The sequence below is a fragment of the Myzus persicae genome, unplaced genomic scaffold (assembly GCF_001856785.1).
Source record: "Myzus persicae strain clone G006 unplaced genomic scaffold, MPER_G0061.0, whole genome shotgun sequence".
Classification (NCBI taxonomy): Eukaryota; Metazoa; Arthropoda; class Insecta; order Hemiptera; family Aphididae; genus Myzus; species Myzus persicae.
Window position 1 is genome coordinate 1 of NW_019101580.1, and position 120,221 is coordinate 120,221.

The following is a 120,221-nucleotide window of genomic DNA, read 5'->3' on the forward strand; positions in this document are numbered from 1 at the left end:
GATTTGAGCGAGCAGCAATTAAAAAGGACTTGGCAACATTTAAAGTGCATTTTTCATACTTTTACTTAACTTCAAAGGTAATATAGTTTCTATTTTCAATTGCTAATATAAATTTGAGTACCATTTAAATTTTTCTCTTTCTGTTATATGAAAGTCGATATTAACAGAAATGTAGCTTCAAAATCAAGTATACAACTATAGAGTATTTTATGCAATAAGGAAATATTATTATAATTATTTTTTTGCATAGTTTAACATATAATTTATTTTTCAGTAGTAATAAAAATTTCAAAATAAAAATTAAAGTGTCTTATGATTTTATTTATGTACATATAAACATTATGATTGATATTTATTTTAACATAAAGTATTTAGTCTCGAACAATAACCACCTACAGCGCATTTCATAAAACATTTATACATAATACGATATATTATGATATCGTAAATAATTTCGTATGTGTGTGAGATTATATTTAAAAATAAAAACGTTGTACATTAAATAAAATCGTTTATTGTAATATATACAATGTTGTGTTGTATCTATCTGATCTGTAAGAAGGTCTATACAATATTGTAAGTTTTCGATGATGATTTTTTTCTCGGAAAACATTTTCAATGTAAAATCTATAAATTGAAGAAAATGAAAACATTTTCAGAGGTATGAAAAAATACTTCATCATTTTCTTTTGACACAACGTAATTTGATCGACAATAAAATTGGTTGCAAAATGTTATACAGCAATTTACAAAATTGAAACGTTCATTGTTTTCTCCTGCAAGATGTTTTTTCGTACGTTCGGTCTTATCAGGATATATAATATATTTATATTATGTATATTATGTACAGTATATATTTTTACCTATGTCATAATACTATTGCATAAAGTATATATTCTGATCCGAAACAATTTACGCATCAAGCAAACGTCTATCGTGATGGCCGGATAAAAATATGACATCTGATACATAATAACAGACATATTATTTAAGTTCTGTGAATTCGTTTCGCATATTTTTTTGAAAATTTATATTTTAAGGCAGAGAATAAAATACAACTTAACATGACGTAGGTATTATAGGAGTTCAATTCGTAACAACTCCTAGCGAGACACCGTCGTCCCTCGCTCAGCGGGTGTATACAAATATAATATTATGTGCAAAAGATTCGAATGTGACCTAACCTAACCACCAGACACGCGGTCCTATCATTATATCGTCAGATCGAGTCTGACGCGTTCCTACAGCCGAGTCGCGGCGAGCGTTAATATAATATTATATATTATATATTTCATTGCGCACGCGCAAGTACATCGTCTAGAAGACGAGGTGTGAAGCAGGAGGGTTGTGATGTATGACGTGTCGTGATGGAAGGACGGGGGAGGAAAAAAATAAATGAGATATTTACGGCAACAAATGAAACTGTCGCGAAGGTATATAATCCCTAGACACCGCCACATTATATACGTATACCTACCCCGGCACCGTACTCCCAACCACCCTGAAACCACCCCATCATTTCACTGCGTACCTCTGAAAACGCACATATCCCCCCCAACCGCCAAACCCAACACTTCGTCTACCATTACACACACACACACACGCTCTTGTGTACGGATTTTATCATAGATTATATTATACACACACGCACACGCACACGCACACACACATACACACGTGATTCTTAATACCTGCGACGGACGGCTTTTAAATCCTCGAGAGCGTCTTCTCTTTGGACGGAGCAATACATTTTTCTAACCGAATCGTATTTCGTCGCACGTAAAACTGTAGTCATCACTATTATTGTCGGTAGTGACAAAACGTGCGTGATAACCTATTATAGTTTTTTCGTTTTTACAGTCGTATTGCAGACATTATAGGTGCGCAGGCGAGGAGTCAGTGGACACATGTTGCAGGTCAACAATTAACGCACTCGCGTCACACACGCTAATACCGGGTGATTCATTAAGCGTGCTCACTCACGTCTTCCATTTTAATACATTTATTCAAATTATGATTTTTTTTAGAATTTTTAAATACACCCCTAAAACCATATTTTAAAATATTTGTGATTTCTTGTGGGTACCACTAGAGGATGATCCTGTGGCAAAACAAACTTCTGCTTTACAAATAGGAACCTTCTCCCCTACTTTTAATTATACGGCCGAAATTTTTTTGAGAATTTTCATATATCTTTTTGAGTTATATAGTTCTGTCTACCTTTAAGCATAATATGTCTGTGATGATTGGTTAAGTAGATATTATGGGGGTTAGATAATTTGGAAATGATAGTAATTAATAATGATCTATCGATATAAATAATTTGTTCAAACGGTCTAAGTATAACTAATGCTACCTTTAATATTAAATATAGTTTATATTTTTCTAAAAACATTTTTAAGGATTATTATCCCTAGTATAAACATAGTAAATAAACCCAACTCAGCACATAAGGTTATCATCAATAATATTTAAAACATGTTTAACAATGACAATATGCTGTTATTTACTCAGTATGTGATTTTTCGATATTCAAAGATTTTTGATATGCATCTTTTTTTGACTTCAATATCAATACCTATTATGTTGGTGAGCATCGGGTTAAAACTTTAAAAATGCTTTCCAAAATTACAGATGGTCATTGACCATTGTTAAATGTCTAAAGGGAGTTGCTGTAGAACCGCGAGCAGGTGTGTTTGTAGGTTATGGTTTATCGGAAATGCCCGAAAAAGACAAACGGTTTAAATAAATGAAAAAAAAAAGTCGAATGTCAATTTAAAAACTGTCTGTCATGCCTGAGTGTTCCACATCCAAGCAATACGTATTGTAAGACGGCGCTTAGGTTATGCAATATTGATACTTTCCCGTGTACGTGGACGCCGACCGGCAATATATTGTAGTACGAGGGTTGTGTGCTTGGAATATTTGTCGTTGTAGTACAACTATTGTATGGACTATAGATAGTAGCTGAGTGCAAAGTAGTTCCGGCCAAACAGTACAAAATAGTAGACGAAAACTGGTCGCCGACGGATGTGTTTCTTATTTCGTACAGAGTAAATAGTAGAGCGGCATTGACTCAAAAGTGAATAACAATAATAATAATATAATTTATTATTCTATTACCTATAGGATATAATAACTAAATATTAATAATATGATAAATGCAATATTTTGGGAAAAATTTAAAATCAACCTAGTGTAGACTATAATACTAATATACTAATAGTTATTACTTTAACAGAAATACCAATAAACATGTTGACAGACAGCCTTCGTTCAGAATAGTTTTTCGAATTCAATGATTTATCATTGAATTCAAAATTATCACATACATTACAGTGACTCACTCAATGTCGGATGACACCTACAACAGTACAACAGTTGAACAGAGCGGTTACCTACTTTCTTCCTTTTTTAACACTGTATTCAAAGTATAATGAAAATAATAAAAACCAATACATTAGTTTTATTTATCCTGCAAGCGTTTTTATTGAGGGGAAGAGGGGAGGAAAGGGCGGAAATATGTTTTAATACATCAACTCTCAAAAGGTTTGTGTTTTGGGAAGGCCATTGAAATGGTGAATGGTCTCCTTTTATTATAAATCGTATCTTATTTGAAATTTTGCTACAGTGTGTTAGTCACGTAAAAATAATCTTTATGAGTGTAAAATAATTTAATTATGATGATGTTATACTTACATGACGTGTCGTCTAAGAAATACAAATGCATAATATATAGCAAGTTGTACAATTATCAATAAACTGTGTTCTTTTTAACATTAAGGTAAATTATCAGTTATAAAATTTAAAGGAAAGAATGTTTTCTAGGATCCAACTTTGAGTTTTTTGATATTTTTATTTTAAACAACTAAAACAAGCTATGAACATTTTACAATTGTAAGATAACAGTCTTACCATTAAATTGAATAGTTCAGTTAATTATTACTGAAAAAAAAGGGTAAATAGAATATTTCAAACTTAAAATGTTGAAATGTTGAGCATTTGTAATACGAATATTCATAATACAACATAATATACGAGTGAGTACAACGTCCACTTCACTTATAATATAAATATAGGTAATATTATACTTGATAAATTCTTCAATTAAACGTAGGTAAAAAAAAACTATATAACAATAAATAACATTATTTTCTCAGAAAAGTAAACAGCCATTTGATCATTTCTGACCAATATCATGATGGAAGATTGGTAAGATAAATGCAAAACAGAAATTAATAAAAAATAAACAACCCTTGAGAGCCTAGAGTAGCAGCATATAATGTATATTTTCCCCTATTTAAAATGAACTTTGACTAGTAGCACTTCGTAATCGTCAGGCTTGATGAATCGCTGTTTGAGGAGGAAATTGCGCTTCGGTGAAGTTAGAAAGCCAAAACAATCGAAAACAACTTGAGTCAGCTAAAGAACTTGTATATGAATACTTTGCTATAAGCAAAAATGTCTCCAGCTTGTTTGTTTTTCCAGTGCTATTTTGATCTGTATTATATTTGTTTTCCTCCAGAGTACTTGGTGTTTGGAACAATAATATATTGAATAGCGGGTCTTAAAAAGCTCTGGGCTTGTAAAATAAAAGCGAGAAATAAGCAGACATCTTTTCCATAGATGTGTATTTTTAATTATAAGTCAGATTTTTTCAGAAAATAATGAATTAAAATTAAATAGCAAACATTGAAAAAGTATTATTATGCTTTTGGGGTTTGCGTTAGCATACATATTATATATACTATTTACAATATTTTAATTTTTAATATATTATTGTTTAAATTATCAGTACTTCATTTTTATTAACTTATAATAGTGTTACCTAATTTATTTCGTTAACAACGTCCACATATAGTTTATTAAAAAAGCTATGTTATAATATTATTTAATACGCTTACTTCATGAATTATGTACAAACAAGTTTTGAAGATAATATAATATCTAATATTATACTATATTAAATTGTGTATTCTATCGTTGATCAAAGTAAATCATATTATAATATACGCAACACCTGTCAGCTTAAAATCTACATGAAATCCTTGCTAGTAATTAATAATCAATATTTTTAATGTCACGCAGTTGTATCCTGAATAATTTAGTTCTCAATAAAAAAACAAACATTATACTAAGTATAAAACTGTGGATATTTTTATCTCCTGGACCTTTTTTTTTATTCGTACACAATTATTATAAAATGATTGATCAAATTAATAAAGTGGTGGAAACATTTTGAACAATTCATTTTCGTAAAGTATTCTAATTAATAACAAGATGATAATTCGTATTAAATTCAATATTACGTTAACATCTCAAAATGGTAAAAATAAATCGTAAACTTTTAAGTTTCAAATAATATTAAATGAATAATAAATGTTAATACATACAGTTAATAATTATTAAAAAGTGAAGTTAGAAATATTTAACTTTGAAATCTTAAAATTGAAGACTGAATAAATTTAACGATATAGAGAAACTCGAAACAATTATTATGAAAATATTTTGAAATTTAAAGCTAAAATTAGTATGGCAACACAATTTCAATGTTTTGCTTTTACTCAAAACCCGAGAAAGAATTAGTTAAAATTGTTTTTTGTTTAAAAGATGGTTTTAATGCACTTATTTAACTCTTTCGAAACTCAAACAATATTTTTATGAAACAAGGAATTATAAAAATATTCTATTAAAATAAAATAAGGAAAATGTATTTATACAGACACCACCGTTGGCTTTAATGTTAATTTCGTTACTCAATAGTATACACTTTGTATAATATTCTGATACGCAGTTACGTAAGTTATATAACTTAATTACTATAAAACACTAAAAGTGTGCAAAATAAATAATATTACTTTGTTTATCAAATTTTAGTATAGGTACGCTATTTTTGTATGTTTTCGTATATTTAATACAGATATTGTTCAAATAATAAACCAAATTAGGTTGAGAACGAAGCTACGCATATTTTTCACGAGTGATCACAAGCCACGGTAGAAATTGTTTTCGTTTTAAACTTGTAGATTATCAAAGATTTGCAGATTATCGAAGGTTGACTGTGTGCTTGTTTTAAATTATTTCAGTTTTTCATTAACATCAATAGGATCATAATCATTTTATAATCCTCAACTAACTATGGTAAAAATGAACCACTACGTTTGCACTTAGCTAATCTAGACCCTTCTTTCTCACTAAATAATTTTTAATTTTTCCTTATAATCTATTTATTGCACTAAATGTATTATTGTAAATTGGGCAAAAACCCGTGTTGATTATAAAAAAAAAAATAAAAAATAATAAAAATAATATATTCGCGTACTTATAACGGTTTTTTTCCTGCAGATTAGGTCTTAGGACGACCATAACATATATTACTATTTAATAAACGGCAGCATGATCATATTATTATGACATTCATAAAGTGCGGTTCTCTCGTGTTTCTCAATCGAAATCGGCGACAGTACTGTAATGTGGTTGTGCGGGAAAAAAATGTTTTAAAAATCATATTTTGTATTGTACGACGACGGGAAATATTTACAGCATGGCGTCTTTTGTCAAATCCATATACGACCATTGAGTATTTTATCAACAGTCATGTGCGCTCAAAAATACGGTTTTCTTTTGTTTTGTTTTGGTTTTTGTTCTGTAAGTGCGTTTAATCGATCTCGTATATTATTCAAACCCAATACGCGGGGAGGGCGATAAAGTAATAATACGGTTTACCGCATCCCGCGGTCCGCGTTGCGTCGTCGGTAATAAAATATTCAAAATCTAATATACTATATTTTGCACTTTAAACGCTATAAAATATTATGTCACAATAACGTAACGCGCACGACGAAGCGGTGTATGCATTATAACGGTGCGTGTCGAATATTCGACCACATCTGCCAGAGGTTAGCTGTCGCATATATACACGTGCGGAGCCGCCGCCGCCGCCGCAAGACGACTGCAGGAATATGCAATGTAGCCCTCGGCGGCGTCGGTCGGGGGAGGTATAAGTATGATATAATAATATTATCGTCGCACGCGGATATTGAATGTTTTCTCTTTCGCTTTATATACACCCCGCGTGTGCGCACGTATATAATAATATGTATACGTATTTATTGTAATAGAAAAATACGATATATCCGCGGGTGTAATCTATGCCGCTCACGGAGGCAGGTGGCCGTGGAATTTCGGTGCGTGGATAATACCTCATGTTTTTTTTCTAAACACCTCTGCGGCAGTGCGGGTGAGCACACCCACCGCGGGGTACTATATAATACTCTATTACATCGCCTTTTCAAAGGTCGATGTCACCCGGCGGCCCCGTCTCGCCGCCGTGTCAACTCAAATATCGGCCGAATACTAAACGGTAGTTGCTCTGCCCTGTGCTTATATTATACGTGTATTGGTATATGCGCACATTATGGTACACGTTATGTGTGCGCGTACATGCGCGCAATCAAAATATTATCAACGATTCGACATGACAATATAAGGAGGCGTTTTTGAAATCCGATCACGTTTTTAATATTTTCACCCGACCCTAATCACCCACGTCACCGCGCCACCGCCGCGGCCGTCCGTCACTATCACGCGGACTACCGAGAACAATTTTTTTTTTTTTTACCCATATTATTATTCCGATCTATCAGGAGAGAGCGGAGGAAAAAAAAACTTTTACGCGAAATTTAATAATAAGCAATATCAGAAATGCCATAAATAAGATTCGAAAAACAAACGAGAAAACATTACACTTACGAGGCCCGGTCACGTAACTTGTAGATTTTAGACAACTAATCAGAAACATTTTTTTGTATTAATATTATTATTAATATTTTTGGCCGACCTATTATTCCGAATACGGTAACTTATCTTTTTTACTCGCAGTCAAAAAGCCTACTGTTAAGAAGATACTATACCGTCATTCATACTGTTCTACCTTTTTGAAACTGGCAACGCACGAAACACCTAGCACCGAAAGAGAAAAACTTAATCCACTATCGCATACGGTAGGTATATTTAATTACATGGTTTTATTTTACGGCAAGATAGTTGAATTTCAAAATAAAATACACTGAGTAAAACAAATAATAGAGCATCTATGCTAAAAGTTAGTTCACATGACATAGGCTAGAAATTAGAAATATACTCTTCCTTCTCACTTTAGATTTTATTTCAAGTTGATATTTTACTCCAAGATCGTCTGTATGGATATACGGAGAAATTATGTCTAGGTGTCCCATATTTTGTCCACTACATGAGATACTGGATACTTTAATCTCAAAAATCTAAAATCAAATCAAAAAATCAAAATATAATAGCAATTATATAAAACGTATGAGTCGACATAAATGTATGATGTGGTTGATACGGATTAAAGTTCTTTCAAGAATAACTAACACATCCAAAAACCGTCTGTACGAAGTATGAAATGGCAGCCGTGTAAATAATATTAAGTTTGACGTTTTTATTTTACATTGTTCACAAGTTACCAAACTATTCTTTTTTAAATTTATATTCTGAAATGAAACTTTCTTTGAATATGCAATGGGTATAAGCACTCATCGTGACGATTCTCATATGTATATACGTTTATATGAATTAGCTACTAAGTATAGCAGCTATTAGCTACTTATGTTTCAAAAATACACTTTTTAAAGATTCTTGAAAAATGCATATAAATATCAGAAAAACTCGATGAGCGCGGTTAACCATCGACGTGTTATAGGTGGTACCTACCCAACCTGCAGCTCTGTTGGACCAACCGCGGTCGTCGTCAACGAAGTTATAAAAACAATGGGCACCTACTAAGAAGTCTGCGGCACGTGACCACTGTATGTACCTACTATAGGCGCCTAAAAATCGCCATGTCGTCCAGCATAGTGGACAGGCCGGCCTTATAAAGTTTATGTGCACAAAAGGTTTGGTCGGGAACAACCCCGAGAGAGCGTCTAACGATGCGTGCAGAAAACGAACTGTCCAAGAACGAAACGGTAAGTCAAGCAACCGCGAGAAGTAAAACATAATTGAAACAGAAATAATCCGTGTTGGCCCACAATCAGTCGGCGGAAGCGGATCGTTTCGGAACGGAATGCCCGCGGTACCACAGAAGGTAATGAGAGTGTATTCATAGAGGTGTTAATTAAATTCCCAGGGTAGGTATTTATTTAAATAAAATAACAATATTACTGCTGACGTTTACCGAGTGAAAAAGGTTGTACATGGTTAACGGGTGTTTTTAAAGAATTAACACTCCGAGTTTCGTGATTGCGCCGCATTCGTATTAGCATAATATTTTATAATAGACAGCGTGAGTGATGGAGTGAACTGAAACGCTGCGAAGGCACGTGTTTTCTTTTTTAAATATTTATATTATTCATGTATCCAATATTGCATTGCACTATGATCTCTTGATAAAAACACAGAATAAATACTATTATATTGTATACGCAGAACCTGTAAAATATTTTTAAAAAATATAACGAAACACATTACCTATCCGTATTTGTAAAGAGATTTTTGAACAAATGTATGTACGTTGTACGCGGTCCGACTAAAAGAATTATTTTGATTTCTTTGGTCATTGAACTTGTGACTGAAATTAGTTTGCTTACTGTTAAAAACGATTGTAATACAATTTCAAACAATCGCTTTGGAGTTAACTATTTGAATATTAATCGTGGGCGATAACGTTACGTATAAACAAAATAATACTATTTTGTTTAACTTGTTTAATTTGGGGTGATGCAGGGTATGCTTATGCTACCTAAAATTTATCAATATTGTATTTTGGTCAGATTTTAATTTTTCTGGACTGGATAATAATAATCTTTTTTTTTATTGGTCTTAAGTTTTGGCAACTATAGCCACTTGGTAAGCTTATTAATGTATCATCTAAATTAAATATCAAAATGTTGCGTTTATATTAAATACTGTTGTATGTGTGCTTGAAGATTTCAGGATTCGTTTTATTCTATTTATTTACTTATAAAGTAATTTAAAACTCTTGGGCTCACACACAAGTTCTCTTAGTGTGGCCCAGTATTTACTTATAAATATTTAAATTAAAAATAATTGCCAACTTAATTTTATTAGTTATGCAATATTCATAATATTATTATATTAAATTATATTATATTATTAAATTGAAAATATAAAGATTCTAATTTTTGAGCGTAGTGAAAATAAAACGTTTTTGTAATAACTTCATAGTGCAATATATACATGGCTTGTTGAAAATTTTTTTGAACTTCTTAATTGTTAGCATACTTTTCAAAAAGTTGATATTACGCTCTTATTGGTTTAACTCTGCATACAAAGAATCCAATTAAAGCATAAATGATCAAAAAAATATCATATACAATATCCTTATACAGCTACTCACCTCAAACTCTTATTATACTCACATTCGTTTTTAAAAGTTATCAAAACAAAACTGTGGTCTTTACTTCGTTCTTGTATGGTCATTTTTATTAGTTTTCTATTTATTTTCTATTTTTATTACTTTCATGCCAGACAAAACTGTTAAGTTATTCAATTATTGTGAAATTGTAAATCTATATAAAACCTATGAGTTCGTTGACAATAATTAAAACGGTACAAGTTTTAGTGTAAAATTCTGAGCCAAATCTCTAAACTTTTATAAGTTTGAGCTCAATTTCGCCATTGATAAATTACACTGTTCTGTCTGCACAATACAGGTACTGCTGTTAATATAACCATGTAAACAAGTATATTTTTTTATGTATTTTTAAAACGAATGTGGAGTAAGGGTTTAGGGGAGTCATTTATCTACACTTTACGTCATAACTTAAAAGGTGTTTGAGCTGCGTGACACTATTATTATTTTTTTTTATGGTTAAGGAAAATACAGTATTATTTCACAAAATAGATGATCATTTTTAACACTTTTTTTTAAACTTGTCACAAATACATATTTTGCGTAGTACAATTTCTTTCATCCATTATTGAAATAATGCATAATAAAAAAGTGGAAACTGGATAAATCCATACAATTCAAGCTTTTAAAACTTTTTCCAGTCCCCGTGTACTTCCATTCTTCTAAACGCCTATTGTGCTTCAAAAGCGCCTTAATGAAAAAACTTTAAAAGTCGACAAACATTTAAATCATTGCTGCTCGATTGAAACTGCAATAATGAGTGAACAGTTGGAAAAAAACCGCGAAATAAAGTGAAAAATTCAAATGTATATAATAATAAGCCTTTTAGGTCTTTGAACTAATCAATAACTTTATATCAAGGAGTAGGATATTGACTAAATAATAACTTTTTAATTAATCGGATTACTTCAAAATAACAACCTTAGAAAAATTGTTTTGATTTTCCTGGTAGAATAAATGTCTTTGTAAAGATTAATATTATTATTTAAACTCTCTAATATTGACTTATAACTTGATAATTTTACCATCAGTAAAATTTTTAATCAATCAAAACGTTACCGTGCATAAAACCGGCTTGTATATAAATCAAATATTGATTGTGAATTTTTAAATAAATACACACAATTGCAGAATATACATCGAACTTTTAACCTAATTGATTAATTATTACATATTTGTTGAAATATCCACTTGATTTTCCCTTCAATACAATGGTGATATTTGTACAAACATAATATTATGTTCATCGATTTAGATAATAATATTCATAACATATTGTAAAATTTTATATTCTACAACATTAATAAGCTATAACTGTGTATGAAATAATGAACCCTGTTGTTATAATATTGTAGTTATCTAAATTACTCTAAGCATGACAAACGGCGACGCTAAAACTTCACCCATTATTTAATTATTTTAAGATATCTCTAATAGATTATATTATAATCGCGTACCTATTATAATCAAATAATTTTATCATTTACAACGCGCAATCTTACTGTGCTAACACTTTCTATTAGTTTTCACTAACCTCAAAAATAAATCTAGTAAATGTAAGTTAAATTTGTGATAGATAGATGTACGATGTACAATGTACCGTACCTAGTACCAACTGATTATTTACATTACAATAATAAGGTTGTGAAATTTAGAAGTACCTACCCTATTTACGTTTATCGTTTTTCAAATTATTATTATTTTTTAATAGTATTTGGTAAAATCATTTTGTATCAACTATCCGTTTCAAAAATACATTTCTGTATTATGATTTACGAAACTTTCTATAGGCCCAGTTTAATATCAGGGTAACCGGCATATAATTTAAATCGTAATTGATTAAATTTGTTAAATTTGTATGTAAATGACACCGATCATGTTTGTTTTGTTATGTAGCAATTTAAATAAATTCTTAATAGTTTCCTGACTAAACTGCGATTTAAAAGAGTTTTCGAGTTGTTGAAATTAGTATTCAGATTATGTGTACGAACGTTTTCAAAACATGTTTTGGTCGCTATGGAATTATTTTTAAAACCTTTTCAAAAATGTTAGTCGGTAGTATTTAAATACAAAGTAGAATTTGTTTAAAAAATGGTAAAAAAGTAATCGTAAAGAGTAATAAATATTTAATGTTAGTTTAAACTGAAATATAAAAAATGTTGGAGTGTATTACATACATAACCAAGAACGAAGTAAACAGATGTAATGGATAGATTGAATGGAGCAATAATCAGCGACATGATGATAGTTAACGGCCGAGTATGGCGAGCTGGTGGCTCAATTAATCAAATCACATTAGAAGATTAAAAAAAACATTTTCCGTACTTAACATCTGGTAATCAGCCAGAAGATGTTCTAAATTCTCTAAAATTTTCATATAATCCAAAAACAATATTGTAGCCCTTTGAGACTATTTAATATTATGTTTAGCCTTTCACTTATTGTTTTGCTAGATAACACTTTGTCGTATTGATTAGAGTTATATAATGTGAATGATTTTTTTCATTACAGAGTTAGTGGGAAAAATTATACTTTGCATATTTGAGTATAATTAACTATAGGAGATAAATAATATTTAACCTTTTTTTCACATTGTAGAATATATTGAATTATTATCTATGGAAAAACCCTTAATTGTTCAAGAAAGGATTAATTTAACAATACAACAAATGCGTACTATAAAATTAAATTATTCAACTAAATCGTTCGATAACTTGTTTAACGCCATCAACATTTAAATAGTGAAATATTAATTATTTCTTACATATAATTTCAGCTAGTTCGTTGTATAGTTATTATCTGATACGATTTTCAATCAAATGCTTAAAAAACAAATAAAAGTAAACGAATGATAAATTAAATTATAGTTCTTTATTTTGCATATTTCATATGAGTTACAGTTAGCGATCTGTTAAAATATTTGTCATAGTCACATTGACAAATGGTTTCCGACCATCGCCGTAGAGCTTACCTAAATTGTATACAATAGTTAAACCGTTATTATTTCCATAATCGCCAACGTTCAAGAAAAACATAATTTCCAGGTTATTGTCAGCGTTCTTACAAAGGTGGTGGAAACACATTTTTTCATTTTTTATTTAAACCAATAAATCATTTTCAGGTTTTTGTTTTATTTATTTTGATACGTGGAGATTTAGAGCACAACGTAGATCCGGATTTGTACTCGAAAAAAACAAATGTCAGTCACCACAAGTTTTTAATAAAAATAATGATGTATTGGTCCGTTTCAACCCTCACAACTGTCTGCAAATTATTTTAATATGTACCGATGTCAACGGCTAAAAGAGATTCAAACGTTTACAAAAAATTTGGTTTAATAATTTTGACATTCCTATTTACCATTTTTTTTTTTATAGGTTAAAAACACTGATTGCTAAAAATCACCTTCCTTTACACTTTTGTTGAAGTTTACATTTAAGCCTTCTCTCGGTTGAATTTGTACAAAAAGGTAGTTTTTCGTACACTAAATTCATACAGACGTAATTTCATTCGTGATTTGATTTATTAACGTTATGTATATATAATATATATATATATATATATATATATGCATATTTTTTTAGAAACAAAATGGTTTTAAGTCCAGTGGATGTTTTTGAACGTTTACACTCGTTAGAGTTTAAATATATTTTCAACTACCCAACTGTCATATAATATCATGATACATGTGAAGCATTGCCAAAGGGGCCGAATGTAGCAAATTTCCTCGACGGTGTCAATATAAGGAGTTGAATATTTGTTCGTGCAAATATTACACAAATGCAATACACAAACGATTAGTTTAAAATATAAATATAAATATATTATAATATATGCATATATGCATATATGCATATATGCATGTATATAACTTACATAGTTACATACTCACATGTGACAATCAAAAGTTAATATTGCATTTACAAACAAGTAAAAAGACATAACATAACGATTATTGTGAAACAATATGTAGAGAAGTACATAGAATAGTGTCGTAAGTCTAAGTGCAGATTACAAAGTATCACAAAAGTTACGTAATATTATAGTTTGTGAAGCTTGGTAAGCTAAAAAAAAACTTTATAATATACTATGCATAATAATATACATGATAGGTGTGGTTTTGTATTTTACATTTTACGACAAAATAAATACCTTTTTTTTTACATCATGTACAATTATTTTTTCTCTTTTTTAGATTATAAAATTTTTGGATATTATGTAAAACTTTTTTTATAATTAAAAAATATTCAAACTTATGTTTTTAATAACTCATTATTTTCATAATGAGTGTATACTATAAGATCAATGGAAATAGTGAAAATCATTTTACTTTAATAAACAATAATTATGGATGGGAACAGTACCATTTACAGTGTTAATGCAAATATGATTTTCATGCAATGAAAATACTTACACCTTTTTTTTTTTTATTGAACTATTATATCATACTAGAGGGGATGGTTTGCAACAATACTTTTTTAAAAGTAACAAATATTACAAAATTATTCGTGTATTTAGTATTAATTAATTATTATATGTATTTATAAAAACTTTCATATATTTATGTTTCGGTTCGTCATAAAATGTTTTTCTGTATAGTAATTTTGCCATGTGGCTTACCGTACTTCACGCTAGTGTCAAAAAATGTCAAACTTATTCGTTTTATAATTTACAGTTTGTCCGGTTAATATTAAAATGTCGATAAAGTGCCTTTTCGGATTAGCTGCCTGGACGTTGACATGTTTAATGCGTTATCCAAAAGGTAAAAAAATCGTTCCAATTTTTCGTGTTTCTCGTATATCTGACACGCTTAATTATTGTTAGTCGATGTTTTTACAGGTTTATTCGTCCCCCGAGATGAAAAAGAAGTTGTCTCTAGACGATAAGGGCAGATGTTTCTCGGTGCAAATAAATAAATCTTTTTTGTACTGAAAAACCGTATCCTACTGCAATCTCGACTAACGTTCTAGCCGTTTGCGTTTAAATCATTTGTTCTCTGCACTCAATCGTCATTGTTTTAATAATATAACCACCGAACTAAATCAGGTTCATTGAAGTTACGAGAAAGTAGTTATTTCTAAAAGCATTTGATCGAAATTGTACAACACTAATCGTTGGGTATTGTCTCTTCGGGATATCAACAACTGAAATTTAATTGTCGAAAAAAAATTGTTTTGAAATATAAATAATTGAATAATAATTTGTATCATACAGTAAAAAATGAAGGCATACTAATATTGTTTTTTTATGATAAAATTAAGGTGTACCTACAACATTTGAAGGGTTGTTGAATAAGATAGTATTCATTAAATAAAATATTTTAATGTTATATAGGTACTCGGTATTTATACTATCGAATTTTGTCTGTTAAATTAAAGACATGAATCATGAAAATTAATTCACTATTTTATATGATGAAGCTAAAGTTCAATCTAATTCACAAAAACGAATTGAAGCACGATTTCAAAAACGGTGTTTTTTTTCTATTTGTATAAATTAAATACTATTAACGAGTCCTCTCTATAGGTCCATATCCATCAGTATACGATTCTTAGGCAATGAAAAGAAATGGTGTGCTTTAAACTTTGTTTTATATTAAATTTTTTACTGAATGTCGGGAAAATTACAAAAATAACAGTTTTTATTTTTATGCAGTGAAAACACTGAAAACTGTTAGATATGTTTTATTTTCACTATAAAAAGTTATTACTCGCTTTTAGTACATTTACGTAAAGCTTAAATTAGACGAAATTTGATTGAAACCTCAACAACAACCTTGAAACTTTAATTTTATTTACGTCTCTCATCTTTGTTAAATAATAATAATCAAAACATTTTTACTAATCTTAATTTAAGGAAACGTATTTTATGACACTGAACTAAAATAACCCAATAAACAACTGCGGTTGTGTCGTAGTGTCTTGATGTTTATGATTAATTTAAAATTAATTTTGTCAACAATGAAAAGAATAATTTGCCACTCGTCAAAGGTTTGTGAGATATTGAAAATCTAGATAAAAATAATAACTCAGAAAATCGATTATTATTCATGACGGTCGCGGTGGGACAGCTGAGTATGATATATAAAGAGAAGCGCCCAAGGCGATTTAGGCGATCCTAATGGTTCAATCCCGATTTTCTTATTTTTTTTTTTTTTGAGATTCTTCTGAAGTATTTTCTTAAGCTTTCATGCATGAATATTACATAGCGGATTACTGATATCAATATATTCAGACGAGAAGAGAATATAATTTATCGAAGGCATGGAGAAAATTAAATTTTTCGATACGTTTTAACTACCTATCAAACCCTTCGAAAACCATCTTTGCATTATTTATTTTTCGAAAACTTGAAAGAACAAATTCTTTTTTTGCCAAATCCGAAAATCACATAACAAAATAAATTATAGCGTACTTATGTATTTAAAAAAATTTTTTTTTAACATTAACACTCGAAACAATTACATAATCGTAGGTTTTAGAAAACTCCAAATAAATTATTTTAAAATGTCCTTATTTTTTTTTATTTCATAGCCTAAAGAGATAGATGAATAATAAATGTGGGTAGGAGATAAAATATAAACATTTTATTTTACAGTATAGTGTCGACGCCGCCTTTACCCACCCGATTAATTTAGGACATCAATTTGAATGCCTCGCAGATAGTGATAACAAAATAAAGTGACGCTACGCAGTCAAATGCAATGTGTTTGAATCATTTAAGCAACTTATTTTCCGATGAAAAATCGGTTACATTAATTTTAAGTACTTTGTTTTAGTTGTTTTTTTTTTATGTTTAAGCACAATTGATAGTTTTACCTACTCAACATCTTGCGAATTCCGTAAAATATTTCGTCGTATATTTAACTACAGCACTATTCTGGTTGTTGTATATGGGCACCATTTTCCGTTGTCCGACCACAGCCGTAGTAATTTTTTAATTTCTAAATGGACATAATATAATGTTATTGTAGTTGGTGAATTGGACAGACACGTCTAAGTCGCCCGATTAATAAACATTATTTAATAGCATTATACTATAATATAAAATACTTAAATCAATACACTTGTATATAATATAGTATGTGCATTATAAATATAACGTACCATATTTTTATATTATACGTTTATGTGTACCTCCGTATGTATATAATATATACATTTACAGCACTGCGGCGGATCATTAAATTTTCATTAGGCTTAAATATTAAATCTGTCCTTCGCCAAATGAAAGCGGCAGGAAAAATATAATTCCATTTACTTGACGCGAAACCAACACAAATTGCTTATACGTCGCAGTTGACGAACACGAAGAAATCTCCCATAACATAATCAAAATATAATATATATATATATTTTTTTTATGTATTACATTATAGTACTATTTACGACGAACACACGTAGGAGCAAGCAGTAAATAATATCTCGAGAAAGAATTTTGCTGACTCCGGCGGTGGAACGTTACTTTATCGAATAATAAATTGAGATATTTCTATGACGTTATAGATTCAAAGCGAGGTATCTATATACATATACATATATTGGTTTCATGACGAGACGCGTTAGATACAATTTTAAATTTTAATTTTCAGACCTGCAAAACACGAACACAAGATGAGCAGACCACAGATTACTGAAGGAAAATAGAAAACTTTTGTTTTATATAAATCATATCGTCGAGCTTTAAAATAATATATCAAACAACAGTTTTAGAATGTTATCCTTTTTTTTTTTTTTTTGAAAAAATAAACAAGTCATAGTCGAATGATTTAGTTTTCATCTATACTATATTATTTACGGTGAACGGATCAGTATTTCGTTGGGGACAATCAGGTGATTATTTGAAATAATGCGAGATTTCGGTAAGACTCTATTATTCGCTGATGTGAAATAAATACATTTGTATGCATTCGTACCTAGCTTATTAAAATAATTTATGTGGATTCAAAAAAAAAAAATAATCTACCTGTTACTTATTTTTTACAGCGCAAAGTATAAAAAAAAACATTTTCACAACTACAAAATGTCATTACTGTTTTATTCAGTGAATTCAGAAAATGAGTTTGTTATTTCCACCACGTTCCAGAGTGTTTCAAAAAACCGTACTTTAATAAGTGAGTATTGTACTATCACATAAATCACGTAATTCATTATTCGCCATGGAAGTATAGGCAGGCAGGCCGGCGAACACAAGTTTAGAACTTACTATGCGTACTGATTCAATCAATTTTACGGCTGTTGTTTTAAAATTGTTCACCATGACCAAGTATCTTGTTTTTGGTTTCGTCCCTCGAGCGTAATACTATCTAGTTAAAATTTTAAAATTCATACTTCTCTCCAGAATCTCATCTCTGTCTCAAGCTGTTTTCGACATGGAATTAAAATTCTTTATCTTTGCCGCCTTCGAGCGTAGCTATGTAAAACATTATAATATGTGCTCATATATTATTAATCATTAAAGATTTTCTCATCGTTATTATTACTGTAATTTTCGGCACTCATAAAAATTCAGCATATTGCTATATGATGAATTATTGTTATTGAAATAAAAATTAATGATAATACAATATAAATGCAAAAAGCACAAATAACTAATAATTTGATATCTTTACTTTCATGTCAGAATAGGACTGTACAGTATGACGATCGTGTCATTTGTGACGTTTATGAGAACATGCATTATTTTGTAGCACTGAATAATATTCAAAATCTCGAATTGTTGTTGAAATCGTGTAACCTAAAGTTGTTCCCAAATAAAACATAAAAAAAAATAAGAAACCATTTAAACATAATATTTTTATTTTCTCGAAAACACGTTTCTTTGCCTTCAAATTTGATTCAACGAGCATAGTGGTCTTTTTCTTGATTTTCATTGCTCGAAATCTATTAAAAATTGAGCATAATATAATTTATTTATAATTTATAAAATTTTAATTATATTATAATGATATAATCATTTCAACTGTTATAATAATATTCTGAAAACGCTGTATAGATTCTCGCTTATAGACGCGGCGTAGAGGCGCCACAGGACGTATTTAATAATATTAAACGGTACCTATATAGTAAAGAAAATATATTCAACAAAGCATTGTTCAAGTTTCGCCGAAACCGCGGCTTATTCGCGCGGAAAAGTCATATTATTAAATAATAATTGAACGCGTATTTCCAAAGTCGCTTTTTATATCGGTTTATGTCGGCATGGCGTTATACATTTCGTCGACAGGACCGTAGTTTTGCCAGGGCGTTGATTAACGTGGATATTACTTGCAGAATAACGAGTGCGGATCGAAAGAGACCGAGAAAATTAATTAAACCGTCTTTCTAGCCGTCGCGATGTTGCATTGCAGCGTTATATTACCACATTGTTATTATTATAACAGCGCACGCGCTTTTATAATAATGTACACTATTATTATTGTTGTTGTTATTATTATTACTATGGATGTGTAATAGAAACGGTTTTTCTTTGCAACAATGTAGTTCACCTGTGTGAATATATTATTATTATGTATAATAAATAATGTTTTATCGGCGTGTGTTATTAATGCGAATACACGGGTTCGCCGCCGGCGACGGCAGATCCGACGGGTTAGGTATTAGCGCACACAGCAGAGATCTCATTTCTGGCCTCGTCGGATTTGCATCTCGCCACGGATAAAAACAAGCGCGTATTGGGTGGAAAAAATTAGCATTTATGTACACCGCAAGGCGATAATATTGTGTAGGCGCCATGGCGACTACGGTAGACGTACGTACATGGCGGAAACGGTTTATGTCGAGATGAATACACAGCAATAATAATTATTGTTCTCACACGTAGCACAACAATTCACCGGCACCCCAAGCGCCGGAACACAAAAACTTACATAGGTGCGCCTACCTATATATTGCAAGGACAGAATGATATTGATATAATAATGATAAAAAGATGATCTTACGCGAGACAACAATAAGGCTAAACCTCAAAGTAGGATGTTTTTTTTTGATTGTATACTGATTAAGTAATCGCAAGCGCGAGCACAGAGCACGACGACATCCTAATTGTTAAATCGTCCGGTGATAATAACAAAATCACAAAAACGGATAGGTATACTTACAATAGTAGTATATTTTAGTTCCTTCTTTACCCTCCTCAAATCCGGTGAATCTAGTCAGATTTTACCCCGCCCAGCCTATGATTTGAGGGATTTTCCGTACACACCAACCCCCCCCCTCTCCCCACCATCAAATATATAAAAATTAAAAATAATAATATTCTGCGTTGGAAACGATAAACTGGGGGATTTAACTAGCATATTTTAGAAAAGCTACCTACTGTATGCTGTAGATGTTCTGATTGTATGGGAGGGGGGCCGGCAGAGAAGGGACCGGGCGTGTATGGAAAATAAATCGAATCATGGGCAGGGCGAGGTAGTCGGATTCACCGGATTTGCGGTGGGCACAGAAGGAACTAAGACATACTACTTACAATTTCCCATAAAAATATAAGAAATTATGGTATGAAAATTGTATTTCTGGTGGCGGAAATGGTTTATGTAGAGATGAACACTTAGCAATAATCGTTATTATTATTTGCAAACGCACCTCAACGATTCACCGGTACCTATGCACTTACATAACTGTGTAACTAACCTAAATGTATTTATTATATTGCAAAAAAACAATTAATTGATATGATAATTATAAAAATATGATTGAACGTTCGGCAACATGTGACCTGATGTTCGATGTTTTTTGCATGTACTGGCTTACGACCACAGAGCGTCACGTCCTAATCGTTAAATCGAGGTTATGAGTAATAACAAATTACAATAATGCATGGCACTTTTTATTTCACATCAAAATATAATATAAAAATAAAATATGACGGTAAATATTGCATTTTTAGTTGCAATTCCATGTTAAATCTTAAAGCCTATACAAACTATTGCAGGTGTATGTATTTACTGTATTTATACAGTTATATAATATTATACAGGTACTCGCAAATGTTCAGATTTTTGGTTATTCTATTAGAAACCACAAAAAAGACGATTATTGGCTTTTAAAATACTCAAAAACAAGGAGAAAGTGTGTGATATTAAATTAAAAATTTAATGATCAAAAAGAGAAATCACAAAATGGGAGGAGAATAGCATGTTAGTATGTTAAACGAGTTCATATAATTAAATTTATATTAAATTAGGTTGTACAGTTTTGACAGTTAAGAAATTAAAAACCGTTTTGATGCCCGTATGATCCAATAGTATGCCAAATTTTTTTTGAAGTTTATCAGCTACTTTGCTGCTCGCTGTAATGTCCCCGTAGTATTAGAAGTGGTAAATTATGTGTTTGACATGGAGTATTTCTCCGCATGTGTGACATTGATACCCTGGTAACACTGCATAGACATGAAGAGTCTGTGGGTCAAACATCTGTGACCTATTTAGAGACTATTTAGAATAACTTCCTGTCATCTGAATAATGAAACAGCTGTACTATAACTAAACTAAACCACCAATAAATCGACTATTGAATATATCGTGGCCTGCAAATATTTTGGCACCAAAATTAAATTGATACAATTAAATTACACTCCAAGTTTCAGAGATGTCTACGCTATGTCATTCATATCAATGAATTAATGTAATATAGTATTTAGGTGATAAATAAGAACAATAAAAAGGCATTTAACATATTTTTTCTTACATTTTTAATAGGTACCTATAGATTGAAATGAGCTCAATTACCGACCTATTTTTTCTACCTAGGCAAATATGACATTGTTAGTTATATTATAATTATTAGTTAATAGTTAGTAGTATTAGTACTATTATAAAAACAATTTGATGATCGAATTCTGTACCTATAGTTAATGTTTAGGTTAGGTCACTGAGATTATAATAAAATATACCTACTGAACGTTTAAAACTAAATAATAATAAGTTATTAATTCAATTACTTTTTTACTTCATGAGCATATTTTATCTAAAATAATATTTAACGTTTATTGTCACGTTTACCAATTTTGCCGCATTAATGTTTACGTTTACATCACACGACTTTGATTTATAGTTTAACCTATCATGATACTTATACCGACTAAATTAACCCACAGCAGCGATGTAGTGAAATTGCATAACTATAACGCCGTATCATCTAAATTTTCAGTTTCAGTTTTTCACAGTAATGTAATATGTAGATTGTAGGTATATTGATTGATATCGAATAATATCTTATTGTATAAGACAGAACTTTTCTCTAAATTTAAGTTGATAAAATCGTTTTCTATAGTGTAAATCTAAAAGCTTGAAGTTTTAATTCGAGGTATCTTATAAGGTGTACTTACAGCAATTCAAAATATCAATAATATAGATTGTCACTTTGTTTATTTTTATAAGCGTTAGAAGTTCAAATTTTGAAGAAATTCATTAATCACTACTTTGAAAACGTTATGAAGGAAAAATATTCTTGACAGTAAGTTGGCACTGTTTTGAAGATTTGTGAGATGGGTGTTTCTATAAATTAATATTGACATTCTAGAAAGGCTCGTTAGACGGCCACGAACAGATAATATTGTTTAAATTGTCAACAATTTACGAATTTACAATTCAACAAATTCATAGCTTTTCCCCGAAAAATAAAATATATTACTAAATAATTTACTGACATTTGATAAAGGGTTTTCTTTTTTAAATTTTAAATGTACTCGCAATGCCAATATTTTAATATAATTTTTAGATTGAAAAGAGAAGTTTCATTTTTTAAGAACCAAAAAGAAAAATAAACCGAAATCTTAAAGATCATCAAGGTATTCCAGACCCTGTATTAAAGTGAAAATTTTTTAGGCGTAGTAGAGTAAAATGGATTTATGTGCTCGGCCATTGCGGCCAAAAATCGTTAGACCGTAACGTACTCGACGGGATCCAATCAGAAGATCGGATTTTTCAGGCCGGTCACCCGGTCACCGTGTCCCTCGTAGCGCAGTGATCATTTCGGTGCCGACGAATTTTGCCAGCTGGTTGGCCGGCGAAAAACGTCACTGTCTGTTTACCACAATCTTAATCTATACATACGAAAATCTGGCCGTTATATATGCTATCTTTACGAAAAAAATACAGTGATGTAGCCGTTCTTTACGACGGTATACAATAATCTAAATATCAATACTCTATCCGTGCGAGAGAGTAATCGAGTAATCAAAAAGCGCTCTCTATGTTGTTACTCTTTCCACACACTCATTCGCGGTATTCTAAGACCGTAAACTCATTGCTTGTCAAGTAGTCTAAGGTGTATGGGAAAAATCTGTTTGTAGCCTAGGGCGTCTGTGGTAATACATAATAATAGATTAGTTTCAACTAAAAATTCTATTTTTTTATTTATCCATTAGTCATTACAAACTCAATAGTTGACCACGATGAACTTTCTTTTCATATAGGTCCCCTTGGTAAAGAATTTTCACTTCATCCACGAGTGCTATTGCAACACATGGGAATTTTTTTTTTTAATAATTATTACAACGACGTGCTCATCATATTTCCTAACCTTAAACTTTTCTACTTTTACTAAATTTTACGACGCGGTGATTGCAGACGGAAAGTCGACCGTAAATTACGATGATGCATCTCAAAAATGGATTCGCCGGAGCGCGTTCCATTTTCGTCCCTATTAGGTGTCACACACAAATATCTCTTTACAGACTTCACTTATTTTAGTGAGCTCACGAAAGATCGTCTAGAACGTCACAAGCGTACCACCGTAATGACATGTCTGGAGCCCTTCGTTTATGCAATTCACCGTACTCTACACTTCATTACTCATCGCTAGATTTTGAATATTGCATAATTTAATAATATACAGCCCTTTTAATATTACAAATTACAATGTCTATGAAGAAGTAATGAACATTTTTTTTTTTTTACTTTCAAATTTTTTTTTTAGTTTTGTAATGTGGTCCAACCATTCGCCAACAATCATACAAAAATGTATAATAGAGCTGTCCGAAAAACCAACACACATCACTGCGTTTACTTTAGCTTGCCATGGTGTCAACGATTTTCCACAACAAACGTTCAGTAATAATGTGCTTTTCTAATAAATGCAATCACGACCACCATGGTCAAACACCAAAACGGTCAAACCGGTTTCTTAAACTCTTGAGATGTTTTTACGGATAACCCGTTTACTTATTTAACCTAACGTTTAACCTTTTCAGATATTCAATTTTAGTATTTACACGATATCATAAATTAATGTGTAGTAGGTAGTATATTTTATTCTACCTATTATAACGTGAGACATTATTTTATATTCTAATGTACCATTCAGAAACGTGTTGCCGAGTCGCGTATGTGATGGAAATATTCGTCACATTTATCGCCAGATATGGGCTAGTGACACGATACCGCTAAAAGGGGAACGAACGTATAATATATTACTTTCGTGTTTAGAAGACATACATATAGCTAGTAGGTGTAGGTAATAGTCTTGGCGTAACCTTTGCGGATGTTTATAACACAATAAATGCATAGAGTATGAAAGTGAAATGAAGAGTTGTGAAATTACAGCTACATAAGTAAGTAACTAGTAAGTGTAGGCACATCTACGTAGGCATGTGTATGCGTGTTTACTTGGAGATTAACAACGTGTAAATGTTTGTTACTCACGATGTCGACGAGAAGAACTAAACATATAAGTGACTTAATTAAAAACACGGCGTATTTGAATAATTAAGCGAATACTAGGGTATATGTAATAATCAGCATACCGTTGGTACGAGGAAAATGGCGTAAGTCGGGTGTGCTAAATAATATAGCCGAGTGCGCATGTATCGCGCGGCAAGCCTTTTCGAACCGAACTATGACTTGCCGATATTTAATGGAACGATACGTCAGCTGCTGTGTATATCGCGGTGACATTTGGCCAACCCCAATATGTATACCCATAATGTAAATTGTGTCACCAGAGGTACCGCGAAAAGACAGATAAAGTAAAGTTAAGGACCTTTCAAAGGAATAATCACAGGATGGAATCACGGGTGAATGCGTATAATATAACGGTGTGATTCGAAAATAAGATCTATGTTCACACTATCTGCGGGGTTAAGTTTTGAACAACGGGCAAAAGGTAGTCCATTACCAATGAAAGAATGTTCACCCTGTATGTACAATAGCTATATCTCGTATAATATACTATGAAATAGTCACCGGCGGGACCAATGCAAACACCGCAGTACAAATTACAAACTTTAAAAGGCGTATAAATTACACAAAAATAATAAATCTTCGTGCGCCATCCTGTAATAGTTCTTAGATTATATTTTTCAATATTTCATTTACTATTAAACGGTTTAACTGTTGGTGGGAAACATAAATTATCGTCAAAAAAAATGCTACCTAGGTAATAAATAAGTCAGCGGTGTCGACTTCTACTTCTCCGTATTCCAACCGTTACATAAATTACACCGGACAACAAGAGTGCGTAATATAAATTAAGACGAAAAAGAGATACATATTATTACAAATAGCGCATTTTTAATATCTGTCGTTTGCCCAAACACTGTAAAAAGTGAATTATGACGGAATCCTAATTTTTAGTACGTATTATACAATATTATTCACCAACATATTATTATCGTCTTGGTATAATATTTGACTGATTTATAAAATTGTATTTTTACTGACTATAAAATAACACAATACGAGTTAGAGAGGAATAACAACAAGTACGTCTACCCGTTGTTCGATTTCCACGTCAATACATTCTGTCTTGGTAGACTTTGAAAATATAATTTTTGTTTATGGGCCATAACATCAACATTTGTTACCAGTAGATAACGATAGTCGAATAAAAGAGACATTTATGATAAGCATATTATTTGATGGTTGTAAGTAAAATTTTGGGACCTCGAGATACAATAATAGTAATAATATTATAATCGCAGGCTTAATGTCGAAACCGTAGATGAATACACGGCGGGCAACGACGTCCTACAGCCCCTTAAGATAAGAAATGAAAGGGACATTTTCCACAAATTTAAGACGACGTAGAATTATTATCACCTCTAACCTCGTAAATAGTAATATAATATTTAAAATCCTTATCATACTTATTCGTTTTTATAATTGTTTAATATTATTATATTTGTACAATGTACTTTTTGCACATATCTATTACCTACTATTATACCTGCGCGTAAAATTATTTCCACGCATTCTGTGGGGCCGACAAATACGTTTTTTGTTTTTCATTTTTTTTTTTGTAATAATAATTTATATTAAAATAATACGACCGAAATAATCATATTATGTAGTAAAACCGCGATACAAAAAATGTAACTACAATATTTTCCTTTATCAACAACTACGGTTTTATTTTTAAAAAAAACATACGGAATGTAGGTGTAAACATCGTTACAGCTGGTTACAATATTATGCATACAAACATGGGTACACGCAACAAAAATATAATAACTGCGTTGTTGGTACAATAGTCCTCTATATACACCGAACACGATAATTAAAACGTTTTCGTAAATATTCATTTTAACGAGTGTTAAATTAAGCTTCATATTAAGAACTTGGTTTTCGTACCGATTTTTTTTATTTTTACTATAATCTCAGTTAGTTATTAATTTTCCTCGAATTTCTTACAAATATTACCACCGATGTTTAATCTGGGTATTAATTAAAACACACAATAAGAGTAAACATCAATATTTGCATTCATGCAATACTCCTGATTTATTCAAACCTTGTAATATTAGTATTCATTAATTTTTATATTATTGCCTAAAAAGGCATAATTAGTCGTTTAATTAATTAAAACGTTCAATAGAAAATTAAAAATTAGTGATTTATTTATGTTTGATGAGTATAAGAAGGCTTATTATATTATATTATTGCGCGTTGGTTTATTAGTTGAAAAAAAAACATTACGATAAGTTGTCAAATTTTGTACATTAATGTTAGTGGGTTCAAACATCCCTCGAAATGTTTTCAAGCAATCTTTTTTTTCTACATTATTTTGTATTGACCACTCCTCGACTATATTGATTTTGGCGCATTCCACACAATAAAATTCACGTATACGGCTTATATATTTATAAATTTATAATATACTTTTGTGTAATATAATGTACCCACCTATAACGAAAACTAATATTACAAAACGTATAACATGTATAAATTATTTTTTCATTAAATAAGGAATACTAACAACATATAATAATTTTAAATGTAGGTTCTAAATTTTTAACTATCGGGGAAATCAGAATTTTAAATAAAAATGTTTACCGTTTTACTTAAACCTATCCTTGCTGTATCCACCAGTACCATGGGTTCTTTCATTATTTACTTCGCAGTAGTTTTCTTCACGTCTAGTGTTTGATTATTTAAATATTTCTTGGAACATAACATAATACTAGCGCAATACAAACTGTATGTCGATAGTCAGTGTAAACTCTCGACCTCTGTATCAAAGACTTACACGTTTTCTGTTGAAAATGTATATTTTAACGATTTTTTAGTCGTTAAAAATGTAACATTGATTTTCACGCTCGAAAATCCAAAAAAAAAAAATAGTTTTTTGTGTTTACAAAATGTATTTTTTTATTAATTTTTATCAAAATAAACCTCACACATAAAAGTGGCTCGGTCAATAACATTTTATGAATATCTAAATTTCGAAGGCCTGGTTCAAACACAAAAAGTGCAAACAATTTTGAAAAAAAAAAACAAATTTTGATATTAGAAAAAAAAGGAGCAAACTTGCTACTAAAAAAAAAAACACATCGGTCAGGAGACACATAAATAAGGAGGGGAGGACATTTTATGAATATCTAAATTTCAAAGGCCTGGTTCAAACACAAAAAGTGCAAACAATTTTGAAAAAAAAAACAAATTTTGATATTAGAAAAAAAAGGAGCAAACTTGCTACTAAAAAAAAAAAAACAACACATCGGTCAGGAGACACATAAATAAGGAGGGGAGGATACGGAATGGCTATTGGGTGCAAATTTGTACGTCTGGCTACTGGTCGCCTCCACAACGTTCCCACGACCGGTCCCGCGGACGGACGAGCGTCGACGGGCGAGTTTGCTCGGAAGAGTGACGACCTTGCCCAGCCGGCGAGGCCAGACCGAGACGGCCACGGGAGCGATGGTCGACGGCGACAAACGGCGGCGGCTAGTGCGCGAAGTTGGGCGCTTTGATGGTCGACGGTGACGACATTGACGACGGACGGCGGAGACCCGGCACGAGTGGATCGAGATTTGGCACCTGCGGAATCGGCGGCGATCGCGATGGACAGGCGACCCGGCCGACTTGGGATTAGCACGGGGCGAAAAGGCGATCGTCGGCGGACCGCGGCGCAACGCACCGCAGACCTCGACTCACGGTAATTTTCGCCCTGGCGCCGTCCCTTCAGCCGCGTCTTTGTCCCTGCAATGACCGCCGGCCACGAAGTCTCGCGCGCCGCCGTAACCTGAAACTCTGATCGTTTCCGCGGGTCCGGCGCCGCTGACTTACGCGGTCCTAGCACTTATCTCTACCGCTCTCCTGTGCCCCAAGTCTCCACCGCCGCCGTAACGAGTCGCCATCGCCGCCGTCACCGTCGGTACCGTCGGGGCGGGATCGTTGCCCACGCCGGTACCTCTACTAGCCGCCGTGCCGTCGTCGTCGTTGTCCGTCGCTCCTCGCGGCCATACTGCGGACGGACGCTCGCCGAGCCGCCAGAGGGTCTCGCGTGTCACTACGACCGATCGCACTACGCCCGTGAAACTCGTCGCGCCGTGGGTGGTCGGGGAACGTGTTCGGGCGACATACCGCCGTGCACCTTCCGCGCTCTTTCCCGTACCCTCCCCTCATTTCTGTCGCCGTCTTCCAACCGACGTAACTTGCCCAAGGGGGCTTGAACTACTCGGAGCTGCGGACGGTGGTATCGCATCGCCAGCAACACAACACTCGAGAAATACGTTTTATGCGTTTCCAGCCGGCGGATAGTCTACTCCTGCGGGGGGAAACGCATTTCCCGGGTGCTGCTGACGGGTCCATCACCCAACCGACCAGCTCTCCAAAGCTGTTCGTTACTGCCATGCCTCTGGCCGGCTCAATATCTTCACATAACACTCCAGGCACTTGTACTTCGTCGTGTGGTCCATTCTCGAAAATCGGGGTGGGATCGACAGGCCCCAACTCCGAGAACGGGGCGTCGCCACCCGACGGCGTACCGGCCAACGAAATGATCGATTCCACGGCTTCAATGACGGCATCGCCTTTTTTCAGGCCTGTGATGTCGAGAGGTGCGTCCTCGGGGTCCGGAGTGGGATCGACAAGCTCCGGGTCCTGGGACAGCGGCGCGTCGCCGCTCGACGATTGATCACCGGCCAAGAAAATTGGCTCCTCGGATTGTTTTGCCTTTTCGTCGTCTCTCATCTGTACTGCGTCTCCGATTGGTGGTGCGTCTCCGAGTGGTGCTTGCCCGGGAGCCGGAGTGAACTCTACGGGCTCTGGATCTGGCGACAGCGCGTCGGCACTCGAAGTCGAATCACCATCGATGGCTGACAGGAGTGCTGCTACGACTCGTACTAGGTTTTCGTCATTTTCGTCATCATAATGGCCGCTCATAATGCCCACAACGATTTCTTCGAGAATTTCGAGTAGTGTGGCATTTATAACGTTGATGTTTTTAGCCATTTTTTTACGTGTGCGTAAATAGTGTATAGTGGTTGAATTGAGGATTGCTAATGAAATAAATACATAGCTTCCAAAACAAAGACCGGTAAATTCGAAAATCTCCCAGACGACGACGTGTGTTACTAGCCAGCGTGTACATTTATCGTTCTCGTTATTTTCCTAGAGACGCATATCATTTTTGATATATTATAATATAATAACGTTGAGTTTTGGTATTTTATTATGTATTGTTCTGTATTCGATATTTACTTTAGGTGATCTTTTTATGTAAATATATATATCACATTGTGCTTCTTCTAGTTTAACTTTGAAGGGACACACACGTTTTTCAATAAAATCGAATACTAAAACGACCAAGCGCACTTATTATCATTGTAATGCAATATAATTTTAAAAATGAATTGCACTTTTACCTTTAATGTAATACTTTTATAGTAAATGGTAAAATCTATATATACTATGTAGGACGTAGGTACAATATAGAGAAGCACAGTGAATCCTTCGAATTCGGTACTAATAATGCTAGTATTATACTTACAACTATAGTTAATATTACTAGCTTATCCTATAGTCTATGATCCAAACCACCACTAGGCGGGTTAGGTTAGCTAACCATTCCCGATACACCGTACCTAATCACGGACCTTACATCACAAAACAAGAACTGTGTAGAACAACAACACTACGAGCTATGTAACAACATCTTCAGGCCATCTATGCGCAGGCGTTCTCGGCATATAATACAAGAACTCAACCCGCCGCCACCAATTTCCCAGGTCAATTTATTTTACAACTTACAATTTACGTGCAAATACGGAAGTCAACGAAAGTGCCAACCGGTCTCTAAACCACTTATACCATGAATTGACATGATGCGGAAAACGTCTCGAGCGAACAAAATCTATGAAATGCATTTTTGAGCAGATCGGACTTACCATATAATGGGTATATTATGGTAATAATTTATTATACAGACATAAAATCGGCCCAGTATGCTTTATACTCGGCAATAACAGTCGGTCGCGCATCCGATGCCCTGCCATTGCCTTCTTACCTTCAAACGTTTTGAAAAGAAACTATATTATATAGGTAACCTGCACCAAAGTCATAGTCTGATTTGGTTAACAAACTGTTACCCCCGTGTGGAAGCCGTCGCAGGCCGCCGGCGGTGAACAATATTATTTACTTGGTAAATTTGAAATTAACAATAAATCTTAAAGATTTGAAACGCGTCTTGGCTCATTATTTTATATAATTTATATAGGACGTTTTTAACGTTTGTAGTTGCTTTTCACTTAGCGGTATAAAGTGTTCAAGATTTACCTATGTTTTCATTTAAATAAAATATATGGTTATGTGTATTATTTTGTAATTTTATACCCACTTTATTCATCAAAGTCCAAGAACTGAAGCTTGATTTTACACGAAGTCGAATAAGATTATTAACGTCATACGGTATAGGTACCTACAAAATATGATTTATGAATTTTTTTTTTTTATTGAAATTTTGTAGTTTACAATTAATCTGGACAATTAAGATCTACGAATTATAATATATTATTATTTTTTTTAAAAAAAAACTTTACAAAAACATTGTTAAATCAACAATAACCAAACATAGAATCGAAATGAATATTTATAACAACCGATTTTTCATTAAGTTGACCGTGGAAAAACGGTTAAAAGGAAATAACGAGGGGCGTTAAAGAATTTCTTATGTAATTTAATTTAAATTATTAATGGCAGTAGTATAAAGGTTGAAACTCGTGGTAAGACGAGAGGCTGAGAAACATTTGTGACTCATGAAACCGCAAATCCACGAGAAATCGTTTATAGAAACAATAATATAAGTTTGGTTACCGCTATGACTTAGGTAGAACACATATTTGTCAACGGTGTTGGATTTGTTTAGCTGGTTTATTTTTGGGGCATGTGTGTGACGAAGTATAGTATTTTTCAGTTACATATGACCATTGACCATATGTATGCCGTTTTTAGTAGCCGGAAAAAGAAAGAGGTGTCAAAGTTCTAGATATTTAAGTCACAATAAAAAAGTATGTGGTTAAAAAGTCCGAGACATTAAAATGAAAAAAGTAAAAGTCTGAAGTATAAAAGTCCATGGTAAAAATGTCATGTACAAGGCTCGCATACATTTTTATATTATTATATATTGATCATATTTTTGCTGAACAATAAAATTATTATTACAATACACGTTGTAGCTGTAAATATTAATCTTTACGTCAAGTAAATAAATAAATAAATATGTTTAGTTTCATCGCACTACCACCAGCAATACATTTTAAAATGTCATATTCATATCACGCGATATTCTTTCAATTTCAAACAATATTAGACGACGCAGTGTGTGTGACCAAAAATAAATATATGTACATTTAGTTGCTTAAATAAATTTTACCCATATTTTATCAACAAATTAAATGTTATATTACCAAATTTAATTAAAAATAATCATTGCAATGGTTTTTTATTGACTAAAAATATTATAAATTTGAATTCGAATTGCTTAAAGACAGTGTACTTGTTATTATAGTGATTAAATTAGGTAAGATACTTAGGTATTTCGGTTCTTTTATCGAAGGAATATCAATATTCCATAAACTAATAACGGGTTTTACACTATTAATCTATCAACAAAACAACATTTTTGAAAAAATTATATTTTGTACTATTTTTATCGTTATACTACTCTTTGAGTTTTTACTTTTTTAATGACAACATACATTATTAATTGCTCATTTCATAGCAGAATATTTTTCGTCAAAAATATTAAAAATGGAATTTTGAACGAGTGGCTTAAGTATTATAATAATATTCAAAGTTTTGATGAGCGGTGTGAAGGGATGCACCTCAACAATTTTTTGCACACTTCTTCTCTCATCAAAACTTTAAATTCTTATAACTAATAAACAACTCGTCCGAAATTTTAATTGTATGTAATATTGAAATACTCCGAATAACTAGGAATATGAAATTCAAAATGTGTTCTTTGAAAAAAGTTAAAACTTATAAAAACTATAAAAAATATAGTAATTTTTTAGTTAAATTTTGTTTTTGTGTACTGACTTAAAATAATGTAAAAAAATATTTTCTAAGACTTAACTTGTTTGGAAATAATGATTGTTTCGTGTTATGTGAATAACCTGGTATATTATACAATAAATATAAATAAATTACTTAGTTTTAGTTCTAGAACCAGCTTATAAAGTTGTACACTATACAACAATATATTAAGTCTTATTATAGTTACGAATAATTACGGTAGAATATCAAATATAGCTTTTTTTAAATTTAGCATTTTAACCATATTATTGCATTAATGTGACACCTATCTGTGTACTAAACAACAGTTGATATTTTTTGCGACATTAAACTTTAAGTGGTTACCACCCACAGGTACCATTTTAATACTCTTTCTCCTTCTATATCAAGTCGTATGAAACAAAACATTTTTTATCATTAGATTACTTATGGCTTATGAGTGTTTTTTAATAACTTTTTAATTACAATATTATGTTTTTGTGTATTTAGATATAACTCTTTAAAAATATCGTAGTTCAGCTTCTATGCCTTTAGTTTAAACCAATATTTGGAACGTTTACAACTATAGAAACTAAAGAAACCATATCCTAAGTAATTACAAAATGTTTTAAATAGTCCTGGAACCTACAGACAAAAGAATAAAAAATAGCTATGACACCATACCCGCACATTGTGTTGTTTCCGTCTTACTATTGCACAGGAACTACTTACATAGGAAATGTTACGCTAAGAAGACGTAGATTTTACAAGGAAAGTTTACAATTTAGGTACTCTGTTATTTTGTATTTTTAGAGTGGTTTATTATCAATTTCACATATAATAATATTATAATTGATGGCTTTACAACAGTTTTTTTGATATTTTTGTTGTGAAACAAGTTATGATGTAATAATATTAAGATTTAGAATTTAAAATTGCTATAACTATAACAAAATTAACAATATTCCATAAAGTTTAAACAGAGGCCTAGATAATATTTTTACATTTAAAATTGATAATAGCTAAATCCATTCTAATGAAAAAAAACAGATTAAAATGTATTTTTCTGAAAGTGAAATTTTACTTGCGTAACATGCGTTGGTAAGGTGGATACAACAGCAGCGGGACTTCACCTTAATGTTTATTACAAATATAATTGTAATATTAGCTACTAGATAAAGTGGTTATTATTATTTTTTAATTAATTTGACGATTCAAACTTAATGTTTTTTATTAATAATAAACTTTAAACAATTTTTTCATTGAACTCATAAATATTATTTTAATCTATTCAATTATCTCTAAAGTATGTGTACTGTCTACTGGCTTTTCATATTTTAAATAACTGCAGAGACTCTTATTTTGAAAACAATTAGATATAGTATTTCTATTTTACATTTTTGTGGTTTTCTATAAATTGAATGCGATTAATTAAATATTTTAATAATAATAATAATAATAATAATAATAATAATATAATGGATGTATTTCCAATGGAATCACGATTACCTATGTTTGAATATTAGGAAACAAATCGCTTTTTAAATATTCTGAACGTGAACGAATCGATTGCATATTAGTCTAAAGTAGATGTTCGCAAAGCCATTATTTGTCAAACTACCCCAAGACAACATTTGGATTAATGTACTAGAATTTAACGGGGTACACACTTTACATTATTTATTTTCGAATAATATTTACATGTACCTATTTTTATAGGGATTTACATTCCAAGGGTGTACCTAAATCACCGGGCGGAAATGTAGAACCTATATACACCCACTGTTATGCAGCCCGGCAGAAGACAAACGACCTATCCAACCTCGGACCCCACGGCGTGATGCGCACAGTTGATTAAAAGCATTTGGATGCTGAAATCGTAATTCTTTTTATTTTTTATTTTTCAGAAATTTATATTTTGTAAATTGTTCATTAATAACTTATAACTCTGAAAACGAAAATCCTGGAGGGTGTTCATTAACAGGTTCACGAGTGGTGTGTGCCTGTGACTTTATCTTCGCCCGAGGTTATTTGGCAAACTCTCGTCCCATCATCCGACGTTTAAAATGTAATTAATTTTAAGGGTTGACACGAAATCGTAAAGGGAGTATGGATGATGACGGGGTGGGCGGTCCGGAGGTACCGTTAGACAGTGTCGTAGTGGTATGCAATGAATTAATACTTTGGATCCAAATACGGTGGACGGGGAAAACTTGGTGGATATTATTATATTATAGCACGCCCAAAAACCGGCATCGACGGAATCTGTAGAACAATGGAGAAGGTCGCAACTAGTATTTGCCACCGACTGTTTAGGCATTTTAGTTTGTTTTTGGACTTCTCCGCCCCTTGTGCTCGGTCGGACAAAGGTGATACCTCTGCAAACCACAATGGGACTCAAATACGTCCATCAAAGAGAATTTTATCTGCACCTCTTCGGTTTGCGGTAGATATGGTTTTGGTTTTTTGGTTTTTAAAAGCCCGTTTCATCGCAAAGGATTTAGGGTCAATATTTTTTTGTTGGAAAAAAAAAAACCTTTCGGTTGTTTTTTAACCAACCTTATCGGACCAATTAAAAATAATTTATTAGGACACCAAACGGGGAGGGAAACACGAGGGATATGTGCACTTAAGCTTTGTACACGGTTTTATCTAACGACACGACAGTGAATTTTTTTTTTTAATTAAAATAACTTTATCATTATTCTTTCAAAATAACGACAATGGATTTATTATCTTAACGTTGCTTTGCACCTTTAAAATTAATAACTTAAGTCTTGAAATTGAACTTAGGTATATCCTGGTGAGTAATTTATTTAAGAATTGAATTGTTTTATAATTTAATATTAAATTAATTGCAACGTTTATTCAATTATTTTCAGTGACACAATATGAATTCATAATGAACTATAAAGTCAAGTAATTGTGTTATCATTGATTATTTCAATAGATATTCTAGTGCTTAAAACCTTGAGACTGAAATTTAAAGAAAAATTGCAATTATTTTTAAATTGTATTGTTTAACTATGATATCGTATGTATTTATATTTTCACCCATCACCATAATTTGTTCGAAATTTATACTAAAAGTATAATTTATTAAGATTTAGAATTATCTTGGACAATAAAATTAATACCCATGGCTTTTTTTCTACAGTATATCTTAAATTGAAGTTTTAAAATTATATGTGCTTTTTACACTAATTTTAACACAACACATCAATAGCTGATCATTATTTTATAAAAGCACTTATCACTCAGGCCAAAACTGACACCAAAATATACCTAGATAAATCATACCAGAAAACCAATTAATGTAAAAACTTCATTGAATCACCTATTATTATCATTAATATTAAAATCACACAATTTTTAATATGTTTTGGATTTTGAACTCAGTGATGTGTCCATCTCCTATTATATGTGATGCTTCATCTTTGAATGTTGTTTCTTAATTGACAAGTGAATATACGATACTAATTAAACATGTTGTTATTTATATCTAATAACAATTATAATACGCTAATAGTCAAAAAGTATAGCAGATACAATCACTATTGAGCTTTTTTTGTTATACTTCATTGGAGGTCATTTGTTATGGTGTTAGAATTGGTGTTGAATTTATGATGAAAATATGAATAATAGGTAATGGGTTTTATAAAGTTTGTTTTAATCTTAGTGTCAAAGGTCTTTACAAGGATTACTATAATCTACGAATTAACATTTTATCAACATGGCTTGAATAGTAGTTGTACATTAATGGAAATGTTTATTTTAACGAACCTAATGTTATATGGTCTGCAAAAGTAATAATACACCTAACAGTAAATTCACATAACATAAATTTAAAATTGTTACTGATAAAACCTTACAATTATTTCATTTTATTTGTAGGCCATTTATTTAAATTAATGTTTAAATATGAGATTACAAATATCATATTATACAATGTTTAATGTTTACTTATACTATTTAAAATCATTCCGAAAAGATATGTCTGTTACTTATAACATTATAGTTGTATAAAACTAGAAAATTCAAACATTAAACTCAAGATAAATATTGTATTTTTTGCTATTATTCCCAACTATATTTCAAAATACTGTTGGATGAGATACAGTACAAATTTATTGTATGGACAACTGTAAAAATATGGGGTTCACTTGAAATACATTTTAACTACAATGGTAAATCATCACAAGAAACGATTTAAAAAAAAATATGTTTACTTTATTGTTAATCAAATATTATAGAGATGATTGTGATAAAAATAGTAACTTTAAATATGCACCACCATTAAATCTAAAAAATATTCATACGATATCAAATGTTATCAATATTATAATATTATATTGTAATGTATAAATAAAATTATGTTTTTAATTATACAACCATTGTAATTTGTAAAATTAACGCATGATATCGTTTCTCGAGCATTTAACACCAAATGTAATAAAAAAAGACTTATTACTTACTTTTAAATAATAACAGTGCTTCCAAGTTTTTACTCTCAGACTATGGAAACAAAAATGCCGGTTTTCTGAATTATAAACTTAAAAAAAAAAAAAAACCAAAATACCGAATGTTTTTGGACACTTCAACACGTGCCTCTTTTTTTTACCCCACACGTATAGTTGTGTGTTGCTATACGCAATTCGATAGCAATAATAAATCATCGCTTAGTAAGTACCATCTTAAATATTTATTTTTATGGACTTTATAATAATAATGCAATAGCAGCAATCCCTTCGTCTTAAAATATGTTCATATTATACAAGTATTCGACATTTTAGAATCACATTGAAACGATAAATGTATATAGTGTACATTGATGTTTCGTATGCAGGTATATGAATAAATTGTTTTTTTGAACAATTTTGAACATACCAGATGCTTAAAAAGCATCATAATATATATAGGTTTATTTGATGAAAAATCAATTATAATATTAATATGTAGACAAACTATAGATATAATGTGTTGAAGAAATCAAAACATTTAAGCGGACGAGTTGTATTAGGATATTGATCAATACCGTAATACGATGTTATATAAATGCTTTCAAAGATCATTACTTAACACATACTTCATGTATCTCAGTGGCCATTACAATAGGCCATTGTTGTGGATGTTTAATAGTCAACAATAACAGTAATGTCAATAAGTACGTTTTTGTTTAGACAGAGCATTTAAAAATATAAGTAGGTAATCAAACAATGTATAATGACATGAGAATAAAATATTTAATATATTAATGTTTTTATTTGACAGCCTGTCAAAGATGTATAAGTATAATATTACCAAGATCAAAAAATAAACGAACACATAGATTAATCACAAGTAATTACATTAACGTAAGCCTTTCATGTATCATAGGTACTTACAATAATTAGTATAAATCGTAAAAATGTAATTTACTTCAGAAACTTCAATAACCTCAGCATATGAGGCTTATATACAAATAAAAAAGTACTAAATGTTTTAACAGATCATCATTACGTTTTTAGTGTGTAAATATTTTTGTATGTTGTAAAAATAAATTCAAACACATAATGAAAATTAAATTTAAAAAAGTAATGCTCGCCAACATTTTATTGAAAACTGTTCAAGCTTGTATTGACGAATATACGGTGCATTAATCAAATATATTATAAAGTCAGATTTATGTTGAACTATTATAACATAAATAATAGTCTTATTTAATACACTAGTATTCATGATGTACCTATGAAATAAGGTAAGTTTTTAGGAACATTATATCTAAACATATTTCAAAGATTTAAAATAAGTTTTGAAAACATGATTTAACCAGACAATGCAATTATTATCAAACAGTTGGTAGTTTGGTACCTGTCCTGTAAAGAATCAAGTAATAAAGTATAATAAAATAAAACAATATTGTTCAAAACATTATTTTGTAATTTATTTGCTCTTATTATTATATTTATAAAAAACCACATATTTACATTTCCAAATGACCAATTCACATATTTTTTACTCTGATTTAAACAACAAGATTATTGTCAATTTACATTGAACACGAGTCTTCATCGTCATCCTAACTATAAGACGAGTATTTTGAGTATTGTCATATATAACATTGATATTTCCGTTTCCCGAGTACATTCATGCATCAAATATAAATCAGAACCCTTATCGACATATTATTTCATGTACAGTACAAAATAAAACTACCATCGGTACCAACATTTTGAAATGAATTCCCGATAAGAGCTGAATAAGCATAAAGGGGCAATAAACGCAAAAAACCCAACAATATAAAGTTGTATGAATATAATATTATGAAAAAAAGAAACAAACCATCAAACTTCACGTGTTATATTAAAACGTAAAATTGACACAATAACTCAGCAAATAATATATTAAAAAAATAAAGTGCATATTGCTTTATCTTTTTTTTTCAATTTTTACGGACCAAATTCCATAAGACTTTTGAAATTAATTAAATTTAATACGAAATACAACTTTTTTAATAAATAAATAACATGATGTACCTAACTTAATACTTTATACTTTTCGATTTAAAACATTCCTGTTATTGACACTGTTCACCGTAAACAACAATGGTGTAAATTAGCCACAAAATGTTTTATAACTTTTTTGGACTGCCAAGACATAAATTTATCTCGGTTCACCAGAATTTAGACGACCATCGGAACTAAGCAGAGCGACTTTTGGGTAATCATAAACGTTGTGACAAAAATATAATTACATGATTTAATTGCGGACAGTCAGCGACAAAATTATGTCTCCGCAATCAGAAACCGATCACCGGTCGTAGCAAAGAACAAACAAAAAACGACATTCTACGTTGTGATATAACATTTTGTAAGCTGCCGAGTTTTAATTGAGATTAATAATAAAAAAAAATAATAATAACATATTATGTTAGTGAGCGAACACTGAATTCTCGACATTGTTGGCAACTTTTTTTTTTTACAAAGAAACAGTATGTATGATAATATTTTTAAAATATATATTTTGTTTAATAACCTTTAATTATATAGATAAATAATAACGATTGTCTACAATTACTTTAAAGTTGATATTCTGTAAAAAAAATCAATTTAACTAAACTAACAAAACTATTTTTTTATCAACTATCATAAATCAATTATTTAATTTCTTATCAAAACTTTTGAACAGTTCCCAGTCAGAGGCTCAAGGTCACCCATTTATTTAGTACAAGAAGATAAAAAATGTCATACCGTCATAGCCATGGTAAACACTTAATACGCAAGTATACGGGTGAATTTCGTGATGACAGTCAGTGCATCGTCGACCACCATACATGAATCTGTCAGTGTGGTAGTGCATCGATTTGTGCCATAGTTTCGTTGGATGTATTTTACCATTCAGAGTTTCAGACCGACCAATATTCTTTTCAGAGCTACTGAAAAGACAACAGGAACGATCAGAATGACGAAAACGTCGGGAAAACGAGTCACTGTTCAAATTAGTTGAACTTGGCCGATATTGAACTGTCTGCTAAATTTACGACTAAATCTTTCCGCTTACAGGTCGCAGACATTGCGATGCGCACGAATTGCGTACCAGCACCTTTAAATCGTTTCCTCTCTTATATTAAAATAAATGTAACAGGAACTGTGTCCCAAGTAGTACTATTCCACATTTTTTTTTAGTGATTTCTCAACTGATTATTAATCTTATAAATAAATTTTTAATGTTAAAACAGTACCCTACAAAAACACTTACCTTACCATTTCCTTAAAAATATTTAAAAGCCAATAGCCACTAATTAAATGCTTCATATTTTAATAATATAATATACATAATAAATGATATATTAATGCATTAAATTGTAAATAATTTGACAAATGTAAATTGTATTTGGTAATGTTTCTTTAGGAACCACTTATGAATATTAACTGTAGTTGAAAAAGTAACTGGAATATGTAACGGACTCAATTCATTCAAAAAGGTAAGTTTACCTGCGTACGTGTCCCCAATCCCCCAGCCAAAGGAATTCGTGTGCACCAGATCGTTGAAGTATTCACATTAATCCAACGCATCATAATGGCAGGTAACAAAATTACTTTTCATACTTTTTCTCCGAATTTTCACTCTCCATTTTACAAAATAAAAAGTTCTCTTCGGGGTATCCCAAATTTCTATTTTGAAACTGAAGTTATGGTGAGATTAGAGTTACAAATTAAAAAATCGCACACGTACTTAAATTTCTCAAATAAGGGAGAATATTTTCTATTGGAAGCTCGCTTTGCGATTTAAGGTGGTTATATTATCTAGTTTTATATCATCTAACTTATATTATTTTTTCTTGTTATCAATCTTTTATTGTTTTTATTTATATTAAGTCTCTATTGTCTGTATAATTGTATCTGTATTAACTGTAGAGCTATTATAGTTTTTTTACTAAAAGCTAATAAAAAAGGGGGGGGGGGAGAAAATTACCAATATTTATTTTGTTTTATATTAAGTTCTTTTTTTCTAACATAGATTACGATTTGCTTACATTTGATAGTTGTTATTCTTCAAGTAAGTGGACCTGTGACAGAAATTTTAGTATTTATAGTAGCACATAATTTTTGATATTCTACTTAAACACTTTAAAAAATATATATAGGTATTTGATGATTTGATTTTGTATACTATTATTTGTTTAAAAATTGATATGCCAATTTGATTTTTCGTCATTCAGACTTTTCCACATGAAAACATATTACACTAAAATAATGGCTCAGAGTATACACACTACATGTATTTTGCTGTTCCTTAAGATATCATCGGTTACAAAAATTTTGAAGCTTATACGTGAGGTGAACGGTTGATATTTTATATGAAAGCAATTTATAACGATTTACAACGATGTCATATAAAGCCTTCTAAATAGATCTCCGCACAATGGTCCAAAATTGTCACTGAATTTATGAGGGTTGAAAACGCTTTGTGGACTTCTAGAATGTTCTTATTCGACAAAATGTGTAAACCTTCACTTGGTATTCGCCAACTATTATACTGATCATAGTAAGAATAATAGAATACAACTTGACATAACCTGACTCGGCACAACTCACAGTCAGAAAATCATGTCGATAAAAGTTGTTAGGGTAGATTAAATTTTTAGTATACAACTATTCTTTTAATTTTAAAAATTAATAAAAAAATATAATGAACTAAATATTACATAATTGAACAGGAGTGTATCTAGAATTTTATTCCAGGAGGAGGGGGAGGGGGGGGTAAATGTATAGTGTATACTGTATGATCACCGTCATACAGTAAAATAAAAAATTGTACTTAATGTATCATAAATAACATTTGTCACAATGTATATTATAAAGTACCGAATGTCTGTACTAAATAATAAGTTGTAAATACTCGGTTCGTCAGCTATTTGCAAAATTCTCTAAAACCATCTCATCTGTAATAAACATATTTCTAGGAATATACTTGAATAATGTTAAACCAATGAGATGATTCTCCGAAGTTGAGTTTCTCAAATATGTTTATAACAGTAGCGTTGTTGAAAAAAAATTCGTTCAGCAGATGCAGTTGACACCACGCAAAGTATGACAAGTATTTTCAGCAGTTGGTAGATATTATAGGATACAATGTTTTGTCATACGAAATTAAAGCGTCGGTGGGTATAGAAGGTCTTGATGATGGCTCTATTGAGGTCCGTTTAGAAGTCCATAAGTTGTACTCAGCCTCAACTAAATCTTTAAAACCTGGCAAATTATCAGTGTAAAATTAAACTGCTTTAAGAATTGATTAAACGATTTATTTATACAAAAACAATTTTACCTTCTCTTATTAATGTTGTAAAGAAATAGTAGTTTTTTTTTTGAGGCATAAAACGATTATTTAAAGTTGATATTGAATCACATTTTTTTTTTTTTAGTAAATAGTTACTTTTATTCATAATATTTTATTGAGATTGTAATTGGCTACTAAATTAAATTAAATAACATTATATAATTATAAATAACATACACATTTTACATTTTTAGCTAGGGTAAAGACTCGTTTTCAAATATAGGAACCAGACCATCATGATCGGAAAATTGCATTGAGTTGCATTTTAGGTTGCATCGTATGTTGTCATAAAAGTTAATAAACATATTAACATTTTTGTTAATTTAATAACTTTAAGATATAATATTCGGTATAGTGTATTTAATTGACTTATAAAGTAATAAGTCCGTCCATAATTATTTAAAAATTTGAAATAATACAGAGTTAAAAATAGTTTTTATTTATCATAAACGAATGTACTTACATATATAATAATAGGTATATCATACATTATGATGATAGGTGTTGTAAAATATTATTTAATCGAGGAACATTACAATAATACTATCAATTCATCCAAATGGGATTCAACAAATCGTAACAATGCCAGATCATATTTATCCACTGTCAAGAAGCAAATCCACGAGTTATTTAGTTATGTTTTAAGAAATTGTAATGCTCTATTGGTTTGATCGGTATGATGAGCTAAAGATAGGATGTGTTTTACCGTGTTTTGATAAGACAGTTGTTAATATTATTTTGAACCTTAGAAAAATTCGCGTTTTTATTAATAATGTTTTGTTTAGTTTCCCAGAGAATCGCAACATAATATAATATTATGTATACATTTTTTTTATTATTACTGAAAATAGGCAACATAGGCCTTTGGGTGTGGATCGGTACGATTGGGAGTTTCTTGTATAGATTTAGTAGTTTTTTATGTCGGTAGAATTTTAATGTGCGTATGTGTGATGAGGATGTGTTACTAAAAACCCAGGTGGTCACCCATCCGGGAGCCAGCAACGTCGGCCAGTACGCACACTCGGCGCTTTTCGACAGGTTGAGCGTAAAACCGCGCCTCACCTCGCCACACATTGTTTAAATATATTATAATTATATTAAATCTACATATTATACGTAACCATAGAGCGTATTCAATATTACTAGAGTATTAATTGTTATGTTATTTTAACACTTTGTACCGACTTCACAATCGAAGCTTACTGTTTTTCGCGCAAGCATCTTATTGTTGTCCTAGACGTTTCACAGAAAATTCGTTACAACCAATAAGTTAAAAGCAAACCAGTACACGACTATCATGTCTAATTCGACGTCGAATAGTTTTTTGATCTTCGAGGGGAAATGGCTTCAAGAAAACGAAGAGATTCTTTCCTCCGACGGTTACGGTTCAGTACGCATTGCTCTTGATACCTACCTACTCATATAATATTTTTTGTTATGGTTTATGAAAATTGATCGTCCCAGAGTCTATCCGTTGTAAATTAAACGTATTGAATTTATAATTAATTTGATATGACACTCTTCTTACTTTTATTATAAGTCATGTATCATTTCATTATTATTATTCCCAACAGAAATAATGATTTCGCTTGCAAATTATAAACTTTAAATTTATACACTGTTAATGTAAATAAAATTAATTTTGTATTCGTATCGTATCGCACGGATACTATAAATCCTGTATATTAGTATATTAATATTATTATATCCATTATATTAGTTCATTAAATTATTATTATTTGATATTATTAAATACTTAGCTTTAATTTAAAATCGAAATTAATGTAAGCATCATGGCATGACTTTTTTTTTTTAAACGGTAATTCATCATTGGAAATCGTTAATTCCGCTTTAGGTTCCACCTTATATAATAAGTAATAACATCAAATAGAAATGGTTTGGTTTAGTTATATCATATTACTATATTATATTCCACATTGAATTATTTTAATTTTGATATTATCATATAGGTCAATCATATGACAATATCAAATATATCGTCATACTGTGATGGACCACCACCAAAAAGGAGAAGATACTTAGATAACTTAAAATCTCCTCAGAAAGTCCAAGGGGTAAAACAAATTATTATTTCATTGCTTACTCTATAATTATAGACTTGTATAGAAGATTAATTTAGTTATTGGAATTTGATATTCTTGTATAGATCAAACGCAAAAATGTATGGGACTCATTCTCGGACATTCATCATGATTATGAATCACGGTCTAAAAAGATAAAAACCGATGATAAAATAACTTCTGATTTAAAAGCAGCATCTAAGTCATCGGTTCAAGTAAATCGCTTACAATATTATAATTACTTATTATTATTTACATTATTTAACTTTGATAATGTTTTTTAGTTTAAAATTTAAATACACCGCCAAGAGGTGTTTTCAGTTAATGCGATTTGAAAAAGAATCACATTGATTGAATTAATATAATATAATTAAATTATTGAATTATAAAGAAGTTGATAATTACGCTTTTCGAGTTTAAAATATGTATGTAACACACAATTTAGGGTATGTAGTAGGGACCTCTGGTGACCCATATAAGGGAGTGATGATACGAATACGTAGCAGTTTTTACGTAAATATGGATATTGAGTTATATTTATAGAAAAAATAAAAAATCCAAAGCTGATGGGAACAAAATATGTTCCACTTTCCTTATTGTAGTATTATATCTTTTCCAATAATCACGACTTGTACAAATAGGTTTATTTACGACATAAAAATAAATATTGGAAACAAATTATTTAAAAAAAATAATTAGTACGAATAATTATGTGGTTTTTAAGGGAATATTAATGACAATTTATTCAGGAGAATTCATATTTTTGGGGTGTACACATTCCTAAATTTTATGACTAAGTTTTATGACTAAAACATAAATATATTGGATATTTGTATCCTGATTTTTTGATTTGTATGTTACTCACCAATGTTCTTTAATAATATATTTATAATTATGTATTTGAAATCTCTCATTTGTGCCCATATTCAAATGGCCCGATTATTGAATATTATATTAAAAACAAGCAAACCAGCATTACAGTTCTAGGAGTATTTCGTGTGTTAAGAATAAATTATGATCATTGAATATGATTTTTATAAATGAAATATATTGATATTTTCAGTAGATACAAATATACAATATATTATTATTATTATTATTATTATTATGTTGGTACCTGTATAAATATGAAATATTATATGTATGTCACGGTTTTTAACTTTTGCTGAGATTGATTGTTTTTCCATCGAAAATAGGCTGATGTACCTAAGATATCGAAGTGTAAGAACAGTCCTTGTTCATCGAACAAAATATATGCACTCGAAGGCAGACCAACCCCGTGACCACCAGGTGCCAAAGCATTGTGACCAAAAAACCGAAAGTACCTAGAGACCAAGATTCGTGTAATATGTGACATATTGTAACATGTAAGTATTTCATATTATTATTTAACATTAATTAGTATACATATTTATACCGACTTTGATTTTATAATATACCTACTAATAATTTGGTAATAATTTGGTTGGAATAATTCAAGTCAAATGAAAAACTTGACATTTTCATCATATCCGGCCAAAATAAATGTAATTCGTCGAAGGTACTGCACTCTAACTATTATCAGTTAATGTTATACAAACTTTTTAAAATAAATTAACCTATAGATTGAATACACCTTTAATTGTCAACTATTATTATTATTATTATTATTATTATTATGTTTGGAAATGTGCAAAAACTACAATGAATGTTAACTTTATTGTTCGTGTATTTGTGGGTAAACATCGCGTAAAATTGTAAAAAATTTAAATTTAAAAAAAATATATTAAAAATAACATCATTATTAAATTTCAATTTACATTTAGGTAAATGTGAGCAAATTTGTAAACGATTTAGAATTTTACTAATTTACGTTCCTCTTTTTTTTTTTATGTACAATAATGTAATAATTCTTTTTTTCCAGCAGTCATGAACGTCAAGACCTACCTGTGATGGGAAGATGGCATGAAGACTTAATTATTATAGACTTAATTATCATAGACTTAATTATTATAGATTTAATTACTACACATTTCTGACCTAACTAAGCTTCATGATATTATGGATACTGTTTACATTAATTAAAGATAAGTTATAGAACTAATAAGAACCTCAAAAAGTTGATTTGTGTTAAATCATACGATTTCGAAATTTGGTTTTAGAGTGAAGCGATGAATATACCTCCGTAGTTTTTGATGTATCCTGCCATTACTATGTGTCTTTTCTGAGTATAATAATAATTATAATTATTATGTGTACGAGCAAGAAACACGAAGAACCACGGCGGTATATTCATCGCTCCATTCTTAAACCAAATTTCGAAAGCGTAATTTCAACATAAACCAACTTTTTGAGGGTTTGAAGAGTTCGACAACTCATCCTTAATAATAAATATAAACAATATTCATTGTGACATCATGTTAGCTTAGTTAGGTCAGAATTTATACAATATAATTAATTTGTTTTTTTTCATTACAATTTGTAAATATAATTTAATATTATGTATACCAATAAATTCATAATGTTTACATAACTGTTTGTGTTATTGTCACCGTCCACCACTGCCGATAATATAATAATAATTTCATTAATAATACAACTCGTTAAGGAGTCGTAGGTACAAGTTGTATTTGAATATACATTTCAATTGTTCATCCAAAGAGTGACTTTTGCAGGACGCTCGATTGGTTCCTTTGTCGTGCACTCAAAAATCGCTTTAAAAAAACGGGTAAAAAGAGGTTTACAATACAAGCATCCCATCATTATTATTAATATTCACTGAAAATATTTAACTATAAACATTGTATTAAATACTTTTTAAGGGTTTTCACGCACTGTTTACGGATAGTCGGAACATAATTAATTTATATTATTATGTATACACAAAAATGTTTTTCACTGAATTCACTCAATGCATTTTATAATTCAGAATAAATAATATAAAATACAATATGATTGTGAAGTACCTACAAAAATGCGATTTGATAGACTGTTTGTGAAATAGCATTTTTCTATGTTCTGGAAACTGCTATAATTAATTTTGTGCCCTCTTCAATTGTCGTTTTCGGTTTCTTTACATTTTCCCTGGGGATTTTGAAGACGTACGAGTATGAAACGGAAATTTGTTTGTCAACCTTAAGACATGAATGATGTATGCTTTGTGGCCAAATCTTTGATCTATATTCGTCCACGCGTTGTGAAGGTAATAGTTTGTACTTTATGCACCGTAAACATCACTTGCACGTTGCCAACCGATCCCGAGTAAAAGTTTAAAATTAAAACGTATTTAGTCGGAAATTGAATAACAGTATTAAAATAATAATATGTATCCTGCCAGTGGAGAGTAATTGATTTTTAAAGTTGTTGTTGGTTATATACTTATATCACACGATCCATAACAACATATTATATTAATAACGAAACTACGAGAATCAAGACCTATAATATCTTATATAATAAAATAATAATACAGTAATTCGTCATTCAGATATATTAAACTGCGAGTTCAATCGGAATTTCACCGCAACAGATATACGGGGTGACCATTATCACTATAAACACAATAACTTTAAGCCTGTTTGTAATCGAAAATCTAAAAACAATGTCTACATAATATTGTATAAATACTGTGCTGTAAAAGTTATTCATTTAAAATACGTTTTTTTTCTTCATAGTAGTTATAGTTCGTTTTTTGAGTTGTATCGTTATCTTTTTTGTTGCCTAATGTTTTCGTCAAATCGATATTTAACTAGGTAAATTAGACAAATTAATCTAAAATCTCATTATCACACTATGATGAATAAAGTCCCTCCTAAATCCGGTTGTACGGTTCGCCAGATTTCAAATGTCGTATTTCAAAGGAACACACGGCATTGCGTCCTTCCATTGTAACGTTCATAATAATGCGAATTGATTTCCCAGCAATCCATTTTCACCGTTACCCCTTTGCGCTTCCGGTTGCCTTCTCGTTATTAACGTATTTCTTTCCTCGTATAGAGTTTCTCTCTTAGTGCCACGCGTTATGCGACTATTGTAAAAATAAATGGTCGAAAACCCGTAAAATCCATTTTCATTATTTTCAATGATCCATTTCTAATAACAGATACCTGCACTTTCATACTTGTATCGCTGAATACTGGTATACATAATATAATGGCAGTCAACGCTCTTTCAACCGAATAATTGTTAATTGACAGTTGTTTTATAACTGAAAACGCCGTTTAGTTCAACTGAAACATATTATTAAATATTTTATGAAAAAAAAATTCCAAGCAACCTAAATTTACATCCAATCTAAATCTATAAAAACAACTTTAGCTTAATTAATTTTACTGCGTAGGTAACATTTAATTCTTTGACGTAACATTATATTAAAATATTTCAAATATTAATTTATTTTGCCTTTTTGATCGATTTTATTTTATTTATAAAACAGACGTTTATAATCAATGGTCTTATAAAATGAAATTTTCAAAACTTTCATTTAGTTTAGTTAGTACGAAAATTGCTACCAAACTGTTGCACAGAATTCTTTAATAAAAAACTTTCTGAAAACTTTTGACTCTAGTTAGACCTGACGACATATTAGAACTTTTACTTTTAATATTCAAAAAATGCAACCATAAAACATTTTGAAATTAAAATGTTTCAATATATGTGTTCAAATAATATTGTAAATAGTAAAATGGACGCACATTCTGTTATAATAATATAGATATAACTAAGTAGTATAATAGCTGTATTATTGTTCTTTTCTTAATCCTCTAAATATATTATATTTTAAATCAAGCAGGTATATGCCATCAATAGAATTATATTTATGACTTAAAAATAAAAATAATAATCAGACCCCATAATATTATATCTACGGCTTAGATTGAACGATTCATTTTACAATAATAAAAAATAATACAATGTGTATGGTTCATTTGAACTTAATATTTTAAGGATTATTTTGAAATGTCTGCAGTATCAAGGTCCTCTAGATATACCATAGTTTATTTATTTAATTAATACAATTTTAATAGAAAAAAATATATATTTATATAAATCTCACAAATGATTCTATTAAAAAAACCTTAGTATTAAAAATGTTTTTTTTTCTTTAACGTGGAATGAATACGTAACAATTAAACCAACAAAACAATACTAACCAATTTTTTATGTCGTCATACTTATTTGTATGACTGCCTTTAAATATTTTATAACTTTTGTAGAACTATATTGATTTGAATATTGACAGGTCAGTGATAAATCAATTATAAAATAAAGATATTTGCTTGTTTTAATTTGTCCAGTCATATTCTTTTAAAAAGTTACATATTATTTTTTTACATCCACAAATGGAAAACTAATATAACAGCTATAAGTCATGTTGGTTATAAACATTGAATATTTATACTATCATAGTTTTTAGAATTTAAAATAAAAATATTATAACTACGATTTCAAGATACCTACTATATTTGCGTTAAAATAATACTAAATGTTGTGACGCATAATATAGGACTCGTTTTTCAAAAAACTTCATTGAACCTTTTGTAGATCATATTTTGTGAGTAGTCTTGAGTTCATCAAACTCCGGCACAGGCAATTGCAGTTTAATGACGTTTATTACTTTTACATATTATACCAACGACACAAATATGTTTCCACACGCCGACGTCTATTTATTTCTTCTTCTTTCAATATTCCCATCCCTCCGCCTTATGTCGATGGAAATTACATATATGCCGGGGGGAAATCTCCCCGGTACCTCGTGGCAGAATCTATTTCGAGCATCTTGGAGTTAAACGATACTGTGTATAGAGACACGATGAATGGTGAGGTGGGTACGTAAAGTGTATAATCGGATAACAGATTTGGGGTACTTGCACGTAGCGAAATTCAAAATGCATTAGAGACCACAGCCATTTTTAACACCCACGCGCACTACTCTGCCACACTACCAGTGTCGACCCAAACGTTAAAAATATAGTCCGTAGATGTCTTATCTTTCGATAATATTGCTGCTTGTTTGTATCATTTTCTATCCCCTTTTGGTTCGCACAAGTATCCTGTAGATTAGATAATATACCACAATGGATTGGTAATATTACACACATTACACGCATGGTGTGGGAATCGTCAAACGGGTGTGTAATTTCAACCTAACTTACACGAAAATATCGAAATATAAACTAAAACTAGTTATAGAGTGGTCTCTTTGTTGATCCAACGCTAATTTTGATCGTTAAGATTTTGTACATATTTTATTTGCTACCATCCCTGCACCATTAATATGCAAATATAATTACTAAAGATCTATTTTACTGCTTGTTTACGAATTATCTTACGAGATACTTATAATTGATAAATAAACAATGAATCAAACAATATACTTACAAATAAGTTAAATTAAACAATTTTCGGAGATTAGCATATAGAAATAATGTAATGGTATGGTTATACGTTGGCTTAAGTATCAGGGAAGATCAGATGTACGTTGAATAAAAAATAGATAATGTTGATTATAAAGCAAATTATGCCAGAAATCCCGAGTTAGGGAAGAATGAAATAATTAGATCAATAGCAGCAGAAGAGTTGGGAGTGTTTTATTGGGAAATCATACAATCATGAATTTATATAGATTCCAAGAGATGGCGATTCCCAATTCCCTTGGAGATAGTGGTAATGTGTTCAAGTAATAGCTGCGTAATGTTTAAATATGGGTACTGTGAGTCTTCTACGAAACAATATTATATTTGTATCATTTGATTAGAGGTACAGATTGTATAGGTTGGATACAGTAATGACTTATGCGATCAAGCCAAAAGATAGAACACCAATATTATGTGTAATATTATTTTAAATCCAGCATAGCGAGTATGATAAAACCACTAATTGTACCTAGATGTGAAGCAAAGTATTGTTTTTTGGTAATGCTTTGGATGAAAATGATATTGTATGATATTATGATCGTGACATATTATGTTTTGATAAATGATGTGAGAACACTGAAATTATGGTTTGAAAAAATATTTTCATGTTTAAATTTTTGTTCACAATTATGTTTTTATCGACTCCAATATGATTAAAAGCTTGCATTAGGTTTTAAATTAGATTTAAATTACCTTACAATATAATAGAACTATTTTTTTTTTTTGAAATAGAAGAATATTATTTTCATTTCTAGAAATTGTATTCTAATTTGTATATAGATTTTTCTAATTATAAATATTGTATGGTTGCCATTTAAAGTATCTACCTTTTAAATTATGCGATATATTTAAGAGCTTTAAAATTATAAAGAAAATGATGCATGTGGTAATTATATAACTCTCATGAATTAATTTCTTCTCAGAGCTACTATAAACATGATTTCGCATGAATCTACTAGTATTATTTTACATTGAAATGTAAATGAATTTTTCCAGAAACAAAAAAATATGTTTTAACTTTTGCTAGGATATTACATTTTATTAAAAGCAAAATTTACATTATATTATACATAATATTATGTAGTGTAGAACATGCAAACATTTTAAAAGCATTATATTTAGAATACTTTTTACCAAAACCATTTTATATCCTCTAAAATATATACAGCGTTTTAATGATCAAAAGAGGATTTTCCTTTTGTGTGATATCTTTTATGTTATACAATATTTTCTATCGTGTTTCGATAAACTAAGATTTAAGAAGAAGGGAAAATCATAAATATATTTATTAATACAACTAGAATGTATTAAGTTTTGAAACAAGTGTACCGACCTATATATAAATTTACTAAACCAAGTTGCACTATGACTTAACCAGTTTAAATGAATGAATAAATAAATGAAATCGTTGAAATGTATTTATAAGTGTCATATTTGTATTACCTAATTTATTACAATTTAAAACGATTGGTATTGGCTCAATTGTAATTTATATACATTATACTTAGCAAATAAATTGTATATAGAAGTATAAACAAAAAACAACTATTTAATCTTGGTATGCTGGGTATGCTTGGTAGCTTTAACATTATTTTCTCGTCAAAAATTCATGAAATAAAAACTGTAATAAATTTCAATGTAACTTAGCACATGATCAATATTTTCTTTGTTTAAGGCTGATATAGACAAATAAAAAAAAGTCGTACGATGGTCGATGATTTATACGTTCAATTGACTAAACCATCTAATGCATTCTCCCCATAGACGTCATAAATATAAATAAAATTGTAGTAAGACACTAAGACCGATGTTTGTATCCATGACTATACTTTAGTCTATAACTATATTTGAAGGTAAAGTAGATAGTATTGTTTTTTTTTTTTAACGAATTTCATCAAAATTCTTCTTTCAAATGCTTATAAAAAATAATAGGGATTTAAGTTCAATTTTTTTTTTTGTAATTCTAGTATTTAAAATTTATGAGAAACCTTGTATTAAATTGACAAACTTTTTGCAAAACATAAGAATATTTTTCAACATTATAGGAAAAAAGCAACACTTTGATACTTAGGTACGTCAATAAATAGCTCAAAAAGAGCAATGCATCATCATATATTGAAAATCATACCATTGTATATCAAAAAAAAGTAGTATAAAAATGAATAATACCTAAATGAAATAATATTTAATGGAATATTCATCAAATTGTGTGTAGGTATTATAAACTATAATATTGGGTCTTCATTATGAAACTTTAAAAATAGTTCTGTAAAACAATAAAAGTTAAAAGTACCATAATTATTAATAATTAATATACTGTATACGACAATCTATGGTCTGGTAAATTTAAACTAAGACAATATTCCTTCAGATCAAAACAGTAAAACATTTTCTTATGCAAAATATTTAATTTAATTCATGAACGAAATAAGTGCAATAATTTTAGCTTTGAACAAAATACAACGAATATTATAGAATTACTCATATTATATTTATAATGTTTACTGTCTATGAATTGTAAACAAAAAATGTACTTTTCATGAGTACGTTACACTAAGTTTACTAATTTTACTAATTTTACTAAATTGTATCAAATTAACTTTTATTGTCAATGACTTAATCAAATACAAATATTTATTTAGCATATCAAAACATAATATTTATAACAGCATATTCATTTTATAAAAATCTACAATTTCAAATATTTCAGTATGGTAGTATTATTTGCTGTATTATTAAGTGTCTTGTACTATTGTTCAACGTATAGCACGTTAAACATACATGATAATATGATACATCGAGAAAAATAATACGGTAAAAGTGTGGGTTATAAGTTCAAAAATAATAAAGAAAATAATATTGAAGCAAAAATCATAAATTTCCTCCAATGATTACTTCGTTCTTCATATTATACAAGGAGTATTAACTAAAATATATATATTAACTAGAGTTATTTACCTGAATCCTCAATTACAAAAAATTATAAAACCAGAAAAGTCATGGAACTTCTACTATATAGTAGGCGCAAGTCTACTCAATCATCGATCAGGCCACAATAACGAATGCGGTTCAATTTGAACTAAATGAAAAATCATTGTATACGATGAAAAACTATTCTAATGGGAGATGGATTGTAAGTCTAAATTTCTAAGGTTATTTTATTTTATGTTTGTATGGTTTTAAGTAATACTGTAGAAGTAACTAATTTTTACAAAAACAAATCATACAATATATATTAAATAGTAATTATTAAAATATTATTTCGTTTTACCTATATTACGAATTATTATTAAGTTATAAGTAAATACCATTGTACTGTAGAACGAGGTAAATAGATTCGTGGTAGAAATTGATTAAAATTAATCTAAACATGTTGAACATTTCATTGTGTGTTTGTGTAGTGTGTACCTACCTATTGTAGTAGATAATACGTCGTAGCAAACAGTTTAAGTCTCTACAAATAATATTATCTAAATTACAACAAAATAACATTAATCGTTATTTTTGGTTTAAATATCTAATTTTATGGAAATTTGAATTTTAAATGTTCTTATAAAAATGGTGTACGTGTAATTTTAAGATTTTTTGGGTGCTGCCAGAAAAGCTTATGAGAAATGTATAAATTTTTCACATTTTTATTACTTCGGTATTAAAATTGAAATTATTATGATACATTTTAACAACAAAGTAATTTACAAATTTTTAAAATGATGTTATCAAAAATTGAAATTTAATCTCTCAATAAAATGGCGTAAAGACCTAAATGCGGAGTTGATAATATTAAATATGTTTTCGATACTGCGATCACTTATGGGTTGTTACCTCTGCTGTTATATTACGATATGCATTACGATATCTAAAAATATGAATCGATATCGAAAATAGCCGAAAATCGTTTTCGATATCGATATCAACTATATAAATTCAAACAAGCCAATTGATAGCTCGAAAAAAAAATCGCCTTGGATGTTATTTTTACTATAATTTGCTATGAATACGTATAGATGCATAATAGAAAAATGTGATAATAGCTATTATACCTAAATAATCAAAAGCTTATAATAAAATAAAATCACCGAGTTACTGTCTACTGATTTCATTTAAACACAAAAATAATAATCTCTAGCACAGTTTTCAACTCATTTATAATTAGTCAGAATATTGGTAACTTTAGTTGTGAATAATAGTTTATAGTTAATAACCATATTATTTTAGACATATTAAATTATATGGTTACTAACTATAAATTGCTAGGTACAACAATTAATGTATTATTTATTTTATTATAATAATACGATAAAATTGAAATATTTTTTACAGTTTCAAATATTAATCTTTATTGATCAATATTGTATACGATTCAATTCACATCTAACATTCAATAGAACCAGTAAAGTTTCGTATTAATCAAGTTGTTTTTACAGTTGTGTTTTTAACATAAATATTTTTTTGGACTCAAGTTTTTTTTCTGACCGATTTTTCATAAGGTTTTCGTTGTTATGATTACTTATTAACAAAAACATATTTATGATTCATAGGTTTCCTTGGAGATGAAAAATATCAAAACTTGTTTTTATTATTTTTTTAATATATTTCAATGAACAATTTTTCTGGTAAAAGAGGGACGATAAAAAATGCATGTAACCCTTTTGATAATCTTAAATCAGGTGTGTGTGTGTGTGTTACTTTTAAGATATAATTTTTCAAGTTCTTCGACGGTTTCTGTATAATAGCATACGAAAAAACTACCACCGACGAAAATATTGTCGACAAAAATGTCCACCAGCGTGACATTAACCTTAACGCGAGCTGAGAATCCTTGTTCCAGGATCGATAATTATTATTGAGCTTAAAATCAACATCACGAACCACCCTTCTACTGAGAGATCGAAGTGGGATCGCGTTGACACCCGTGGCCACAGTTGTAGTTTCCGCTCAGATTCGTATCCACGATTCGTCTTACGCCATGAACAATGTACATAATATTTATATAATGTTATTATACCTACCCCCAAGTCAGTGTACTACCATATAGCACTTGCACGGCCCGTATTATTGTCTTCGTCGAGTTTATACGTACATCACGTCTTATTATAATATATGGTGAACATCCCGCAGACTAATGCTTTAATTCTTCCGAATAAACCTCGTAAACGTTAATCTCGCCCATTGTTGTACCACGCTGTTTACGTATGCGACTATATTCCATGCCGTATTGCGTTTATTGTCTATAATCGTGAACAAATCCATTAAAGCTTGTTGAGCCACGTATTTCTTGTTTTAAAGACCTTTGTTAGTTTATCAATATAAACAAAAAGAGAAGCAGTGATTCCGGTAATGAGCACTCGTCTCACTCGAGATTTAATACAGCGGAATTACATTTTAAGGGTTATCTTAGCCGGATGGCGGCGAAAACACGAAAACGTTTTGTGTTTGATCAAAACTTAATTGTTGTTCACGGTTTTCTTCAAAACACAACAATGGGAATTTTCTATCCTCGGTGAATCCTAAATATTAACTACAAGTCTACGAGTTACGACTAAGTCTTGGCACATTATATTAGGTGTATAGAAATGCGTAGAATATGTTAATTTAGATCTCGTGAAGTATATTTTTAACTGAACGCAAAAATCAAACCATTTATAAACGAGCCATTACACTAAAAATAGTACAAAAAACAGTACAAAGATTTTGAAGTAATCCACAAATATTATAAGTACCTACATACGCATGGTGTGCTAATTTAAATTCACCGAACATTGATATAGTTTTATAAAATGAAAAACATCCGTTCTATATTAATTTACACTATCGGAAAAAAAGGTCAACGGGTTCTTAGATGTCCATCATGTCATAACACAAAATTACTGTGGTGACATTTTCCTCTATCTATCTTCCGCATCGGTTACGCGACCGAAATCTCTCTATATTCAAGCAAAGAACCCGCCTAACCCTTCCTCCTATATTTGCAATCAACACTCTTTCCACGTATACCTATGCTGGCATTTTTTTTTCTATCGCCTTTAACCATCTCCCTCTGAGCTACGCGGTTTCTTAAAAGAGAAATCGATAGTTTCCATTTATACCTCATTACGCCGCATTTGGTTGACTAATATAATGTTATATAATATTTACGATTTTTACCAACCATTAAATTGCAGTTGACTCTCGGGATAACTCAAAGTTCGATGTAAAAAAAAATTTAATTCGAGTTATTAAGCATTTCTGGGTATCAATAGAACCCGCAATATTTAGTTCTATAATATGGCGTCTAAAGGAGAATTATATTTTCGAGATTTTCAGGTTCCAGACTCCGTGAATCGACCGCATATATAAGCGTAATGATATTATTATAGTTCCAAACACATATTTTTATTTAATACCACCCAGCTCGGTAATAATAATAATAACAGTGGCGCGTATTATTATACCTATATACCATCTACAATACCCAAGCGTTTATCGTCGGAGAGCTTTTTATATTAATGTTTGGGGAATTTCGGCCATAAAACCCGAGGGGAAAAAATTCACCCAATTAAAAGTCGAAACAATAAATTATGCGAAGCGATATAGCTAACGCACAAACGTATCTATATATGATACACATATCTAATATTATGTCTGTAGACGAAGGTTGTGCCATATTTTTTGGGTACAATATTATAATGTAGATACTTACCTGGCTTGGAGGTCAACCGTGATCAAAAAAATAAATAAATTATAATGTAGCTGTTATGATCGCGAGACGGTTAACTTACGATTGTGTCTGATTTTTCGTCCACCGTTTACTAAGTCTAAGTCCGTTGCAGTAAAATATCGCAAATCTCTATGACATATATCGTGTATCATATTATTAATGTTTCGATTTTCGATACGCAGACTTTTAATTTTAAATGACCACCCGACGTTTGAACGAAATGTGTGGGCACTAGAAACAGACTTAGAAAATATAATGATAAAAAAAAAAAACATTTTCAAACTTCACCAGACGAAAAAAAAGCTTACAGTACCAAACGTAATAAATCAAGCGACCTATCCACGGAATGCCGTCTCAGACGTCACCGCACACATGGCATTTCAAAATAGGAACAATTTCATTAATTTTTTAATGTGTATTTACGCACACAACAGTTTATAGTTAGGTATATACTTATTTATAATTTTGTTTTTAATTAGCTCCCAAAGTACCTTTCAGGCTTGCCAAAAGTGTCATCATTCACATATTATTTTTAATCGTTCCGCCACTTTGTTTTCCAGTTACAAAATATGTTTAAAAAAATTCATCATCTGGCAAGGTGTTTTACCTCCGACTTATTAATGAAAATATACACACCGATGGATAACAGAAATAATTAATCATTCTACAGTGGTTTGAAAGGAAAAACGGAAATAACACAATTCAAATTGAACAATGTTTCAGAGATAATGACACATTCGTTAGGTTCAAAATAGTGGACAACAAACAAATAACAGCTGTTTGAAAATAGTTGATTTTGTTCCTTAAATTGTAAAATAAATACCAAATATAATTAAAAACGAATGGGTTGTCATTTTCTCAAAAATAATATTCTCTCTCGATTTTATAATAGTTGTAGAATCAGCAGTAGCCGATCTGTGTCAACTTAATAATAGATAAAATTTATTTTGAATTTTCTATATTCAAAATGTCGGTATCACGAAACCACATGTGAAATACTCAAATATATGGTGAATTTATATTTAAATATATTTGAATTTTTCCCAAAGTTTTATTAAAGTCGCTATCTATATATATTCGATATTAAGCCTCTTCAACAAACTTCGGTGAAAAGTGTCCAAACGAAACGCTATATAACCTCAATAGGATGTCATCACGTACCTACTGCTATAACCTAAATTTTTTTTTAAACCATCTCTAATTTTTATTTTATTTTTTTCGCTCCGTCGTGATTAGGCCAACTACGATTTTCTTCTACGGCGGCGGTCGCCTTGTCCGCCTCGGTCAAATTCACCCGAGACCCCGTCACGGCGCGCAACCCCGTGTAGCCGCTAACCCACACGCCGACACGCTTACACGTACCTATATATACAAAAAGCCACTCACACGCCGACACACTCACGCTCTCCTACATGCCGCACACACGCCGACACACACCTGCACTCCCCTACAAGCCACACGAGTCGACACACTTACACGCACCTACAAGCCAGACACGCCAACACACTTTCACACGCACGCACACACACACACGCACACACACCTGCACTCACCTATATACTTGCACACCCGCACACACACGCACACCCGCACACACACACGCACACACGTGAGCGGGCGAGAGGAAATGCGCGCGCGCGCGCGGACGAATACGCCGCCGGCGACTCGGAAACGGTTTCCATGCGGCGACTGCGGCGCTGCTCATTGCTCCTGTTCCCGCGAATCGCTCTCTCACCGCGACGTTTCGCGGCGAACATTCCGCACGGACTCTGTTGCATGCGGTCTCGGAGAAGAGTCATTTTCACCCGCCGCCACCACCGCCGCAGTCGAGCGTCCCCGCAATCGCAAAAAGTTTTTTTTTTTTTTTTTAGTATTTTTCGTTTATCTTTGTTTTAACATCTCTAACGGTTTTTTAAAAATAATTTTTATTTTCGAGCATTTTGTCGTTTTCCGACGATCCTCCCCCACACGTCCCTTGCCCCGACGGCTTTAGGATGTTTCGTTCTTTTTATACTACATAGACACGACATCCGTCGTCTCTCGTCTCCGCGGGGATCGGTTCAGATTTGCACTACAATTTTCGGGTAAGTCCATTATATATATATATATACCTACACACACACACCTCAAGGTATTTCATTTTATTCTTCCAAACGACTTTAACCATTACCGTTCACAGGTACACATAATATAGGGATATTTATACGATTTTGACACCGAGTAGATTGTTATTATGTACACGTCACCTGCAGGAGGCAGGTACGATAATGTCTACAATTATTGACGTACAGTAAACCCATTATTATCTCGTCATGTCAAAACAAACAAAATCAATCGGTATGTTAAACACATAGGTAATTCTCCTTCTACTGTTGCTATTTTGCGTGCACAGACAAGGCGAGACTTTGTATAATATTATAGCTAATAGTCGATTGAGTACTAATATAACTATAAAATATATAACTAATGAAAACATAATTATGCTTATACCCATGTTAACTATAAAGACAGTAATTATATAGTACTACTACTACCCGTTGGCATAATTGATGTTTAATCGAGTTAGAAACATATAAATGTAGTATTTTATTCAATATAAATCTGATAAGTATTCTTTTGAATTAAGTGATTGGTTTATCGTGATCAGTAAGATGAAATTATTACATATAGTTATTCAAACACGAAATATTTTCAACTATTTTTTTTCTCATAAACTATAAAATTAGAATTTTCCAAATAAGACTTGGATATTAAATGTCTTAAACTGAATTGGACATTTTTAAATAATCATAAAAAATTATACGATTTCGTATACGATATTTAAACTATTTTTATGTCTACCTATTGGATATGTATTCTTCTACAAATAACTATATACATTATACTGAATAGTGAACTATATCTAATTAGCAACTCACGAGATGAGCAGTCAGTTTTATAATATCTTACTAAATAAAGATGTAGATATATGTATTGGTTTTGAAAATATTAAATAATATTAAAAAAGCTCCTTAAACCTATCAATCATATAGGATTTTGATCTCTTTTAATTTTATTTATATATTAGATTTTTAACGTCAAAATACCCATCATAAATTGAAGTGTGTGTGTGTGTGTGTGTGTACGTGCTCAATGGCGAAGAAAATTTAAATTTTTAAATAGTAATCATTTTCAAGTAGATTATACATATTATGTGTAGTATTCAATTTATTCTAACTAAGGGATGTAAAATTGTTAAATATTGTTTTTTACGGTTACATATTCCCCGAAAACTATTTTTTTTTTTTTAATTCAACCACTACTTCGATTTTTATTACATTAAAATAAAACCTCCATAATACAACTCATAATAGCATTAATTTTGTTAAAGTTACAATTATTCCATCTTAATTAGGTTTGAATTTAACACAATCCTATTAATCTAACTGCACTTAGATCACCGTACTTAGTGAGTACTCAAGATCGACGAGAAAAATTATTATGCTGATTGACTTTTTTTAATAAACTATTGAAAATGTACAATTTGTATTTTTCTTCAATGTAATTAAATATAAAATTCAAATAGTCAATATACAATAAACAATTTGTATTGTTGTTTTTTTAATCGATCTAAGAAATTGCAATGATTCAAGGCAAATCAAAAAAAAATCTGTATGATTGTTAAATCTACTAGGTGTTTACATAACTTATAATTCATGATGTTTTGATTTTTACTCAACAGTTTATTTGTGAAAAAAAATTATTTATATTTCATACGATAATAATACATCAAATTATCGTGAATTAAACAACATCATACTGATTTATTGATTGATTTATTGATATGAAACGGAACAAGCCCAATACAAATATTAATATCAATTTTAAAATGTAACAGTAAAAAATACAAATTAAAATATAAGACATGATGAACATTACATAAATAACTGATTTAGTCCCAGTTACAAAACATACAAAATATAAATAAATTATTGGGAAATTAATACATTTAATACCTACGTATACGAACGTAAGATACATTATTACCAACGAATTATTGTGATTTGTGAATGCCTAAAAAATATTTGTTCATTATTGTAACACGGCGTGATGAATAGGCAAAATAGCTACATGTTAGGTTGAATTCAATGTTATTATTTTTATAACTATTGAATTCATCCTAATTATTTTCATTTTATATATTATTATTTTCATATACCACGTTAATATAATATTTTCTTAATTTGTGTACATGCATTAATTTTTTTTTAATCGTACAAATAAATGATGAATTATTTTAAATTAAGAAATACATATTATTAGTATATTGTACAAATCTAAGCATATCTGACATAATATTTAACTGCACACAAAATATCAATAAAGTTTAAGGATGAAATAATTTTAAATAGAAAAAAATGTCTATGAAATGTTTTAATGTAAAATAATTTAAGTTATTGATTTAATCAAAATATGTATATTTAAAGGTAATCAAAGAATTCCCTCGATTTTCATAAAATGTAAAATACACCGATCAAAAAACGTAATATACTCGAACTAGAAGTTCCAAGAAAAAAAACCATAGGTATAACTTTTTATTTTATGGGTTTCAATTTTTTTTCTCATTTATATATTTTGAGATTTTACGCTGAACGTAATATATATATACTATATACATATAATTTGACGTCTTGAACTTGTTATACCGTGCAACCTTTAGGTTTCAGGGTTTTATTACTTTTCAGTAAAAAAAAACAAAATGTATATAAAAAACAAAAAACAAAATCAAAATCAGTGAAAAAAACTTATACATTTTTAGTTGTGCGTTTCGTGAAAACCGAATGTATAATATTATAAAATAAACTTTTTAATCCTTCCGAACGTAAAATGTCCGCGCGTTTTTAATTAAGTGTCCGTCGTATAAAAATAAAAAAAACCCATCCCTTTTTCAGCATAATATAGAATTCGACGATGTACTGCGCTCTGCTTGCGATATGCACACACACGCGCGCGCAGCTCACTACAAATACATAATATAAACATAATATATTGAACGTAGTCGTTGGTGGCTGCGTCCGATTATACTATGCCATACATACGTTATTTACGGGAGCCCCATCACGTTCACCTCGGTAACCAACTCTCTGCTAACACATACCACACACCACCATACCGCCGCCGACCGTGACGCACGTCTATATCGTCGATGTGTATACGCGCACGTACATTATTTTGCGGGAAAAACTTTGTGGTTCGGATTACTGCGTATAATAAAGTGTCGTCGTCGGTCCAATCACGATGACACGTCTTCGACCATAATATAATTGTTAATTTATTTGTCATACACTACAGCTGCAGTCTAACAAGTATATTATACAGACCGCGGTTATATTCTAGACTTTTCCAGAGTGACGACGACGGGGCGACCCATCGTTCGAATAAGATTTTTTATTTTTTTTTTTTTTTTCGGTGACATCTAAAATTATTTCTCTTGTACACACGGCGTACGGGTGACCTCGCGATCCTCATTAATCCTCGACTCACGACTTCAGACCCTTGACCTCCGAGGGCTCGCCAGCCCCGAGTTCTGAATCAGTTATAAGTAAGCGACTTGGCCACCAAACGATTGAGCACGATCGTGTACGTTTTAAATGAACTATATACCCTCGTAATACGTATTACATGGGGAGCGATCCGTGTACTGTAAGACACTTCTTAATTCATTAAACACAAACGTATAGTATTTCTTGCACAGTGTATTAAGTCGTTACAACACAACATTGAATGATATTTTTTTAATATTTCTTATCGTTAGCGTTTTCTAAGTTATTTACTTTTTTGGACAAGAAGTTGACGATAAAAGTATAATTTTTTTAGAAAAAGTTTTTAACGACTTAACATTATGAAAAAAAAAATACTTTCAAAAGCGTTAATAGTTTTTGAAATAACGAGTGTCCTACGTTAAAAAGGTCACGCGATGTATGTATATCAAAGAACTGAGCTGTGCCTACACGTATTATAACTACATTCGGTAAACAATACCGATTGAACACGATCTCATGTGCAGTTATACAAAGCTATTGTGATTACATTTCAATGACATTATATTATAACAGTGTGTTATACAGAGTGATTCACACAACATGCTCCACTTTTCTCTTCAATTATTCATTTATTTAATACTTCTTTTTCAGTACCTACAAGTACGGCTCAAGTACCATCACATTTTCAGTTATTTCATTGTTTTTCGCTATTATATTATCGGGCGGTGACTAAAACTATTTCTCAAATGAGAATCAATTTATTTTAACAGATAATCATAAATCATACCATATTTTTGAAAAACTGTATTTTTTTCTATGTTCCAATAATTTGAACGAGTTTCATCTGTTGTACTAGGTATTTGGATAGTTTATAGTCCTGAATACTGGTAATAAGCTTAGTAAATAATATGATAGCTATCGTGGTTATAAAATGTTATAATATAATATTTTAGACAATTTTTTTTAATAGTCTGGTAATTTAAAAAAATTGTAAAATGCTTATAAATGAATATTGATAACTAGATATTTAAGTTATAATAATAGCCCTTATATCTTTCAAAAAATACTATCATGAAATATTATTATTATTAGTATGTAATGGCTATGAAACGACCTAATAATTTACTCTAAATCAGGGTCGAGATTCTAATAACTTGAAAAATAAGTTTGTAAAAATACCCCTTCAAAATACTCTTCGCATAAATGGCTTAATAATAAAAAATCTCAAGTACTTAGGTATTATATATAATGAAAAATGCCAAAAATTAGAATATGAAAAAAACGCATAATTAAAGAATACAATGCGGTGAGCATTATTGGTAAATCGTTCTATATTTTCTGGTTTAATTTTTTTTTATGGCACCGCACCATTTAGCAGCAGATATTGGTTGTGCTCGATCGCTGCTCTGGCTCGGTGAATTTAAATAAATAAAATAAAATACCCGTTGACCTGTTATGAAAACGCATACTAGCCGGTAGGTAGGCAAATGAACAAACAAAAGGCAATTTTTATTGGGAATTTTTTTTTTTTTTTTGACTTGTCTACGGCGATTGGACAGAGCGGTCGTCGTCCGATATCGCAGCGCTCGCTTGGATGGCGTTTAAATAAATCGAAAATATCCATCAACTTGTTAATAAAAAAAAAAAGCTTCGCTAGATGGTCCCACGGACCTTCAAGTTCGGACGAGGTTCATGTGAAACATATATTTACTGTGTACATGTACACACGTGCGCAGCAGTGTTGTTAAGTACAAACCTAACCGTCGAGTCCGATCGTGTTTCGACGAAAAATAAAGATGGGATCGGCAACAATTAACAAAAAAAAAATCGGACATGCTCATTAGCAATACTTAAAAAGTTTCCGCCGATAAGGGACGTGCGCTGAATCTTAGACTATTGAACGTTTTCGCCGGCACGGAACAGTTTTCGAACAAACGACGTTATACGATATTTATATTGTATAGGTACGTGACGGTTTGGTGTAATAATAATATAATACCAACTATAGATTGTATATTGTTGTCGCAAACCGCGTCATTATTAGCGTTCGGGAAATTAAATTCTTCCGCAAAATCTTTGACTTTCTGGCAGAGACGTATGATGAACTGTTATCAATTAAAAGGCCACAGCGTTTTCCTAAAATGTATGTCGAAAAAAATCGTGTAGCTGCACTAGAAAACTAGTCAAAAAACATACTTTTGTCACGTCTTACTCTTCATAGTGTTCCCATAGAGAACACGTCATTAGCAAAACAAAATAATAAACCGAGAACAATGTATACAAATTATCCATATATTATAATATGTGAAAAATATTAATCCATTTTCATCCGCTGTAAATATTTTCAGCGGGTGATCTATTTACACAATATCAGCTATAATCATACGATTACGTTGTATATGATTCTCGATCCGTGTGACCGGGTCGGAGGTAGGTAATCGTATAATTTAAAACGAAATCACACAACAATTGTTTGCGGATTATAAAAATAACACACTCTTAGCCCACTACATCCGTCCCATGCACTTATAAAATTAACATTTTTCTCACGTACACGCGGGTCTTTACATGAAATATTGTTATGAGTATTCGCCTTATACTCCTCGATATACTTACGTTTATACTCTAAAATACAGCCCTGCTCGAGCGGTAAAAAAATGATTTCACGCACAGATCAGTGCGTTAAGTCACTTTTAGGTCCCGGAACCAGAAGCTTTTCAATAATTATTACACTTTATCACCACCTCGGCACGAATCGCACCGGTTTGCCGCCGGGGAGTTGTAGTCACCGCGGAGCCACCGCACGCCGACCACGAGTGTACCATTGGCAAAAACCGTACAATAATGATGTAGGTGCGTTTAATTTCACCGGTTTTTAGCGGGACCTCTCTGGGGGCCGAACGTGGCGCGATGGGTTGGCGCGCGGCGGGGGTGCGTCCGTTTCCCTGACAGACGTCACACGCCGGCCGACCGGCTGTCGTTCCGTCAAAATCCCGGATCCGCAGCACCGCAAACTCCACACGCCCACACATACCCACCCACCCACCTGCACGCGAACACACACTCGGGATCCGAACGCGACGCCTCCACCTCCGTCGCGTATATACACTTCTCCGTGTATCCCACGCATACACACACATATATATATATATATATACTCGAATAATGCATTGCGGTGCCATAATATATTATATATATATATATATATATAATTCGGTCGCAACTGTCTCGATGTCGTCCACCGTGACTTTTCAGTCGCGATATTCACGTACGTGTTCGCATCACGCGATACGCCGCCGCCGCCGAACGACCTGCACGAGCGTTGTATTCTCGACGGCGGCCGGTTGACGGTCACACGCGCCGACACACACACACACACACACACACAAACCCTACACTACGTACATTAAATCAATATCTTTATTTTTTTTTATTTTTTTTTTTTTATCCGTCATTGACGATGTGTTTTTTTTTCCAGAACTCAATTTCACATAGTGGCCCGTTTCACGATGATGATGATAATAATAAAATATTTTATATATATATAGACTATTAGGTACCTACACCTATAAAGATGCTATGTGTTTTTTGAAATCCACGAGCGGGATTTGCTTGAGAAACAGATAACACACGTGGGAAAACGAAAATCACCCCCCCCCCCCGTGTCGCATGCGATATCGCAATATAATAAGTAGGTAATAACGTCTATTAGGTAGCGTAAAGCCGCGGTGTGTATTTTCCAAATACACTTTCGGCTGACCTGTCAAAACTAATCCATCACAAATGTGATGCGTACATCGCGGCAAATATGTATATACGATATTATAATAGTGTATGCTATTTAGCTAATTAATTGTTCGTGTAAAGACGAGACGCTCGCTCACGCACCATACATTGATTGACTAACGGCATCATTAGGTAAAGAAACATTTGTAGAAAATCCGCATAATCCCAATCTGTAGTAGCTGTAGTAGTCATCGTTGTTGTGGTAGTATTTAGCAGACGTGTCACAGACTAAGACATTCCGACGCGCGACCGAGATTAGTGAATCTAAATCGTATTGTGTTATAATTAAAATTATTGCCAGTGGCTAGATTACGTCGGGGAAATTATTCCTTGCTGAAATGTATTCACGGAGACAAAATATAATCAATTAAGGCGCGACGCGTTTATCAAAAAAAAAGAGATTTTATAAATAAAAAAAAGTCAGAATTATAGTTAAAGCAACAATAATGGCCAAACCGATAATAGCGTAGGTACACGGAGATTTTAGTTGTCGCAGCATTACATTTATTTCGTTTTAACGGATTATGCTAAAAATCTTCAGCTAAGAATAGAGTTATTCGTCAACAGTCAAATTCTCAACTGATTGACCGTATGAGTTGCTTTCTTTTCATAATGTATAACATAACCACATTAATTAAAATAGTGTCTTTGTAGACATAAAAAATATTAATTATGTATTCAGTTCTTTCCAAGTGTATGATATTATTCGGAGAAAATGATTTTTCTATTATTTTACAGCAGGATTAAGGATTTTATAATGCTAGACAATAAATAAAAATACATAAAAAAATATACAAAAACGTATACGTCACATACTACTCTTCTTTTTAAGAAATGTCTATATTACGTTACGTTCTTTTCCGTGTACAGTGTGATGTTCTAAAACAGTTTTTATGTATATACACGTTAGTATATTAAACTGAACTCTTACCCTCTTATCATCTAGCTGGGTACCTTTCTTAATACAATTTCATAATAATTTTCTCAGAAAAATGCATTCTATGGAAAAAAAGTTTTTTTTTATACATAAATTCGTAATATTATTTGGAATGTTTAAAAAAAAAAAATAACTCTATGTTCATAAATCATAAGAATAATTTTACAGTTCAAATAAGAATAGTTCAAATAATATGGTAGAGTTCTGAATATGTTTATAATACAATCGACGTATACTATATAGATATTTTGAGTTAAATATTTAGATAAAACCAAAATACGGGACTTATATAGTATAACTTGAGTGAAGCAGAAGAATCTAAACTTTTATTGATTAAGTACTTATTCACTTTTTATGTTACGTAAAAAAAATGTATCAACAATTTTGGTTACCTCAATCGCCCGAGATCAAAAATAATATTAATTCAAAAATAACATATCATTCAGAAATATTTAAGGAAATAGGATATATTACTCGCGTATTTTTGGTCTTTATCATTTTGCAATGTTTTAAATTCAACTAATATAATAACAGTGGACATCATAAGAATGAATACGTAATTCATTTTTTTAAATCAAACATAAAAAATACAAACCCGTTTCCTTTTAAAATTATTTATAAATCATAAATTATTTTTAGCTTAAGTCTAAATAGTCATGTCATCTGTTTAATTTTTGGTATTGTTTACATAACGTAGACACTAGAAGTTCCTATTAAACCAATCGATGAAAATTTAATTAATTGTGTTCCTAAAATACATTTACAGGTCACGTGACTTGAAAATAATTTTATTTAGTCCTTAAATTATTTTCTCTTAGGGTAGTTTCTCGTATTTCATAATTTAGCTATGATTTATATCATGATTGAGAGTACAAAATACCGAGTCAAGAGCAAAATAAAAATTTAAAAGTAAAAATATTTCGAACACACCCGCTATAGTCACCCGCCTATATTAACGCGCATAACGTCAACTTAAGTCTGTATATGCCAAAGTCCAGCTACCGAGAGTTATAACAAATTTTATTGGAAATAATAATTAAATTTCTCCTTGCAAGTGGGTGAAACGGTTATGGAATTTCCCATTTAAAAATTCCCTGTATATATTATAATAGATACAGCATTGTCTATGCTACAATATTTATACACTATACATATTATATTGTAATATCCTTAGAAACACAAAGGCTTTCTTGGATTTTCCGGGAAGATTCATTCCCAGGAATTTGCCCAGTTATGCTTGAGGTTTTCGTAAAAATGTTTTTACTGTACTGATTAATAACATATTTCAACAAGTCCGAGATTCGGTAGCTTCCGGTTAGTGGTAAGCTGAGAGCTCCCGAGTGTTGTTCTCGCCGTCACTGGGAAGGTACCTACCGACGCATTGTGGTTATTAATGTGTACTCATCATTATAGCTCGTAGTATACGGGTTCCAACTTATTAGCTAGATAGTATTATGATACCTGCCGATTGTTCTTAGCACTTCATTTTGTCTCACCAATCTGTGTTGCCAATAATTCCTTGCAACGAACACAATATAATACTACTATTAGTTTTGTTATTTGTCGAATACATATCGATTGAAAACATTGCGTTTTAAAAATTTGTTTTACATTTTTTTTTTGTACTACCTCACTATTATACTACTCTTCGAAATTATTACAAAAGTACTAACGACTAACAAAAAAAGTTAGTTAATGTGAACAGCATAACACGAAAGCAACTATAATCTTTTGTTACATATTTCTTGTTATGTTTGAATAGAAAGTTATTCCGATCGATTTTTTTAACATCAAATAACGTATTCGTGATGAGAAAAGTTTAAAAAATATTCAATAATTCATAGTGATTTTTACAGTCAGTGAGTATTTAAATAATTATAGTATTAAACAAAACAATCGTAATAAAATAAGATAATAATATTAGTCAGGAGAAATACATTATGCATGAGCAAGACATAAGAAGTCAGTTAGCCATGAACAACTTAGAATGTTTTAAATGCATAGAATTATATGAGTCAGTAAATTTAAATGTTACCTAAAGTTTAGATTCCAAACAATAATTTCGCAATATGGAATTAGTAGGTAGCCATAATAATAGGTAGGTACAGTAAATACCAGGGGTGGCCAAACCGCGTGGTTCACGTCTTAACGTGTTTACTTATATAATAATAGGTATTATTCCTTTCCTTATTTTTATGATATTTTTCATTATAATTAGCGTATCGTGACACTTATCGCTAGCCGTCCATGGTACCTAACCTATAATATTAATTCGCCGAGAAACAACCGAATATCGAATCAAGTAAACGCTCATGTGTGAATACAAACTGTAAATAGTCACAATATCATAAACAATTTAGAAAAAGCTCTAGCACATAATACACAGACACTTATATTATTATACATCGTAATATTATTGTATAATGATAATGAGTTAATGCTACAAAACAATTTTTTTTCTCATTAGATTTCCCTTGACTGGATAAAAATAATATTTTGTTTTCAGTTTAATCAATTACAGTTTTTAATTTTAAACGAAAATCTTCTGCGGGAAAACACAAAAATAAACCTTATCTCAGACCCGACGTTGCCGCCGGCCATTAACATAATACTCAGGTACTATCAATTATTATTATTAACATTTTGAGCGAATACCTCGGACTGTGCATAGGTGTTATCTTTGGCGAGCCATCGGAGTGAAACCACAGTCCCAATCGCGGGCGGCAATTAGACAAAGGACTTTGCCCGAATCGAATTACGTTTGCGTCACAGCAGTCCGTCACTGTGTATTATTATTTTGCTTCGGAGAGCGTCGTCGAATAATGCGGCGGCGAGCCGCACCGCTGTTTTCTTTTATTCAAAGGCGATAGCGATTTTAAAAACTTTTTACGTTCCCCAACACCCCGGCGGTTTCCTCTGCCGAATATAAAAATAAAATAAAACTCGATTCAGCACCATTCGAACATAATGCAACCCGTAAAAACTGTAAAAACTCCCGATGTAAACATAATAACATCGGTGTATATAGACTCACAAGAACTAAACGAGACAAAGTCCAACACAGGTTTTCGTAGTTCTTCGACTCATTGAAAATCGAAAATAAAGAATTGAATAACAATTGTAGTTCACTTAAATTTAATCATATTATAATTTAATTATATCTACTTTGTGTTTCCACCATCAATAATACTCTGTACTGCTGTACCTAACAATGGTAATGTTAGACTGCGTTAATTTGATTATATAATATTTATTAATTTACGCTTGTAAGTGGGAATAAAAAACAAAAAATTCACCCCGTTTAAGTACTTACATCAACTTTTTTTAAAAAAAGAAACAAAGTTGAATACTGTTCATAATTCAATAGAATTATTTTATTTCTATCGACGAAAATTAATTACAATATTATTATACCTTAGTAGAAAAATATAAAATTTAGATAGACATTAATTAATTTTTTATAATTTTTTAATAAAAAGATTACAACAGTATTTCTAAAAAAAAAAATAAAAAATATAGAAGTCTATAGAGTATTTTCTATACAATATTAAGACAATTAATATTATTAAATGATACAATCTTACAAAAGCTAAAACTACGTAGTGTTGCCTTAAAATGCTATTATAATGACTTAAGATAAAATGTATTTTAATTCGATTTATTATACTATAGGATAATGAAAAAAAAGTTTTCAAATGTATTTATAAAGAAGCCATAGACTTTACTCGACAACTTTAAATTCCAATAATATAAATAAATAATGTATAAAGAAAAATAAAATAATAATAATATGAAATATTACTACCTAGATAACATTATAGTAGAGATATGGATAACCGCAAGAATAATTGCTGTATCAGATTAATTATGTTTGTTATTTTATTTTTTCCTCATAAAAGCCAAAAAGTAATATAATATTATAGGGTTTAATATACATACAAAACTACAATATTATTACAATATGACATAACGGCTATTATAATATGTTTTACATTATCGACTTATGATTTTCATAGCTGAATCTGAGAATAAAATATGTTGACAACTTTGACTGTAAATAAGTTATAATAAGAGTATTTTCATCAATATAATATTAAAAATAATTTTGTAAAGCATTATTTAAAATATGTATATTTCGGACACGACCATGCAAAATATAATACATAATATGCTAGTAAAGTTTCGAATATAGATGTGGTTGAGTTTATGTGATTTTCTAAACTCAGTAAGAACAAACAACCATCAGTCATCACATTATAACATAATATTATAAAATCATAAATAAAAAATACATCAGAATAAGGTTTGTGTACAAATATATTTTACAGTTTAAATGTTATTGATACTGATGTTCCTATTTATAATTTATAAAAAAACAAAATGAATAATTTAGACGAGTATGACGTACGAAAACAATAGCTCCATAGAAGGTGGTAACTATACGTTCACTTGTTAACTTTACTTAGAAAATAATTCATAATATTACTATATGCCCACCCGTGGAGTAAACAAGTGTTTATATCTTTAAATGACAGAATTGTTTTCTAGAATCATATTTTTAGGACTATAAGGAGGACATTGAGTATACACTTCACATATATATATGTATATGTATATGTACTATAGACCACTGGAATCTTGGATTACACGTTTTGGCTATACTTTTTTTCATTTTCTTCTGCTTCTATTACTTCTTCTTTTGACCAACTTTCCCAACCGCATTTTCGCATTCGACAAAGACGTGTCCAGCATTATAAAGAAGTACACGCATCCTCGGAGACATGCGAATGACGGCGGTACAAAGACACTACGACTCGGGAATAAAAGAAATTTGTATGGCAAAAAACAAATCGTGCAACTACAAACGCATTACGTGTATATGACAGTCCACAATTAGATTTTTTTTTTCTTTTGCTCCATAATATTTTGCTTGTTGTCAAATTGTTGTTTTTCAATATTTACATTTTCTCCGCATAACACAATTTAAATACCACGGTAAAAAATATCAGTTGTTCGTGCACAGTGAACAGTTGTAGTATTCGATGCTGAATTGAATAAATCAACTGAACGAAATCAATTTGGATGCACATAAATTAATGTGTTACACTATTTTATGTTAAAGTTTTTCAAGTAAAACACTGTTTTGCTCGGTCAGGTTTTTATTTAATTATTTTCGGTAAAAGGTTTCAACTACAACAGTTTTTAACCTATATTGGTTTAATAACTAAAAATATAAACTAATATATGGTTGGAAACATTTACGACTTTCTGATTTAGTAAAGCTTCAGTATATTTGGAGCAGCTGATCACTGAATGCTCAATTATTAGTATTTTATTGTAAGTATCACCTACAACTGGAGAGTGATGATTACTCCTTTTCTTTTTTCAATGTCAGGGGGGGCGATTTCAATTTTTTTTTATGCTCAGTTTTACACTTCTGAGTTCGTTAGAAAGTGATGAATTAAGCCAATATTTCAGCCATTCTTCCATTAATTATTTGCATTGAATAATATTGAAAGTTTCAGATAAAGTAGTCGTATTAATCTATGTACAAAGTAAATATGTGGAAGCTTCGTAAGCTGTCAAGTCTGCTTTCTCGTTTACAGGAATCCCGACGTGTGAGAGTATCTTCAGTAAGCTGTCTGTGAGCAATCATTCATAAGTCTACCACAGTATATACGACCAATAATTATTGTCGTACCATGAGCCAGGTTCCAACTATATTATCTTATCAAATTTGACAGTACTCAATCGGTGGACTCTTATTCCAAACAGCTGTACAACAACAACAACTAGTCATAAATACAGACTTTCTACATGAAATAGACACAAATGTAGACGCATCTTATGATAAAAAACTATATATTTTTTTTTTGTAGTTCCCTGTTAATCCTGGCCTTAGATGATGGTTTTTTTTTATCAATCTTCTTTTTAAAACGGTTTACAGTATAGCTTATTCAAAACTAAATGCATAGTTCCATTATATAAATTTAAAGTGGGTTAAAAAAATTAAACATATACCCGTACAGTTATACATATTTAGCAGTCTATATTATGACCCGACAAGGATGGCAGTCGAAAATACATAAGCTTCGATTTTTCCTGTCTTCTTACTTCTCATCCGAAACGTCCATATACGTGGCAACTGAGAGCTTTTATTATCTCTTGATTCGTTTTTTTTTTTTAAATTAAAATTTATATTTTATTTTCCAAAGTGTTTTACATTTCACGCCCGCCGCTAAGTATCGCGAAGTGTATAATATTATCTGAATAAACGAATGCGCACATGACGCCCCACGGCCCGTGTAGTACCTACCATGGCGTCGGAATAATAATAATATTGTGGTGCCGACGGCCACTGCTTTGATGTAACTGATCAAAATTATTCATCACAGAATAAGTAGGAATCGTTGTAGCGTTATTGGACACTCACTTTATCGATTTACCGCTTTGTTTCTGGAGCACGCATATTATTATATTATAATAATATCATACACACACAGTTGACCCAAGCACAAAGCTTATAATATTATTATAAAACACGGAAACGCAAAATATTATAATAATAATAAACTGAGTACAGGTTATCATAGAACGATGATCGCGGATTGTCCGTACAATGATTTCAAATGCTCGAAATATTTTTATATTTATATTTAATAGTCACACGGTGTATTATTATATTATACGATCTACCTACCTATTATAGTCCGTTGGCGCAAACCCTATATAGGCATTGTATTATTATTGTACGTACACGTCGTCAAATCCGATTTCGCAGCTGCTGCAAGTGTAGTACGTGAATAATGTTCTCGAATCTGACAAGTACACGATATTATATAACACTGTATACACGCGAAATAGAACGGCCGTAAAAAAGCAATTCGTCGGATGTTCAAGTGGTTTGGATGTAAATAATATATTCCGAATCGAACCGTATTTAAAACGCGACCGCAATAAAAAAAAAAACAGCTTTCCACTGGAACACAAATTAAAATTCTCAACAAACCGTTTTCTCGACGACAATCGAAATTAATTTCCAACCATTCATACGGTTTGTGGTTAGACACGTTGCAATCGTCAACCGCGGTGAAATAAATAAAAAGAACAAAAACAAAAACGCACATTTATTCAAGTGTTATAAATGATTTATTTTCTCCAAGGCGAAATTGAATTGTATTTTTGCAAACAATAGTAACTTATTGTCTGTTGATTATTTCAAACTGCGTTCTATGCATTTTTAAAAATACATTTTTAATACCTATATAGTATATAAACAAAAGTACATTATTATTATTGTTATTGTTTTTATATTAAAAATACGAACGTTTCCTATCTGTTTGTGTATATTTTAAAACATTGATAACTTATAACCAAAGATGTGCACGTGTTAAACTTAGACACAACTATAATTTGTTTCGAAATTAAAGATTGACACTCAAACAAGGAATTCATAATTTGGCTCACTCGAATGAAGAAGAAAGCTTTCAGTGCTTAACAAGTGGGATATGCATGTAGGCAAAATAATCCAATTTCAATATTAGTTAACTTATAATATATTATAGACTGTATACGTATACATGCCATGCACAAAAACTTTACAGACTACGCAGTTCTAACAACTTACACTAATTCTATTTCAGTGTGATTATAAGCTTTTATTATATTATTAATGGATTTCGTGATGTCTAATAATACGTTCCACCGCGAGGAGTGGAGTACCTACCTATTTATGGCACAAGGAAACAAATCGGTATACCTGCTGTCAGTATAGTTTGAATGTACGAACTATTTTAAAAATAATCCATTCAGAAATTCTATGGCACCATAAGTTGTTTTACCACCAAGTTCGTACATTATATAAGACACTGAGAATTCAAAATCACTCTGTTGCGTTCTCATATACGGGTTTAATGACGCCGTCGACATGAATATCATCAACAGTGTTCCAGATGTGCAAAATAATGATGTTACTTTCCCAGTTACAATAAGATAATACACAAACGCACAAACCAATGAGATATTATAATAAACATTTAACGAAATTAATTCTGTCAACAAATCTAGTACCTACAGGGAAATAAAATAAAATATTATAATATTATATCTATCAAACCGTTCTATCGTTAGTCAAAAATACTGTTTATTCATTGGGGTTTACTTGTATTAATATTCATATATTACGAAAGTGTAAAAACAATTTTTAATAACGCTCAACAATTTACCTAAAAATCATAGTCCATTAGGTATCGTAAAAATGTTTAATACTACCTTTGTAAAAAAAAAAAAATAGATGAGTGCGAGGGTTGTTTCTAATACTTTTTTCAGAGGTACATTTTTTTATTATATTTTTAAATAATTTTTACTGTCCCAAAAATGTGTTTATGAAAACCCCTATTTAAAAGCAAACATAAATATTCAGAACCGATAGCTGACTTGCACACAGAAACTACTTTTACATAACGTAAAAATGAATTTCATTTTAAATAATATCAAATTCTGGACTCCTTGTATATTATCATGTCTCGTGAACTTTGGCAATTACGCGTATGGTGAAGTTTCAAGTTTCCCTTTCTCGTATAAAGTAAAAATGATCCCGTGGGGCTCAAAAACAGATAAGAAACCATAGATAAAAAAGAAACTTAAGTCGGGCTGAGAGAAGTAAAGCTCTAGAAAATATTCGTAGCAAAACTAGGTCAGAATTTTTAGTAATATTCTGGGATTTTTTACCAACTTAATATCTGATGTTTAAACTTTAAACACTTACGTCTGAATGTATCGTTTACACCTGTTTACGAGAAAAATATAATAATACCATATACACGATTAATCAATGTTTATAAATGCTTATCATAGTTTATGAAAATTGTTATTTTTAATGTGAACCCTTTTCAAAATATTCGCGCAATCTAAAAATGTAGGCATAAATTTAAACGATTTGACATTGATAAGTTATTTGTAAGTTATTAATGTTATTATTATGAAATGATAGGTAATTTATTATAAAACATTTACGAGCATTTCAATTAATATCTTAAACCAAAATGTTATCAGTTATAGTTGTATTATAATAATTTCATAAAATATAAGCATGCACATAAAAACTGTCGAATTTAATTTGTGGTTGGTAGTCGGTAGACATATGAAAGAGTTTCTGTGTTGTTCACAAGAACTGAGAAAGCATTAATACTGCTTAATTAGAGCACCGTTTCATCGTGTAATAATCATTATTTAAAAATGTAAGGCATAAGTAGATGATGATACTAATAATAAATTTGTAAATACGTGAATTTGTAAAAAGTAAAAACATTTAAAAATAAAGAATTTAATACCAACAACTAATTATTATTATTTATTTATTTATTTAAACGTACCCATGGTGTAAGTTCAAGCACTGTAAAGTATCATATAATTTATATTTTTCAATAGGCAGTATTTTCAATTATAAAGATGATAACATATTCATATACTTATGAGTATAAACTACATAATTATGTATTAAGTATAGAAAAATAATATTCATTATTCAAAGATTGATCACTTAGAAGTCCAATTCATACATTAAAATATCCAGTAAATTATATTTTGTGCATTTAAATGCGATTACTTATTCTGATTTTTTATTTAATCATTTTTTTTTAAATATAAAAATGTAAATCAAACATTTACATGAACTTTATTTTTATGTTTGAAATCATGATCAAAAGCATTATTAATTTATATTGTAACATTTAAAACAAAAATTATGAAAATAACATTGCGGTATGATAATATAGTATTCTAGTGTATAGTAGGTAAGTCTTGGATGTCACTAATATTTTTTTTGTTTTTGAACGTGTTTGATTGTGCTTGATAAGAAAACGGTACTAGTGGCTTGAATCATCAACATATAATAAAGTATAACAATAATATGAATTAATTCTAATTTAAAGGACAAATATAATATGTTATATTAATACACAATCATTAATCAATAATTTATGGAATAGTTGTTTGAAATCATTCATATTATTATCTCTATGACATCGACTGAATTAACACAGGATGGATTCATAATGATAAAAGCGAAATAAAATTCGTAATCATTTTTTGTTACAACAAATATACGAGGATAAAACATTTTTTACAAGTTGTTGTGATCATTCATTGTGACCAAAATAATTCATTTTCAAATAAATCACACTGTCAATTAAAATGAAAATACTCAGATAAGAAATTATAAAAACTTTTAGTTGGCAAACGTTTCAACGTTACATAGATTATGCCCAGGGAAAGTCAGCAAAAGTCTGATAATACAAGTTTTAAAATGATCCACTTTGGTGCACAATTAATGTATATCATCTTATACTTGCCCGATATTTATACTTACCTATCACTAAATTTGAAAAACTTAAACCATCAATGAAATACGTCATTAAATTATATTATAATATCAATAGGTATAAGGAAAGAAATGTATGTATTGTTGTATTGAGCAAACTAATGAATACACCTGAACATTTTTAATTTTCTAAAGGAAGAAAACATTTTTTACCAAAAAACCTTTTGATATATTGTTATCCCAATAAATTTTCGAAAAATGAATATACTTAAATTACATTAAAGAATTCATTTTTTCTTATAAAATTACACTTTTATTATAGGTACATTATTATTTATTTCACTGAATAATAAAAACATAAATTTCATGTGAAATTAAAAATCCTTAAAATTAAGCACTAATTTACACTTCTCGTTACAGTATTTTTAAAATAAATAACTCAAAAGTTACTTTTATTTAGTATTGATAAATTATAGTATCTGATAAAACTTAATTGAACGGAAAGGTTAAAATGAACTACCTATTAAACTTAAATGCTATTGAAGTATAAATTATAGATTTTATTGTTTGATATATTATAATATTCTGCAGCTTAATTTATAGCCTAAATAAACCTACATCTTAATTAATTGTATAATACGCCGAAAACAAGAAAATATTTTAAACAGGGTAAAAGTTAAAATTTAGTTTTTAGTATGTAGATAGCTAATAATTTTAAATACTTGCTACCTATTTTATTATTAGATGCTTATGTAAATTAAAATACAATTTTCGTGGAATTTAAGTGTATAGCCCAAGAAGTTAAATATATTTATACTAATTATATGTTTTAATAAGCTATAAACTAACCATTGAGAACATGCTTGCTAAAACTTAAAGTACCCACTTATAGTAATCCAGTTGAAAATCGTTGATTTGTTTATTTTTTATTACATATTTAACATACATTAAGTACTAAAATCCTAAAGTCACGTAATACGTTGTGTTTTAATTATTTTATGTTATTTTTTATTACAAAAAATTCACTAACCTTAATTTGATCCCGTGTTTTAGTATAATTATATTATTATCTAAGAATTATACAATATAATATATAATGTATAAATATAAAATTTATCTAATAAAATACATTTATTAGATAACTTGCTGTTCAAATGTTCATCAATTTATAATTTTTGGGGAAAATACACTTAAAATAGGTTAAATACAAACTTGGTCCAAATAATTTATTTATAAATAACATTTTATTTAAATAAACGTATTTGTTTTGTTAAGTTATTGAAATATGAATCTTCAGTATAAAAATATAAAAACGATATTTATTTATCAAACCTAACCTACTAAGAAATTTTAAACCAATTTAAATTGCTAAAACATTAAGTAAACCAAAAAAACAAAAATGTATTCAATTAATTCTTAAAAAACATATTAATTATGAAAAATATTTGTATAAATATGTTCAATGAAACGTAGTTGAGAAAAGTTTCAAGTACGTAAGTTTTTTTTTAATCTAAATTCGTTATAAAGTTTTCTTTCCATGAACATTTTACAAATGTTGAACTTATACGTACATCTAGAAACATTTTTTTCACTTTATTTACGTATCAAAATGTGTACCTCATTTAAAAGTCTAATGAATTTCTGAAAATAGCAATCGTAAATGCTTTAATAATGTATAAAATCACCAAGTAACAAGTATATTTTCAATATTATTAAATTTCAGTGGGTGCAGTGTCAAGGTTCATCAAATAATTTACTCTTGGACATTAATACTCTTTAAAGTATAAAATATAATGTATTTGAACAGTGATGAATTACATTTTTGGTATTCAATGCTATTTAACGATAGAGTACATTTTTAATTTTTTTATTCGTTGGTTCAGTTCTGTAGACGGTCTTAAGGAGACCGAACGAAAAAAGATCGACGATTGATCTTGAATTCGAGCCAGTTATTTCGAATAATGCAGACAGTATATTGTATTTTTTCTTTCTTTTGCAAAACGATAAACATTTAACTAATTTAATAATATAATTTAATACACAGTTCGTAATTATGTGTCGAAATATAAATTTAAATACGCCTACTACAATGTTGTATAGTCTCTTTGGCTGTATTTCTAGGTGCATTTATAATCATTTATGATTGAAATTTAAAATAAAACAAATGAAAACTCTAATTCTATAGTTTATATATATAATATATATATATATTTAATATATTTACAAAAATAAAATGCTATATAATATAAAAAAATGATTCAACCTGCAAGTTAAAATAATATAAAATAGAGTAATGAGAGCAGTATAATTTATATTATGTCCACATACTACTAAAATGTTCAGTTTAAAAAATATATACCATACAGGCTATGTACCCTATAAAAATAAATCAATGAAATATTTTCATGTTCTTTGTAATGACCATGAAAAGCACATTTCAAAAAAGCCTTTACCTTTTTATAACTGTAGTATTATATGGACACTATGAGTCTATAAAACATTAAGCCATTAACCATTTGATACAATTCGATGTGATTTTTTTATAAGCTTGTACAACCAGTAATAACAAAATTGATTAACATTATAATGTCAAGATTACAAAATATGTTAGCTTTAAATTATAATTTTTTTATTAGATTTAAAGTTTTTATAATTTTTTTGAAAAAAAAAGTCAGTTTTTAAGTTGTAATACTATTATTTTAGTTAAGCTTGAACGTTATTCAATTTTATCATTTACCTAAATCTGTTTTTCAAACTTTTACAAAAAGAAATCATATTGCATTTGCTATTTTATTGAAATACCTAGAACCATATTCATTATTCGAAAATAATTAAAGAAGATTTAGACTCAGGAAATGTACTAACTAACAACTAACTATTCTATTTTTCCAATTAATACAATTTAAAGACTATATTATGAAAATCTGGAATTTTTACTATACTTGAATATTTTTTTTTTTTCAGCAAATAAAATATATAATTAATATTCAGACTAATTGATAAAAGTACACATAATTTAATTAATAATATTTATTCATAATGATTCAACACAATAGTGGTGTAGGTAACGATTCTAGTTCAATAATACATCACTCAATAACAGTTATATATATTTTTTCTATCGTGACTTTCATAACACAATATTGAACTTTTTTATTTATTTACTTGTGGTCCTATTTTCTGAGAAAGCTATAACTAACAACTGAGCTAAATATCGCGCTTCAGCCTTTAGGAGTAAATATGACCTTCGGGCACGTACGATTTCAAACAAATGGCGAACACACATAAATTCTGATATCGGTTAGGTAAGGACGAAGAGAGTATATGGCACCAAAGTGGTTATTAATATAATATATATTCATAATATATAGGATATTATAGGACGGTATGTTCGGGAAATCGTTGTATATTAAACATTAAGTAAGAAAATAGATTGCTATAAATTTCAGACATTTCATAAATAAATCAAAATACGAGTAGATGTGCAGTGCATGTACGTGTGTGCTGGATAATTTATAATTGTATCATCAAGGACGGTCTATACGTTTTAAATTCAATTATCAATGCGTTTAAAATGTTAAAACTTTATTATTCACATACGATATTAATGTATTAAAATCGTTTAAGAGTATTGGACATAAATTGTAGGTAGGTACTTCAGTTAATTTATATTTATTTTTCACATTATATTTTTATTGTATAATATACAAAAATTGTAAATTCCTCTAATTTTATTTTTTAAATTTTCCCTGTACAGGATTTCCTTCAAAAACGTACAAATTTCAAACGGGAAGATAATTATAACAAACTTTTTAAATTAGGAAATTCTCATGGGATACCCTGTATAATATTTCAAAACTTGAATATTTAAAAAAAAAAATCATAACTAAATTTTATCTCATTGTTCAAATGTTTTATTTCATACAAAATACAAATCCCAAGCTTACCTAACAGACACGTTATACATATAATTTGCAGGTTCTTATCATTAAAATTCAAAGAACACTGTTTTTTAGCTTTATAAAATATCAAATAATATCATATTCATAAACAAGTACCTTATTTTTGCGCTACTAACTATGTTTACTTTTTGTGTTGAATTTTATTTTCCAGCGTATGAACTAAACACACTGCTTAACTATAACGTAACTTTGCAGTGATAATTTCACTTCATTCAATTTGTATTTAAAATTATACGAGAATTCGACTGTACGAGAATTGAATAAACCATTTTGATAAATGAACGAACATTATGTGTTTTGATTGGTTCAAGTTCACTATTCACGCATTCGCCAATCAATGTATCGAAAATACTTTAACAAACGTATGCGTTATGCAAGTATTCGCTTTAGAATTTCTAGTGAATAACATTGTAATGAATTGGACATATTTTAGTTTAGGTATATTATTACACATAATACTAATTGAAATAATCTAATAAAACGCCATTTGATCGTTTGAATTTAACGAATATGTACATTTAAACTGCAACGCTTCACATAATTATTTTGGCATACAGTTAATTGTTTTATTGGGTAGGTGTATTGTGTATAACATATTGTTGATATACAACAGGGGTGGGCATCGATCAGAGAGTCGCTAACCACTGATTATAATAATGAAAAATAACCTGAAGTGTAGGAAAAGGCTATTATTATATTAGTAAAAATGTTAAGAAGCAATCAGCGTTTTACCTTCCCCTAGTATATAATGTGCTATGTAATTTAATTTTTATGATTTAATATGACAATATGGATTAATATATTCATGATTTTTGCAATCGCAGTGATCCAATAATACACATTGTGGTCGAGATCGTAAAACAAAAAAAAATGGTTCTTAAATATATGGAAAATCATTCTTCACATTCAAATTAATTATTCTAAAGTACTCGTGGGGCTTTAAATAAATTATTTTTTGGATTCAGGATGGATCAAACAATGTTTAAGATATAGAAATCTGGTTATTTAAAATTTAAGTACCTAATTTTCTATAATATATTTCATATGCTTCGGTGTTTTAATTGTTTATGTTACTCAATTAATGTTAGGGAAACATAATATAATTATTTCATCCATCAAAATAAGTATCAAATAAAATATGATTAATAGGTTTAAAATGAATTTGTTATTTAGAAATAATACACGTATGAGCAGATATATTATGAAGTTTTACATTGGACTCAGAATGTTTGTTTCTCGTTAAAAGTTTTAATTAATAAATTTAATTAAATTATTATGAATATTTTTTTTAATTGAACAGTTTTAACGGATACAAGTATAGAACTATAAGCGTCATAATTATTTCCGTTAGACAATCTGTATTTACTGCTTATAATATATAATATTGGAAACTACTTATTTAAATTGAACTTATTGTCAAATTTTAATGACTAATATCTATTACAGGAAATAACCATAAAAAAGCTCATACTTTCATGATTACACTTACGTAATATATTTTTTTTTTGTTTCAGTAAAGACCAATGTAATTTTCAAAATCAATTTTGGGCAGTGCTTTATGTGACATTAGTATGTATGTATACAATTATTTTAAGTAATGGAATTTGTGCATGTATGATCGTATATTGCTTTTTCTCGTGATAAATCAAACTCATTTGGATAAAGTTAACATTTTAACACGGAAACTGCGGTTTACAAGGTCGAACTTGGTCAGTCGTATTGATTTCACATACACTTACCCCTGATGCTTGTCCTCCCTTCCTTTCACAGTTCTCTTGCAACATGCTCAACCAACATAAAACGGTTCATTGAGTATGGTAATGAACAGCAGCATTATCTCTTATAGTGTAGTAACTATATCAGTAAGGTTGGCATTTTCCGGCCATAACACATATAACGCGAGGGTATGAAATATAATTTCTATACATTTTGTAGATTAAATCAACACTATATATTAAACCTAAAAACAAATATCGATTTTCATACATGGGAATTCAACATTATTCCTCTATTTGCTTGTCCTCTGATATGTAAAAAAAAAACTATTTATCTAAACCACCATTCAAATAATAATAATAATATAGCGATTCAGAAGTATACATAAATTGTATTTTAATGTTTACAAATCGGATATAAAATCGTTTTCAAACAATATTAAATCATGAACATCATAATAAAAACATGAAATATTTAGCATAGGTACAAAATATATTTCATTGAATTGAGAAAATTTGATTTAGTTTTACAAAGAATTGTTGAATTAAGAGTTTTTTTGGAGTAGATTTTTTTCATAGATTATTCCCTTAATAACTCAACTTATAATTTAGTCTAACAAGTAACAATAATTTCAAAATGTATTTCATTTATTTAACTACTTCTCACTCAGTTTATTTATCTAACATTGTTATTCAGTCGTATGACGGAAACAAGACTACCTATACCTATGACTATTGTTCTCCAACACATATAAATTGCTAGTAATATTTGACTTATAATATAAATAAATAGACATACAATGCCTACGTGTAATTTGTAATTTTGAGCTTTAAAAGAAAACATTTTGATGACATAACAACGCAGAGTAAACCTATTTGGCTATCGATAAATATGGTATAGATATAAAATAAGAAGCTTTGAAAGTTGTTAATTTTTGTTTACGTTTTGGTCATGTACCTAATTATATACTTAAAATATGTGTTGGTGATCCAATACTCGGCCGAATCGACTGTAATCGACGGTTGTTTGCAAACACGTGCTGTTCCACGTCGGACGACCTAGTTTAAAACTATTAAAAACGTGTTAAATCAAGACGATGTGAGCGGCAAGACGAATTAATGGCAGAAGGCAAAAAAAATACGCGTATGCACGAGCGCATGTAACAATAATGACGTAAAATAACTGCCTGGTTTATTATGCCGCAACGCTTATATTATAATAATATGATGTTCAGAAAATATTACAGTTAGCACCTCCGAAGTATCACGATTCGGTTGGTACATGGTACATATTATTATTATTATGCTTATTATAGTACGTGACGACCTGAACAACGGGCGCTCGTATTGTGTTGTGTGCGCGTAACGAGTAAACGCGTTATGAATTTGGACTCGCGGGGTGTAGTTCATAAATCACGAGATAATATTATTATTATTATTATTATTATTATTATTATTGTCACTGTGAGTTGCTATAATGAAGACGACGACAATGACGACAGCAAATCAACACACTCAGAGCACGGATAACGCGCATACCTAGGTATACCTATAATATAATAATATATATTAATATTTTATTCTAGAAGTCGTTTACGTTTCGCCGTACGTACTCGCTGCGTCATTTCCGCTACGGAAAATGTAGAATAATAATAATAATAATATTATTATAATAATAAATTGTGTTATGTGATTGATTGAACGGTCGACCGATGGATCGGCGACGCGGAAACAGACACGGATGACGAATAATAACACTATAAAGAAGTGATTTTTTTCGCATCGAGTTGCGGTATCGAAACTCCATCTCTGTTGGCATCCAGTACTCCAGTGTATTTATTTCAAAAAATTAAATGTTACGTCTGAATCGGTTTCGTACAATAATATCGTCATCCTTGGCGTTTTCCGCCAGACTTCGGGCAATGATCCTCTATCACTTGTCGAATTAAAACGCTGAAGTTTAAAATAATTAGAAATGTCAATTCTTTATAATATTTTGTTCTGACGCCCATTAACCGCTTTTTCTTTAATTTATTCTTCGTTTTTTCGTGTTTGTCACTTTCTGAAATTTGCATTGTGAAAAATTATTTTGTGTCGGTCCCAACTGTCTTTGAAAACGCCTACCAACTGAAAAATGTTTGGGTGTGCGGAATACTGTGAGTTGCTGCAAAACTCAACGGAACATTGCTTAACCAATTCGGACGTTGATATCATAATAGCATATTGGAAACCAATAATAATTCTGATATCGATCTTTGTGAGGGGAACCAATTTGGAATCACTGGTTTTATTTTCCTGGGGATGAATATTTGAATAATATGATGTTTCGACACGCAAAAAAACGCGTAACGAGTGAATTACCCCGAGATTTTAGAATATGATATACTGTTTTTATTATTATTATTATTATTATTATTATTATTATTACTGACCCTCTGTAGGTATATGTTGTTTTCAACGGAGCTCTTATTTTCTATATTTTCTCTCTTTTCGAAATTATTTATTTTTTATTTTTTTCACTACTCGTTTTTATTGGCATCTTGGCAGCCGTTGGTCCACGTTTTCACCTTAATCCTCGGATTACACCAAAACTACGGGCGTGCATTTATTTTCCTCTCCTTCACTCGGCGTACCTATACCTCATTATCCAACCCTAAATTTTACTTCGATGTCTATAATAAACACTTTCGGCGACGGCATCATTATTATTCCTATACGTTCGTCGTATCCACGACTCGTACAACGTTTACGCATCGCACTATATGCACACGCACAGATATTCCTGTTTGCAGACATAAAACAGAAATTGCATCTTACCCCTAACAAAAGACGAGTTGCACTGCGGTAATATTTTTTACGAAAAAACGGGACTTTTATAAAAAAAAAAAACCCCCCATTCCGACCACCGAGAGCCGGTGGTGTACTGCATCGTTCACATTGAGTGAACTGCCAATCTAGTTTCAAATGAAAAACAATGAAAATTCCAATACGCAGTCCGCCGCATATCTGGGACTATTTTAATTGCATAATATTAGATTATGTTTCTAGCTGACAGTGATATTTGGAGGTTTTATACTTCGGCCAATCGAAAATCTTGTTTCGTGTTAACTACCTATTACACCTGAATATTTATGAAACATATAATCAAACGCCGTACTGTGATAACTCTATAACATTATATGGATTGGAATAATTGTTGGATATTTATAAAAAAAAATAATGTCAAATATGTGGTGTTATTTGTCACATAATCATATATACTCGTACATAGTATGGGCTATGACTAAAATATTTGACTAAATTACACGAACCACACAAGCTTTAATTTTTTTTTTATATTTTAATAATAGCACATATGCTAATAATAAATAGCTTCAATTTGTACAACTGTACAACATACTGTTTACAATAAATATTACTTTATTGATTCATTCTACATCAATAGTTAATTGAAAAATATACATCTATTATTACTTGTAAAATAATTAATTCTGTTTTACAAAAATATTGTTAACTTAATAATACAGCGTTGAGAACATAATTATTTCGTCTGACTGAGTCTATACAGGCGATTTTCAATTAATTTTAAAGTGCTGCTAATCATGGCAAAAGAGTACATCGGACTAAACGTGATTTATCCAAATATGATTAGATGTATTCAACTTAAGGTTAATGAAACATAAATAAAATAATAATGACACTGAGTTTAGTAAGTACATAATTCGTGTATGTGTTATACATGTTATATTATATTTCATACATTTTTATTGATCTTTAAACAAAAAATTATTTTATTTTATATTATACACTCTTAATTGTGTATTCATTCGTCTTAAGAACTTTAAATTCCTATAATTTGTCTATAATAAATAAATATAAATTGTATGCATTGATAAATTCAGAGATCAAAAGAACATTTAAAAGTATATATTGAATAATGTCATAAACTATCACATAAAAATATTATTGAACTAAAATATTGGTTCAAATACTTTACTCGGCTCACAATATTTCTCAATTAACTAATTAAGTTTAAATACTCAGAATCGGTACTTCAATAGGGCATAAAATAAGGTTGTAAAGTCAAGTACTTATATAATCGGTGTAATAACCAATTAATATTTTCAAGATTTTCATTCTCGCTTTGATCTATATTATAATAATATGTATACCTACAGGCTAAAATATAACCCAACAACATGCATAATATTATGTATAAGTTTAAAATATTAATACAAAAATTAAATACTTTATGCACACAGCAATTTTATCTCCTAATTTATTGCTTTACTGTGTTTTGCCAAAAATAAAGAAAATACAATTTGTTTTTAATCCTTTGTGTGCATCAAGCGTAATATTATTATATTGAGATTATGAAGTTAATGGAAAATTAAATTCTCAAATTCAAAAATACATCGTTACCAATTTCGAGTGTAATTATATACATTTTAAATATTATGTTCTTTACTTTTAGTATCGATTGAAGTAAAGCTTGAACTTTAATGGTATAAACTATCAAGCCACCTGCAAGTAGGCATCACAATATCACATCATTTAAAAAAAAAAAAATATTACAATCAATTTTGAGGACTTACATTTTGCTAGTGCATTCTCTATATAGGCACCTACCTAGAGTCCATTTTACTTTTAAGATGAATTTAATTGTTGTGAAACGTGTAAACCATTATATGTGCGGTTACTGAAGTTGTAGAACATGTATATACCGATGAATATTACACATACCTACATATTAATATTAGTTATTATCGTCGTCGTCGTCGTAAGAACCCTACTCCGGCACATCCCCCACATCTACCCAAAGGTGTACACGGTTGTATGTTACAAACTCGGTTTGCGATAAACCGCACATACCTAAATATAATATTATTACCGTTGTTCGAACAAAGGACGTAGTAATAATAATAATTATAATAGCAATAGGTAATAATAATAATAATAATAATAATAATAACAATAATAATAATAATGATATAAAATATAGTTGATTCGGGCGATTCGGCGCCGGCAGTGGCGGTGGTGCGACAAACCCGATCCAATGTGGCTGACGACGGTGATCGGGTTAGGGCTGAGACCGCGGAGGGTATAATAATATGTTTAGTAATAATAACGATTACGGTAATGTGCGTACCTATGGTTAATCGAATATCATACACTTTGCGGAGCACGGAACACGTGGTCCCGGCAATGGTGGCCCAGTGCGGCGGAGTGACGGCGATGCGACTGTGAGAAAGAGAGATAGGGTTGTGAAGTGTGTGTGGTGTGTGTGTGTGTGTGTGTGTGTGTGTGTGTGTGTGTGTGTGTGTGCTTGTGGTAGAACGAGAGGCAGAGAATTCGCAGATGTCAGGAAATAAACTCGACTCTCGCAAAACTTCCGCACGAGTTCTCGAAGCCGCCGACTAGCGCGCGCCCGACTTCCTCCTCTTCGCTCGCCACCGCGCCGCCGCCTCGGCGTCCGACGGAGACGACGAATATTATAATATAGTCTGCGCCTGTTTAGCGCCCGCCGTTTATTTTTTTTCGCGCGTCGCACAAACACAATTATCGCCCCCGGTTCCGCCATGCATTTCAGATCGTGGGAGGGGGAGGGGACCGCGCGCAATTATTGCCCCGGCCCCGGCGAACCGAGCGCATATTATGCAGTCGGTTAATTACCGTCACACCGTTTCCTTCCGACCGGACGTCCGGGCCGATCCACAATCTCCTCCGAAAAGAAACTATATATATATCGTCGAAAACCCCAGCCGCCGCGGGAAACGATCGAGACCGAACACGTGTAGAGCCGAATAGGCGCGAGCTACCGTCGTCGTCGTCGTCGTCGTTGTTGTTGTCGTTGTCGTCGTCGTCGTTGTTGTTGTTGTTGTTGTTGTTGTTGTTGTAACTCGCTGTAGTTGTTGTTACCGCTGGTCTTATCATGGTTATTATTACGGTACATTTTTCAACACGACAATCCACAGATCCTTCTATGTGCGCGCACGCTGCAGTATATATTTCCAACACATGTTTATACCTAAAACTCGATTGTAATACCCTCGAGAAATTGTGTATATAATAATACATAATATATATATATGTATTTATATGTTCAATCGATATCGCGTGGCGTACAAAAGAAGAGCCCGGCACTTTGTGTGGTGCCTTTTGTACGCCGTTCTTCTTTTCATAAGACACGTACTTAAGCTCTGAATACCGCCACCCCTCAACACCATCGCGAGCTGCAACACCAACAACGTGGCAAAGGAAGACAACTGAATATTCTCGAATATTATACTAGAGCCGAACAAAATAAAATACATTTTTAACACCCATTTTATCGTAGAAAAACGAACTCGGAGAAGCCTTACACGTAGGCAGTTACCCGTGTAATAAAATTTTACGATACTGTATAGTTCAAATTATTATTATTATTATTATTATTACTATTACTATAGGTAATCATTATTATTATTATTGTTCGTTTTGTGTCGGGTGTAATTGTATTATTCACGTTCGAGAATTTTAAGAGGAAAATAGATTTTATCAGATTTGTTTCAGAAACACATCTGCATGACAATGAATATATTCTTAACTATGCGATTGCACCTAATCAAACTCTTAAGAAATTATAATACAAGAAAATTACCAACCTATAAGAAAAGGTCGTTTCCAGTAAACGATTCCTAAACACGGTTTTGTTGGACTCTGATACGCACTGTATAAAAGACTTTATATTTTTATACTTTTTTTTTAAACTATTTGAAACCTATACTTAACTTGTCTATGCCTTCGTCTCTACAACTCGAGTAAAGTAATATGTATATTAAATTACATTATTTAAATTCAAAAACTCGCTGTGATTATAATAATATTATGACCAATCCATGATAAAAATTAGCATAGTAAATAGTAGACAATTACACGTTTAGCTATCGATCGCTTAATTATTTACTTTACTTTCAGCATACAGTAAATATTTTCGACACGCGATAAAATTTATTTTTGACAATTACAAAGCTCAGTTTAAAGCATTTGCATCATGCAATATTTTTTGTAAAAATATATATTTGGATATTTTTCTGTAAATATCACAATTTTATAAAAAGGTATTGACATATTTTGTTTGTATAAAAGTACATTTGTATGCATTAAGTGAGCCAACACACTTAATGAAAAAAATAAAGCAATCAGTCGTAAAAAATACATGTTACTATTAAAATGGGAAAAGGTACGTATGAACTGTATTCAACATTCTAATGAAGATTAGAGACTTTTACGTTTAACTTGCTTAAGCATATATATATTTTTAGAATATGAAAAAAAATTACACACAAATCCTTTTATGTAGTAACAAAACTAAGTTACAAAACATGTTGCTTAGCATATTTTTATGTAAAGTGCATTTTATTATCACAGGTATATTATACATATCTATTCAACTTAAAAATATTTCTAAAACTTAATATACAGCAATTATTTTTCTTAACTAGAGCAGTCCCTAGTTTATATTTATAAAATATAATATAAAAACAATCCTGTACATTGTCTATAAAAATATATCAATATTTTATCATTTTGTTTTTTCTGAAATAATTTATTTAACTATATATTCATCTAGTTAAATAAAATGGTCATCAGAAATTAATCATCTAGATAATTTTTTTGTGACAAAACTTACAATTTAATTTTTGAATATTTTATTTTTGTAGGGAGCTGTCAATTTTTCCATGCTTTAATCTATTGCCTATCTGTTCTATTTTATTCTTATATTCTTTTAATTATTTTATGTATAATTTTACTGTACTTTTTTTGTGGTTTATTGTTGGTTCTCTGTAAACACAGTTTGGTCATCCATTTAAAACACATGTATTTATAAATGTAAAAATTTAAACACATATAGATAAATTCTATTATTTATTCTAAAGCAAAAATTATATTTTATATTTAAAAGTTGTAAAGTACTTGTTTTTCATTTAGAGAAATTTGGTTATATTTTATCTATTATCTAGATACATATTCAAATGTTACCTATCATCTCATCTACATAAAATTTCAATTAATTATCCGTAATCTTATCTAGATCATTTTTGGGTTACCTTTGTACATCACAACTAAATATAAGCACACACATTTTTTTACTAATCTAAAATCGATAAATTCTAAAAAATGTATTAACTGACGCTCAACTTACATAATCATGCATACTATGCAATATAATTAAATATATTAGTATACGTGAAATTCTTAGAATAGAGTTATTTTACTATATAAGTTTTTTTAAACAAGGCCGCTCTTTGTTATAATATATTAATAGCACTATACCTGTGTAATACTATAATACTATTTTTACCAAAGGTACTCGTAAATGTATGTCAGATCTAACATCTTATTTATAATCTCAACATTTGTTTTTGAGAAAATCTGTCCTTATCATAATATTATACCTAAACCATTATAATACTAATGTATTATAAAAGTTTAAAAAAAATTAACACCATTGTCTAATAGTATAAAGCATAAAGCCTATTGTTTCTATACAATACTCGGGTTTCTTATAATATGTTTTATGACATGGATATACCAAAGGGAATAAAATAATGAATATTATAACTTAGATGTGAGGTAATTACCGTAGATACACGTGTTTATCATACACGGTATAGCGTGTCTTCAGACAAGGCCATCCGTTTTCCACTACATAACCTTAACTAGTGTTCTAAGTTAATAATCTCTGGGAATACATGCTCCTCGTGGCTTGAATATTCAAAAGGCAAATGAAGCCGAATGAAAGAGTTTATTTTTATTTTGCTTAAGATTAAAAGTGCTAAAAAATTAGAAATAATAAAGTGTGAAATTGTCTGTGAAAAAAAAATTAGTACATTTATAATCAAATCTCGAACGATAAATAAAAAGATCTGAATAATTGAATGTGTACCATGTGTATGTTAAGCCACACTATTTAAAAATAATTGATACACGCACATTTTAATTAGAATTGCATATCCTATTATAATAATCATTAATTTCATTAATGTACTAAAAACCTTTACTTACCGATACCATAGAGATAAAAGGGTTGAAATTTAGTGGATATAAGCTCTTCAAATTTGTATTAAGTATCTACCCAAAGTCCTAATATTTTACCCTGATGAACTGTTGGATACGATACCAGATAGGCGCTCATCGCTTACAATTATTTATGATGTTAATTTTCGATTAATAGTAAGATATACTAAGTAGGTGAGATTAGTGGTTCGCACATACATCGCATACTCGTTACGACCATTTAATATTCAAATATTTTGTAATAAGTAAATTTAATAAATAAATGCATATCCACAAATCATTATGTACACCTTTACTGTAAATGTTGGTGAACCAAATACGTTATACGAAATTTGGATCAAAAATTAACGGCGGATGTTATTGTTTTTAATTAAGACACAAGCCAAATTTAATTATGTACTGCGTACAGAAATATATATATTTGTTTTTTGAAAGTCAAAGGTTCATTGTTATTACTCAATGGAGGAAATTTTAATTAGACCTCAGTCATTTGTTGGAAGACTTTTCAGTACAGCGAACCATGTTTAGTATAAATTACGATGGCCGTTTTCAGATGTTATATATAGAGGAAGTAAGTCCCGTCAAGTTGGCCTCTAAATGGTGTATGCCAACAATAAACATTGGAACAGTGAGAGCCGGAGGCATTTTAGAGGGGAGAGAAAAAAAACTCGTTCCCATTTAGGGAATTAACCGGTGAATTAAACATACTTATATATATATATATATATATATGTACTCCAGAGTCCACAGCGTGACGTTTTCCCGCTCAAACGTCCACTTTGCATTTTTTTTTTTTTTAAGCCATACACACTGCAGTTACACATTATACACATTGTGAACTTACACGGTACGATTGTTGTAGTCGGCAGGGAATTTAAACGAAATGAAACCGATCGAATCAATATTATTATCGGGAGGTATATTATGCTAATCGTGTGAGTTAGTATGCATAATATCGGTTAAAATAAAATTCTAGGCAATTACATTTACCGGTACGATAAGGATAAAAACCACAACTCTTGTCACAACTGATGTTTTTATTTTTCTGTTCTTTACCAAGAAAATAATAGGTACTATATTACGACGTACACGCATAGAAATATTGGAGTTAAAGTTAGTTTCAATCAACTGCTAAGTAGCTAAATGTCAAATCAACTGTAATTTGCGTATTAAATGACAACATTGGAGTGTTGTATTAAATGTTTAAGTCCTACACTAAGTATAGTCGAAACAACTTTATGTATATAAATTATTAACCATATGCTATATTTGTATTGGAAAAAAAATAAATATTTTAAGTATGTGGACGGTTAAATTAAGTTTTTGTTATGTAACTTTAAAATTATATTCATTAATAACTTAAAAAATATATGTTTAATCATCTTAACAACCAATTTTTTTATAATAGCCAACGATTTTGATTAATATAACCATAGAAATGTTAATTTTACTCTAAATGAATTGTTAAAACTAATATTTGTTTGTTGTTACAATAACAATAGAGTTTTTGTAATTTTCACAAATTTTTGATTTTAAGATTTACTACTAAATAACAAATACTAAATAATGTGATTTTGAATTTTAAAGTGGTTTGTTAAATTAAATAATTTTCGTTTAAAATAAGAATTTTGTGTTATAACAATAGTGTATACATGGTATACCAAAAACAATTCATAATCATAATTGAATTAAATAATATTGTGTTATTTTATTTCAAATATCATTTATTATTAACGCAATGGTACCTATTGTAAATTTAACCGTATAGATAATAGTTTTAAGAAAAATTAATATTGTTAAGTTATTTTGAACACAATATAATGTTTTTTTATTTTTATATTAAATGTTATTTTGACAATAAGTGGAATTACAATAACCTATAATAGCAGGTATAATGATAAAACAACTTATAGGCGTTGAATTAACTCCAAAACAATTCAAAATTACTACCTTTAGAATATCTTATTTTGATTTTCTTATATTATTTTTCTTATGTGGTATCAACCCCAAGCTTCTAGTAAGTGAAAATCTACATTCCATCTTAGTTATTTTAACACCAGTTCATGCGAAATTAAAACTATTTTTCTATATGAGTAAAAAACAATCCAACAAAATTCCGAGGTAGATATAACATATATATATGTTATATACTTACATGCATATTATAATAAATATCTGTTTACTACACATTATTTTATATAATATGTCTTCATTTTTTTCAATTTTCGATTTACTCATTTTATAAAAAAATATAATTTTTTTACCACACACTGTGGACCTACTGAATGTCTAATGAAAATTCGGTATGACTAATTTATTTTTTCGGAATTCTAAAGAAATACACACTTTTTGTAATAGCTTGCCTAGAAGTAAAAAACAATGGACAAAATAATTTACGTTTGAATATTAAATAAAATACCCAATAAAATAGAATACTATATTATAAACTTATTGGTAGGTGCATTATTTTTTTCTACAATTTCAAGCCAATGAAATGCATTTACATTTTAACTAATTTTGATAAAATTCAATATACACTACTAAAAATTTTACAACTCGGCTGTTAAAAGTAAATACGAATTACATATTTTTTATGCTTACTAAAATTAATACCTATCCATGTATTAAACTATTTGTCTAACGAGTTTTTCTTACAAGAAAATTCGTCACCGAATAATGGTGTCGTAAGCCAAGCTTAATAACAATATTTTAATCCGTTATATATTATGTACCTACCTTAATTTTTTTTTAGATAAAAATTATGAATAAAAAACAACAACGTGTAGTGAACAAAGCAGCCAAAAAGAGATTAATGTTATCTTTAATTTATTATTGCTCCGCCGCCAAGAGTTTTCAATGTTTTACGAGATGATTACTTTTAAACCGGCAGTTTTGATTGGAATTAATTAAATTTCTTGAATTATAAATGGAGAAAATGCAATATTTGTCCATAATACTCCGAAAAATTGTCACACGATATAGCTCTATGAAATATCTACATATCTTACATTTTATATATTATTATTGTGATTATTGTGTTCATTGTTCATGCTTTGGGAAGCCAAATAATAAATATTCCGACATTTGATATTGTCGAGCTCGAACAATCGATGTATTTCTGAGTGTAAACACAAACCAAAGCCACCGTGACAATTTTACGTATAATACGGGATTATAATAAAACAAATCTACGTTATCAAGTAAAAACACTGACTCCTTTGTCGTTTAACAAACACGATGAATTCTAACAAATATTTTCGTTTTTATTTTCTACGATCAATAAGCACTACTCCAATGGTTTTAGGACCACAATATAATACTTCACGTAAACCAAGTATATAACAAAAATAACTCACGAAACTTGATTTTTAAATCAAAAAAAGAAATACCAAACATTTTCCTTTATAATATCATATTATTATTATCATCATTATTATTATTAGTATTATTATTGTTGGGATTATTATTATTATTTACCTGTATACGCTTTCCCCGACATTCCGGATAAACATTCTTAAAAGCACCTTTATTTTTCAAACGCCAGCACAATACCTACTGTATTATTATTTAATGAAATAAATACTAAGGCAATTTATAATACTATAAAGTATGTTATTAAAACTAATATTTTAATTAATACTAGTGTAACTAGTACATATAATTATATCAAACATGTCCTTGGCTTTAAAAAAAAAAACTAACTACTGAAAAGGAATTAAAATTAATACAGTTTAACAATATCGATAGTCGATATGCAATTAGGGTTTTTAATAAATACAATAAATTATTGAATTAACTACGAATGCATTTTGGTCATATTAAAATATTACTGTTGTACACAACAACTAAACAGGGTCGTTACAAACTTACAACCAGGTAACATTTTCTTATCGAACCATTTTGATGATAAACTTGTTTGAACAATTTCGAAAGGGTTTTAATTGAAACCCCTAGTATGACCGCAAACATAATATCCATCTAAAGGAAAATGTGTTTTCATTATTGCATTATAATTTGAAATTTCCTATACATTAAACGTGTGTTTGACGCGTATATATAATAATATTACTAACTGAATGGTGTATATAATCTATACATAAGTAACAATATTAAATATTGTTTTACATTATAAAAACCATTATTTTAAGAAACAAAAAAGTGGTTTTAAAAAAATAACAACATGTACGATTTATAATCAATAATTAAATATGTTTTCAATCTTTTCTCTAACATTGACAAAAAATATAAATTGTTTATAAAATATGGAACATATTTTGTGCATGCAAAATACCGTTGTATAAATATAAATAAATATTCAACCAACTTTTATACTGCTTTTTCATATGTAATAAGAATAATGGTAAACAAACGTTAGGAAAAATAAGCTATGTATTTTTGTAAATCAATTATCAAACTTTAGACAAATCAACAAATAAAATGTAAAAATGAATCGAAAATGATGAAAATAAAAAAAGTTATTTTCCGAATAAGTCCTAAAAACGTTTTTAAACATTGTTGTGCCATTGGTTTATCAAATAGGTTTTATCAAAAATGTATTTTATCGGTTAGCATAAAATTTAGTTTAAAATATCAATTGCATGAAGACATTATACATATTAGGCCATAGAAGCCGTTTCGGTTTTCGGAAAAATCACACACGATGAGCATATTATTAATACTGTTAATATTATGACGATGAACGCAATTAATGCGTTTCAAAAATATCACGTAAAATCGCAGTGGTAGGTTAGTTAGGTCCATCGTTATAATATAATCGGATTCTGGAGCAACGATAAAGACATCTCGTCAAATCGCGTGTGCTAATTGGCCGCTGCGGCGCTGATAATACGACACGTGCGTTGTTACACGAATCCAAAACTGTGGGCCACGGAGAGGTGAAAAAATTAAACTTAACAACAACACTAACATTAATGTATTGGTGTGGGCGGTGGGCAAGCGGGCAGGTTCGACACGTACCTATATAAACGTTCGAACGTTTTCCTTTTCCACCAGTTTCGTAAATATTTGCCAAGACAAATCCGCATACCTACGCCGTCGCAGATATTATAAAAAAAAAAAAACTCGTTTCGAATTCAAAATATCACTCGGCCACTTTTCCCTCGACCCGAATCATACTTTTATTTTTGTACGCGCACACACACAGCTCGTTCACACGCGTGCGGAAGGTTTTATCGTAGTGACGTGACTGCAAACTACCCACACACATACACACGCACACACACGCATACACACGCACACACGCACACAAATACACCCCGTGGCCAGCGTTTAGAACACATGTGCCACTGCCGGAAATAAAAAAAAATGGGCAAGGCCACACAAAAAACAAACAAAGTTCGGTTGCGTAATATACCACATATTATTATTATTATTATTATTATTATTATTGTTATATGACTACGCGGCGCGCCTCACAAACGGGTGAAAAACGGAAATCGGACAGGCAACGGTTTATCAACGACGGACTAACGGGGCTCGCTGTCGGTGGTGGTGGCGGCGGCTATACAATAATGATATAGTCCAGGCCATCTCCCTTCCCACAACCAACCAACAGCATTCTCACATTATATCCGCTATAAATCCGAAACTTTTAAAAATATAAACAAAACTGATGGACCCCCCCATATCGACAAAATTATAGGTATTTAAAAATAATATTTCCGTGGCTAGCTGCGAATAGTATTACGTTTCTTCAATCGAAAATCAAACAAACTATATGATAAATGTTGAAATGTGAAATATTATTCAAATTTTTTGATTATTAATTATTACTTCCATTCCAAAAAAAATCTCGAATGTGCATTAAAAACGAATAAAATACTAAAACATAATTTTCCCTAGCTGTACACGCAAGACCCCTCCGTAGGTATAGCGGCATAGCGCATAATATGCGGGCAAAGAAAAGTATTACGCTAATTATAATTTTTGCATATTGAAGGATCGTAAGGTCGTAAGAAATGAATTTTGGTATGAACTAGCTGTTTCCTCGACCACCTAATACAAATATTTAAAAAGCATTTAAATGTCTATGATATCGGTCCTAACCGTACTCACGGATATACGTAGATAAAAAACATAAAAAAAATAATATTTATCATCTGTATCCTTGATCGTATTATATTGCCGAGTTGGCCATTAACAGGAGACGTCCTCCTCTCAGGAGCTATCCTGTCGAACCGCGTCAGACACCTCGTCATCATCATTAAAATGTCTTAGTCGATATTATTATAATGACGGGTGCAACTTTCGCCGACGGAGGAAACCGCGAGGAACTTAATATTATAATACTAAGTATTAAATAGCGAATTAAATACTCGGAAACGGTGAACTCTCATGGTCAGATGCCGTGGAGACTTTATCGCACGCGACAAGATTCGGAGAAAACCCCCATCGCTATTCGCCCGACTCGAGTCTTCGCACAGAAAATGTATTGTCGTCGTGTAAATGATAATATGTGAATTATAATAATATAATATTAGTAGCATGTCCGTCTAGCCAGGTTCTGTAGTATAATAAAACAGTTACTGTAGTAGATATAAAAACGAACAATATTATTATTGTGTCGCCGCTCAGCCAGAGGGTCGTATACTCGTATGAATATTATTATAATATTATAGTTGTCTACGTATACTGAAACGACCGACAGTATAAGAAATATGCTATTGTTGTAGTGGTATCGTTTTTATACTTTTTACACTTATTTCAGTCCGAGTTGTATTTACAGCACACTAAATACCGTCCCAAGGCATTTTGTTCGCATATATTTGAATGGGAAACGACTTCTTTCCAGCGGTGTTCAATTAACGAATGGTAAAACGTTCTTGGCCTATGGATATCATATTGTTGCATATTATAACAGCAGCAAACGCGTAGCAATGATGTAAGCACTGTAGTAGATAATAATATTATAATAACGAATAATAATTATATTGTGCCGCCACTTCGAAATTCACTGCCGGTTTTACGTCGTATGCATATTATAATAGTTGTCTAAGTATACTCAAACTACCATGACTGTGGTATAATGTTATTGTTGTTGTAGATATCATAATGTTGTTACAATACAATAGGTATACGCCACGAAGTACTAAAACACAATATTACTAAAGATTTCAGATTCCCGGCTGTTTGGCTGTTTATTTATTCATGGTTTTATCGTTTACGAACGTTATACTTTGGGACCACCGATCAGACGATAATCCCAAAGAATAATACCAAATTTTAATTAAATTATTTCCTCAAATAATGTTTTGATGTATATTTATATTATAACTTTTGTGCGTTCTTTTTTAATGTTTTTCTTTATAGCTCGCTGTAAGATATTCAAACAAACTCTGTGAGAACAAAAATTCTGTTGTATACTAAACGAAATCATGTTATCCGATTTCTTTATCTATATGATTAACAAAAGTTTTGTAAATTGACTCACATCTATTTAAGGACCTCAGTAAAACATATTTCGCCAATCTACCAGTTCGATCTAACACTTCACAGGACCTTGCAAAAAAAACGGTTTTAGACTGAGGTTATTGGTTAATATATTAAAATATATCTAAATGATATTTTTGATGATCATCTGAATCCATACTCTTTCTGGATGTATTAAATCTTAGCAATATATTAAGGCTTGTTCAAAATGTAGATAAAAAGGTGTGGTCACTTTTGTCTATTAATTGTACGTATGAGAAATAAATGAGGACCTATTTAGTTATACAATTGTCCACCAGGAAGAGCTGAGATGGCCGATTTCTTCTAATACAGGCACCCGTTGAATTTAAATGTTACGAATTTGAAAATATTTTATAAATATAGTCTTTCATCCAATAGCCAAAGTGCCGTCTGATTAGGACTCATTTTTAAACTCGAGTGACTACTCTGCTTTATGTACATCGTGGGTTCATTACAATGGTTGAAGTTATCAAAATAATATTACCAACAAATAATTTTCTTGAGATATTTTAATCTTCAGTTTATATTTTGAAGAAAAAGTATGAATATAATATTTTAAATACAGAAACAAATAAATATTATGTTCAAAATTGTTTTATAATCCAAGCAAAATAAACCCGTTTGAGACGTATAAAATAATACATCTACGTGATAGATAGTTTGAGGTATAGGGGCAGATAAAATAAATCGCAATAATAGTCGAAACACGTAATGAACCGTGAGATATTTAAAAATCTATAAATTTATTTTCCACTAACGGATATTTCTTCCAGGAAGACGTATTTCATGGTTGAATCGTTATGTTCCTGTGGACCGTGGTGTACAAATCAGCACTGACTTTTTGAATCGGACGTAATGATTTTTATTAATGATGACAATACAACACTTTTAACTTTTAAGTCAGGTGGAAAAAAATCGAAATTCTTCGGCATCCATTTTCATACTAGAATTAGTCCACTAGTGTTCTGTAAATTGTATTTACAGTACACTAAAATACTAAATATGACCTTTTTTAGTATATTTTTATGAAAACGAATTATTTCCAACGTCAATAAGATGATAAAACGTTCTTGGCCTATGAAAACTCAATTTTATAACATTTAAATAATACTGTAGGTTAGATTTATTACAATGAGAAATATGTAGGTTGGTTACCTAGTTGTAATTAGAATCCATTGAAACTGTTAATTTCTTGATAACCTTTCATACACTTGAGTATTTAATTTCATATTTATGTCCTCAAACAAGACAGAACCATCTCTTATAGGCTGAAATAAATCAAAAAACTATTTACTCGTAACTACGAACACTAACTGTCTAACTGGCATCAGTTTGATATGAGATCGTTTGTGGATTGTGATAATGTTATTTTTTCGAAAAATATAGTAAATTTTATATTTATGTTTATTTAAAAATAAAAATACGTTTTTAATCTAATTTTAAATATTTATTAAGTACACATCATATTAATATTTTGCGAGTGATAAAAATCTGTCATGAATTTAATATTTTGAAAAAAAAACAAACACATCTAACCCAGTGTAAACTGTGAGCTACAATAAATTGATCACCTATCGTTTATCGTTTCCGATGTTAAATCGAATTTGTCTTAGTTTTCGCTACTAACGAGAGACCCTCGAAATGTATTTTTATATCTTCTTTTCCGTAATCAAGCACAAAAATATCAAGTGTAAACATCATTTAAGTATCCTCATTGCGTTTTATTGCCAGCTATAACCATTTTACATCAGTGAACTTGTTTTACAATTCCCAGATGACACCTCCTCCAAATAAAATGTAATGTTTGTTACACAAAAATGTCAAATTATAAATACATCCCGTGTCTGATTTTATGACGGATAACAAATTTAATTAATTTTTTTTATAAAAAATAGGTAATCTAAAAAGTGTTGTGCTTTGTTCAAAAATTTAAATTAAAATTTTAAACAGATACAGTACAATATCAGTACGAATATAAATGTAATTCATATATTTTAACTTTTGTTTTACAAAAAATAACATAGTTAATAACTATAATAATTTCAGTACGAAAATTTAAGCTATGCAAGAATGTTTGTAATTTTGAAATTCCCGTACAATTATTCTGATGACATTGACAAAATGTATTGACATTTAATGTGTAAGAAGTTATTCGTTAAAAAATAAAAGAATAATTTCAAAACGATTAAAAATAATAATCTAAAAACATAACCTCGACCATCACATCGTTTAAATGCCAAATGATTTTACAGACGTAAGCTTATATTATATAAGCTGATGTAGAAAATAATATAAAAACTTAATAATAGAACAAATCAATTTGGTTTATTTCGATGAAAAAAAAAGTTATATTAAAGAATAAACAAAAAATACTTAGCACTATACCAGCCTAGCCAGACAATTTAAATAATTAAATATTTTTAGTCTAGACTTGAGAACAAATATAAATAACTGCATGAAACTGTAGAATATTGTCTCTTAGAACCAATTTCCAACAAAAACTAATAACAAATACTTGTAACTGGATCAATCTATAGACTAAAAATAATTATTTTTCCTGAGTTAAAATACTTAAACAAATAGATTATAAAGTGTTTTAAGCTAAATTCATATGTAGAAATTAATAACTATTGAAATAAACAAGCAAAAAAAAAAACTACGTGTTATCGAAATCTAAAAATGTATAAAATACCAACTTATTTATACTATATATTACTAGTATATACTATATATACTAGTAAAAATAACAAAACTTACAAATGTAACTTACTACAAATGTATTTTTGTCGAATGTGATATTTATCTTATATATATGGTGAGTATTTTAAGAAGTAAAAATTAATAGGCACACCTTACTCTTAGACATATCTTTACAAAATTAATAATTCAGATATAAAATAGAATGAAATCTCAAAGTTAATTTTAAAAGTAAATAATATACTTTATATAAATCGTCTACTCCAACGGCATAATTTATTAGGTCACAGTCAAAATAAGACTGAAACTGAAAGAAAAGTGCTCAAATATTTGATTATACGTAGGTATCCAAAATAATGTTCTGGCTGAAGTACCGTTTAATGGTACTGAAAATTGGATAACAATGTTATAGGACATTTTTCATACATATTACGTTCCGGAAGTTTTATGTATACCGTAAATATGCTCCAATGTGTTTATTATCGTGTCCATGTTTAGATAAATTTGACTGACATAAACGCGAGTAAGAAAAATAAACACATTCGTTGAACTTTTGACCCGTATTTCGTCCATGAGCAACAACTTTTGTTTTAAACACAACTATTTTTTTGCTGTCATCCTAATTCGATTTATTGCACCTTTTTAGTGGATCAGCTAAATAAGTATACCGAATAAGCGAACCATACCCTAACATAGCGTTTAAAGCATATTTACTCACATTACTAATGAATTGTGTCAAATACATGTTTTTAGCGTTAATGCAATATAATATAATATTGTCATAATATATATTACGGAAAAATGTAAGTATCTGTACTATTAGGTTGATTTGACGTATTTACTTTGTATGTGACTTATGTCATGTGAGCGACGTCGAGTTAGGTTACCTAAATTAAAATTTAACAAAAAAAAGAAATAATTTTGATGATATTTTAGTATTATCTAGTAACATAGCTACTGAGTACTACTAAATGATCAATAACTATTAAATAACAAATGCAATTATTAAAATAAAAAAATTAAGATTTATTAATGAAAATAATAATTCAGTGATTTTTAAGCTATTGATATAGGAAGGTACATTTTTATGTTGTTTTTTACAAGTCTCAGTTTGCAAGCAACTTACAATTAACAGTATTATATTCTTGAAACACTTAAGAAATACAATTTAATTATATGTCATTTTTATATATCAAATAAACTCAAATTATTCAAGCCACTGATTAAGGTGTTAAGAAAATATAGTAGTGTTTCGGGAAACTCAAATTATAAACGAACATAAAATTTCTGATTTCCCATCAACCTACTCTATCATAATCCAACATCTTACTATCATAACAAAGATTGATTTTTGTCTAAAAATATGCTTCAAGAAACTGAAAAACGTAACAATTATTGTTAAATAAAATCTTTAATCCTGTAATTTGCTAGGCCGAGTAGTACGATAAGAAATTTAGAATTATAACAATGCACATTTCATATTTCATGATTCCATTCAAAACAAATAGTTGTAACGGTGAAGTAAGGAACAGTTTAATAACTGGAAATTCTGAACGATGTTTGAATAATGAAAACTTATTTTGTGGATATCACTCATCAGGTAATAGAGTGAATTGTCCCTCAATACAGCTACTCGTCCATTAAATTCGAACATGATCATTTCTATGGACATTTTTAAAATCTCATTCAGTTTATAGGACATAATATGTGTAGTTGAGATCACAGCTATCAATAATTCAATAAGGTTTTTTTTTATTACGATATTTGAATTTTAGGTGGAAAGAAATCTTTTGAAAATCTTAGAAGCAAAATCGGACACGACCCCTTTATCATTTTATCTCCAGAAACTGAAAACAAATCCAATATTGCTAAATACAGTTTTTTTGCACGTATTTTTTTTCAGTTCCAATTGTTAATACTGTATTAGCGAATAAAAGTAATAAGTAATTACTATTTAATTATAAGTAATAACTAAAACATTTTAAATTATAAAAAGTAGCTATGATTATTCGATAAAAGTTTATGAATAACAAAAATATTATTCTCATCATACTATAACTACGTCTCCTACGTCATACCGTTCTTATCTGAAGCGTTACTATAATTGTAATAATATTTCATCATCAATCATGGGCCGTTCAAGTATTTCTAAAATTCTAACAAAGTTTAGAATTCAAAAGTACAATATGAAACTTCCATAAAATAAAGTCTAATCTGAATAATAAATGTTTTGTCTTAGCCTTAGAGATAATATGAATATTTGATGCCTATCTAACTTCTGAAAGACAGTCAACTTCAAATAGCAGTAATTAATTTAGGTAGGTACTTTTAGACTTAAGTGAAACTATTAGTACGCGCATTTTTTTATAAAGTACTTCTAATCATTCGGAAAAATTATTATAATAATAGTTAGCCGGCATTAACTAAAACCAAAAACATTTTTTTTAACCCAACCTAAATCAAAACTGATAATAACACCATTATGGTTCCAGTCCTTGAATACAATATCTATGGTAAGACGGCGTCATAGATAGGCAATTTAGCTACAGCAATGTCATGCATCAATTTTTCCTGTACCTCAAATGATAACTATAAAACTATATAATAATAATATGCTATTTGCTTGTAATGCATTTCAATAATAAAATTATGATTACTATGCAAATTACACATATTTTACTCCGAAAGATTAACTTTTAAACACTCAATAATTAGTGGTCTATTACCAATTTTAAAAAATCAATAAGTACATTTTTGTTCACGGCAAATGTTTAATTTACAATTTTTAATTTCTGAGTGTGGTGCACATTTATGAAATATACTTCCAACAAACAAATGGATAAGCTTTTGTTTATATTACGATTTGACGAAAAACCCGTAATAAAATACGCAGAAATTTCCTGAGTGTATATTAGGGCGTTGATATACAAATAATATTTATGTTTTGTAATCTGTAAATATCAAAAAACATAAGTCATAATTTTGTTATAAGTCAAATAATTCTTAAGACATAGTAAAAAAAATAAACATATAATAAAAAACAATCTAAATGCGCATTAAAACTCATGTAAAAAACATAACCGTTGGAAGGTGTACCTACTACGCAGATTGGTTAAATACAGTAACGTAATATAACGTCACGAAAAAAAACTATTAATCATCTACCTACTTGAATAAATTTAACAGAATCTCCATAATATGTTAGATATTTATGATATGTAAAAACCATTCAGCAATCCAAAAAAAAATGTATAAAAACTATTAACTTTGTATATATTTATCGTAGATGCCATAGACTAAAAAAAACTTTAAACTTAAAAAATGTTTATTTTTTCAACTATTTTCATTACTGTGAAAACAAAAATAACCATCATTTTAAATCAAATTAAGTTTATCTTAAAATACTACGCCTTAAACATCGATGGCCTAGTTCTAATTTCTCTAATCCTACTAAATAATTATTTCTTCGTTAGATTGCAAATTAATGCCTAAGCCTTCTAATAGGCTTACCAAAATGGTACTCCGTTAGACAATTCACCCTACTTCAAATAATTCCCCTTTAAAATTTACGGAATTTTCCTTTCTTCTATTCACAGCTATTGACCAACCTTCTGTGTAGGCACTCGGTGAAATAGACATATCATTTTAACTGTAAATAATACTTATTTAAGGACAACTACTTCATTCACTATTCATACATTTCTTTCTACTGTATTCACAGTTAAATTCGAAAAATAAATATAAATATTATTTGAATTTAAGGTACTTCCAGCAAGATAAACTCTTTATGATTTGAATTGATAAAATATATTACATCATTGTATAATTTGATAAAATAATAAACATGACGGTACCATATTTCATGGATTAAAAAAAAAAGGTTTTTATTAAATTTATACGTCATTACGATTTATATTTAAATTATCTTTTGAAATCAATTTATTATAAGAATTAAAAAATTTTTTTATTTTTTTTATCATCAAATTGATACTAAATATAACTACAAGACACTATTTAATAATTCATTACAAATCATTGATTACGTATTCGTTGTAATAATAAATAAAATACATAACAAAACAACAAAACAAGTTGTTAATTTATTAATACACCTAATATAGACTATAGTTAAAATAGTATGTAGCTATACAATAAGTATCGCATCATAACACAAGGTGTCCTGTAAAAAAAAAAGCATTCCGTAAGTTAGTTTACTTTCATAATGCACACCGCCAAGCATCATTATAACATAATGGCACCATATTATGCCAAAATTATTAAAATTACTCAAAACTAACTAACGAGCATGAGGTTTGTAAATTAGGGGAAGAAAAGTATTTAACCCTGCCTAATTATTAAAAGCCTTAATTTACATGTGAAGTTGGCTAAAAACTATGAGAAAAGGTTGAAACATATTTTTTCACACGCGTAATTATTTAATCCTTTCAAACCATATTTTACGTAACACGATAACCTGTTATTATCTAACAAAATAAATTATAATGTATCATAATTACTATAATATTGTACGCCGGCCATCATCAAACTATAATATGTATCATTATTCTTTAATAATTCTTTAAAAACGTTAAAAATTATTCAAACTAATTCTGATATAGTCTTACATTTTATTAATACTTTCTATGAATTATTATTGGCACGTCATGCAAAATTCATACATTTTGTGTAGAGAGAATGCATTTTTAACGTTAACGAAATACAATGCGTTTCTTTTTCAAACGATCATAAAATAATATGACCTTGTGAATTTCGAATTTGTTTTTTTCTATTACAGCAGTGAATTATAAATAATGTACAATATAATGGCTTATATATTTCACAAATATAAATTCTTATTCAGGCCATCTCGCCGTTTTTTCCTCCATTATTAACATTTGTATGGTTATTATTTTTGAACTGCAGTTTTAAAAAATAATATTATAATATCGTATTAAAACCAATTCAATTTATTAATTGAATTAAATTAAAACAAGTTTCAAATACTAATTTCACTTTCATCGCATTTCATTTTGATATTTGATTTTTTTATAACCTTTTTGATAGTTAGATGCAGATATTTTATCCTTAATCCCTATTCCTAAGATATTCCTATTTCTTGTCTTTAAAAGCTTGTATTACAATAACCATTAGGAGCTTGATCAAATTATTTTGTACATCCTTGAATTTAACAAGATCAGCCGGTAAAATCTAGGGATTTATATGACCCAAGGTCTCGCTGGCATTCGTACTCTTACCACTTACCATAATATACAATGTTATGCATACGTACGTAGGCACATGCACACACACACACACACACACTCACTCACACACACATACACAATACACATACATATAAGTATTTATATTCGAAAGAAATGCATGTACATTATACAAATACAACGGCAACCACGTCCATATATTCATCTGTTGTACAACGCTTGAGTCTGGTGACCAGGCGGGCTTCGTACTACGCATAATACTACTGCCGTAAACAAAAAACGTAATCTTACTCGAAAACTTGGGTGTGATGATGATGACGAAAATGATGATAATGATGATGACGACGACTACAACGATAACGCAACACATTATTATTGGCATATTTTATACTAAAACCACACGTTTTTATAACCTATAAACTCGGTTACGTACAACGTAATAATTTAAATAGCGCGTGACGTTCGGCGACGTCTATCATTTGCAAAAATCCGCGTAAATTATCGGTCACGACTTAGTGTGGTATTCGGAAGGATAGTAGTAGGTAGTTTGAGAGGACTCAGTGCCCACTATCCCAAAATCCGTCTCAAGTGTACCTGACGTTTGATTGCCGAATTCGGCAATATTGTTTCGCAGTACCTACATTTAGTTGATATTGCGTGGGTCTAAAGTCTCTCCCCTTTCCTGCGCCATATAATTTAAGCTAATCAAGTCTATGCGAAAACGTCAACAAAACTGCGAAATTGTTGCGCTGCGCTAGCTAATCCGATTGATTACATCGGTCTGAGCGAGAGCTTATCGCTGTTGTCACAACGGTTCAGTTGGAAGCATAAACAATTGCAAAGACGCAGTTCATTTAAATAATATATGTGTACACACATAATATATATGTTGACGGTAGTGGAAACCTGAGAAGACCCACCCGACCGTGACATGGCCCAAACGCTTGAAAGCGGCCGCTTGGATATACCCCCCCCCCGCCCTTCCACCATGTCGGGGTCTGGTGTTACGGTATAGGAAGGTATATTATCGTAAGTATCACCAAGCCTCTTCGGTGGTAAAAAATAACAAAAAAAAAGGGAGAGTAGGTAAACGCTTTGCTGTTCAGTAAGGTGTCGAGTATACCTCTTCGTTGAGTAAGGATTGCATACCAAAAACGATTCTGAGTGAAGACGTGTCAGCCTATATTACTAAGTACATATTTTCATGATGTGTTTTTTGATATGGCACTTAAAGTAATTTATTTCACTATGAGTATTTTAATTTAATTGATGCAGAAAAAATTACATTTATTATATTATTAATATTTAATTATTTCAACAGTAGTATACCTAGGTAATAAATACATTAATAACCAGTTCGTTGGAATAATATTTTTGAATTACAACAAAATAATTAAAGCTGGTATTTTTTATTTAAATATCTAATTGTTTCAATATTTGAACTTCAATGATTTAATAACAACGTATGAACAACATTGGTTTAATTTTTTCTAACTTTTTTACCATAAGCAAACATTTTTGGCGACATTTATAGAAAAAAATTTCCAGAAAAATTTTAATGTCTATTTACCTAGCTCGGGCTAGTTTAAAACGAGTCAAAATCATTTATCTACTACACTATGTATATTAAATGTTATTTTAAACCTCTGGTAAAAAATTTAAAATTCAAATATTCAAGGTTGTTGGTTTTCGAATAACAACAAAATAAGAAAATCGATTTTATTGAAAACTGATTTTTATCATTACAATAATAATTGAACGAAACGGTTTAGTAGATAAAAATGGCCATCCGAAAATCCGACAAACGCCGTGAATAACAACCATTATTCTCGGTCCAGGTGCTCGGTGGTAGAACACCCAACACTGCAGAGACATAATAATATATCATGCACAATATCTGTCGGATAAGTCTGTAGCCATCCTATTAAATGTTTTCAATGCGCGCAAAACGTAATGCGCGCGGTCTATTATTACAACCCCTACACCTGTACTATATTGTGTTATACCTACGAATTGAAATACTATATAAGCATATATATATATATATATTGTATAATATTATACATACCTAGCCATTATATAGTACGCGCAGCGGTCGGCACAATAACATTATTATTGTTATTATTATCGTTATTATTAATATATTAATACCGTCATTATAAATAGACGGTACGGAAATATGCTGAAGACACGCGGCACCGGTGTAATCGAATAAATTACGCCATTCGGCGACGACGAGCACCGTGGAAAACACAGGGCTAGCGAGCGCGTGAGTGCGAAGGGTTGCATTCGGCGACCGCGACCGCGATGTCGTGAATATTTCAACGCGGTCGTCCGCCCGCTTTTTATGGCGCGATTCGCGCACACGACCGGAGCTCGGCCCCAACACCCTCCCCTACTCGCCGTCGACGATCCTCTGCACGACCCACTGCTGCCAATAACTCACCCTTGTATATACGCACCCCAGGGCCGGCCGAGACGGGCGCACGGCGAAAACGTGTAAATTATTCACTCGCACAATCCCCGAGTAAGCTTTGCGCAAATCGTTTTGCCCGTGCAACGGCAATGGTAATAAAAATAACATTATTATCGGGCCGAAAATCGCGGGCCCGTGCCGGTTCCGCCGCCGCCGCCGCCACCACCTGTCCGTCACCGGCGACGGGCGACCACCGCGGTCGAGAATCACGCGAATTATTCGACGTCGATTTAAATATATTTAGGTGGCCTCAGCACGCGTTCATTATCTCGACGATATCGTTATTATTGTTGTTGTTGTTGTTGTTGTTGTTGTTGTCGTTCGTCCGATTAATTTCACCGACCCCCGCGACCGAAGCTGGTGTATGGACAATAATACATTATCATTGTTTTATGTTGTACCTATATATGTCTATATTATGTAAAGTACCTGCCACGCATATGATAATTATGAGTGTGACCGTGGACGGACCATCATGTGAAATTGGTTAAGTACGAAAATCGTGCCCTCCGTTCATAATAACATATACTGATCATAATACGCGCATATTATTAATACGTTCAGAGCTTTTTTTTTCGTTTCACTCTTCGCGAGTTCTGGAACAGAAACAATGCTTCAAACGTTCGGTGTGCAGGTTTCTGGTGGGTAGTAATTAATCGGATGTAGTTTTTGGTCGGTAGATATTGGAGAGGAGTCGAAAATACAAAACTGCGGAAATGAAAATATTCACGAAACATGAGTTTTTGGCAGGATCAATTGTTTTTTTCGTTGTAATTGTAAAATAGAGACTTTATGCTTTTCGCAATGTGAATATCAGGTAAATGTCGGCAACGGTAAGGCTGTAAATACTAGCAATCCGTAGTGATCCGTGACGCAGAAATTATGACCAAAATATGGTTGAAACTTTCATATGAATGATAAAACAGATTACTTAGAATCTATTCATACCATTTTAAAGGCTGGAGGATTAAATTACAACTTATTGTAAACTATGAAAATATCTCGCCAATAACATAGGTACAGCTAAATACATTATTTATCATCAAAAATCCTATAATCCTATAACATAATCCTATCATCCCGACTTGATATTAGTAAATACATAATAAATATATTTAGTAATTCACTTATTGTTGGATTAAGTATATCATAAGAGTTTCAGAAATATCAAATGAAACTTGTGGTGTCAAGGAACTTATAGCTAAATGTTTTGTGAAATTTTTAGATTTGTAAAAATATAATGGTTAAAAGTGCAGTGACGTAATAATAGTAAATTAATGACAATATAATAATATAATAACTCAAATATAAAAACGATTATAACCTTGGTATTTTTTTTTTTTTTTTGAAATCAAAAAATAATAAACGGAGGAGCTTGAAATACTTATACATAAATATTAACTTCCGCATTTATTAGACACAGCTATTACCAATTTACATATTATTATATATTTTAGCTCCTTTTGAGCCATTTAACTGAAATTTTCGCTTAATTTCACCTTAATCATTTTTTCTTTCGATTTATGTTAATGTATTTTTCTAAATATTGAAATGTCACACAAGATCCAAAGTTCAAATTGAATTCATTATTACTGCAACTAAATAATGCCTAAAATAAAGACAACATTTACGAAGTTTGTCAAAATCCAGAACATTTATTTATTATAAAATTCATCACATTTTCTGTTTTATACCCCAACACATGTAATACAACGCTTCTGTAAAATTTGTTTAACAGCAATTTAAAAATATAAAAATACAATGGCACTATTTTGTATGTTTTTAATACGAATAACTGACAATCATTGAATGTTTTTTAAATTACAATGACAATATTACAATATTTTAATTAAACCGAATTATGTACTTGTAGTGTGTAATGTATGATTTTTCAACTCAACCTGGTGTTTTTAAAAGTTAACTACAATAAAAATTGAAATTCACTTCCGGTGAGCTAGTGAAGAACTTTCTGTTAACCGAGCAAATTATCGGAAAAATCGTTTCAATAAACTAATTTTATTCAATGAAATCACTCATGGACAATGTAAGTACTTAGCGTTTCAGTGGTAAATTGGAATATAAATCTTAATTTAATGAAATTTTCCTCGAACTCCTTTGAAAATTATTACCAGAGTGTCTTAGCAGGAAGATCGGTAAACTCGAAAATTGGCTTTCTTGTTTTTTTAATAGCCCTATAGTTTATATTTTATTGTAACTACTCTGTAGAGTTAAAATTAAAATCTAATTTCTGTTATTATATTTTTTTTTATACTTAAATGAATAAAATTGCGTCGAGTTCGAGTCGAAAGCAGAAATAAAAGTTACAAATAAAGTCACGACAATAATACGGAAAACTTTTTTTATTTATTTATTTGTGGTCTTCGATTAGTGGTATAGTTGTTTGTTAAATCAGTCGGCTACGGTTTAAAGAGTGCAAATGTCGGCTGTGCGTTTCATTATCTCCAATGACTGGACTTACAGGTGCCTTTCCCTACCACTTTTTGTTCATACTTATTCCTATCACGGTCGGGGAAAAACAACGCATTACTCACAACGCATAATAACTATGTTCTTGCCGAACAATGGTTGGTATTTTTTAATTACTAAGTCCCATTGTAATGTGGAATCAAAAAAAACAAAACAAAACAAAAACTAGTAGGTATGATTCTTACGTATTACCCAAAAATAACACAACGAAAAAAAAACAAAAAGAAAACCTGGATGCCATGAAAAAGAGGTCCGCGTGTATGAATATGAGGATATGCATAATATAAGAGTAGAACAAAAACTAATGGACCAATATACCACAAACATGTTTGATACATAATACTATAATAGCATTATAGTACTATATAGCACTATATAGCAACCCTAATGCAATGTACACACCTATAGATACGACACCGTGTGGAAGGATTCATTTTATTTTATGAATGAACAAACAGGACGTGATCTTAACGTTTAAAAGTAATGGTTTGAAAATTTGACTGTTAGAATTTAATTTTATATTGGATACGATTTGTTGGTTATATGACAATGTAAGAATATATTTTAATTATGAATATAAATATCTATATACCTATCTAGATTGTTAGTATTAATTAAATATCGTTCAAAAGTATTGAATCTTATAAGTTATAACTACTCGTACAGTGTATGATGCATTTGCCTACTTGTAAAAACTTTAGATTCTGAGCGGGACGATAAAAGTATAATTGGTTTCACATTGTGGGTTTTATTTTTTATATTTTTTTTTAAATATGTTTTATAATACAATTGGTAATATTATGAATTACGTTAATCCTACAAATAATTTCTCGTTTATATTGGAAGGAAATACAGCAAACGAGATTATACACATGGATAAACATGGTTATTATTATAAAAATACTATAATATATTGCTATCAAAATGCATCCCTCTAATGGCATAAAAATATAATGATCATGTAAAGGATTATTTTTTTTTATTATATCCTAAAAATAATTTTTTATACAATACGTCAATGTAATATATTTCACTACAAAATTATAATAGCCCTATAGAAACGATGTAATTAAATAATTTGGATTTATAGGGGTTTATAGAGGTTTCCCTTTCCAAATAATATACGACGAAAAGTTATTGACCATAACAACTGTAAGCGGTATTAATGTTTGCATATAAATAACTATGTCGGTGAAACCTAGAACCTGGTCAAACTGTCCAAGAAGTGTGTACTTTATAATAGTATAAACCATAATTGAATTAAAGAAACAAACATCTCTCCTGCAAAAGGTGGTTTTCTTTTATATTTTCTTATTGCAATAGAGCCAAATGTTTGAGTTTTTGGTTTATATAACTCATAAGTTTAATCTATATTGTTTTAATTATTTTACTTCACAGCGTACATCTGGTTTCAAAATAAAATTCACATGAGTTAACAAATGAAATAGATCTAACAATATTATAAACTGAGAACTTGTTTGTAAAGTCTTGGACATCCAATTACATAATACATATAATCCAACATTTATTTTACTTTTAAAAATGTATTTAAAAATCATATTAAAATAATATGGCTCATTTTATGCTAATTTATATATAAATTACATTTATTACTCACTATTGTCACTGCTCCCAAAATTGTAATACCCAAATTGACATACCCATTGTACGGTGGAAAAATATTCAGTTGCAATTTACATAGAATGTGTAGCGACGCTCAATCAACTAATTTATAGTCATATAATATTACTTTACGCTTGTAGTGCATAATTATTATAACACACTGCCGTTAAAATGTCCACACCCATGATATGTAAATGTAGTGTCTTTGAAAAGTTTATATTTACCGACCTATATGGAATAAGGTTTGTAAATTTGCATATGTTGAACTATTACATTTTAGCAAACTATTACTTATTTTCAACCTCAAAATTAATTCATATTTATGAGGAGATATTTTATGCAGCATCCATAAAAATATCATATCTCCGAGATGCGTAAAAACATTAATAGATCTCACTATTATTTGTCGGTACCCCAAACAAAAACGAGGCAGTTAAAAATAAAATGTTATGACACCGTCGTTTGCAGTAAAATGGCAGGTTCGAATTTTTACTGGTGACGGTCTCGTAAATGTCACTCGAACAATATTTTAATTAATATTTAATTAATTCAAATAATACGAAGTAAACGTTATCATAAGCATTCCGACGTGATTCGTTTAAATATTAGACGAGACATATTAAATCCAATGTTCCAAAACGAACGATCGTTTCGACAGTAAAACTCGGAGCGTCTGAATCGGTTAGGATACATACTTAACGAAACAAAAAAAAACGAACAAACAAACAAATAAAAACAAACTTGGTCGAGCGAACACACTCCATGAACACAGTCAAGGTCAGATTTCTACCAAGGTCGCGTCGATGGAGATGTGAGAGAGGTTTTCGGAGGGGTGGATTTTTATCAAGGACATTATATGTTGAGGGGAGGGGGGGGGTACTTCCCGTGCCGGGTTGTATGAGCGTTGTATATACAACAGTGTACAGTAGTCATAGCAACGACTGTGGCCAAAACACTTTTGCCCCGGGCCTTCCAAGGGAAAGAGAGAAAGAGGCTAAAACGATGGCGTTGAAGACTCAGTGTAATCAAACGGAGTTATATTTCAGTTCGTTCGTATATTGTAGAAGAAGAAGAGAGGGAAACGGTACTTGACGAAAGGTGTATGCTGAGTAAATAACCTGTGACTAGTGCTGCACACTGCAAACCGCCAAACGATCTGCAGTTTTTTTTTTTTTTTGTCATATTTATGTGAAATGTCATATGTCATTTGTGAAATAATTAACGAAAAATAAATATTGTAATTGTGCTATAATTTTTGGAAACAGATTTACTGGGTACTTCTCAAAAAACGATCTGATATGTAGCTATTTCACATACTACAAGTATTGGAATATTTCATGAAATCAACGCTTCACATTGATCAATTAATGAAAAATTTGACTTTAAAACGTTGCTATAATTATTGATGGTTTAACTTGCAACTAGTAATTACTATGATATCGGTTTATTTCCTATATTCACTGCTCTAAAAATGTTTATCGGTTTTGAGTTATTCCGGCACAATAATATATTATATAATATCTGAACATACTTGCACGTCAAAATATCTTACAAAAAAAGATCATATCCATCGGCAGAAAAAAAATTACCTCCAAATTTACACACATGGTTTTTTCTAAAAATAACTGAATTAAATGGCTCGATTTTTGGAATTTAAACGTACAAAATAGAAGCGAAAACGTCAAAGTGTAACTGAATTACATCGATTACAAGTTACAGTGGTATCAGTACATAACTATTTTAAACATAACTGATTAGACTGACGATAATTGATAATATTGTTTATTACGAGACAAATTTCGTAACTCAAAAAGAGGGATTGTCGAGCTATAGAAATATCAAAATATGTGTAAATATTTTGACTAGTTTATCATACATTTGTATTCGCTGATACGTTTACTTCATTTGTGTTTTATAATATAAAAGTTAAATATCGTTATAATTATACAAAAATAATGAAAAACATTTAAACATTTCATTGAAATAAAAAATTGACAAAATTGCATTTTAATAAAATACAAAAAAGTTGTATTTAAATTAATAATCAAACAAAACACACGTTAAACAAAAATTTGCAAAATGTAATAACTTCATTACTGTCATGTTATGTGACTTATTAATATTAATAAATCATATTATGGCTTTAGATTTAAGTTAAGACCATATATATATTGAAGGATCCTCCTCAAATAATATATTAACACCAAAATAATTTAATAATATTACCAATAGGATGCCGAGTAATTTTCAAATAAATAATCTATATTATAATATAGATGGAGGTTATAAAAATCAAGAAATTACTAACTTATACAAATTTAACACATTGACATACTTTATTAATAATTCATTAGCTTACAAAAAAATTTTAACTGTATTTTCAATTTAATAAATCGAACGAAACTCTTATTATACGTGTTCTAATACCTTTTACATTTGGTCTGAATTATCAGATTTCTTGTCGTCTTACAAGCAAGATTTATTTTTAATGTAAGTTAATTTTGTGATTCTATTTCACATTTCTTATCATTTATATTTTAATGAATGTCAACACTATAAATCAATTCGTTATCTGAAAGATAACATTAAGTGTTATATATTATGATACTAAAATCATAGTTATGCAAAATATAATTGCTGTTCTGTTAAAACTTTATTTAAGCTACCTACTATAATATACTATATCTATACTCAACTATTAAAGGTAAAGAAATAAACAATGTGTAAAGCTCAACCAAAAATAATAAATAATATTTGGAAATACTGCACGTTTTTGAATCTAAAACTAAGAAATAGAAATAATGTACTCTCTCTTAATAAAAAATGTGAATTTTCCAACTCATGGTAATATTGTAGGAAACTGTTTGATCTTTTACACTATTCAAAAACATGTATTTCAAAAGAAAAAAATACAAATTATTAGCATTATAAAGGCAATTGCACTTTCTAGCTGTTCAGATTCCAAAACTGGCTGTAAAAACTATTTTTTTAACTTCCAATACACGTTTTATGTGATGTACTCATTCTATATAAAAAATTGTCGATTAATTGAACTTTGATTTGATCAATTCAAAAACTGTTTGGGTATGATATATATTCGCATCAGTTCCAACAATATTTACTACTCATTAGGTACCTTATATGTATTTTTCGGTAGACGATCTTATATTCGTAAGATTATAATAAGACGTTTAAGTAATTGCATTGATTAAATAAAACTTGAACGTATCTTATTATAATAATAATAATAATTATTATTATTATTATTATTATTATTTATGTGGACTTCTGCAATTACCAAAATGTAAAACACTAAACCTTTATAACACATATAGATAGGTACATATAGGTATATGTACACAAAAACTATAACTGTATAAAATACAATACGCCCTCCATGTGGTTCCGGATGTAAACCACTCCTACATCATAAGTCTGTTTCCTGGAAAATTGCCAATAACATGGTTTGGTTACACGTTTTGGAGAATAAAATTATAATATCTTCGCACACACGTGCGGTTCTCATGAGGCTGCATTTGGTACGACAGTATAAAACAACGTTCCAATAACGCTTTATAATAATATAGAGTATTATAGTATAATTATATTAACAAACATATATTATGTTTATATATGTTTGTATGTATGTGTGTGTGTGCGTGCGCGTAATGTATTGTTTATAAATGAATTGCAAATTAATTCAAGGCGAACCTATAAATATACAGGTACCTAATCGAGAAATCCTTTGAATGAAAGTTTGAAATTTAGCAAACTTTAGTCGGTAGTTTAATGGAACTGGCGTGGGGGTAATATTATTTTAAACATGTATGTAAAAGCACTTCCGGGCCATTTAGTGAACGCACAATGATGTACATTGATAAATGGCTGTGGACTCGTACACTCGATAAAATGATAATGAAAAATAAAATAAAGTGTTCACTTAATAAACATTAAATGACCCTTAACGTTGGCAATGTATAATAGTAATAACAGTATGATTTATTTACAATGTCATTTAGTTTTACTTTATTACATCCAAACCACAATATTTACATCGATCTTTAAGAATAAATCCATCGGAATATTATGTACATTTTTACATTTTGACAAAGCTTAAGAGTATAATAATAATATAAATAATATAATGTTCGCTATATCTATGATCTTGAAATTTAGTTTTTAAAATATTTTCTATTCCAGAATAATATGTGTAGTTAAAATCAACTCGATGATAGTATCATTGAATAGTGAATACAATGATACATACAATTTTCGACCAATTTAATAGAATCAAAATATTAATCCAATGCAAAAAACAAATTTAAAACTCCTTCAAACGTTAAATATACTATCATCGTATATTATAAAAACGTTATAATATTAAAATTGTTTTTTATTTTCAGAAATGGAAGAATTTTCAAGATGATAAGCGATTCAATCGGTCAGTGTCGACCGAGTGTCAACCGAGTCACCGCGGACAACTGCGAATGAATTCTTCGTAGTATGGCTAGTACAAATGTGTTTTTAATAGTAGAGCTTACACTACGCACAAATTTACATTAACTCCTGAAATAATTGGTAAAAATCAATTACAAATTGATCTGTTGAATAATATTTTCATCATTAGTATTACCACCGATCACAACTTGACAGTGGACGATAGCAAAAGCAAATTAAAAAATGTTAATATTAAGATGGATATCCAGCGTATTATATATATCACAAACGAACAAATACATTTCTACGACTAATATTCAATAAGCAAATTGCGTATATTGTCATTATTCAATGACCAATATTTGTATGTCCATTCTATTGTTCTATATTTAAAAACATTT

At 30.2% G+C, this 120,221-nt stretch overlaps 1 long non-coding RNA gene across 1 annotated transcript; it reads left to right on the forward strand.

Moving 5' to 3' along the window:
- Positions 1–59,795: 59,795 nt before the first annotated feature.
- Positions 59,796–119,889, forward strand: LOC111029774. The gene is made up of 3 exons (XR_002604043.1): positions 59,796–60,189; positions 84,148–84,206; positions 119,787–119,889. It is a non-coding gene; the product is annotated as an uncharacterized LOC111029774 (long non-coding RNA).
- The last annotated feature ends 332 nt before the right edge of the window (positions 119,890–120,221 follow it).